Below are 127,892 nucleotides of genomic sequence, written 5' to 3'. Positions count from 1 at the left end.
AAAAAGGCATAAAATCTAAAATTCTTCCACATAGCTCCACCAGTGTGGCTCAGTGGTTGAGGTCAAGCCATGAATCAAAAGGTCATGGTTCAATTCCCGGTTGGGACACATGCCCAGGTTTTGGCTCGATCCCCAGTGCAAAAGGCAGCTAATCAATGATTCTCTCTCATCATTGATGTTTCTATCTCTCTCTCCCTCTCCTTTCCTCTCTCTCCCTCTCCTTTCCTCTCTGATGTCAAATAAATAAGTAAATAAATAAACAAAATTATTCTACATAAATAAATATATATATACTAGAGGCCCGGTGCACAAAAATTTATGCACTGGAGGGGGGGAGGGGGGGCCCTCGGCCCAGCCTGTGCCCTCTCGCAGTCTGGGACCCCTCAGGAGATAACGACCTGCTGGCTTAGGCCTGCTCCCAGGTGGCAGAGGGCAGGCCCAATCCCTAAGTGCCACCCCTGGTCGGGCTCAGAGCAGGGCTGATTGGGGAGTTGGGGCGCCGCCCCCTGTCATGCACAGAGCAGGGCGGATTGGGAGGTTGCGATGCCACCCTCAGTCACACTCAGGGTATGGCTGATTGGGGGGTTGTGGCACCGCCCCCTATCACATTCAAGGCAGGGTCGATGGGGTGGTTGCGGCGCCACCCCCTGTCACGCACAGAGCAGGGCCAATCAGGGGGTTGGGCGCTGCCCCCTGTCACTCACAGAGTAGGGCCGATAGGGGAGTTAGGGCACCGCCCTCTATCACCCATAGAGCAGGGCTGATCAGGGGGTTGGGGCGCCACCACTGTCACACTCAGGGCAGGGCCGATGGGGAGGTTATGGCTCTACCCTGCTGCAGGGCCTGTGGTGGGGGGGTGGGGGGGTTGGGGCGCCGCACCGTGTCACACACAGAGCCACAGGGCGATCAGGGGATTTGGGCGCTGCCCTCTGTTATGCTGATCTGGTGCCAGGAGGCCTCTCGGCTCCGCTGATCCCGGTGCTGGGAGGCATATTACCCTTTTACTATATAGGATAGAGGCCTGGGGGCCGGCTGGTTTGCCCTGAAGGGTGTCCTGGATCAGGGTGGGGGTCCCCACTGGGGTGCCTGGCCAGCCTGGATGAGGGGATGATGGCTGTTTGCAGCTGGTCACACACCCTTCAGGGAGGGGGTCCCCACTGGGGTGCCTGGCCAGTCTGGGTGAGGGGCTGAGGGCTGCTTTCAGGCTGGCGGTTGTTGATTGAAGCTCCCAACTGCTCCTTTTTTAAATTTTATTCTGGGCCAGCTTTTGCTCTGGCTCTAGCTCTGAGAGCAGGTATCTGGTTTGTTTCGGTTCTATAATCGAAACAATGTATAACTTCAGCTCTGAGATCCCGCCTCATGTTCGCTTCCAGCTGCCTGGCTGCTGGCTGCCATCTTGGCTGACAGTTAATTTGCATAAGGATATGCTGATTAGCCAATGGGAAGGGTAGCAGTCGTATGCTAATTACCATGTTTCTCTTTTATTAGTGTAGATATATATATTTATTTATGAGGTAAAAATCATATCTCTCTATATAAAAGCCCAGTGACCATTATGGTGGAATGACTGGAACGACCTGTCACTATGACGCGCCAGCCGCAGGGGCCACCACCAGCACCGCTGCCAAGCCTGAGGGCCCCGGGGCCATCGCCAAGGCACTGGTAAAGAACATGTAGGTGGCCAGTGTGAGCGTGCAGCTTGAGATGAAGGTTCTGTGGGACAAATTTAATCAGTTGGGCACCAAGATGATCATCACCAAGGCTGGCAGGTCAGGGTGCCCTTCTCCCTGCGGCGACCCTCCCCACATGGCACCAATCTTGGGCAGCAGGCTTTGGCCCAATCCACGTGAGCGAGACTGAGAAGCGGGGGTAGGGGGACATGGCCTGGCCACCTGCGGGTCCCTCTCCGCATGGGCCAACTCCTTCACTCTCCGAATCCCGACTCTAGCGACAGCCCCCTGGCGTGCCAAGCTGGAGGGTACTGCTGGGGAGGGCAGGAAGGTGGCAGAGAGAAACCCTGTGGAATTGCCACCCAACCAGCAGTCCAGGACCCGGCACCACCAGAAATGGACCAGCTCAGAGCATACCAAGCTTGTGGAAAAGGCAGCTGCCTGTGAGGGGCCTTGCTACCAGCTGGCTCCTGGTGGATCCCACCTCAAAGGAAACTCAGTCTTTGGTTCCTTAGTTCAGTCTATCCTGGCTAAAGAGGAGCAGCTGGGCACATTTTAGGGGAGAATGAAGACTCTAAAGCAGTGTGTTCTGTTCCGTGGAGATTGCTACCCACTTGTCTTAGGCCTAAATTCCGGGTGATTGTGGGGCCTGGCTCTGCCACTGGGGCCTGAGCCTTCTAATTGGCCTGTATCTGTTGCAAGGGCCCAGAGAGAAGAAGGGGAACACGTTTTTCCATGCAATGGATTTGACCAACAGACAAAGGCGAGTGAGTGCCGGGCTGTGTCTAATGTACACACAGAGACACCAGCTCTGAGTCTGCCCGGCCAAAGGGAGCTCAGGGCCTGTTTGCAGAGCCTTCTGGTAGTTTCTGTTTCCTTGCGGAGGCCATCCTCCCTGGGAAGCCTGGGGCCCATGCTCAGCTCCAGCTCAGTGGGTCTTCTCCAGGGCCCTCCCTCTGGCCGGCCCTGCCCCTGAGTGCCCCCCCCCATTAGGTGTGTGGCTGGCCTACCTGCCACATCTCCTCCCCCCTGCCAGCTTGACCCTGATTGGCCCCCATCGGGGTGGGCTGGCTGTACCCCACCCATGCACAAATTCATGCACTGGGCCTCTAAAATATATATAAATATACTAGAGGTCTGGTGCATGAAAATTCATGCACTGGAGGGGGGTCCCTCAGCCTGGCCTGCCCCCTCTCACAGTCCGGGAGCCCTCAGGGATGGGAGGCGACCCAGCATTCAGGGGAACTACACCCCATCACACCTCTGCTGCTGCCACTGCCAGCAGCTCAAGCCTTGGCCGGCCCTGGTTACCTGAGCCTCGGACGGCTGTGGTGGCTGGGCAGCCACCATCCAAGGCTTGCCTGGGCCTTGGGCCAGCCCTGTGAGGCTGGGGGGCTGAGGGGACTGTGGGTCTCCGGAGGCAGGCATGTGGAGCAGCCTGCTGCCCTGGCGGGGCTGAGGGGACTGGGCACCGCCATCTTGTGGCTGTGGGTGCTGCCATCTTTGAGGGCAGAGCAGTCAATTGGCATATTCCCTTCTTATTGGCTGTGGGCGCCGCCATCTTTGAGGGTGGGGCAGTCAACTAGCATATTCCCTCTTTATTAGATAGGATATATATGAGGCCCAGTGCACAAAAATTCGTGCACTGGCAGAGGGGGGTCCCTCAGCCCAACCTGTGCCCTCTCACAGGCTGGGACCCCTCAGGAGATAACCACTGCTGGTTTAGGCCCGCTCCCCAGGTGGCAGATGGCAGGCTCGATCCCGTGGTGCCTGCCCCGCCTCCTGGGTCGCAGATGGCAGGCCCGGATGGTGATGGGCCAGGCGGTGGACCGCGCTGCCCCGCCCTGCCACCCCAGGTTGCAGATGGCAGGCCCGGATGGCGGCAGGCCGGGTGGCGGCTCACGCTGTGCCGCCCCACCTACAGTATGCAAATTTAATGGCCATCTTTGTTGGTTAATTTGCATACTCTTCTGATTGGTTGATGGGAGTAGCGAAGGTATGGTCAATTAGCATCTTTGTCTTTTATTAGTGTAGATATATATATATATATTAGAAGTCCAGCGCATGATTCAAAATCGTGTGGTGCTGCCCACCCTCTGGTCCAGCCCTGCAGCAGCCACAGCCACTGCTGGTCCAGCCCTGCCTCCCTTTCCGGCCTTTGAAGCAGCTGCGGCCGCAGGTGCATGGAGGCCCCTGCCACCCCGCCCCCAATGCTGCGCGCGCAACCTCCTCCTGTCTGGTCGAACCATTACAGCATCCTAGTTAATTAGCATATTTCTCTATTATATATATTCATACATATATATATGAGTGATACCTTGCATTTGCACAGTACACTGCAGTTTTATAATAGCTATAAAATATATAGGTAAACACAAAGTATGTAGATTATATAAATAGTTCTTTTTTTTTTTAATCCTCACATGAGGATATTTTTCCATTGATTTTTTAGAGAGAGTGGAAGGGAGGGGGAGAGACAGACAGAGAAATACTGATGTGAAAGAGGCATATCGGTTGGTTGCCTCCTGCAGGGTCTCTGATGGGGGTGGGGATCAAGCCTGCAACCAAGGTATGTGCCTTTAACCAGAATCGAACCCATGACCCTTTGTTCCTCGTGCTGGCACTCTATTCACTGAGCCAAACCGGCTACGGCCAAATAGTTCTTTAATAGGTGAGGCTGCAAACAAGTTTAATGCATCATCAACTTTTCTTTCCTTCAGAATGATCGAGTATCATCATTATCAGCGCCAACATTTGTGGTATGGTCTAGAGCAGCCATGGGCAAACTACGGCCCGCGGGCTGGATCGGGCCCGTTTGAAATGAATAAAACTAAAAAAAAAAAAGACCGTACCCTTTTATGTAATGATGTTTACTTTGAATTTATATTAGTTCACACAAACACTCCATCCATGCTTTTGTTCCGGCCCTCCGGTCCAGTTTAAGAACCCATTGTGGCCCTCGAGTCAAAAAGTTTGCCCACCCCTGGTCTAGAGAGCTATGCTGTCCAAGACAGTAGCCATTGGCTACTTGTGGCTATTTAAATTTAATTTAATTTAATTAAAATAGAAATTTCAATTCCTCAGCCACACTAGCTACATTTTCTTATTTTTAAAATATGTTTTTTATTGATTTTTTTTTTTTTAGAATGAGAGGAAAGGAGAGGGATAGAGAAATAGAAACATTGACGAGAGAGAAACATCATTGATCAGCTGCCTCCTGCAAGCCCCCTACTAAAGATTGAACCCAAAACCCGGGCATGTGCCCTGACCAGGAATCAAACCGGTGACCTCTTGGTTCCTGGGTCGATGCTCAACCACTGAGCCACACTGGCCGGGAACACTAACTACATTTCAAGTGCTCAACAGCCACACATGGCAAGGGTTACCATACTGGACATAAATCATTTTCATAATCACATTAAGTTCTACTGAACAGTACTTGGAGTTAGAAGAGACCAAGCTAAGAAGACCAGTTTGAGACCATTACTATTACCTCTAGGGGAGAGGTAACCAAATCATAACTCATGGGACCATAGTGAGGATGTCTAGAAGGGGCAGGTGGAAGGCCATCTGTAAAGGGCTCATCCTATGACTAGCTAAAGGCAATAAAGAAAAACACATGATTTCCGTATTGGGTTTCTTTTTTTCAGCAGTCTTCTCCGGACGTTCTCCAGTTCCATTAAGTCTTTTGATTTCATAGAAGCCCTCATCATTCATTTGCATGTACCAGCAGGACCCTTTCCTTTCCCAACAAGGTGCAATGACCAGAAGCTCCTACTGACAAGTGGCAGATGCACTTTGGTGTGGAGAAGGTGATGCATCACAGAAAAAAGTCATCCAAACCACACTGATGGGAAAGTGACAAACACAAGAGGGAGCAACATGACGACTCCTGAGCAGTGTTAGTGTGATGGGCCTCTGCACACAGTGAGAGCAGCAACATGCTAAGCTCTGCCTGTAATCTTGAAGATAAATGTCTACTCAGAAAACAATTCTCTGATGCTTCCTGCTATCAGACAAAATATTTAAGTGGATGAACCGTGGGTCTGAACTACTTAAGGTTTCATTTTGTAATTTCATAAATGTGACATAATTTGGGGTATCTGGATTTACTACTAACGAATAGAAATTAGTTTGATCTCTGTCATCCACACTCTGTTCCTACATAAACAGCATCACCATGCCTTGGGAACTAGGTTAGACATGCAGATTCTTAGGCCCTGATTAATCAGAAACTCTAAGGATGGGCCAGCAGTCTTGCTTAGGAAGGCCTCCAGGTGACTCTGCTACACAATAAAGTATGCGAACCACTGCAAACATAGCCAACCACCTTTTTCAGTCTCTCCATGCTAAAATGGGGACACTGTTATAATACAGGCACTTTTGACCTAGATCCTTTATCCTCTAAAGGTGCCTACCTACCCAGCCACCCATTGACTCGTTTACAAAATGTGTTGAAAGTATTTTAAAAGCCAAGAATAACTATTTTAAATGCAACCCAATAAATGTGAAATCCCGAGCCTTAGTTTAATTGCAAGAATCTTTCCCATAATATTGTCATCTTTCCTGTTCTCTTAATCATGGGAAGGTAAATTTCACTTCCAACATTTCAAAATAAGCACTTGGAATTTCATCAGAAACAGCCCGTCACCTACTTTTTTTTTTTTTTTACTTTTTAAAATGGGGAATGTATGTGGAATATGGAAGAGGCACAAGCAAAGAGCTTTCAGTGTCCTTCAGTCTCTGTCTGGTGGCTGGGGAAGAACAGTAAGATGACAGCCCCCATGGAGCTGACCAATGGGCACAGAGACAATGATCGTGGGGGACAGGTAGGGTGTGCTGCAGAGAACTCATTATCGGGGTGGGGATGTTGGAGAAGGCTTCGGGGGGAACACTGATACATCGATAGGATTTGATTAGAAGAGAAAGGGGTTCAGGGGGTGGAGTGGAAGTGGGGGCTCAGTCGGGGGGACAGAATGAACAACAGCAGTGACCTGTAAAAGCAAGAGGCACGCCGCCGGGCCGTGGGGTCTCAGGAGGAGATGGACGGGTGTGGGGTGAGGCCCGGGCAGAGGACTGGTCCTGGGGCTTTTGACCAATCAGACCGATGAGTTTGAAAGGATGCAGCTTGCAAAACGCACGCATCTGCCACGGCCATTCCCCGCGGCCTTTCAGCAGCGGAGACAATGCCTCTCTCTGAGAGAAGCTGCCAGGAACCACCGTCATTCATTCCACAGATTTGGACTGAGCGCCCGCGACGCGCCGGCCCTGCGGCTGACGGCGCCCCCGCCCGGGACGTGGACCTGCCAGCGGGACGCGGGCGCCCGGGACCCGCTCCAACCCGCAGCCCCGGCGCCCGGCTCCCCAGCAGCGGCTCACCGGCTCCTCGGCGGGGGGCGCAGTGGGCGCCGGGTCCCAGCAGCTCCGGCCGGGCTGCCGGCGCTGCCCACGGTCGCCGGCGGTTCCGGAGCCGTTGCCGCCGAGCCCGCGGGCGTTCCGGTGGGCGGGCGACAGGAGTGGGGCGAGCTGGGGGAGCATGGGCAGCGGGGGTGGGGTCCTGGGCCGCCCTCCCCTATACCTGGGCCGTGGAAGCCCCTCACCTGTGCCACCCAGGTTTGACCACTGGTTTGACTACTACTCTTTCTTTTCAGAGAGGAAAGAAGAGGGAGAGAGATAGAAACATCCATGATGAGAGGGAACCATTGATCGGCTGCCTCCTGCACGCCCCACCTTGGGGATGGAGCCTGCAACCCCAGCATGTGCCCTGACCGAGAATGGAAGCATGATCTCCTGGTTCGTAGATGGACACTCAGCCACTGGGCCACGCCCGGGGGGCTGACCACTGCTCTTGATGGAGGGCCCACCTGATGCCAAGCCTCGGCCCGCACCTCACAGACAGTAACTCACTTGCCTTCCCACAACCACATCAGGTCAGAAGAGGCCGAGGGAACCGGAGGCTAGAGGGCCCCACAAGCTGGCTCTCCCCACTGGGGGACACTGCTGCCCAGGCCTCCGGCTCTGCTCTCTCCCTTGACCTGCCTTAACCTCCTCCTTCGAAGCTGTGGGCGAAAGGGGCCACATGCTAGTCTGACAAGCTCAGGGACGGCCTGCTTGGCCGCCTTGCAAACTCAGACCTAAATTAGCCACAAAAGATGGTCTGAAATAAAAAGTTTTTAACGAAAAGCAATTTATGGTGAGTAGTCATGTCCTAGGTTGGTATCTTCCCTGACAATCTTCACCTTAACTAAGCCTGTCTATTGTCTTCTGGCATCTATGATGACATATTAAAATGTCAAAGTAGCCTAGCCGGTTTGGCTCAGAAGATAGAGCCGTGGGCCCGCAGACTGAAGGGGCCTGGGTTTGGTCAAGGGCATATGCCTGGGTGGGGCACATGCCTGGGTTGCAGGCTCACGCCCCAGTAGGAGGCGTGCAGGAGGCAGCCAATCAATTACTATCTCTCATTGATGTTTCAATCTCTCCCTCTCCCTTCCTCTCTGAAATCAATAAAAAAAATATATGTTTTTAAATGTCAAAGTAATTTTCCTTTTTCTGGACCCCTCAAAGCACAGGCACTGCTCCGCAGAGACCACAGATCTCATTGCCACTGAGTTCACTGTTGACTGTTAACTGTCTTATACTCGCCCGTGTAAAAGAAGTATGTGTCTATCATTTTACTTTTTATCCAGTCCCAGAGGTTTCCCTGCTTTGCTTTCTCCAGCCTCCCTAATCTATCACCAGTGGATTTCATGCAACCCACTTATGTCACCTCTTTAGATTGCAATGTATAAAATACTGTAAGACGCAAAGCTGCCATTCTCCAGAGCATTGTCTCAATCCATTGAGATTCTGCTTCCCCGCATTGGTTGGCAGTTTGGCTCACATAAACTCACAAAAATTTTTCACAGGTTTGAATGTTTATTAGGTTAACAAAGCTCGGTCCCAGCCCCGTTTCTCACTACAGCCTTATATTTCTGATCAGCAGTTGCAGTTTTACAATTGCTGGATTGCTGTATTCATGTCTAACATAGTATTCACTTTTCCCATTCCTTTTTGTAACTGTCTCTCCCCTCTAAAGACAGGGATTTTTATCTTTCATTAACTCCTGAATCATCAATGCCTAAAACTGTGTGGTAGATATAGTAAGTGCCCAAGAAATTTGTGTTGAATGATTGAATGACTGCCCTCAAGTTAATTGTAAGCTCCATGTAGGCACAACCAAATTTGCTTTTAGGTCACCCTTTCATCAGAGATGCCTGGCACCTAGTAGGCATTAATACATATTTGCTGAATGAGTGAGTGAATGTAATGCTCACTCCATCTTTACCCTTTTGGTCACTCTCACCTCATTATCCCAATTTGTTGGATAAATTTATGATTTTCTTAGGATTCCTACTTCCAAGTTTCCTCCCTCATCTCCTTGATTCTCCACTCCAAGCCCTCATTTTTTTTTCACAGTCATAGTTTTGCTCTCACTTCCTCCTTCAACCTTCATTACTTCTTTGAAAGCTCCCTAACCTGCAGGTTGGCTTGGAACATTTTCAAGCACCATGTCTTTGTAGGCAAGAGAATCCAGGCTAAGTCACATTGAATAAAAAATAAAAATAAATAAATAAATAAAAAAGCTTTGCATGGATCAGGTTTTAGGTTTTCTAATTTTTTTCCTAGAGGAGAACTGAGGATCCTGTATTACCTGTAGTGCAGGTGCTCTGCTGCTGGTGGTGACTAACTGCAGTTCAATGGTCATAATTTGTTCAACAAGTATTTATGGAATATATTTTATGTTCTAGGTACTGTGTTAGATGCAGGAACAAGGTGGCAAAATCTAAGCATTCCAGGGGATGCATAACACAAAAGAGAATAATCATGGGAAGTGATGAGAATTGGCTTGTACCTTGTTATTTCTTTTAGGGTCCAATTCTTCTGCTTATTGTAACAAGCTTGAGCATAGGAGTAGGTTGGTAACAGTGGGGGTAGGCATGGGATCGTAATACCTTGCCCATTCATATTTAATATCTTGTTCAGCTTTACAAATTACCCTATTAGGTGGGGATGTAAGAAAGGAGTTCTCTTTTGCATTAACTGGAATTAAGGTCTAAGAAAGATCAATTGACTTGCCTAATAAGACCGCTCTCTGCCCTGGTCTTCTAACCCTGAGAGGCATGAATTAAATGCTTAACATCCTCTTCAGTGGAAATTCTTCAGGGCAGGAGTCCATTTCAAATCCTCAGGGAAGTGTTTTTTGTTTTATTTTGTTTTGTTAAATATATTTTTTATTGATTTCAGAGAGGAAAGGAGAGGGAGAGACAGAAACAAGAATGATGAGAGAGAATCAGGGATCAGCTGCCTCCTGCACGCCCCCTGCTGGGGATCGAGCCCACAACCCAGGCATGTGCCCCAACCAGAAAATGAATCGTGACCTGCCGGTTCATAGGTCCATGCTCAACCACTGAGCCACACCAGCCGGGTCCTCAGGGTAGTGGTTTAAAAAATACATCTCAAAGGGAGGTACCAGAGACTTTCCTTAATCAGAAGTGGCTGGGCGGTATTGTAAAAATGCACATTCTTGGTGCCCCTCACGGACCTATCCAATCAGACTCCCTGTCTGGGGATCTGCATTTTTAAACTCCCAAGGTGATTCTTATGCACATAAAAGTTTGAAAACTGCCCTAAGCGATTTGGCTCAGTAGATAGAGCGTCCTCGGCCTGCAGACTGAAGGGTCTCAGGTTGATTCTGGTCAAGAGCATGTACCTTGGTTGCGGGCACATCCCCAGTAGGGAGTGTGCAGGAGGCAACTGATCGATGTTTTTAACTCTCTATCCCTCTCCCCTCCTCTCTGTAAAAATCAATAAAATATATATATTTTTTAAAGTTTGAAAACTCCTAGGAGAGTTAGGTTGCAAAGCGTCAGCCTATTAGGCAGGGCTGATAATTACTTTTGGGATAGATTTAATCAGAATTCCTAAGAGTAAGCCGTATGTCCTTGAGTAGATGGGAATGCAACAGCTTCCTGAGCAGAACCTCTCTCTCTCTTTTTGTAATGCAGTGATTTCTTGGCAACTAGAGTTCCGCTGCGCAGGTGCTCTGCTGCTGGTGGTGACTAACCGCGGTTCAAAGATCTTTTGGCTCTTTTCCCGACACTGTCACTGTCAATTTCCACCAGGCATTTGCCCCGCCGGCCACGGTGGGGCGCACGCGGCATGTGTTGCCTGCTTACCTTCTCCTCCCCGGGTCGCCTTCCCGCCCGTAACCGACGCCAAGCTCCTTCCTCTGGTGTCCAGCTGTTGCTCTCTTCTCGCGAGAGCTGCTCCTCCCGTCCCGCCCCCTACTCTCCCCCCTCCCTTGGGCAGGTTCCATATTGGGTAAAATCTCGGTTCGCGGAGCGTCTCGGGAGCTCATCTCGCGAGAGTACGGCGGGAGGCTCCTGTTCTCTGGCTCGCGAACAGCGACCACTGGAAGCCCAGGCGGCGCAGCAGCTGGAGCCGTGGTCCCGTGGCGCAGCCGGAGGCGGCCTGACAGGGAAGCGGGTGCAGGGAGAGCTCGGCGGGCGCAGCCTTGAGCCCCGGAGTGCGTCCTGCCCGTCGCGGGGCTTGCTCCCATTGCCGAGGCGCGCCCAGCCTGCGGCTGACAGGGGCCGCGCGCGGGAGTCAGCGGGGTCGCGGCCACCGCACCTGCGCGGGCGACCAGTGCGGGTTCCCGCCCTACCGCGTGGGCAACGAGGGCCAGGGAGCGGGTGCGGGTGCAGGCGGGGCCCCGGAGGGCCACCTCCTCCCCCCGTGGCCGCCGCTGGAAGATGTCTCAGGAAAGGCCCAAGTTCTACCGGCAGGAGCTGAACAAGACCATCTGGGAGGTGCCCGAGCGCTACCAGAACCTGTCCCCGGTGGGCTCCGGCGCCTATGGCTCCGTGTGGTGAGTGTCACTGGGCCTGGGGCCGTGGCGGCTAGCTGGCCCCGCATGCCCCAGAGCCAGGCCTGGCCCCGCGGCTCGGCGATGCACCAAGTGGCAGGAATTTTACTTGGGGGAGGGCATCGCCGCCCTTTCGACCCCTGTCCAGCGCTCCCTGTGCGCCTTGCACCCTCACCCTGCATACCTAGGTGGGTGGTCGGCTGTGTGCAGGATGCAGGTCCATGGGGGGCGGGCGGTGGTGGTGCTGGAGCTCGGCCCTGGCTGCACCCTGCGCATTCCCTCCTTGGGGGTTGCTGCTCTGGGGCCAGGCACAGGGTGGGGGGTGGGGGGGGGGGCGGGCACTTTCCGGGGGGTCTCCTGCCGGCGTCCAGCAGAAGGACCCTCCCCGAGGTGTGCCCACCCCAGGCGCCGGCGCCTGCCCTCTGAGCACAGCAGCCCGGGGAGCTGCCGGGAGAAGCAGGAGGGCAAAGCCCGACTCGGAGGCTGCGGTCGCCTGAGCAAAACTGACGGCGGAGGGCGTCAGTCCGGACTTGGTTGCAAGCCTCTGTGTCCAAATCCCATTTTGAGAAGCGTTCTTTTTGAGTTTGCAGTTGAATTAGCAGCGGCCCATAGAGCTTAAAATACCGACTTTATCTCGGAGAGCCCTGTGCCAGCTTGAGTGGTGCGTTTCCGATTCGGTTGAAAGCGCATTTCCTTTGGCAGCTGGGGGGTGGGTGAGATGCCGGCGAGAACCCTGCAGCCGGAGAAGCTGCCGGCCTCGCCGATTACTCACATTCCGCTGCTCATTTAAGTATTGTTTGACGAAACAGTGTTCTCACTTGGAGCAAGTGAGATTCTGATCCGTTGGGCGCCCTCGAGATCAAAAAGTTCTTCACAATGCTGGGAGATGTTGTAAATATTTTCCAGTGGCGGTCATTCTTGTGCACAGGACGGTGTTTTTAAAGTCCCCGAGAGTTTGCAGGGGGCTTATCTACATTTATCGCCTGAGGATCACGATGGTTTTGTGGGATAGATCAGCTTCAGTTCACACTGTGAGTGTGTTTTAAATGAAATTAAATTAATACCATGAAATTTCCAGATCTGAAACATTCCACTAACTTCCAAGGTTTTAGAGTCTAGGCACTACATTTTAGATTTACTGTAATTGGAGAGCTCCTGATCGGAAGCTTATTCGTGTAATTCGTGCCCGTTGAACATTTGAAAAGGGGTCTATAAAATTATTTCTTGTTCTGGAACAAATTCCAGGCTTTTGAACGTATTCATCTTTAAATGTGATTCCTGTGTTTCTTAAAGTCACATCATGAATTTCCTGTTTGGTAGAATCTTCTGGGTAATTGAGATTGTGCAATTGTGTCCAGGAACAGATCATATTGCATTATCTAGTTCAGGCTGCTTTAATTATGTTGCTGATGGCACCATACTTGACATCTTTTCCAGGTTTCCGTAGTATGACGGACTACATTTTAAGGGAATTTGCAGCATTTTACTATATACACAGTTTATGTGTTATTGACTTGCTACTTTTCAAAGATGTATTTGGATCATTGCTCCTTTTATAGCTCATTAATCTGCTTTGTTTTTTATTCTTGAATTGACATTAATTTTTGTGGTACCAAGTTTTTGTTACCAATGATGTTTACTTTAATGCAGGGATACACTAGAATGGTCCAGCTATGATGAGTTTAGTGAACTTGAACTGCTTGCAAGGTTTCCCTGCCGTTGGTGTGAATAGCTCTGCACTGGAACTGGAGGTTCAGATTCACAACGAAGTGACGTTAAAAGAAACTCCACAATTCTTTAGTGCTAGTATTCTTTTCTGGCTTGGGAGCCAGAAATATCCGACACTTGGAAGTAATTTTGTTAAGCCGGTTTTAAAAAATATGTAATGCATTCACATTGTACAACATTCAAAAGGTATACAAAGATTTCCAGTGAAAAGTCTTTTCTTTCTGTTCTCCAGCCATGCTGTTCCTTTCCTCAGAGATAGCCCCTGTTAAGTTTCTTCAGTGTCCTTCCAGGAAGGCAGAGTTTGTTTGTTTTGTTTTTTAAGTAGTATTTCTCGGAAGGCGATTTAAGGTGTAACCTTTAGCACATTAGGGGAGGAAAGTACAGCTGATATATGTAACAATTGACTGTAGACAAATATAACTGATTTTGTATTAAAATCTCGGAATTTATATTTACAAGTAAGTGTGTATATCATTCAGAGTAGTTATTTGGAGCTCTTTCAATTAGCAACTTTTCAGGTATGGCAGAAAATACTCTATGAACTTCTCTTAGAATTCATTTTGAGCCTGTGTTATTTTTCACCATCTTCATCCTTTGAGCGTAGATTTTGGGAAATAACAAAATCAAATTGAATCCAAACAATTTAGAGAATTTGTACTAAAGTCTGGTGAAAAAGATTAAGTAGTCAGGTTAGTGAGACTGTTTTATGTCTAATAGGAGTCTCAACTAAAAAGTAATGACACAGCGTTTCTTGTGTGACTTGTAGAACTGGATCTGAAGTCTGTTCCCAAAAAGAATTTCTGAAGGTATTTTAAGGAATGCAACATCAATGGAATATGTGTCAGCTTCCTAATTTGATTGTTCTGAACTGCGATATGCCTTGATGTGTAACTTAAATTTTTTTTTATGTCAAGGCTATTTTTCATTATTTTAATTTGTGCAAAGTATATAATAAAAATGCAAATAGAGCTGGTGTGATGACCAACCACAAATCAAAGAGCAAGGAATCAGACTAGAAATTTGAGAATTGATAAAGTTTTACAACTCTGCCTTTCCTTTTTAAGGGATAAAGGGAACTAAACTAAACCTTGCAGTTTAAGGAACTTTGTACTTTGTGAGGGGAAATGAAGCAAAATTGTTTAAGAACAGTTGTTGCAAAGCATTGATTTTGTGGGTTTGGGACAGAAAGGGGGGAGGGAATCTTTGTGGTTAGTTTAAGGAAACATAAACAGGAACTTAAATGCCTTTTTCTAGGGTATGGTAACCATAAAACAGGTGAGAGTTGAGTATTACTCTTAAAACATATTCAATTACTTATTCAACGTATTTATTAAATACAAACTATGGACCTGGTAGTGGACTGGGTTTCTTGGGATAGAGTGCTGAACGAGACAGAGCAAGATAATACAGTCCCTCATAGAGCTTATAGCCAAATGTGAATAGAAACCACATTTTATGCATTGCTTACTATGTTACCAGGCATGGTGCTGTGAGATTTATATTTATCATCAGTATATAGAGTATATAACAAAACTTTTAGTGAGAGTTCGGCAAAATTTCTTAAATCCAGTTCCATGAATGCTTTGTGGAACAATTGTATATTAATAAATATAATAAATAAATTAAGCTAATTTTTTCAATATTAATGCCCATTCATCATTTAAAATCTTTCATTTTTATTTATTTACTTTGGATGAACCAGGACACAAATAAAAATATGTCATCGTTGATTATATAAAGATGACTTTTTTCCCTGACCAGTTTGGCTCAGTGGATAGAGCATTGGCCTGTGGACTGAAGAGTCCCGGGTTCGATTCCAGTCAAGGGCATGTACCTTGGTTGCGGGCACATCCCCAGTGTGGGGTGTGCAGGAGGCAGCTGATCAATGTTTCTCTCTCATCAACGTTTCTAACTCTCTATCCCTCTCCCTTCCTCTCTGTAAAAAATCAATAAAATATATATTTTTTTAAAAAGATGACTTTCTTGATATACTCAATGAGACAGACTTGCCCTTTACTTTACTAGTGGTGATAATAAGCCCATGCTGACCTTTTTTCCCATTTGTTTTTCTTGGTAACCAAAAGTAATGTGATTGGCTGCATATAATTAGTGCTAAACAATAAATATTTAAACACAATGGCAAATATTCGTATTGATATATAAAGACTTTTATTTTTTAATGTCTTTATTGATTTTATAGAGAGAGGAAGGAAGAGGGAGAGAGAGATAGAAACATTAATGTGAGGGAATCATCGATTGGCTGCCTCTTGCATGATGGAGCCCGCAACCCTGGCATGTACCCAGGAATCGAACCAGTGACCTCTTAGTGCAAGGGATGACGCTCAACCCACTGAGCCACGCTGGCCTGGCTATATATAAAGACTTTTAAGAAGAAGTTCAGTCAAGTTGGCTATGAAACCATTTTACTTAGCAAATCTCACTTTTCCACTGATAGTTTTCCATTGGTTCCCATTTTAAAATAAGGGTATTCTGGACCTCTAGCTTTTCAATTCTGCCAGTTTTATTTCCTGACACTGAGGAGTACTCTGCTTTTTATTTCACGCTAACTGTGTTGTTTGCCTCCCCCTATCCCTTCTTTTTGAAGAAAGGGTTGCTGGGTCACTTGTCATAGAGCTGTGATTATATAAAGCCAATCCCACCAATGCCATTGCCCATAGTCTGAGGGGTAATGACTTAACTTATTTAAGTCTCATCTCTTCCTCAGAATTGATAAAACAAAAATGAACTTACTGTCCAGATTAAATTTTCTCCCCAAAGAATTATTAGGCAGTGCATGTAGTTAATTCCTGAATTTATCAATCTTGTTGATTTGAAATTCCTCAATGTGCATTTTGTAAAGTTGAGTCTTCTGTGTATGTTTGTGTTATGTAAGTATAGGACATAAATAGAAATAATTGTCTCTCTAGACCTTTGAAAATACATTGGATTTTTGCTCGTTACTGTGAAATTTGGTATTGATTTGTTCCTGTCCAAGAGGTATAATTACTGTAGTGCTTAAAAAAAAAAAATCCTCATTATAAAGTGGGTTCCCTGACTTGGAATCTAGGGATTCCAAGATTTCTTTAAACTTGAAATGTGCGTGTATTTTTTAAATAAAGCTTTCAGTATTAGAAGTAAAAGAGGCAGAGAAGAGAGGGGACTCTAGGGTGACCCCTGAGTTTTGGCTTAGGACAAATGGATAGATCTTAGTGCCATTCTCTGAACTTTGGAGTATTACAGGGCATAGGATTTGGAGGCAAAGAGAGAGGAAGATGGATTCATGCTAATCTCTTTGAGGATAGGACTCTGAATATTATACTGATATTTTGAGCAACTACTATGTCTTTCTTCAGGTGCTGGAAATGGGATATGAGCAAAACAGGCAAGAATTTCTGCCCACAAGAAACTATATTCTAAGGGGGTGGAAGTAGAAGATAATAAGTAAAAATTATAGTATGCCAGGTTATAAGTACTATGAGGAAAATGAAGCATGGAAAGGAGAGGGAATACTGTGATGGCGCTTTGAAGCAGAGTAGACAAAATGATATAGAACACCTGTTGGACATGAGTGGGGAGAGAACATTTCAGGCTGAAGGATCAGCAGGTGCGAAGGCCCTGAGGCAAAGGCCCCTTGCTCTCTAGGAATAGCTAGACCAGTATGGCTAGAGCTGAATGGACCAGGCCAAATAGTAGTAGGAGAAGGAAGTAGAGAGGGTGCAGATGGGCAGGGATCATGAAGGGTCTTTTTTAAAGCCTTTATAAGAACTGTGCCTTTTACTCTGAGAGTGGAGGCCATGGAGGGTTGTGATTAGAGAAGAGACAAGATTTTTACCTTCTGTTTTAAAACATCACTCTATGCGACAGCCCCAGTGAGGTTGCGATGGCCCCGGTGAGGTTGAGACGGCCCCTGTAAGGTTGAATCGGCCCAGTGAGGTCGAGACGGCCCTGGTGAGGTTGAGTCGGCCCCAGTGAGGTCAAGACGGCCCTGGTGAGGTTGAGTCGGCTCTGGTGAGGTTGAGACGGCCCCTGTGAGACTGAGACGGCCCCTGGGAAGCCGAGAAAAATACCACATGAACTCACTCATTTATGGATAATAAGGACCATTATAGACTGATGAACAAAAATGGATACAGAGGCAAAGCAGCATTGAGCAGACTGTCAAAGTATAGTGGGAAGCCTGGGGAGGGTTGGGGGGGTAGGAGATCAACTAAAGGACTTGTGTGCATGCATATGAGAATAACCAATGGACACAAGACACTGGGGGGTGGGGGAGGCCGGGGGAAAGTCATGGGGGGGAAAAAGGAGACATGTGTAATACTCTTTGTAATACTTTAAGAAATAAAAAAATAAATAAATAAAAAATAAAACATCACTCTACTCTGCATCCCTACTTTTGTCATTTCTGTTTTTTATCCATTTAGAGGTATTCATTGTAGTTTAGGGTTGATTGGGAGAACCAGATGAATTGGTGCAGAGCCTGGACTAATGCTCACAGCTGTCATTCCAAAAGACTCAATACCAGAGCCAGTACTTTTGGTGGGCCCTAGAAATTTGGGGTACTCAAGCTCTTTAAATAACATGGGCTTCCTTCACCTTTTCAGGTTTCTGAAACCAAAAGGAAGGGAGCAAAGAGATTATCGTTAGGCTTCTGTGACACAGGAAGATTAGCCTGCTGGCAGGTTGTTCAGCTTTCTTTGGGTTTCTAGGTGTGTGTGTTTTGTTTTGTTTTTATTGTCAGGTCATATTTTAAAAGTAATTTTTGCCTTCCTTCCACATTTAAGATTTCATTTAATTTCTGTTTTATTTGGTCCTGTATCAACTTTACATTCATCCGCCTTTTCCCCATTACAGTAATTGTAGTCGAGATGGGATTGTTGTTACCAGTTACTAATGTTTTGGCTACGAGGTCCCCAAAACCTCTCTCTTAACTTGAATACATTTTATGGATTAAAAGATTCTACACATACATGATCCTATAAAAGCTCATAGGAATGATTGTCTTCCCCACCTTTACTGATACAAATTTCTCTCCTCTTACAGGAAAGCTATGCCCCCTTTCGCTGCTCTGACATATAGTTGCAGAAAATGTGTTCCTAAACACTGATTCCATGGCAACATAACAAAAGGTTATGGAAGAAATGTTTATTCTGTTTAGATCTGCTGTCAGAGTAACTTCAGACCCTGAACATGTCAGCTCCTGTTACTTGGAATGATGTTGATAACAGATTTCCTTGTTTTCCTCAAAACCTTCACCCTTAGGCTGCGGTGGTATTGTCACTGTGCCTGTGACATGAGGAAGGTATGTGAGTATGTGTGCCTTACTGTCATTCTACTCACATGTATGCTTGGGTTGCTTTTCCAAGCCTATCATCCAGAGTGTAGGCATCACGTAACACATGACCATGCAAAACAAAAACAAAAACCCTACAAGCATACCAGTGGTCCCTTTTGTTTTCTTAAATCCATTAATTCAGTATTGCCAGTGCTTATAAAGATTAAAAAACAGCAACAACAATGCAGGAAGGATCTCTGTTTTTGAAAGTATCATTCCACAAGGGGCATATTTATGTTGTTTCCTCAGATTGCTTTGGAAATCCTCTTTTTTTCTCCATTTTTAAAAACTTAAATTGCCATCTCAAATCTACCTTATATTTCTAATTGCTTCCTTGAAATCTTTTAGATTTTTCTGTGTCTCTTGAATCTAGTGACATACTGGTCACTTTTTACATCTAGGGCAACTTCATGCAAGGCTATGGGTTGAAGTTCTGTGTCAGAGAAGCCTTTCCATCTGATGACTCACATCTAGAAAGTGGTGACATCAGCATGTGCCCACAAGAGGTCAGAACTTCTCCTTTTGATCTGCCAAGGGCTCGGGGAGGCTATGATTTAGGGGGAGGAAGAGACTGTGAGGGTAAAGGTCCTCTACATCCTTAACCCAGCCCTATACCTGCACTTGAGCAGTGTCTCTGTGTGACAGTTTCTCACCTACAAATTAATCTGCCCCTAATCATGCCCTTGGTCTGTCCTGTGACTCCAGCCTGAGGTGTCTGGTTTATGCAAATGTATATTTCCTCAGCCCTGTAGTAGATATAACTTTATTCCCAGAAATAGTTGCCTTATTCTTACTATCCCTAATAGCTATTTCTTTATATCCCCTCTGTCAAGTCCTTCATCGAAGGTTTTAGCTAACTTGAACCTTCTTGTACCCAGTCTTTTGAGTAATAGTTTCTATTTATGTTTTCTTCTTCGGGCTGCCAAATGCTGGTGAAAATATTAGTTATCTTCCTATTTGGTATAATAAAAGATGACTCCCTAACACTCTCTTAGTATTAAATTTAAGTGAAATATTGATGTTGGTTTCTTAAATTGATATATTTCTAATAATTTCCTCATCTGATATTATAAGTTTAGCTTGCTTCATTTTCCGATTCCTAGTTTGGTGTTCTAAATGCCTTTATGCTTTGAATGATATGCTTTGAAATGAACAATCTCAATAAACTAAATGATACAGATACTAAAAGGAGCTAAAGGGGAAAATAGCAAATGAAGAGAGCAGTAAGTATTGTCAGTATTTATCAAGCTGTGTTTCCATTTTCTAATATACAGTACATAGTATTACCTAGGATTACATAATCTATTGACATTTTGAGTGGGATAAATTTTTTTGTTGTGGGGGCTGTCTTGTGCATTATAGAATGTTTAGCAGTGACCTTCTACCCTACCCACTAGATGCCAGTAGTAACCCTCAGTTGGTACAACCCAAAATATATCTAGACATTGACCCATGTCCCTAGGGGCAAAATTATCCTTGGTTGAGGACTACTTATATAACCTTGTATATTTAGATCGATTGGCCGTGAATAAAAATGAGATTGGATGACTTGAATCTTCCCCCTGCAACAAGGATAGAAGCTATATACTTTCTGTGCATATTTCTTTTGAACCCATTAACCTGATACAGTCTCCACAGTGGCCTTGTTCATATACTGTGTGTCCAAGCTTGTACTTAACAAACTTAATCTTAAGAATTTCTCCCCCTTTGGATTTCAAGTCTATTGAAATGTAGTGTTTCATGCTTTCCCTGATTACTTTCCTACACATTATCAAGGACAGAGCTCTCAGAGACATAGTACTAACTACCCCAGGAATAGATTCATGTTGTAAAATTGTATGGGTCAGCCTTAGATATGTGGAGCTGATATTTGAAGGAAGCTTATCATTAGATGAATGACAGTTGTCATGAAAATTACAAGCAGGGAGTGAGCTAATTACCTGAAGATTTCTATTACTCTAGGTATTTAAAGCAACATAATTTTGAAAGTTTGAAATATGTCTGTATATATGTGTTTTTATGTTTGTGTTTTATACTTATGGTAAGAAAGGAAATCTGTTGGTCATCCATCATACAGTATTAAGGGCTCACTAGTGTATAAAAGAAATAGATATAAAATGTTAATGAACTGTATATAGGTATTGAAGTGTATAGAGATATGGGGACATTGTGGGCTATAGTAGTTAGAATGGTTCCATGGAAGGAGAAGGATTTGAAGGTTGTTTTGAAGGATGGGCAGTATTTGGAAAGGAAACATTTTTAGATTAACAGGAGAAACCATAACTGAAAGAATTAGATAGGAGATGGACTGGCCTGATGGAGGAATATCTCAGTACGATGAACCCAATTGTTTTTATGCTGGTTTGTGCTTCAGAATCACTTGTGGAACTTTTTAACATGTAGGTGCTTGGGTTCTACCCTCAGAAATTAAGAATTAGGTCTGGAATAGGGCTAAGGCAACTGTATTTTTCTAGGCAATAGAGAACTGTTAGAGTTGAGTTGTAAAGTAACAAGGAAAAGTGTTATTAAATTGGAGGTACAGAATGGATTAGAGAAAGCAAATGTGTTGCTTTGTAAAAGTCTTCAGTAATTTGTTTGTGTGTGTCTGTTCATTCTGACTCCGCAGCTAGATTTCTCAGTTCCTTGAGGTCAGGAACTGTCTGCTTAGATATGTATTAATCTTGCAGTAGTTTCAGGCACTGGGCTAGGTTCTGAGGATAAACTGTAGCTTCTGCTCTCCCTCACAGTCTAAGTTGGGAAACAAATATATAAAGGAATAGTTTTTTGTAATTCAATGTCATTAAGTATTGGTTACATTATATTGCTGTTTTTAGTAGTTCTTAGATCTTATTTGGTAGTCACTGAATAAGTATGCATATTAACTTGTAGAAACAATATTTTAGTTATCTGTAGGGTGAACAAATGATCGAGGATTTGGGCCCGAAATTACATTTAATAATCTGCCTTATTTTACTGTCATTTCAGAAATATGCTCAACCTCAAATTTGAGAATAAGAGATCTAAAAATAGATATTGAAAATTGATTATGTAATAATCCCCATACTTCTTGGAACATTTAAAATTACCTGCCTTATCTATATATATATAAAAGGTTAATATGCAAAGTGTCCCCTTGGGTGTTCGACTGAGAGACAGGGAGTTCGATTGCTCACTATGATGTGTGCTGGCCATCAGGGGTTGGTGTGGAATGAAGGAAAGCCCCAGCCAGCAGCCGGCGAAGGAAGGCCCCGGCCAGCAGCCGGAAGGCCCCGATCGGCACTGATCACCAGCCAAGCCTAAGGACCCTACCTGTGCATGAATTTCATGCACTGGGCCTCTAGTATAATTTATAAAGTACTTTCACATAATTATCTTGAGCCTCAAAACAGCATTTCAAGATAAGCAGAGCTGGTGATACTACCATTTTATTTTATTTATTTTATTTTTATGCATGAGTAGGGTCCCTAGGCCTGGCTGGCGATCAGGGCCCATCAGGTTTCCCACCTCCCTGCCTCCCCACTTCCTCCTTCCCTCACCACCCTCGCACCACCACCACATGGTTCCCCACCTCCTCCTTCCCTCACTCCCTCAGCACCCCACTGCTGGTCACCCGACATGTTCCGTGCCGCCCCCTGGTGATCAGCACATGTCATAGCAAGTGATCAAACTCACAGTCGAACTCCTGAGGGGAAATTTTGCATATTAGCCTTTTGTATATATAATTAGAGGCCCAGTGCACAAAATTCGTTCATGGGTAGGGTTCCTAGACCTGGCCGGCTATCTATGGGTCAACCAGCAGGATGATGGGGGGGGGGGCCCGCTGGCACCCACCTTGGCTGGCCTGGCGCCGCCTGCCCACTTGCCAGCCTTGCCCCCTGCCGCTGGTCGCCTCCCTCTACGGGGCAATCGGGGGGGCCCCCCCGCTGGCACCCACCTTGGCCGGCCTGGGGCCTGTGGGCTGGGGGCAGCTCCTGCATGGAGTGTCTGACCCCTGGTGGTCAGTGCGCATCATAGCAACCGGTCATTCCCTGTTCGGTTGGTTTGCATATTAGGCTTTTATTATATAGGATATCGATTTTACTTTATTCTATTTTTGGTTAATCATCACTTGAGGATATTCATCCATTGATCTTTAGAGAGAGCAGAAGGGAGATGGAGAGAGAGAGAGAAACATTGATGTGAAGAGAGACACATTGATCGATTGCCTCCCGCAGGTGCTCTGACCAGGGCCAGAGGTCAATCCTGCAACCCAGGTATGTGCCCTTGACCAGGAATTAAACCCGAGACCCTTTGATCCGAGGCTAATGCTCTGACCACTGAATGACTTTGGTCAAGGCAACACCACCATTTTATTGATTTGGAAACACTCATAGTAACTTTGGCCAAGATCACTTGCTGGCAAGTGCCAGAACTGAAACTAGAACACAAATCTTTTCACTCCTAGTTTACTTTTCTCTGTATCAGACTGCATCTGTTTGTGCTTAACAGAATTTTTTTAGATCAGGTCCTCAAAATACTGCAAACAGAGACCTTTCCCTAAGGTGCAAAAGTAGCTTTGTTAAATGGAATTTCAGTGATTTTTCTAGAGCACTAAAAAGATTTTATCTAGCATTCCCAAACGTAAATGAGCTATCTTGAAAATTCCAGTATTTTGACTTAAAAAAATCAAGTTGCTTTGAGGAGGTGAACACACAATACAATACACAGATGATGTATTATAGAATTGTACACTCAAACATAATTTTATTAACCAATGTCACTCCAATATATTTAATTTAAAAAAGAAAAAAATCAAGTTGCTAAGTATCATGATTTAAAAATATGGCCATAAATTACTTGATACTTCTCCCTTCAAGAAGTGGAGCTTAATTCTCCTCCCCTGGAGTACTGACTGTACGTAGGAATCCACTTCTCTAATGTATACAATGTGGCAGAAATGTTGGAATGTGACTTCTGAGGGTAAGTCATAAAAGACGTTGTGGCCCCTATCTTGCGCTTTCTCTGAGATCAGTTGCTCTAAGGCAGTTTCTCAACCTCAGTACTGTTGACATTTAGGCCAGGTAATTCTTTGTTGTGAAGGATGTTTAGTGATATCCCTGGCCTCTACCCACTAGTTGTCAGTAGCAGCCCCCAGTGCCGCCCCCCCCCCCCCCCACACACACACACCAGTTGTGACAGCTAAAAATGTCTGACATTGTTAGATGTCCCCTGGGGGCGGGGTACAGTTGCTCTCTGTTGAGAACCACTACTTGAGGGGAAGTTTTAGAAACTGAAAAGCTGGAAATTGCTTGCATTCGCATACTTGTATTAATATCATTTTAAGTTCTTCACGTCGATAGGAAAGTGATATTGTAAGAGACTAAATTCCATTTTAAAATACCACGTATAGTGCAAAGAGTAAATAATTTTTTGATTTTTGAAAAATCTCAAAGTATTATGTAGACATTAAAACAAGGTATTTGAGCACTAGTGGTGATATTAAAAGAAAGCTCAGAATGATTTAAATGTTATGACTTTATAAAGTCAATTTTAAATCCCTTTCTACTCTGAAGAGTATATGTTTTTCAAAATATATTTTTATTGATTTCAGAGAGGAAGGGAGAGAGAGATAGAAATATCAGTATGACAGAGAATCATTGATCTGCTGCTTCCTGCACACCCCCAATGGTGGGTTGAGCCTGCAACTTGGACATGTGTCCTGACCAGGAATCAAACCGTGACTTCCTGGTTCATAGGTCAACGCTCAATCACAGAGCCATGCTGGCTGGGCTGAAAAATATTTTTTGAGGCTCCTAAATCAAAACTTGAGCTCTAGTTTTTGCATAAAGTTGCCTTTATTTTCATGTTATTTCTAGGAAGGGGCAGAGCATAAGCATCAAAACTACATGATACTTGCGTCTGTGTCTGAATTTAGAAGAGAGAAAATAGGTTTGTGTAGTAGAGGGATATATGTACCGAAAAGTATTTCCAGTATGGTATTTATTGTAATTTATATCAAGTATTACTAGGTAAAGGGAAGGTATCAAGTCTGAATTATTTAGTTATTTAGGAGGCACATTTTGAAGGCAATTATTAACTGGAATTCAGTTGGAAAAAAAGCCTCAAATTGTATAATCTGTGGAAGAGTAAATCTTTCCATTGACTTCCAAAAATAAAATTGTGTTTATCTTGTTAACCATTATTGAGGGCTCATTTTTCCTTATTAACACCACATGGGGATTAGAAAAGTCACCTATGACCATTGAAAGAAATTGTAAAATTACTTATAAACAAATTATTCAGAGACTTGCCAGGTGATTGATTCTTTTTCATTCTGTTGGGGAAAATCCAAATTGTTTTCTGAGGACAATCCTGGTGCACTCTTTGTCCTCTCATGCTTTGTGGACGTGGCATTTGTCCGGGTTAGGCAGCACATCACCTTTTTAAGAGGTTGTCTCCCTTCCTCTACCTACCAGCTCGGCTGACAAAGCATATTGCTCTGCCTTTATCCTGCAACACATCTGCAAGCCAGGTGCCAGTCATGGAACACACACAAAGTCTCTCTACCTGTCACAAGCTCAGCTGATGGGGATCATCATCTTTGGAAGATTGCCTAAGGAATATGGAGTTTATTAATCTCTTTTTCTAAACATACTGAAGATTTCCTCTCGGATTAAGTCTGTCGGAGCAGCATACCATGCTATTTTATACTCTCCTTCCTCCTTTGCTAACAATGAACTGCATTTTGGCTTTGTGAAGATGCTCTGAGGAAAGAACCACCTGAAACACACTATTATATTTGTGTAAAGATGTTGATAGGACATCTTTGCCACATTATAAACATACACAGGAGTAGGAACTTCTCTAGTTTTATTACAGGAATAATTATGCCTCTCTTCAGTTCTCCTGAGTACCTGGTTTGTTTTTATTATATGGTTCTTGTGACACATGTCTTAACTGGTTGTTTTTTGTGTCATGGCTTTCGTGGACTCCAAGCCAAATTTGAGGCCCATCTCTAACCATATTTAGAAAGGTCCTCCTGATAAACATTTATGCTAACCTCACCCATATTGAATTTCTTATTTATCTTATTTTCTGCTAATCACAGTTGTGGGTATATATTTCCAGGCTGCTTTAAATTCATTGTGGAATAAAGCAGGGTGGGATATATAAATAAATTTAGAAGTTAAACAAAATTATATTAGTATGTAGTAAGCCTTTTTTATTTTCTGGGCAGTTGCGGGGGAGGCAAGTATGAATGTATAACAAAACATTCAATTTCCTTAATGACTATTATTGTGTACTAGGTACTGCTTTTATGAGCAGCAGTAAATGAGTGACAGTGACATCCTAATATTGTAATAACTGCTTTTAATGAGTTTTATATTTATTCCTTTATTTTGTTTAACCTCATCAGTGATTTTATAAAATGTGAATTAACTATAACTTTGGGAGACTTCATTTGAATTTATATTCAGGGGAAAACTTATTAAGCAATGTGTTCTGAATTTTAGTTTGGAGAATATGATCATCATAAAGATAATTCCATTTTATGATGTTAATGAAAACAAAGTTTTTTTTGTAGTTGTAGTTTTTAAAATGTGATTTGAGGAATCTCCTCAACTGCTAATACTAGTAAGTGAATCATATAATAAAGGCAAAGTCAAAAGCTGGTCCTAGGGTTGTCCTTATTCCGTCAGCTTGGCATCCTGGAAAAAGAGTGAGCATTGAAATTAGACAGATTTGGGTTTGAATCCCACTGCATACTACTTATATGACCTTGGGTGAGTTGTTAATACTAGTAGGCATTTCTGCTTTTGTTAATTACAATGTTCAATTTAGGATGAGTTACATGATTTCTTCTCTCTCCAAATACTGCATTGATCAGTGGTAGAAACAGGAGGCTGGGTCAGAGCAATTAATTGCTTAAAGAGGTGGGGGTGGGAATAGATTGCATATTCCTTGCTTCAGCAGCTTTTGCTATAATGATTAATATTAAGCAGAGAGCAGTTTCTCGAAACAATTCCTACTTGTTCTCTTTTGTGAGTAAAGTATGTTTTAAAAAGTGGGAGTGGACCTAGCTGGTTTGGCTCAGTGGATAGAGCATCGGCCTGTAGACTGAAGGGTCCTGGGTTTGACTCCAGTCAAGGGCACATGCCCAGGTTATGGGCTCAATTCCCAGTAGGTGATGTGCAGGAGTCAGCTGATCAATGATTCTTGATATTTCTATCATTGATATTTCTCTCTCTCCCTCTCCCTTCCTCTCTGAAATCAATAAAAAATATATATATTTTTTAAACATTGGGAATGTGTGTCCTTTGAAATAAAAATTGGTCGTCTGTCCTGAGGAAATCATGCAATTATGGAAGAAACAGTGTAAATTATGCAGGCATGGGCAAAAGTAAGTTTACAGTTGTTGAGTACATGAAACAGTTTATTCTTGTATTATTTATTTGTTTTACAACTGTAAGTCAACTTTTGCCCACCCCTATATATTAGGAGTATAGCCATATAAGTATCATTTGAAGGGAAAATAATTGTTAATAGCGGTTTTATTAAAGTTTGAGTGTCTCTTTTGTTTTAGGGTAACAGAACAACACAGATGACTTTTGCTTCTAACTTTACTAATGCTCCTATTAAAAGGTAAAGCTCACCCTGGCCAGTTTGCACAGTGGTTAGAGTGTCTCCATATGCACCAATGAGTCTCGAGTTTGATCCTGGCCCCCATCAGGTTGCATTCTGGAGGCAACCAATCAATGTGTCTCTCTCACATCGATGTTTCTTTCTCTCCCCCCCCCCCCCCACCCCTCCCTTCCTTCCACTCTCTTTGAAAAGCGATGGAAAAATATCCTCAGGTGAGGATTAACAAAAAACACACCACTTGGATTTGAATTGCAGCTCTCCCAACTTCTGTCTATTCCCTGAATATATTACTTAACCTCTGTGTGCCTCAGTTCTCTCATGTGTGAAATGTGAGTAATAATAGTGCCTTCTCATAAAGTTGTGATCATTAAAGACGTTCATTCATGTAAAGATCCGAAAACAGTGACTGTCAATAAATGTAGTTTAAAAAAAATTTTTTTATCCTCACTTGAGCATATTTTTTCCATTCTTTTTCAGAGTGGAAGGGTGGTAAGGAGCGGGGGAGAGAGAGAGAAACATCGATATGAGAGAGACACATCATTTGGCTGCCTCCTACCTGTGCCTCAACAGGGGCCGGGGCTCGAACCTGCAACCCAGGTACACGCCCTTGACTGGGAATTGAACCCGAGATCCTTCAGTGCTCAGGCCAATGCTTTAACCACTGAGCCACAGCGGGCAGGGCAATAAATGTAAGTTTTTAACATTAGTATCAGTTTCTTATTAGATGCTATTGAATTTATCAAAATTGAGAACCAAATGAGCAGTTAAAAGTTTTTCTTTAATATTTCAGATAACTGTTATTGTAAAATACTCTCTTATACTTTGTTAAACATTTATTGAGATTGTAACGTGTGCCAGGCATTATTCTGAGTTTTACACAGTACAATAGTGAGTAAAACAGATGACACTTTTTGCCCTCGAGATGTTTAGGATGAGTGGGGCAGGCGGACGTTAGTAATGTCTAATACTGGGCTTTATCACATTTAGTCCTAACAAACACCCTACAGATTGGATATAAACATTATCCTCCTTTTATATGTGAGGCTGAGAGAATTTAATTAACTTTCTCAAGATTAGACAGCTACTCCAATAGTCCAATACTAAAGCTGCAGCTCTCATTTAACCACTCTGCTGGGTTGTAAATAAACATATAATAATAAACTGTAATTATTGGGGTCTGTAGGTACTGATTAATCCTAGCCTGCCTTTTAATTAACAGATACAGGAGTCAAATAGAGATTGAAATATGTATTCTATTACTGGGAAGCTGGCATAGAGAACGCCTTTTAATGCTTGGAGGAGCAGCTCAGGTGGGCTTCTTATTTTTCCCCACTGAATTTAACTCCCACACTAAGTCACAGGCAGGTCAGCTAGAAACCCGATGACAGTCTTGCTCCAAGAATCCCCAGCAGGCTTACAGTGGAGTAGAGGAGAAACAGAGAGAGTCGAAGGGAATGGGCCAGACAGGAGCAATGGCCATTGCTTTCAATCTCACCAGAGCCAGTGAGGGATTTAGAGAGAGTGTAAATTTACTTGGTACTTCCAAAAAGAAGTTAATCTTTTATGGGTTTATAGGAACAAGGAGTAGGAGAGAAGAGAACCAGGCCCCCCCTTTATGTGGGATAAGGTAGAAAGCAATGAGGGTGTTGTGACAGGGAATGGCTCCTTGGGACCCGTTAGAGACATCTCTGAAGGGATGGCTGTTTAAGCCTATGCTTCAAGGATAGGATTCAGCCGTGGGGGGAGTGGAGGTGTAGAGATGCGGGGAGAAGAGCATTTCAGGGACCAGGAACTGCCTGCCTGAAGAGCTGAAGGAACTGACAGGAGCCAGCATGTTCAGAGCACAACGTGTCTGAGGGAAAGGAGGACCAGCACAGGAGCAGCGTGGGATGGCCTCCGGTGGTCAGATCACCTGAACCTTGTAGGCTGATAGAATATTTGCTTTTTATTTTATATGCCAAGGAAATTCTTTGAAGGATTTGAAGCAGGGGAGTGATGTCATCTAAGTTATATTTTTTAAAGATTGTATTGTATGCTTGTGGAGAGTATATTAGAAGGTAGCAAAATAGAGGAGGTGGGAGACCAGTATAATGAGCAGTCTGGTGATGAGGATGACTTGGGCTGATGTGGAAGCAGTAAAATGAAGAGAAGTTGAATTAGCCCTGGCCAGTGTGCTCAGTGGTTAGAGTGTCGGCACAAGCACCAAAGGCTCTCGGGTTAGATTTCCGGTCCCATTCAGAGCACTTATGGGAAGCAGCCAATTAATGTGTCCCTTTCACATCAATGCTTTTCTCTCGGTGTCTCTCTCCTCCCTCATTCCCTCCATCTCCCTCTCCCTGCTCCCTCCCTCCCTTCCATTCTCTCTAAAAATCAGTGGAAAAAATATCCTCCAGTGGGGATTAACAGAAAAAGAGAGAGAGAAGTTGAATTAGAGATGTGTTTGGAGATGGAAACCATGAGATTTGCTGATGGATTTGCATGGGTCGGGGGCAGGAGACGAGGAAAGGGAGAAATCAAGGGTGGCATTAGATGAAAACCATTTGCTGAGATAAAGGAGACAGGGAGAAGTAGTCTTGGGTGTTTTGAACTTGCTAAATTTAGATGCTTATGTGTTTTTATATGGAGATGTCAGGTAGGCAATCAAGCACAGAGGAGATTTCAGTGAGAGATGTAGATTTGGGAGTTTTCAATATATAGATGACATTTAATTTAAAGTCATGGGCAGAGATGAGATCATCGAGAATGAGAATGTGAGAGAGAGAAGAGAAGAGGGCCCAGTACCGTGCTCCGAAGAACTCCAACGTGCAGAGCTTGACTAGTGGAGACAGAAAAGGTGCTGCCACAGAGGACATAGAAAACCAGTCGAATGTGCTGATATGGACTCCAGGGTGGACGGTGTTTAGAGAAAGGGCAAGTGGTAACTGTGTCCAATGCTGATCCAGAAAAGTGGCCATTGGATTTGGGAACAAGAGGTCATTGAGGACACCGAGAAGAGCAGTGTAGTAGCTTGAGGAAAGATGGGAGCTGAGGAAATGTCGTGTAGATACCTGTGCTTCTCAAACCTTAGATGTAGATAATTACCTGGAAATCTTGTCAAAATGTAGATTCTTTTCCAGGGCCTGAGATTCTGCATTCTAAGAGCATCCAGATAATTCCAGTGCTGCTGGTCCATGGATTAGTGGTTCTCAAATTCCAGTGTATGTTAAAGTTACATAGAGGGCCCTGCTGGTGTGACTCGTTAGTTGGGCATCGTCCCATGCACTGAAAGGCTGGTGGTCCCATTCCTGGTCAGGGCGCATGCTGGGGTTGTAGACTCAATCCCCTGCAGGAGACAGCTGATCAGTGTTCTGCTCTCACATGGATGTTTCTCTCTCTCCCCCTCTCATTTCCTCTCTCTAAAAATCAATAAAAAATCTTCTAGAAAATTATGTGGAGGGCTTGATAAAGTACAGATTATTGGACCACTTCAGACTTTCTGATTCAGTGGGTCTGGGGTGGTACCTGAAAATTTACATTTCTTTTAAGTTCCTACGTGGTACCAAATCTGCTGGTCTAGGAACCACACTTTGAGAACCACTGGAGAGGTTTTAACTGTGATGGGGAGCTGTCAAGAGAGATTTTTCATTTGTTTGTTGAGGGTGGCAAATAACTAGAGCATTTTTATGCTGATGAGAATGATCCCTTAGGGAGATGATATAAGAGAGAAAGGGAACAAAGGAGTCAGCCCTTGAAAAGATGAGGGAAGATGGGCTCTGAAGCATGCTTTGAGGTCTTGGGTTTTTATAATAAAGAGCATGCACCCTTCACTATGGCAAGAAGAATGCAGAGGAGATGGGTCCATGGGTTGGTAGATTTAATGATAGGCAGATGCAGTTCCCTTTGATGGTTTCTATTTCCTCAGTGAAGACATGGGCTACTCCTGAGGAAGGAGGGTGACATTGTCAAAGGCTGACGTTGAGTAGGAAAATCAACTTTAAGAAAAAAAATGGCAGTATTGAGAGGCTTATTTGAGGTTAAGGTAAGAAATTAAGAGTGAAACTGATCTGTATGATTGTGATTTCCTTTTGTTCTTTTTTTTTTCCTTTAACCACAGTTAGTTTTTCAACCACAGTCAGACATGGAGAATTAAGTAGTTGAGATCTCCCAGAGTTAAAGTTTATGTAGGTCAGTGGTTCTCAACCTTCTGGCCCTTTAAATACAGTTCCTCATGTTGTGACCCAACCATAAAATTATTTTCGTTGCTACTTCATAACTGTAATGTTGCTGCTGTTATGAATCGTAATGTATGAATCTGATATACAGGATGGTCTTAGGCGACCCCTGTGAAAGGGTCGTTCGACCGCCAAAGGGGTCTCAACCCACAGGTTGAGAACCGCTGATCTAGGTGAATATGAGAGAGAGAGAGAGAGGGACGCAGGGAGGGAAGAAAAGAAGGGAGAGAGAGATTAGAGAAGTGGTACAAGGGAACCTAAACTACAGTCTAAGCCTGGCAAGAAAGGAAATGAAGACATGAGAGGGTGCAGGATAGAAATAAGCAATGATGAAGAGGTCAATGAATTATCATAGTCAGGTACAAGTAAACTAAAACTAAAAGGCACAGGTTTGTGATGGAAAATCAGTGCTATCATTCAAAATTTGGTAGGCAGGGCAGCTCTTGGTGGTGATAGAGGTCCAGAGTGTGGCACAAAGGTGGCTGAATGAGGTGGAATTTCCTGGAGAGGTCAGGAAACTGAGACCAGGATGTTGGATGTGCCCTCCTGGATATTGAAGTTGCCAAGAATGATGACAGAAGTTGGGAGTGGAGAGAGACTTTGATAGGAACTAACTTTTCAATGAATGATGGAAAATCCCAGGTCAGTGGATAACAGCAGCAGAGAGGGTTGTGAGCAGGGACTTTTATAAAACAAAGGGAGAGTTCGGGTTGGAAGTGGTAATGCTTGGCAAGGCGGACATCTCCCCCACCTGCTAGCCTTGAGGAACCTGGGATATGAGGGAGAGGGTGCCCTCTAGCTGCCAGGCTGTGAGGGAAGTAGTATCTTCAAGGGACAGCTTAGTTTTAGTTAAAGCAGATGGAGGGAAGGTTCAGAAAAGGGGCTGAGGATGTACATGAGTTGATCAGAAATAGGGAGTTGAGGAGCAAGGACATGGTGTAAGGATTTCGGAGTGAAGGTAGGGAACTTCTGGAGTAAGTCCAGAGTCATATGGGAAAGAGAGTTTGGTGATAATAAATGATCTGAAAGTCTTGGACGCCCATTAGAGACTGACATAAACAGGAGGATGAGGCATGATGGAATTAGCCAAGTCTCTAAAAGTACTTAACATACATGGTAAGTTTGTTGCTGCAGATGTTCTGTCAGTGGTCGGCAACCTCATCAGTCAACAGAGCCAAATATCAACAGTACAACGATTGAAATTTCTTTTGAGAGCCAAGTTTTTTAAACTTAAACTATATAGGTAGGTACAGTCAACTTTAAATTCAACTCTAAATTCACGGTTTTCGTCTTCCGTTTTTCTTTGCTTCTTCTTTGTAGCCATCTCAAACAGGGCACCTAAAAAAATGTTTCATTTTATAATAAAGCCACCAACACAAAAGAATTACAGTTCTTAAGTTGACAAAAATCCCTGTAGGATTTGCAGCTGGTTGGAAAAATACAGGTAACTTTATGCTTCAAGTAGGTACTTTTGTCACCCGCGCGCGATTTGCGGGCGTGACTAGCACTAACCACTGCACAATGAGACTGCGGACTGACTGGCTCACTCAATTTGTGCATGAATTGCGTGCGCCTCCCCCGCGCTGCGTCTCCTGTCGCCCAACTGACCAACACCCCCCACTTCTTCTAATGCCACTTCTTCAAAATAGACTCGCCCAGGCAGAAAACCGACTTCTGCGCATGGGCCACGAAGTTTCAATCGCACTGTACGTGCGTGCCCCCACGTGGTATTTTGTGGAAGAGCCACACTCAAGGGGCCAAAGAGCCACATGTGGCTCGCAAGCCTCGGTTTGCCAACCACTGTTTTATGTGATCGGCCTCTGCCTACACCTCTGACCTCATTCTCTTCAGCTCCGCCTGCTCCCTGTGCTTGCACGCTTCTTTCTCTCGCCCCTTCAGCATGCTGTAGTTTTTCTGCCTGTTTCCTTTCCCCTTGGTTTGCACCAGCTCTTCTGAGAGGCAGCATAGCAAAGTGGCTAATAGCATGAGCTCTGGTTCCAGACTTCTCTCTGCCACTTCTAGCTTTGTGAAGGTTATGCAACCTCTCTGGGCTCCAGTTTCCTCGTTTGTAAAAGTGATAATAGTACTTACTACAGAGGGATGTTGGGAACTAAAAGAGTTAATTTTTAAAATGTCAGATGCTTTCAGTGGTTCCTGGTATTCAGTGAAGATTCAATAAGTATTAATTTTCTTTAATGCTTGAAGCTCTTTTTTCCTGTTTCTTTACATGGTTGCTACTTACATTCAGTTGTGTCAGCTTCTCCAGACATCCTAGCTAAAGTAGCGTGACTCCGTTTGTTTTCTTAACCCTGTATACCATTATCCTGTTTTATTTAGTCATAGCATTCATCACTATATTTTAATGTTTCATGGGTTTTTTAAGAGAGAGAAGGAGAGGGATAGAGAGATAGAAACCTTGATCAGCTGTCTCCTGCATGCTCCCTACTTGGGATCGAGCCCACAACCTGGGCATATGCCGGAAAGGGGATTAAACTGGTGCCCTCTTGATTCATGGGTTGACACCCAACCACTGAGTTACACTGGCTGAGTCATCACTATTTGAAGTTATTTTATTACTTTTCTCCTCCCCTCTCCCCCCTTCCTCTGAGGGTAGGGGTTTGTTGACTTGTTCCCTACTATATCTCAGCTTCTAAAAAGTGTCAAATACTTTAAAGGTGCTCAAAAAATTTTTGTACTAACTTGTCCTGAAAACATGGTGGTTTCTAAGGCCTCTACTCTGAACAGCCAGCATATTGTGGCAAAGGGACAGTGAGATGCAGGCAGAGAGGACAGACGAATCTTGGTCTTTGTGTATCAATCTGTTGGCTTCTCTAGATCAGGTGACCTTTTTTTTGAGCTACTGGGACATAGCCACATCCATTTTTAAAATTTATTATCTGGCTGCTTTTCAGCTACAACTACAGAGTTGAGTAGTTGTGACAGAGACTCTAAGCCTCACAGAGTCTAAAATACTTACTGTCCAGCCCTTCACAGAGAAGTTTGCTGACCCCTGATTTAGATGTGTAGAAAAAAAAGGCTAATAGGAAACACCAAAAATAATAACAAGTTTTATTTGGGTAATGGAATTACAGGTTATTTTAGTTTTTATCTTTATACTTTTTTGGTATTTTGTTATAGACCCATTTAATTTGAAAATGAAAGAACCTTGTAAATGCTAAATTTTGAAGTATTTAGAGCACATTTAATGATGGGTTTTTTTGTGTGTGTTTTTTTCCTTAGTGCTGCTTTTGACACAAAAACTGGGTTACGTGTGGCCGTGAAGAAGCTCTCCAGACCGTTTCAGTCCATCATTCATGCCAAGAGGACCTACCGAGAGCTGCGGCTGCTCAAGCATATGAAGCATGAAAACGTAAGTTCTTCACTCAAGGGAGAGCAAAGTCTGGTCTGAAGGGACTAGAAAAAATTGTTTTAATTACTGCCGGTGGAAATACATTCGAGGGCATCAGACTTTGGACCATGCTTCTTACACTGGGTGTTAGTGGCCACTGCATTATGTCAAAGCCTTGGGATGCAATTGGTGCATCTTCTTGGAGTTTGGGTTTTACTCAAAGATTTTTAGAGGGAAAACATTAAAATAATTTTTTAATAAAAAAAGATATATGAAGAGTTATAACAATTCATAGCGAGTTTTAAGAGAAAATATTTTTTAAAAACGTGTTCTTTACCTGGTTTACTTAAGGCCACCTTATCAGAATATGGGGATCCATGGCTATTTTGTGTTATTATGGGTTATTTCAGTGGAGAAGTTCGAGGAAGGAGTACCTTAGGCTCACTCAAAGTCCTATCAGAGATGGCTCTTATTTTATGTACAAATTAACGTTATAATTTTTCTTTTCGGCCTGCAAAAGCAGCTTTACCAGATTTGGGTATTTTAATAAATATGACAAAGACATTATTTAAATTAAAAAAAAACTTTTTATTTCCTATCAATTTGGAAATTTGAGAGCAATGCCATCCTGCAAAGGAGTGCTTAAAAGTTCTAATTCTAATATATAAAGAGCCAGGGTCCATCATGACCTAAACGTCCAGAGGGACAACTGAACACCAGACTAGGGTTCCAGCTGGTACAGCGGACGTCAGTCCTGAGTCCTGGCCACCTGTGGCGCAGCGGCGGGAGGAAGCTGTGGGAACGGAGCCATGCTGCCATCAGACTAGCCTCTGGGTCCCTCCTCCCGGCCCTCAGGCCTGGGGAACTGGAGCCATGCTGCGATGGGACTGGATCCTACCCAAGGGGTCCCGGATTGTCAGAGCATGCAGGCTGAGCTGAGAGAGACCACCACCCCACTTCACCCCCTCCGAGTGCACGAAATTTCATGCACCGGGCCTCTAGTATGGTAAATAACTGGATGCATTTGGAATATTATCTGAAAGTGAAAAAACAATTGACTGAGGACACTTATTTTCCTGTGTTTTGAAATCAGGTTAAAAAGAATTTATGTGATTGCTATGTGAAAGGAACTGTAAATTTTGTAGCATTGTAGAAACAATGACCATAGAGATTTTAGAGTCATTTGACACTATTGATTGTTACTGTGTAGGGGAAAAATTCAAAGCCTAAATTTATTACTTGGCTATTCAGACTTTTTCTGTTTTAATAATTGAACTTTTGTCCATAGTAAGAAAAAAAACCCCACAATAAGTGATACATTATTAACCCTTTGCGGTTCAATTTTATTTTTGGAATTCAAACAGTCTGGCCCAAATTAATTGACGGGATTGAATGTTGAACCGGTTTGTGGTTTGCGGTGTCGACCTCAGCCTCGACGTTGGACCTGCTCCTAGCACAGCCGTGGGCAAACTACAGCCCTCGGGCCGGATCGGGCCGTTTGAAATGAATAAAACTAAAAAAAAAAAAGACCGTACCCTTTTATGTAATGATGTTTACTTTGAATTTATATTAGTTCACACAAACACTCCATTCATGCTTTTGTTCCGGCCCTCCGGTCCAGTTTAAGAACCCATTGTGGCCCTCGAGTCAAAAAGTTTGCCCACCCCTGTCCTAGCATCTGATCTGTCGAGTCAGCCTCGACGTTGGACCGAAAAGGGTTAATATACACTTGTTTCACAAAGTCTACATTGAGGCGTAAATTCAGAATTGAATTATGGGTGCTGTTATAATTTTTCCTAGGTATAATAATTATAAATTTATAATTATAATTTATAATTATTCTCAGGTATAATTTTATAGGAGCATCCATGTGCAAACCTAAGTTTTTAAAAATTTCAGTGCGGAGCTGCAGCTTTTCTAGTCAGTGACATGTTTACAGGAAGTTGAGATTGTGGAAAAAGCTGGCAAGAGAAGCTTGAATCCAAGGTCTGCATCAAATAATGGTGGCCTGGCAGCTTAATTGATACGTTTACATTGAGTTTTTAACACAGTTGAGTGTGTATGCTGTTTTCATTACATATTAATATGACAGAGACATTGTCATAGCTTTTTAAATATAAAGAATACTTAGAAAATGGAATGCATGCAAACAGAGAGAGAACCCTAAAATACCTCCAGGAGGCCCCAGGATCCCACACTGATTTAAGAACATCTGGTTTACCAGTGCTATATACTTTATTGTTTTGCTTTTCTTTGTAGACAAATTAAGCCAGTATTTAGGGCACAATTTATTTTGGGTTATCTGAATCCATGCCTTGACTTTCCTCAGTGATCATAAGCAACAACCTTACTTAGTTTTTTTATGCTTTAATTTTCTGTAATGAGATAATTTGAAATGTGTCATGACATTGGGCTGGTTACGTTTTGGCCATTTTGTATTTGTAGAAATGAGGACGCCAGAGTGATGGATACAGTTTTTCTCATTTAGGAGAGGTTAAGACTCCTTTTAAAAGGAGAGCTGAGCCTGGCTAGGGTCATTCAGGGGTTGAGTGTCTACCCATGCACCAGGAGGTCTCAGTTCGATTCTCTGTCAAGGACACATACCTGGGTTTCAGAGTCCATCCCCGGTACGGGGTGTGCAGGAGGCAGCTGATCAATATTGATGTCGATGGTTCTCCTCTCTCTCTCCCTCCCCCCCCCCCCCCTTCCCCTCTCTTCCCCTCTCTCTAAAATCAAATGGGGCAAAAAAAAAAAAACATTAAAAAAAAGAAAGAGGGCTGGCTATATTAGAAAAACAGGGTTTTAATGTAAATTATAAGCAACTTGCTTAATAGCAGTTCATCATTTTTATATTAAGACTAGAGGCCCAGTGCACAAATTCATACATGGGTGGAGTCCAGCTGGCCCGTCTGTTGGGAGGAGGAGATGGCGGGCTGGCTGGGGGGAGGGGCCGTGGGCAATTGGCCAGCAGACCCTTCCCCCGATTGGGGTTGGGGTGTGGTTGGGGGCAAGGCCAGCCATGGGGAGGGTCTATGGGTGGTGGGCTGGCCGGCCCCACCCCTGATTGGTGTATGGAGGGGCGATCGGGGTGGAGCTGGCTTGGGGGAGGGGCCATGGGACGATCAGGGTGGTGCCAGCCGTGGGGAGGGACTGTGGGCATGGGCTGGCCAGCCCCGCCCCTGAATGGTGTAAGGGGGCCAATCAGGGACCAGTGGCCTGGAGGTGGGACCATGGGTGGTTGGCCAGTTGGCCCTGCCATTTATTGGAGTGGGGGGGCCAATCGGGGATGGAGCTGGCTGTGGGGAAGGGTGGAGGGGACCCATCAAGGGTAGGGCAGGCCAGGGGGAGGGGCCTCAGGCAGTTGGCTGACTGGCCCTGCCCCTGATGGGGTGGGTGGGCGATCTGGGACAGGGCTGGGCAGACGAAGGGGATGCAGGAGGTTGGCCGGCTGGCCCTGGCCCCTATTGGGGGGTGGGCAATCAGGGGTGGGGCACGGGGGAGGGGCTGTAGGCCATTGGGGTGGGGGGGGCTTATCAGGGGGTGCTGGCTGGGGGATGGGCCATGGGAGGTTGGCCAGTCGGCCCCACCCCCCCTGAATGGGCCGGTTTGCTGGCCGCAGTGGGCATCATAGCAACCAGTCTTTCCCGTTGTTATGGTGCTCTGGTCGCTGGCTTTTGTATATATAGATAGATGCTTAGATTTTAGCAGTATCAGTGTAGAGGGCCACCTATGCTTAGATATTGGTGATTTGTTGTTTGAACGAAAGAAGGCACATGGTTGAATGTTTCATAGTTCTCTGTTGTTTTGGCAAATGTTTGAAGGGGGAATGAGAAGAGACCAAAAGACTGACTCAATGTAGAAAAATTCCTGAGTTTCAGTCTTGTCTGCAAACAATTGTTAGGTGCTTACAACGTAAAAGTAGTTTTACCGAGTGAAGAACCAAGACTTCAAGTAAGCTTAAGCAAGGATTTTTTGTTATTGTTAATCCTCACCTGAGGCTATTTTTTCCATTGCTTTTCAGAGAGTGGAAAGTGGGGGGGGGGGGGGGGGGGGGGGGACATCAGTGTGAGAAAGACACATTGACTGGTTGCCTCCCGCATGCACCCTGGGGAACGAACCCAAAACCCATATACATGACCTTGACCAGGAATTGAACCTGCAACCCTTTGGCACACCGGCCAATGCTCTAACCACTGAGCAACCAGTTAGGGCAAGCAAGGATTTTAAAAGGAATTCCTCTCCATTGTCCTCTTCTTCCTCTTTCTTCTTTTCTTAAATGACTGTTTTGGGCCACCGTCTAATTTTTAGGTAGCCACCAGGCACCAAAGACAACAGCAATAGCAACAGCTTAAAACTCTTTAAAACAGTGGTTCTCAACCTTGGCTGCACATTAGAATCACCTGGGAATCTTTTTAAAATCCTCCGGGATGAGGCCCAGAAATCAGGATTTTAAAAAGATTCCCAGGTGATTTTAATGTGCAGCCAAGGTTGAGAACCACTGCTTTAAAAGTTTAAGTAAATATTGGTAACAAAAATAAGGTGCTGAATGCCCATGTGATCTTTACACAAAAATGCCTCTGACCCACAATCCATGCATAGTTCATTCTAAGTTATTTATTTCACTGGTGATAATGAATGACAGGTATACATTTATCAGGTGAGTAACAAGAACTAGGGGATGTTTTCTGTGACTGTAAGTTACTCTGAACAAAGTTAGCTTGCTCGTTCTTGATTGAACTTGTGACCTTGGCCTCATTAACACCTGCTCTAAGGAAAGATTAAAGGGAAGCAGCTTGCCAGCTGCATCCTTTTGCTGTCGGGGTAATTACTACAAAGACTGCCCCGTTAAAGGACCTGGAGATCTGTAAGTTTTGAAATTTAAAAATGATTAAGGGAATCCTTTCATAAATTTTATTCGGGAACCTTAGATTCAATCTTTTTTTTTTTTTTTTTTTTTTTAATATTTTATTGATTTTTTACAGAGAGGAAGGGAGAGAGATAGAGAGTTAGAAACATCGATGAGAGAGAAACATCGACCAGCTGCCTCCTGCACATCTCCCACTGGGGATGTGCCCGCAACCCAGGTACATGCCCTTGACCGGAATCGAACCCGGGACCCTTCAGTCCGCAGGCCAACGCTCTATCCACTGAGCCAAACCGGTTTCGGCCCTTAGATTCAATCTTACCATGGTAGGCCAAGTGGTGGTTTTGTGGCTTGTGTTAAATACAGTAAATATTGTCTCCAATTGATTACTAAGTTACAGTGTTTATTTTTTGAGTGTTTGCTAATTTAATAAAAATGTATTACCCTGTTAGCTTTTGGACAATTGTAGGGCAATTAGAGATATTTGCTGATTATTTGTATTGTAAATGTTTTTTCTAAAAATTTGAATCCTGGCCTTTTAAGTGTCATATAGTGGCACAAAGAGTAAGAAAATAGGCCAAAATATGATGAATTAAAAGGAAATTTCCATAAGAAATGAGAAATTATTAGATTATGTAATATTCCTAAATGTTCGCCTGATCTATTTTAATGCTGAGAAACATTTTTTACAGTGTTTTCCTTATGATTAACACTCAAAAATATGATTAATAGAGAAGGAATATTTTGTAAAAGCTTACAAAACATTAAAAATACTTTGATGTTGCCCTAATCTGTTTGGCTCAGTGGATAGAGCATCAGCCTGCGGACTGAAGGGTCCCAGGTTTGGTTCCGGTCAAGGGCATGTACCTTGGTTTCGGTCACATCCCCAGTGGGGAGTGTGCAGGAGGCAGCTGATCGATGTTTCTCTCTCATCGATGTTTCTAACTCTCTATCCCTCTCCCTTCCTCTCTGTAAAAAAACCAAAATATATAAAAAAAAATACTTTGATGTAAAAAAAAACAACATAGTTTTAATCTCATAAAACTTGTCTCATTTAAGGAAATTAAAATTTGATAGAGCATTTACTAATATAATTTGCTCTACTTTTTCTAAATTAGTTAATTGTACTTTTTAAAAATATATTTTTATTGATTTCAGAGAGGAAGGGAGAGGAAGAGAGAGAGAGAGAAACATCAATGATGAGAATCATTGTTCAGCTGCCTCCTGCACGCCCCCTACTGGGGATCAAGCCCACAACTTGGGCCTGTGCCTTTGACCAGAATCCAACCCAGGACCCTTCAGTCAGCAGACAGACGCTCTATCCACTGAGCCAAACCAGCTAGGGCAGGGGATGATGTTCTTGATCATTGCTAGTCTGGATCCCCCAAAGCCACAGCCGGGCACTGGCGCTCAGAGGGAGCCGGACCGTGTATGTTCACCTGCCCTTTAAGAGGACCTGCTGGGTCTCCAGCAGCCTCCGTGTCCTCAGCCACAATCCCCGCTGGTTTTTATAAGCCAGAGTCTGTGGCTTCTCTTCCCAGCTCTGGAATCCTGGGCTGGGGGTCAGGTGTGGGGCTGGGACCCCTTGCTTCTCACAGGAGGCCTCTGCAGCCGAGATATCCCTCCCTATTGAAAACAATGCCACGTGTCGGTGTTGGGCCAGCCCATTCCTCATGTACCTCTCCTACCAGTCTCCATGTGCTTTTTCTTGACTTCTCTAGTTGTAGGACTTCCATTCTGCTAGATTTCAGGCGGTTCTGAATGATAGTTGTTCTGTATTTTGGTTGTTTTAAACTTTTCTTGTATTGAGGAGATGGGGCATCTCATAAAAGGAACCAGTGGTTACACTGATACTGCTAAAATCTAAGCATCTATCTATATATATAAAAGCCAGCGACCAGAGCACCATAACAATGGGAAAGACTGGTTGCTATGATGCCCACTGCAGCCAGCAAACCGGCCCATTCAGGGGGGGTGGGGCCGACTGGCCAACCTCCCGTGGCCCATCCCCCAGCCAGCACCCCCTGATAAGCCCCCCCACCCCAATGGCCTACAGCCCCTCCCCCCTGCCCCACCCCTGATTGCCCACCCCCCAATAGGGGCCAGGGCCAGCCGGCCAACCTCCTGCATCCCCTTCGTCTGCCCAGCCCTGTCCCATTGGAATAGGTGGATAATATTGGCTTCTAGCTCTCAGTTACCTAAAATACAAGTGGGTACAGGGGAGAGAGTAATCAAAAGACCAGAGATTTTAAGGCAGGAGTATATCAAACTCAAGGAGAACAATTGTGATTTAGATGGAGAAGGAAAAAGAAAATGATTTCACTTAAATGTAAAGCACTGTTGAGAGCCGTGGATACATACTGGTAAGATCATGGATACACTGTTGGTGAGAATGTAAGTTGGCCTCACTTATGGAGGACAATTGGATAAGACTAAAATCCTTAAATATATTGGTGTCTTTTTCATGGAATAATAATGCATTTTTGAAAGAAAAATGATACTGTAATAACAGTTGTAGAAGTGTGACTTGTTTCTGTTTCTTAGACTATTAGTGCATGTTAAGTCAAGAGCCCTAAACCTTTTTGCTTCCTGATAAACTAGTAGCTATATATGACTAACTCCTAGGGAGTTGAATATTTTTAATAGTAAACTAAATTTTTATGAGAAGTAATATTAATAAGTAAAAACAAAAGCATAATTTTGGTAGAAAATGTGTTACACAGTGTATATATAATATTGTGATGTTATTGAACTCAACAGGATTTAGAATCAGTTCGTAGTCATAGACCTGATGGGTGCTGTACTAAGTTCAGTATTTATTGACTGTTTGATTTTTATATTTTCTTACAGGTGATTGGTCTGTTGGATGTTTTTACACCGGCAAGGTCTCTGGAGGAATTCAATGATGTGTGAGTAAAGCTTGTGCATTTGTCTTCCTCAGCTGGAAGATGAAAACTAGCAGCCGTGTCTATTCCTGAGCCATTTAGCAGTATACAGACTTCAAAAGAGTCTTTAATTCTATCGTCCAGTTCCCCTGGGGGGTGGGATAGATACAGAAGATGTGTATTATGGGTAGTGGATGTATTTTCATCATTTCAGTCATATTGTACTCTATTTGGAGAGTCGGTGGTGAGTCCTTGCAAATGTTCAATGAAAAAGAGTATAGGGAGTTTGAACTATGATTTTTGTTCTGAACTTATCTGCCCCAGCTTTTAAAGGAACACTTTACATGATTACATTTACATAAAGATAAGTAATGGCCCCTTGGTTCCACATAGGTTCTTCCTTCTCTTTTATCCCACCCGTGTGTGGGAACTGGTACTAGGACTGCATGCTGACCCTGAAGCATTGGATTTCTGCACTAGGGCAAGGGGTGGGCCTCACATATTGAGAAAGCTGATGAACAGTTCTGATTCTCCCAGTTTTGTGACCATCTCTATTATTTTAGTAGTGGGGGCTAGGGAAAATGAGACAGGGAAAGAGAGAAAGCTGCTACAAGGATATGTTATTAAGTTGCTCATCATTGTGGGCTGGTGGGCTAAACACTGCCAGGATCTTCTAGGAAGCTATACAGAGGGCACCTGAGATGGAGAGCATTTACCCACTGGCAAGGTTACTCCATGGGGCATTCGTGCCCTCATGTGCCCAGATTATATATCTGTGAATGCAGACACATGAGTGCACAGGTGTGAGTGCAAGATAGATTCCAGCAGGTATTTTTGTAACGTACAAGCACTCCATTGCAGCTTTCCCACTACGGAATTAGCACACCCCCTCCCAGAGTGGTGTATTTTTTTTTTTACCAAGGCTGAACCTACATTGACTCATCATAATCACCCAAAGTCCATAGTTTACCTCAGGGTTCACTCTTGGTATTGTACATCCCATGGATTTGTACAAACGTATAACAACATATTATTTTGATGTGCACTGTATTTTCATTGTCCTCAGAATGATGGTTTTGATATTCTGCCTATATGTGGAAGAAATGCTGAAGTAATGTGTTTGTGAATTACTTTGGAAAACATTCGAATCAGGTCTGAGCTATATCCCAAAATTTTAGGTACAGTGAAGATGGATTTATTTAACAAAGAAATTAATGATTTGCTGACTTAGGCAAATGCTGTATTTTGGCTTAATCAGGCATTATGGAATTGGATTATTCCTATGTGAAAAGACCTTATTTAAGGCTAGTGTCTATTTGAAAGGTTAAGTTTTATCCATTGTAGTGCCTTTGGCTCCTTTATCCTTTTGAAAGCCTACCAACTTAAGCATATCCACTGAACCAAAGTTGTACTTATTTCTTCTTTGAAGGAGTAGAAGAATTAGACTCATGGGTGTCTGGTGGGAGAGCATCCCGGGCAGAAGGAACCGCCAGTGGAAGGCTCTGTGGCGGAGGCTGCGTGATGTGTTGGAATTGCAGCAGGGGCCTGTGTGGCTGGAGTAAGGCTAGCTGGTGTGGAGCTGAGTGAGAGCAAGGGAGAGAAGTAGGTGATGAAGTGCGAGTGATCACTGGTCCGGCCTACTGGATTAGGTAGGGCTTTATATGCAGTGGAAGGGATTTTTGCCTTTGGATGAGAGGAGGGACATGATGTGATTTTTATTTTTAAAGAATTATTGTCTGCTGTGTTGAGAACAGACTGTAATAAGTCCCAAGGATCATTGAATGTATTTCAGAGGCTTGCGGTTGTCAATCCCTGTGATTATTTTAAATAGTTTCTTTAAATATGGAAGTGTTTTTTGCCTTTTCATAATTGTGCTTTATCAATTAGGGCTGGCAGTAGGAAAGATGCCAATCTGTAGATGTAAAAGTTTTTTCCTACATGGGTACTTTCTGACTATTATGCTTTAAAAATAAAGGTGCTAGGGTAGGAATCTTGACAATTGGGTGTTACCCAAAAGTGCCTTATAACTGAAGTTCTAGAATAGGGCTGTCTACAGTCCTGAAAATCACTTATTGTAGACATTTGCCTTCTTGCCGGTACAGTACATGTTAGTTAGTATGAGTCACTTTAAGAAATGGTGGTTTATACTGTTTATAGTTTGATTAAATTTAAAGGAGGCCCTTTTCACAAGAAAAGTGAAAAACAAAATTTGTATCAGCCCATGAAATAACCTTTTCCACCTTTAGCCTGATAAAGTCCTACTCATTTACCTCCTTTTTAAAGATGGGAGAACTAGGTATAGAGCTGTCCAGCTGTTCTCAAGTCAGACCTTTAATTTATTTGAGATGTTATGAACACTGTCATGAGCACAGCCTTTAAAAAGATGTAATTACATTTGCTTTCCAGAGACAAATGCTATAGAAGCTGGGCTACCTAGTAATGCTCCTTTTGGAATTGACTTGTTTAAAATGTGTTCATCTACCATTTCCTCCCACTCCCTGGTTCACTACTTTTAAAAGTTGGCATAATTATTGCTTTTGGCTACTATTGAAAGATTTATTTTGGAAACCTTTCTATATGTGATGAGTTCGAACTGGACAATTGGTTATCATGAATTAGTCTTTGAGCTTCATGGAAACAACATACAATGATTTTGTTAATTCTTGCAAGACACTTCTGCCAGGAATAATGCTATTCAGTTGATTTAGTTGCAGCCTAGCAGCAGTGCTTGGTAGTTGTTACTGTATAGACTGGTCTTATATACTTACATAGTGTATAGACGGTCTCACCCTCCATCTGGAAATTTTCGTGATAAAATGGATGTGGTCTATGATGGGGAGGAGGCTTGAAGGAAATTACATGCTGGTGGAATATTCTAACTAAAAATATGATCTCTCTCTCTCAAGCTGTGCAGTCAGGGGTCTCCCGGCTGTATAGGATTCCTTGTCACTGGTAATCATTAAAACACAATAGTTATGCTTGAAATTACTGTGGTTGCATTGGTAATACTGCTTAACACTTTTGTGAACTAGCAGACATGTTAGAGCAAGGGTCCTCAAACTTTTTAAGCAGGGGGCCAGTTCACTGTCCCTCAGACCGTTGGAGGGCCGGACTATAGTTTAAAAAAAAACTATGAACAAATTCCTATGCACACTGCACATATCTTATTTTGAAGTAAAAAAACAAAATGGGAACAAATACAATATTTGTATTTGCATGTGGCCCGTGGGCCGTAGTTTGAGGACCCCTGTGTTAGAGGGTTAAGACTTTTAGGTTTTATTTCAAGACAAATTAAGGCAGATTCTAGGTAGAATCATCCAAAACATTGTTTAACTTTTCTCCTTAAAATTGTTTTTAAATGGTGAGAGAATAATCCTCTTACTACTTGATGTCATAAAATAGAATTATTTGCAAAGCAGTCTTATAAGACAGAAATAGAATCTCTCTTCCTCAACCTGAGCCTTGCAATTTGTCATAATTGGTGTTACGGATATTGCAGTCATCTACCCAGGTTTTCGGGGAGAAGTTCTGATTACAAAATATTAACCAGTTTTATCATATTTGTCAGATTATGTGTCAATTTTGGGTTTAAAAAAATACAGTGACTGATTAGGATAGAATATTCATTGCTGCTTTGCCAGCTTTCTTTTTCATTAAAGATTAACTTTGATAATAAATATTGAGAATTGATAAGAAAATTATCAGGAGATACTGGTTCCCTGGTTATTGTGACATTTATAAAATATTTTAAAAAGATCATTCTCTCGACTTAAATTTTTTGTCAGCTGGAAGAATTCAGAGGCAGTATGTGCTGTGATTAAGATCACAGTCTCTGCGGTCAAATAGTTTTGAATGCAACCCCTGACATTTCCACTCTTTTAACCTTGGGCAAGTTGTATTTTCTTGTTCTGTCTCTGTTTCCTCATCTATGAAATGGGAATACTAATGGGACTTACTTCACAGAGTAGTAGAAAGAGTGCATGAGACATGGGTGTAATGAATAGTGCCTGGTGCAGAGTAAGCACTACCTGCCTTCAGCTATGCTATGCTGGGCTTGGAACATCTCTTAAATAAGAACTTTTTTTATGAAAAAAATTCAAAAAGCCCAGTTTTTTTGGTTTGTTTGTTTTGTTAATTCTCACTCAAGGATATTTTTACATTGATTTTTAGAGAGAGTGGAAGAGAGAGGGAAAGACAGAGAGAAACATCGATGTGAGAGGAACACATCGATTGGTTGCCTCTTGTACCAACCCCACCAGGGCCCGGGCCAGGAAGGAGCATGCAACCAAGGTACGTGCCCTTGACCGGAATCAAATGCAGAACCCTTTGGTCCACAGGCTGATGCTCTATCCACTGAGCCAAACCAGCTAGGGCACAAAAAGCCTAATTTATACTTCATATTACATTTAGAGTGCAACCTTTCCTCAAAGGCAATATAAATGTGCAACTTTTAAAAATATGCAATGCTAAAAATCTTACCTTAGGTCACATACATCTAGGCTAATTCCTTTTGATCTTGGTGCAATTGGGAACTGACCATAGCAGCCTAATAGGGAAATTAGGAAACAAAAAATTTCCATTCCTCTTTGAGGAAAGAAATTAATAAATATAGTGGGGTGTGTGTATGTGTGTGTGTGTGTGTGTGTGTGTGTGTGTGTGTGTAAAGAGAGGTCATACACATATTTATCCATATAATGCATTATAGTAGACTTAAATTTACTGGCCTGTTTTCTTTCCCTCCAAATTTATTTTTAAAAAAGAAAGAAATGAAATGCAATCAGCATTCTTTAAAGCTGAACTAATCTACATTATTATTCAGCCTCAGGAATAGGTTATGTTCATACACAGTAGATAAACCTATTTTTTAAAAATTCAGCCTCTTTAGTATTGATGTGGTTTTTACGTTCCCCTCCCCTTGTAATACAATAATGAGTAGGTAAGGCATTGCATCTAAAATATCTGTGGCAGACCTGTTGGACTTGAATGTAATCATTCCCTAATCTTACTGTGTAATAATTGGATTAATTACCAGCACCACACCTGTGAGGAGTCGTTCTGGAATGCCTCATCTTGCTTACAGATAAAATGTGTTCCTCCTTCCTTTAAAGTAAATGCAGGAATACCATGAGTGAACAATATTCTTATACCAGTCATTTCTGGAAAATGTTGTTATAATTTGAAAATTTAAAGATACTCCTATTTTTTTAGAACCTACAACTTGGAGTGAGGTGAAAATGCAATGATGGATTTATTTTTAATTTTTTTATATTTTTATTGATTTCAGAGAGGAAGGGAGAGGGAGAGATAGAAACATCAATGATGAGAGAAAACCACTGCACGCCCCCCGGAAGGGGATCGAGTCCACAACCTAAGCATGTGCCCTTGACCGGAATCGAACCTGGGGCCCTTCAGTCTGCAGCCATCACTCTATCCACTGAGCCAAGCCAGCTAGAGCTGTAATGGTGGATTTAAAATACGAGATACTTATTATAGCCAGGCATTTAGTTATACCAGTATTGTACATTTCTCATGCAATAATAACATTTTTAAAGAAAAGTGATGCAAACATATATCATTCTAATATCCATTTTTATTCTTTAGAGAACCTAGGAAAAGATATGTCAATTAGGAATGAGTATAAAGTTTTTAGAAAAATAGATGGCAGGAGATAAATTTAAAATAGTAGTATTAAAAATGAGTCCCTGTGAGAAGTTACTAAGCTGTTAGGTATCACTGTGATACTTCCTTGGGAGGCTTTTTCTTAAAAAGATAAGAACTTCCTTAAGGTTTCTGGGTTATTGTGTAACTCTCCATTAATTTCTAGGTATCTGGTGACCCATCTCATGGGGGCAGATCTGAACAACATTGTGAAATGTCAGAAGCTTACGGATGACCATGTTCAGTTCCTTATCTACCAGATTCTCCGAGGTCTCAAGGTACAGACAGCACTAGTAATACTTTTGAGACATGAAATTCTCTCTCTTCTCTCTCTCTTCTATTTAGGACTTAAGGGGGCTAGGGGGAGAGAGACAAAAAAAACTTGTCTTGTGAAACATTTAGAACACTCCCAAATCACTAGTACAATCATAGAGTTACGAAGCCTGTGTTTACTCAGTGACCACAATTACCGGCATATGGCCAATCTTGTTTCTCCTGTAGTCCCCAAGCCCTGGATTATTGTAAGGCAAGTCTAGACATCATCTCATTTCACCCATAGATACTTCAGAATGCATGTCTGAGAGTGGAGGACTCCTCATTATTACACCTAAACAATAATAATAATTTCTTGATATAATCTAATATCTGGTCAGAATCAGGTTGAAACTTTAAAAAGATCCTTAAGGAGGCTAACTTATTTGTGAGGGGGCAGATAAACAGTGTTTAAAATTAAATCACTTTTGATATTTAGCTGCTTCAAATCTTCATTGAGCTATAGAGAACCAACTGGAAAATAGATTGCAAGAACTGTTTCACTCATTACTTCAGCTTGGAGTCGAGTTCTTGGTGTGGAAATCATAGTTATGATAAATGCATAGACTACTAATAATTACTTGTTCTGATTTCTAATTCCATGGTTTATACTAGCAGTTCTTACTGTTTCCTGAAAATGTACTTCAAATAAGTCACATAAGGTGACAGTGGGAGGTTGGCAATGACTTCTTATTTAACTGACTCTTTTCTATTTCACAGTATATACATTCAGCTGACATAATTCACAGGGTATGTCTTGTGTTTTTTATTAAATTATTTTGGGGAACTGGTGGCAGGGGGGGCTGGAGGGAGACTGTCATTTAGCCAGGATCATTGATTAACTGTAACTTTACTCTAAGTTTAAATTGATTTTAAAAAGATGTATAGTTTTTACCAATTTAAGGCTAATTAGGACTAGATAGTGACTACAGGATGGAAATTGTCTGTTTATGGCTGGGCGAAGTCTTAATTTTATGTTAGGATCTAAGGAGAGAATTCACCGTGCACCATAAAGCTGTTCCTGTCCTCTCTGTCCTTCCTCCTAGGACCTGAAGCCTAGTAATCTAGCTGTGAATGAGGACTGTGAGCTGAAGGTAAGGCGAAGAGACGGTGGGAAATAGTTGTTTCACTTTGTAATTACAGGTTTGATAAACCAGGCACATTTATACAGGGAATGGTTGGTTATATAAGCCATAACTTTTTATCTGGAAAGTCATTTTGTCCTCAAGAATATCAAACTTTGATATTTAAACCATAGATTTAGTAAGCTTTCGTTTTTGTGTGTGTGTTTTAATATATTTTTATTGATTTTAGAGAGGGAGAAAGATAGAAACATCAATGATGAGAGAGAATCATTGATTGGCTGCCTCCTGCACGCCCCACACCAGGGATTGAGCTAGCAACCCAGTATGTGCCTTGACTGGAAATCGAACCGCGACCTCCTGGTTCATAACTCGATGCTCAACCACAGAGCCACGCCAGCCTGGCAGCTTTAGTTTTAAATGCCATTGAAGGTGGTGTCGGGCATCTTGTTTTCATTCTAAAAGTTAAATTTGAAATTTAATATATTAGTTATAATAAAGGAAAATTACAGTCTGAATATCAAGTAAGCAGTCCTGAAGAGATAATTATTAGATTAAATTGAAAAAATGGCAGAAGCCTTTTCATTCAAAATAGTTCAAATAAGATAAATAAATTATCTATAAAGAACAAGCAGCTCTGGAATTTTTTTGTTTTATTTCTTTTTTTAATATATATTTTTTAATTTTTCAATTAAAGTTGACATACAGTATTATATTAGTTTCAGGTTTCATTTCATCTTTTACTCAAATTTTTAAAACATAATTTACATACAGTAAAATGCATCCTTTTAAGTGTACATTTGACAAATTTATATATCCATGTAAACACCAACTCAGTTATGATAAAGAACATTTCCATCACCTGAGAAAGTTCCCTATGCCCCTTCCTACCCGATCCTCACCCTTCTGCCCCTAATCCTGGCTACAGACAACAGCCAACTTGCTTTCTGACACTACAGGAAGATTTATCTTTTCTGGAGTTTCATGCAAATAGAATCATACAGTATTTGTGTGTGTGTGTCTGATTTTTGCTTAGTATAATATTTTTAAGATTAATTTGTAGTGCGTGTTTCAATAGTTCATTCCTTTTTTTTTTTTTTTATCACTGAGCAGTATCCACTTTATGAATATACCACAATTTGTTTATCCATCCATCCATCCATCCATCAGTGGACATTTGTTTCAGTTCTAGTTTGGGGCTATGTAAAGCTGTTCTGAACATTCATGTGTTAGCTTTTGTGTGAATGTTTCTTTTCATTGCTCTTGGGTAAATACCTAGCAGTGGCATTCTTATTTTGCTTTTTGTAATTTCATTTTTCAAAGTACTTGCTGTGTTTCTCATGCATTCTAAATATAGACCGGGATATATGTTTATGAAAGTACTATTTTGTTCTCCCTTTTTATAGGATTTTTTCATCTTGCTTTACAAGTCTTAGGAGGTTGACTCTTTCAGCACCTGATTTCTCTCCTTTCCCTTAGATCTTGGATTTCGGCCTGGCTCGACACACAGATGATGAAATGACAGGCTACGTGGCCACCAGGTGGTACAGGGCTCCTGAGATCATGCTAAACTGGATGCATTACAACCAGACAGGTATTGCTTACATTGGTTATTTAGGGCCTATTAATGCCATCTTGGGTTTATTTGGGATTCTCAGAAGTAGAGATAGTGGGAATAGGAGGAAACATCTTTTCTTCCCTCAGTGATCCTTTTAAAGTCCACAAATAGGAAATATTTCAGTAGCTCAGATAAAGTGGGATTTTTAATACACAGTTTTCAAATTTTGTGATTTAGCAATTGAGTTTTTATTTATTTAGATTTTCAGCTTATTCTCTGAGTATTTCTACCTGAAGACAATGGTTGGTAATCTTAGCCTCTCAATATTGGGAGAATCTACGATTTCTACCAAGAAGAAACTTTTGCTCCTTTGTACACAGCTTATTTCTCTTGCCGTAATTATGTCTGGCCTTATCCTACCTATGAAGCCCTTTACTGGGGTGCAGGTCTTAATAAACTTACTTATTTCTGTAAAAAGGAGTATGATTGTTTAAACCAGATGCCTTAATATTCGTGTGTTTCGCGCTTACTTACTGTTTCATTGGGAGCCAAGTATGATAATAGTGACATTGTATGCACTGTTACCTCTCTTTAACTTTCCAGTTGATATTTGGTCGGTGGGATGCATAATGGCCGAGCTGCTGACTGGAAGAACATTGTTTCCTGGTACAGACCGTATCCTTTGAAAGTTTGGGTTCTTGTTTTTTAATTGTATCCCAGTGTCTGTGGGAGTATATGGCTTTTACCTGTCTCTAGGGAAGGTTCTCAGATACTTGCTTTTATAGTCCAGATATGCACATGAGATCTGCCCCTTGGCAAGAAAAGGCTTCGGTTTACTTTTGTGAGTTGGAAAAATTCCTCATCAGCTGGAAAACCCTTTAAAGCTGTAGTATGTCATCATTTTGCATTGAGTTTAAGATTATATTCGTATTCAGTGACCTGAGGGTATTGGTCTGCTTGTACAAACACAAATACCCAATTTATAAATCAGGGGTGTCTCTTTATGTTTGGTTTACATATTAAAAGGGCTATCCCTTTTTTTTTTTTTGGCCTCTGTAATGATATACCTACTTGTTATGTTTGTTTAACAACAAATAATAAAAGAAGAAGTAGTAAGGTCACCCTGTTGTGTGCCTTTTTTTTTTTTTCAGCACAACTTAATTTTTATCCCAGATAGTAGTCAAACCTTAATTCACTTCCAGACTTACTGTCTAGTTTGTGATTTATCATGGCCTCTTTATTTTAGCCCTTTCCTGTCTGCTGCATGCCTGCTTCACCATTTAGTATTAGCATCAAAATGTGCTTTGTTGGAACTCCCATTGGTTCCACGGGGTGAAGATGTTTGTGAGAAAGAATGTTGAAATAATATTTCTAGAAATTAGGGTGGAAGATTTTTGTAAACTTCATGGGACTAGCCTTCGGGGGGGTTAGGTGGCCTCCAGAGGCGTGCATTCACCGGCTTCAGTCACCTGTGACCTGGAAGCAGTTTGTCCCCTCACCTATGCCAACTGTGGTTTATAAACCAGAATGTCAGTTTACTTGCGTAGAGTTTGGGATATGCTTCTATGGTGACCGATGTTCATGTTATCTGTCCACATGTTCTAACTGTCTCCTTCCAGAGGAAATGTACTTTCCTGGTGACCCTCGGGGAAGCTGTATTTTCCTGGGTGTCACTGGATCGATAGGGCTCAGCCTCCTTCTGTTTAGTTCACTTATGGCTCCTCATCTCCAGATTTGAAGTTAGTTTAATACCTGTGTTTCTCCTTTGTCTGTGCTTCATTCACCTTGTATCTGTTTCTTAGAAGTTTGGGGTCAACATTACAGCCCAAGCTAATTGGGGAACATTTGTATTTCTCCTTTTCCTCAGGTACACAGCTCAGAGTCCCGCCCTGAAGTCTGTCCTCCGAGCACAGTGCTCTAATGCTGTCCTCTGCTCACCTCTCCCCTTCCTCCCCTCTCTCTGTCTCTCCATCTACCTTCAGGAGACACTGACACCTGCACGCACACCGGCAGGGGAGAGAGCACTGTTCTGGAGTCAGACTTCTGGGTTTCCCTGGGAGCTCTTTTACTCCAGCTGTGTGACTTTGGGCCGTTCCCCTTTTTCTGTCTCTCGGGTTCCTGAACTATAAAATGCTGATAATAGTACATACCAGTACCTCACACGGTGTTAACTGCTTAGCACAGAGCCTGCCAGGAAACGTTAGCCATCTTCTTCATTAATGATCATTGGGAAACAGTTTCTCCCTTCATCTTTGCACTCTGTTGTCTGCCTATGAATCACTAAAGCAAGACTTTTTGCTTTATTTAAATTTATGGCAGGTAGTAAAGGATGGATCCGCTTGGCAGGCTGCTAGTAGAAAGGTTTCTAAGCAGTTGTGGCCTGTGGCTCACCTCGGAGACGCTGCCTACTCCCTGATGCTCGGCCCTTTTAGAATGCTGACTTGCAGCTTCTAAGACTCCTTCCCTTGTGTGCATACTTCTTTCCTCCTCTGAACTTTAGACAGAAAACCTAGCATTCAAACTCTTTACCAGGTGAGTCTTTTTTTAGTACATGTGAATTTATTTCACAATTCTTATTTTAGTAATGCACTGTTTTCTACTTGGCTCTTTTTGAGGCAGATCAAATTCAGAGGATTTGTATTTGTAACATACATCACTCCCTTCTTGTCAGTTGCGTCTCTGGATGTAGCTTTGGTTGCCTGACAAGGAGAGAGGGAAGTGTTTTCTGTTATTTTTTTCTTGCATGAAGTGTACGGTCGCTTCTGGTCTAGCACAGTGGTTCTTAGCGCCCCGTGTGAATACTTTGGGGAGCTTTACAAACCTCCCGAGGCCTGGGCACCCTGCAGACGCCACCTCGTTGGTGTGGTGCGTGCCCAGGCCTTGCAAGAGTGAAGTCCCGCTTGATTCTTGTGTGCGGCTGGTGTTGAGTACGGCTTGCATTTGGAACTGGTGGTTTTAGCTTTAGATAAGAACTAAGTGATAGACCTTCCTGTGGTGTTGCAAATGTTGTATATCTTGCTTTCCAGTGTGGTGATTGGTAGCCACCAGCCACATCTGGCTAGTGAGCGCTTAAAACGTGACTAGTGTGACTGAGGACCTAAATTAAAAATGTATTTGTAGTAAAATGTATTAACATAAAAATTTACCAATTACACTTTTTTTGTGGTAAAAATAAGCATAACATGAAATTTACTATCATGACCATTTTTAAGTATACAATGCAGTGGTGCTAATTATACTCACAAAGTTAGGTAACTATCACCACTCTCTAGTTCCAGAACACATCATCACACCAAACAGAAACTCTGTACCCATTCCTCCCTCTCGCAGCCTTTGGTTACCTCACTTCTAGTTTCCATCTCTATGAATTTGCTTATTCTAGGTATTTCATATAAGTGGAATCCACACTGTATCTGTCCTTTTGTGTTTGGATTATTTCACTTGGCATGTTTTCAAGTTTCATCCAGTTCTAGACTATATAGAAATTTGTTCCATTTTATGGCTAAATACTAGTCCATTATATGTATACTAGAGGCTCAGTGCACAGATTTGTGCAACGGTGGGGTCCCTTGACCTGGCTTGCAGGGATCGGGCAGAAACCGGCCCTCTGACATCCCCCAAGGGGTCCCAGATTGTGAGAGGGTGCAGGCCAGGCTGTGGGACCCCCACCAGTGCACAATTGGGGCCGGGGAGGGATCGAGGGAGGGTTCTGGGGTGTGTCTGGCCCTTCTCGCCCAGTCCTGATCAGGGCCAGCTGGCTGGGGAGGGACCATGGGAGGTTGGCCAGCCAGGGAGGGACTGCAGAAGGGTTCCTGGGCGTGTCCAGCCCGTCTCAATCCCAAATCCCAATCATTCGGACTCCAGCAGCAAGCTAACCTACCGGTTGGAGCGTCTGCCCCCTGGTGGTCAGTGCACATCATAGCGACTGGTCAAATGAAGGGTTGGACACTTAGAATATTAGGCTTTTATTATATAGGAGATCACATTTTGTTTAATCCGCTCATCTGTTCATAGGCACAGGTGGTTTCTACCCTTTCAGCTATTGTGAATGGTACTGCAGTGAACATTGGCGTGCAAGTACCTGTTTGAGTCCCCACTTTTAATTCTTTTGGGAATATACATAGAAATGGACTTGTTGGGTCATATGGTAATTCTGTGTTTAGTTTTTTTAGGAACTGCCAAACTGTTTCCCACAGCAGCTGCACTATTTTATAGCCCACCAGTGATGTATGAACAATTTCTCCACATCTTATCTTCACCAATACTCAATTATATTGTTTTCCTTCTCTCTCTCTCCTCTCTCTTTCTTTCTCCCTCCCTTCCTTACTAGTATAGTCATCCCAGTAGGTATGAAGTGTTATCTCTATGTGGTTTTGACTTGCATTTCCCTAATGACTAATAATGTTGAGTAGTTTCTCCTGTGTTTACTGTCCATTTGTGTGTATATATATCTTTTTTGAGAAATATACTAGTATATCAAATCCTTTACCCATTTTTTAATTGGGTTGTCTTTTTGATGTTGAATTTTAGGAGTTCTTTATATATTCTGAATAGTAAACCTTCATTAGATATATGATTTGCTAATATTTTCTCCCATTCTGTGGACTGCCTGTTCAGTTTATTTATTTTTAATCCTCACCTGAGGATCTGTTTATTGATTTTGAGAGAAAGAGAGAGAGACAGAGAGGGAGAGAGAGAAACATCAGATCTATCAGTTGCCTCCCATATTCACCCCGACCAGGGATCAAACCCGCAACCTTTTGGTGCATGGGGATGACGCTGCAGCCAACTGAGCCACGCCAGCCAGGGCTATTCACTTTCTCAATATTGTCCTTTGATGCAGAGAAGTTTTCATTTTGATAAAGCTACAATTTACCTATTTTTTTTCTTTTGTTGCTCATGTTTTTGGTGCCATCTTTTATGACCAGATTTAAGGTCATGAAGATTTACTATTTTCTACTAAGAGTTTTATGGGTTTATCTGTTATACTTGGGTCTTGGATCCATGTTGAGTTAATTTTCTATATGACGTGAGGTTAGGGGTCCAATTTTATCTTTTGCAGGTGGAAATTCAGTTGTTCCCAGCACCATTTGTTGAAGAGACTATCCTTTCCCCCATTGAATGGGCTTGGCATGCCTGTCAATGATCAATTTTATGCCATTGGTCTGTATATTATCTTTATAGCAGTACCATACTGTTTTGATTACTGTAGTTTTACAGTAAGCTTTAAAATCAGGAAGTATAAGTCATTCAACCTTGTTCTGATTTTTAAGACTTTTTTTTGGCTCTTTGGGCTTCCTTATAATTCTATATGAATTTGAGGGTGTGTTTTTCCATTTCTGCAAAAAGGCTGTTGCAATTTTTATAGAGATTGCATTGAATTTTTAGATCACTTTGGGTAATATTGACATCTTAACAATATTAAGTATTCTTTTCCAGGAACAGGTGAGGTCTTTCCATTTATGTAGATCTTTAATTTCTTTCAGTGATTTTTATAATTTCCCCCCCTTTTTTTCTCTCTCTCTCAGATGTTTCCTTCTAATGAACTGACCATTAATTTCCTAAGTTCTGAAATGGCCAACACACCATAGAAAGACATTTCTTTAGGCTCCTGCTTGAAACCAGCAGCTTCAGCAAACTGCTGGCCTTGACTCAGGGCCAATGTGTTTTATGATTTTAGTGGACAAATCTTCCACCTCCTTGGTTAAATTTAATCTTAGGTAATTTATTCTTTTAGATGCTATTGCACACGGAATGCTTTATTTCCTTTTCACTTTCTTCATTGTTGGTATATAGAAACACAACTGATTTTTGTTTGTTGCTCTTGTAACTTGCAGTCTTGCTCTGTTTGTTTATTAGCTCTAGTAGCTTTCTTGTGGATGCTTCAGTATCTTCCGTGTCATCTGTGAAGAGAGAGTTTTTCTTCTTCAATTCCAATTTACATGCCTTTTTCCCCTCCTATCAACTGGCTCTGGCTAGAACTTCCAAATATAGTATTGAATAGCAGTGGTGAAAGTGGGCATCCTTGTCCTCTTCTTATCTTAGCGGGAAAACTTTTCATCTTTCACCACTGAGTATGATTTTAGCTGTGCATTTTTTCATGAATGCTTTTCTTCATGTCAAGGAAGCGTCTATTCATAGTTTTTTTATTTGTGGTTTTTTGTTTTGTTTTGTTTTTTTGTAATCCTCACCCTAGGAAATGTTTTACTGATTTTAGAGAGAGGGGAAGGAGGAGAGAGAGAAACATCGACGTCTGATCGCTTGCCTCCTGTGCTCATCCTCCCACCCCCTTACCCTTTCACCTCCACCGGGGGTTGAACTAGAAACCTAGGTATGTGCCCTGACTGGGAATCGAACCAGTGACCTTTTGGTGTTGGGGACAATGCTCCAACGAACCGAGCCACACTGTCCAGGGCTATTTATAATTTTATGAGTGTTTTTATCTGATCTGAATTTTAAACTTTATTAGACTTTATTTAGATCACATTTAAATTTAATCACATGATATTACTGGTATTGTATTATATTGTGCAGTTTTAGATCTCTGCAAATCTTTCCATTTCACCTTTTCATTTTTTTGTGATCAGTCTTTTTCTTGAGAGATTCCTTTGGTACTGGTTGTTGAAATAATCTCTGGAGTTCTCCTTAAGATAAAAGAATTATTAATTTTTGTCTTAAAGCTAATTACATATTGCTAGGTCAGAAATGATTCTCATTTGTGACTTTGCAGAACCCTTTCAACTAACTCAAAATAGAATTGTAATTTTCTTTAAAGAATGAAGCCCTTCCTTATGAGTCTAGTTGACTGGGTACATCAAGTGGACACAGCTGACAGTACTTTACACTAGAAGAAAGTGAGGATCCAGAATGTCTCTTCAAGTATAGTATAGTTAGAAAAATGTTATTACTGACGCTTGAGTCTGCAGCCTGAGGAAGGAGAAAATGAGATTCATAGCCCTGTTACACATCACATACTGCGTTCTCTTCCAGGGGGCACAGCCTAGGTTTACTGCTGTTTTCCTTCCCTAGGTGAATTTCCCCATGTATAAAACTTTATTCTCCTTTTTGTATTTTAATAGAAATGGTTCCCTTATGACATTAACTGGAGGGTAATGGGGCTGTTGAGTTATACTCCACTTGCCATCAGCTTGCTGCTCTGCTCCGTGTGATTTTCCCTAGTGTATTAAATTTACTCCTTACTCTATTCATTTCATCTCTTTTTTCAGACACTTTATGAAATACTTCAGACATAAAAAAGACAATGAATAAATAGCCCAGCCGGTGTGGCTCAGTGGTTAAGCATCAACCTATGAACCAAAAGTTCATCGGTTCGATTCCCAGTCAGGGCACATGCCTGGGTTGTGGGCTCGATCCCTGGTGGGGGGCATGCAGGAGGCAGCCGATCCATGATTCTCTTTCATCATTGATGTTTCTATCTCTCTTTCCCTCTCCCTTCCTCTCTGAAATCAATAAAAATATATATTAATAAATAAAGGAATTTTCTTTGTATAACAGTGAAACAACTATTTTGTTGACCAAGAAGAGAGTCAATCAAGTTGCCTAGGGCTCATTTTGGCCCGTCCTGTCTGTCACCATGAGGATTTCCCACTCTCCAAAGAAAGACCAATGTTCTAACTTTGTCCCCATATAGACTGTTTTTTGGGTTTTTTTTATTGAAAACTGCTGCTCACAAGCAGTAGTGGTTGCAGGTAAGCCCTGCAACTAGTTCTTTTATTCATCTTCAATTCTTCAATCTGTGGAGATTTCTAGAAAATGCCTAGCACACTTAGAACTGACTAAACATCCTTCTTACTTTCCCTCTAGTTCCCCCATTATCCTTAGGTTTTTCCCTCACCTATTCCTTCTAGTTTCCTTTCACTTTTGTTACAAAGGACCTAAAGAGTAATCATAGGCTGAAGTCATATTTGTATCTATGTTTTAGGAAGTATCAGCAAATTTATGGTTTAAATTTTGACAATGTGGTCATTATAATTAAAATATATTTTTAACTAACAGTGAAAATAACACCGGTCGGGGGAGGGGGGAATTAAACCTGTTAAGAAGGATGGCTTGCTGTGGAAATAACTGTCATATGTGGTAAATTTTGCTTTGCTTTGCTTATATAGCTACTTGAAGCTCCTTCTGGCCTTAACTGCCTGGACACATTGTAGTGGCCTTACAGTGGCTGGTACTGCTGAAGACTGACCTGTGTTTCAGTGGACTTGCCAGCTCTTGGAGAACCTATGGTGATGTCCTTTGAGGTTTGCATGCTTTGACTTCCTTCATGCAAGTGCTTTTAGCTGCTAAGTAGATTGTTTTTGGCATTGTGTGTTTACTAATCTCCTAAGTATTGACTGTCATGCTCTACCAACTCTCTTTGTCCATAGCCCTCATGCACTCATGCGCAGTATTTGTATCTCTTTATGGTGTAAACACTTCAGATGGAATATTTGAGAACTTGTTAGGCCCCACGTTAGATGATGCAATTTTTCTTGATTATTTTTCTGTGTTTAGACTTTATACAGAGTCTGGTTCTTCTAGATTTTGAGGGCAAGGCAGAGGGGTGGCACTGAGTTGAAAAGTGTAGTATAGAAAATGTTTTCAAGTCCACCCATATTTATTGAGCCTACTTTGTGGACGGTGCTGGGATAAGATGATACCTATCCCCCAAACCAGATGGTCAGACTCAGTGGAAGGTGAGTTACAGGCATTATTTGAACAAAATTTCACTCTCTGATTATAAAACAAGACAGAGTGACTTAAAAAGTACTATATTAGAGGTATTACTAAGTTAACGAGAAGAAGCAGGGATTCATTTGAAGTCCAGATAACCAGGAAGACTTCGTGGCAGAATTATTTGAGCAGGGCTTTGAAGAGTAAGAGAAAAAAGGCTTGGTAGGAGGGGAGAATGGAGGGTAGTCCTATTTGTGACTTGGGTAAATAGGAAGTTGAAAGCTTAGACGTGCCTGGAACATTTGTTGTGAATTGAAGCATTGGGTGCATTAAGGAATAGTAGTTTGAGGCAGAGTCAGAAGAGAAGCCTGATGCCAAGGCAGGGAGGCCATGAATGTGAGGCAAGGAAGTGGGAGAAGGACACGGTCCCACCTCATTGCTGCAGTGAGCCTCCAGTGTGTGGAGGGAAGTGAGGGCGTTGAGAAACCCACACCCAGGAGTCTTCTGTCTCCTCGGGAGCTTGAAGCTGCCTCGTTCTCAGTAGTCGGAAGTTTCTGAAACAAGACACCCAATCTCAGCATTACTTCCAGAGGTTAGTTTTGATGAATTTATCATAAAACTACCTGTTTGAGAGCTGAGGGAATCTAGTGGGTTTTTTTCATATGCAATATATTTTATCTTTTGGGGTAGCGGCCTAAGTTAAATTTACTTCTGAAGAGTTTGAGCAAACTAAATGAATGCAAACTGAATCGTTTTACATGAGCAGAAAGGATTCTGTATTCTATTGTTGCATAATTTGATTATTTTAGAGCAAGATGGTATGCATTCTTTTCTCTGCTCTGTCTTCATTAATGTATGCTTTAAAATTTTTCTCATAAACTAAGAAATAAGTACTGAACATTTAACTTCCAGAACACATTAACTTCTGCCATTTGCAGATGACAGAATTCTCTATTCTTAATTCAGAAGTAACTTGTGTAAGTGGACTTGTTTATAATTTCTAGAAATAAGTTTTTTGGGTCTAGGATGCGGTTCTGCAAACCTTTTCTTAAAGGGCCAGATAGTAAATATTTTAGACTTTGGGGACCATATGGCTTCTGTTGTGTCCAGTGAAAGCAGTCATAGACAATACATAAATGGACAGGCAAGGCTGTGTCATTTTCAAATCAGGCAGCAGGTTGGGGTTTGCTGACTGCTGTCTAGAATTTGCTTCCACGTTAAGCCAATTTCCTGTCTGGGGAAGAAAAAAAAACACACCAAAAAACAGGGCAAAATGCCAGTGATGTTATTGCATAATTAATTCCTGTAACTTAGGCAACAACTATGACTTGCAGAAGCCATTATTTTTAAGTTACATTGTATTGCCTTTTTACCTATAACCATAAGAAGGAGTATTTCCTTCCTCCTTCTCTCCATCCTGTTCTACCTTCTCCGCAGATATTTTGAGTGCCCAGAGGCAGCCGGTGTTAGGCTGAGCTCTGGAGATAAGTGGTGGGCAGGCGGCTCGGCCCCTTCCCCCAGAGAGCTGCGGATCAGTAGAGGTGGCAGGCAGTGAGCAAACAGTGGTTAAAGATTGTGGTGAGCACTGTGGTGTTTTCAAGCATCGTGCTGACACAGATAATGGAAGTGGGGGCTTCTTTATAGAGGATTGGAGAGGCCTCTCTGGGGAGGTGAAGTTTAAGTTGAGACTGAAGTTGAGAAGGACCTAATCATGCAAAACCTGCAGGGATCAGAGGTAGTCATCCTCCCGTCCTGTCCCCTCGAATGTCAGTTAGACATGGGTAAACTACTCAGATTTTCAGAGATTATTAAAAGCTATTTTATAAGATTTTATCCCCCTCCTTTTAACTTTCTTTTCAGGCAAGGCTAAAAGCAGTAAGAACAAATGGGAGTTTTTGTCTTCTCATTAATATGTGCACATACATTCTGAGGGAACTTGAAGACTTGGCTACCAGAATAGAGGTTTGGCACTGTGGCCTATTAGTTAGAACTTTTGGGATATGTGAGGTTTTTTTCATGTTTTTATAAGGTTAAAACCTCATTGGTCCTGCTTCGTTACGGCACTCCTGGAGGTCATCCAGGTGCAGTGTGGGAGTGAGGCCTTCTGCTGGCTGTCACCCACAGTTCTCTGCCTGCTGTGGCCAAGGCAGAGGGAGAGGCATTCCGAGGGATGTTCAGTGGTTAGGCTCTGGGATCTGCACAGACCCTGCCACTTTACAAGCTCCTAGGTCAGGTCTCGGGGGGATAGTTACAGGGGGGCTGGTCTACCCTGGCTCCTGTGCTCTGCTGCTTTGTTCTGTAGCACTCCGCTTACCACTGCTCTTGGCTTAACTGGCTACTGATGTTTTGATGGAAGGTGAAGAGGTAGGTGTGGACTGAGCATCTGGACGGAGGAAGCTCTCGTGTTTCGCCTGCTGTCTCTCAGCTCAGTACCCAGCTTCAGTTGCTTCACTTTACTAATGGGGGGTGTGGACAGATGCACAAGGTGAATGTCCATGGGGTGTGTGTGGTAGCATTTTGAATCCTTGTACAGGAGGAGCATGTCCTACTTGAAGTGACCGTCCTGCAGAAGCCTTAGACGATTCACCATTTTGGCTTGGTTTTTCATTTTTGTCATTGGGGTATTTTGTTTTGTTTTGTTTTATTTGTTGTTTGTTTTTCATTTTTATTTTGTCCCAACATTTTCCTTTATAGTCCACCTTTAGATATTGATCAGTTGAAGCTCATTTTAAGACTCGTTGGAACCCCAGGGGCTGAGCTTTTGAAGAAAATCTCCTCAGAGTCTGTGAGTTGATGCTTTGATTGTAATTATCTGCCCTGTTGGGAGTCTGCAACTTGCCTTCCATCTGTACCTTGACTCGGGTGTGTTTCTAAGCACGTGTGCCCTTTGTGTGCTGACTTCTGGATGAGGGTGTGTGTGTGTGTGTGTGTGTGTACACTTGCACACACACACACACCCTCCTGGTCACATGCATGAGTGTGCTTTTTTTTCTATCTGGGTATGCATTAGATCACGGGGCCTGTATTGGGCAGTGGTATCCTAGTGGTAGTAAATGAGATTTGAAATTCTAATTCATTCCCAGACGGTAGTGGAAAATTTATGTCTCTGTTTCAGCCCTGACTTTCTCGTTCTCAGAGGTTTCACATGTAGTCAAGGGCTCTTTTCACTTTTGGGTTAGTGTTTGTTCTCAGATCATGTGGTTCACCATGGATGAGTCTACCATCAGCACTAGAAGAAGAAAATTTACATTGCACGTTATTGCCCTTTTCCAGAAGCTCCTTGCTTTCTATTGGTTTAGAATAGACCACCTGCACACCTGTGTAAAGCACCAGTTCCTCTCTACCCAGTCCCCAGACCAGCAGGGGTTGCATCCCACTACTGATGCCTCAGAGCCACAGGAGTAGGCTTGTAAATCCTTCCTCCCACAGCCTGACATTGTAATTACAAATTTTAATAACCCGATAAGAAGCTTTGGGCGGTGCTTTCCTGCCTCCATGCAGGCATTGACAGAGAAGCCACTCTGGCTTCCTTTGGCCATGATTTCCTGCTGTTGGGCAGGAGATTTGAGCGAAATAGTGAAAGCCCAGCCTGTCTCTCTCTTCCCTCTGTCTGCTGCCAGGCAGTGGATAGAAGGGGAAAGGCTGCAGTGGTGCCTTCCTGGGTTCTCCTCCTAGCATTTCTGACTGAAGCGGTCCCTTCGCCCAATTGGGAAGACTGCTGGGTAGCTTACGCAGGTGAGTTCAAACGGTTCATCATCCCCCTGTCAAAATACAGACTGTTGTCATCTGGCATGTGTTTGGTACATTCCTTAAAAGGACCACAAAGCCCAGGGTATTTCTGAATTTCCACTCTGACCATATGTAAGAGAATGTACCGGCCCTATTTTATTTTCTTATTTGGGACGATGAAGCAAAAGCACAGAAAGGCTGTGACTTGCCTGAGTCATGCACTAGGTCACTTGGCAGAGCCGAGCGTAGATCCCAGATGCTCTGAGAACGTGAGCTGAACCTGAATCTCACGTGACTGCACATTGTGTGAAAGTCACTGTCAGAGTTGCCGACCACACTGTCAGCCCAGGGGAGTGTTTTCTTCTGCTTTATGAGATGCAGAAGCTGTATTGGAGCCAATCAGAAAAGATACAAGGAGATGTTTAGAGAGGACACGTGCTTTTTTGTTTTAAATGCCTTTGCTTAGAAAGATTGGCTGGTAGAGAGGACATGAGGGAGGGGAGTGGGGTTGAGAAGAAGTTGGGTTTATTAATGAGCACAGCTAATGCGACTAAGATAGCAGATTCATGCCACCTGGGGTGGCTACCACAGCTCCTGCTCAATCCCCTCCCACTCCTACCCATCCGCCCATAGGTATGTGCCATTAGCCACAAGATTTTCTAAAACAAAAGGTATGGGTAAAATAGTATTTACCTATTATTAGAGCCACCATTATTCAAGTGCCTGACCTAATATTGAAATGTCTTTATTTTTGGTGAAATAAAACACATAATATATTACGAAGCTCTGAAGTTGGGCATAATAAAATTGGGTACCAGCATACAGAATTTACTCAAATAATATTGTACGTAGTATAGGAATAAGGTGGTTTGGGTTTTTTTCTACATAATTATGGCGAGTGGATAAAAGTAGTTTAAACATTCAGAAGGGTAGGCAAGATTAATTTGATGTTTAGTGATATTGCCCAATGCCAATTTATTTTAGGAGCACGTGATATGAAAATAACAAAGCCAGGTGAGTAAAATTAAAGATTTTAAAAGTTAAAAATTCATTATTGAAGGAATATCGTAAACAGAAAGGCAGTAGCTATTTTCGTTACTCCTGAAAAGTAGGGAAATAGTGTAGAAATTGAGTCAGTAAAGAAGAGGACATTCTGAGTAAGAGAACGCAGTAACAGGGCTGGTTGAGAACAAGTCAGGATGTGCCCTGAGAGAAGGGATAAATTGGCCCTGATGGGTGACTAAGGAGATAGGCTTCTTTTGGTTGGTGACCCAGTACATATAGCAATTAGTGAAACAACAAAAATCCTATTTTAAAAAAGCCAAAAGAGCCGTTTCACTGACTCATTCTCACACCTTTCCCTAGAAATTTATTTTTTCTAACTCCTGACAAGAAGCGGGTATAATAGCCTTTTTGGCTAAAGAAGGCAAACCAGAAAATGTACAGGACAGGTACATGGTGGGGCAAATGTAGGTGCACAGTTGTGGTACATGAAACACAGTTTACTCTTGTTTATTAATCATTGAATTATTCTCCATACGGACAACTGTACACCTGTGTTTGCCCCTCCCTGAATTATTCATAGGAAAGAAGAGAGAGGTGGCAGGATTTTAACATTTTGAAACCCAACTGGCATTCTATCGCTGGTTTACTTACTGACCCCCTTTCGTTATTTCTCTTGGTATGCAGAGTACTGTTTGTTATGTCATGTGTTTAGAGGTAAATCTAAACTTTGTGTGAGAATGTTAAGAGACCTTCATCCCACCTTTAGAATATGCTGGCACAGAAAAGGCAGGGTAGAACCAGCTCTTTTCTGATGGCCAGCCTTACAGGTGTTTGTGGTAGTCTGACCACTAGGGAAACTGAGTTCAGGGAATGAGCTAAAGCAGAAAAATTACTGAGAGAATCCACAAAGAAGTGAAATCACTTGACCAGGGTGGTTATGAAGATGATGCTACAACCAAAGGAGTGCGTGAATAGTTAACAAGAAAGGGAGTATGACAAGGTTTTTATTGAATTGTGTTGAGGATTTTAAAAATCCCATCACTTCTGTTTAACAGGAACACATGGTAAACAAACAGTCCTAATATTTTCGAAGAGGGGAATTGTGTTAAAATTGATGGCACAGCTAAGAGGAGTACAGCCTATGTATGTGCTTGTTTATAGTTCTGCCTTTGTCGAGTAATTGCAGTGTTCTGCAAACATCGTCCCAGCTGTGTGTTAGCTGAGGTCAGTCTGGTCACCATTTAAAACAACTGGGAGAAATCTCTGTTGTGCAGGCTAAGACTTCTGTGACGGACAGCAGCCTGGAACTGCTCTTTTGTCTTTACCATTAGCTTCTAACTTCCCCATGTTCCCTTTCTTCACTTACCTGTGTGTTTGTGGCATGTATTTTAAATGTACCACTACTAATGTCTCTGAAACTTGGCATTGCTTATCAACCCCACACCCGCCCATGTCTTACATTGGAGGGGTGGAGATCACCAGAGCCTGTGCCTCCAAATTTAACCTCTTCCTTAAATGGTCACACTGGGTATATTCTTCTGAACTGAATTGAGTCAACATTTTTTAATCATCTCCATTGACCCACAAGTAAACGGGTTTTAGCCATCAGTACTTGGAGTAGTTCTCTGGCTGGCATCCTGGATCAAGGGGCATCTCTTTCCAGGAATCTTGAAATATATAATGTTAAAGATGATGCTAAAACCACAGAAATTTGTCCTTATCTGCACGGCCAGCCACTGGCTACATGCCTGATAAGTCTCGTGCCGTTCATGGAGTCATGCTTCAATATGCAGCCTTGGGCTCTGGCCTGGGGTGGGTGGGACTGGTGGGGAGTAGGTTTTCTATTTATTTGGGGGTGACTATTGGCCTTTTAAAACTTGAGTTGAAAGTTATTCTTTGCACCATATGTTTGACAATGCCCTTGACTAGGCATCTAAGATATTAACCAGCTTCAACAGATTATGCGTCTGACGGGGACACCCCCTGCTTATCTCATTAACAGGATGCCAAGCCATGAGGTGAGAACAATAGCCTGCACAGGGATGCCCCTATTTGATTGCCACTGTATAACCAGCACACTTGTACTGTCACTGAATGCTTGCATGTGCCTTGTGACCACTGAGGTACCGATGCCTGTGTGCTGCTGCAGGATGTTGATAGTTGGGATAAATTCTCACCCAATCCTGTGGACTGAGAATACAAGTTATAGACTTACATGTAGAAATGATGTTACTTTTCTACTTGGGTTTTGTGAATTTAGTGCTCAAGAGGCTGTTTTGTCTTCTGGGTTCTGTTTTTCCCTAGTCATCAGTTTTTTAATGACCAAAAAGGGTTCTTCATTTAAAAAACACTAAAATACCCAACCACTAATAAGTACTACGTTCAAAAGAATACACAAGTAATCCTATCTAATAATAGACAAACATAGTAATTGACCACGCCTTCGCTACTCCTCCCATTGGCTAATCAGAGCAATATGCAAATTAACCACCAAAAAAAAAAAGATGGTGGCTAATTTGCATACTGCAGGCAGGGTGGGACAGCACCATCCCGCCTGCCCCGTCGCCATCCGGGCCTGCTATCTGCGACCCGGGTGGCGGGCATCCCGTGTGCAACCCAACCCGGGGCGGCCAGGCGTGCCCTGTGCGACCCGACCCCAGCAGCTGGGCAGGGCAGCAAAGGTGGCTCCGGCCAGAGCGAAGGCCTGGGTCCCGGGTGCCAGAGGAAAACTGGTGCCGGCAGCCAGGGGATGGGAAAGCCTATTGCACGAATCTTTTCGTGCAACAGGCCTCTAGTATAGAATAAATGTGAATACCTACGTAGGGTGAGGTGCCTTTTTTACCAATTCTTAACTATTTAGTCTAACTCTAGTCCTGTCATCAGAGATGGTTGGGGCACTTTTTTCTAAGGTGCCCTCACTTTCTGGGAGCCGGGTTGGCATCACAGAGGCCCTCCCCTTCAGCTACATGCAGCTCATCTTTGTCTGCATTTGTCTTGTTAGAGGGATGACTGTTCTCTACAGGAGACAGGCCTCTCTGCCCTCTGGTCCCTTCAGCCTCTTTCTGTGTGCTCAGGAGGAAGGGACTAGCAGGGGTCCTCAAACTTTTTAAACAGGGGGCCAGTTCACTGTCCCTCAGACCGTTGGAGGGCCGGACTATAGTTTAAAAAAAAACTATGAACAAATTCCTATGCACACTGCACATATCTTATTTTGAAGTAAAAAAACAAAACGGGAACAAATACAATATTTGTATTTGCATGTGGCCTGCGGGCCGTAGTTTGAGGACCCCTGGACTACAGCCATGCAGGTATTCAGTCCCTAGAACTTGCTTTTCGAATCAGAAAGACCCTCAGCTGCTTTTCAGAGCGGGTCTTGCCTGCTCACTGCACATGTATTGAGAAGGTAAAGTTGCCCTAACAGCCAGAACTTTTTCTAACCTTGTGTGTACACGTGAGTGTGTGCGACATGCACCCACATACATGAGTACCTTTATGTTGAGAAATTGTGAGGAGGTGGTTAAAATCGGTTCAAAGAAGTTTTATCTCAACTACGCAGATAGTGGGATTTATTCATTGAAACAGGGAAGGTAATTGATGTAGTTTAACATCTAATATCTGGTGCCCGCATTTACAAGTTACGTTTGTATTTATGTGGTTATTCTCAAGACCAGTTTTTGGTTTTGCCTTTGATTAGAGCTGTCAGTCCTTGAAAGAATTTGGCACCTTACATTCCCTAGAATGTAGCTCAGCAGTTGGGCAGTTGGCACATCCTTAGGACATGAGAGCAGACTTCCCTCCTAAAGGCAGCCATGGTACAGCCAGTGTGGCTGAGCTCCCGCTCGGGACCCAGTGCTGTGCTGAGGAGGCGCTGGTTCGCATCACCCCGCCTCGCTCCCGCACTAGGAGGTAGGCACTGGGACTGATCGCTTTTTATAGCTGAAGAACTCAAGACTTAAAGATAATAAGTAACTTGCTCAACAGGTTAAAGTCAAGATTCAAATTTAAGCCTGTCCCAGCCCAGGGACCAAATATAGAACAACCTATTGGTAATATAAATGCTGTTTGTGTCAGAAATATAGTTTGAAGCTCTTTCATGAGTTTTCTCTTGCTTGAGTAGATGTAGACAAGCCACATACTAGCACCGACTATTAATATTTTGCAGATGAGACTTAAGACATGCCCAAGGAGATGTAGCTTATAAGTGGCAGGGGGAGGATTTCTTGCCTGGGCCCTGTAATTTATAATCTGCTATTCTTTATTGCTCTCATTGGTTTAGTATTTTTAAACATGTGGTCGAGCCTCTTTGGATATACTAAACTTATGTTTACTTGTTACCAAGATTGCTTGGTAACAAGGTTTAATATTTATGCTCTTCGTGTGCTAAGAGCATCCACTAAGACCAGCACCATCGGAAGACTGCCAGTCCTGGACTTCCATTAGGATACCAGTTCCTACGCCAGTTTTAGCTTTTAGGGAGGCTGTCTCAGAAAGGGCTGCTTCTTAGATATCTTGGCCTCATTTTTAAAATATATATATATATTATTGATTTTTTTACAGAGAGTAAGGGAGAGGGATAGAGAGTTAGAAACATTGATGAGAGAAAAGCATTGATCAACTCCTTCTGCACACCCCCTACTGGGGATGTGCCCGCAACCAAGGTACATGCCCTTGACCAGAATCGAACCCGGGACCCTTGAGTCCGCAGGCCGATGCTCTATTCACTGAGCCAAACAGGATAGGGCTTGGCCTCATTTTTTTTTAACTTCTGATCAGAAAGCTAATGAAAGGGAACTTGATTAGTTAGCATTTCATCCACTTGAAATATAACTGAGATATAGCAGGGATATAAGTAAGGTAGTGATCATAAATAAGGAAGTTTAGGACAGCACTAAGAGAGAAGTCTCTAATAACTACCCAAGACAGTCATGAACATTGGAGCTAGCGGACTTTGTCAGCTAACGCTTCTTCCTGGTCAGGCCCGAGACTCTCTGAGGGCAGTAACATCTTTGAACAAAAAGTCATTTTGAAAACCTTTTCTTTTGCAGGCAAGAAACTATATTCAGTCTTTAACCCAGATGCCGAAGATGAACTTTGCAAATGTGTTTATTGGTGCCAACCCCTTGGGTAAGTTGACTGTATCCTCATGTCATGGATATGAAATTGGTTATGACAAAGTTAGGGATTTGAAGTCTGTGACTTGCTCACAGCTGCTGTCGTTTCTTACCCAGGCTGAGGGGAAGAGCAACTGGCACAGACAGTGTTGTAGGCCCCGGCGCTCCCCGCTGTGTGCCCTGCTCACTTGTACCCTCAAGGTGCTGCAGGTCTGTCATCCTCCTGCACTTTCCCTTCCCCTCTTCTTCTGCTCCTCAGAGACAGCCATTCTCACTGGAGCTAATTTGCCGCCTTGGGCTTTAAGGAATGGCCCCATATTCCTGCCACCACCACTTCCAGGACCATTAGCAAAGGGACATGACTAGCAGCTGCAGGATGTATACTGCCCTGGCTAAAGAAGGAGCTGCCTTAGTCCCCAAAGCTGGGGGCGATGTGTGCTTCAGTGGCCCCTGAAGGTGGCCTCGTCTGAGGCTCTAGCACCCTGACTCAGGGCGCAGTAGACAGTGGCGAACGCAGAGAGCTCAGACCAGAGGGGAGCGAGGATAGCCTATGATGGTGGTGTAATCAACCTTCTCACTTTTCTCAAGAGTGTATGGTGGGTCACCCTGCTCAACAGTCCCAGCAGCTGTGCCTCAGGGTCGCGAGGACTCTTCAGAGGTTGGAGTGAGACTGAGAGGTTTTACCTTTTAAATATCCCATATTCACAGTTGACTGCAGTCTTTTTTTTTTTTTTAATTAAATCTTTATTGTTCAGATTACATTTGTTCCTCTTTTTTTTTCCCCCCATAACTCCCCTCCTCCCAGTTCCTGCCCCACCCTCCGCCCTCACTCCCCACCCACTGTCCTCATCCATAGGTGCACGATTTTTGTCCAGTCTCTTCCTGAATCTCCCATTCCCCTTTCCCCCACAAGAATAGTCTGTCCATTCCCTTTCTATGTCCCTGATTCATTATAATCACCAGTTCATTCTGTACATCAGATTATTTATTCACTTGATTCTTAGATTCACTTGTTGATAGATGCATGTTTGTTGTTCACAATTTGTATCTTTACCTTTTCTTCCTCTTCTTAAAGAATACCTTTCAGCATTTTGTATCATACTGGTTTAGTGGTGATGAACTCCTTTAGCTTTTCCTTATCTGTGAAGCTCTTTATCTGACCTTCAATTCTGAATGATAGCTTTGCTGGATAAAGTACTCTTGGTTGTAGGTTCTTGGTATTCAGCACTTTGAATATTTCTTGCCATTCCCTTCTGGCCTGCAAAGTTTCTGTTGAGAAATCAGCTGACAGTCGTATGGGTATTCCCTTGTAGGTAATTGAGTCTCTTTCACTTGCTGCTTTTAAGATTCTCTCTTTGTCTTTTGCTCTTGGCATTTTAATGATGATGTGTCTTGGTGTGGTCCTCTTTGGATTCCTTTTGTTTGGGGTTCTCTGCACTTCTTGGACCTGTAAGTCCATTTCTTTCACCAGGTAGGGGAAGTTTTCTGCCATTATTTCTTCAAATAGGTTTTCAATATCTTGCTGTCTCTCATCTTCTGGCACCCCAATAATTCTGATATTAGTGCGCTTGAAGCTGTCCCAGAGGCTCCTTACACTATCTTCGTATTTTCGGATTCTTTTTTCATTTTGCTTTTCCGGTTGGGTGTTTTTTGCTTCTTCGAATTTCAAATCTTTGACTTGATTCTTGCGCTCCTCTGGTCTGCTATTGGGTATAATATTCTTTATTTCAGTCCGTGTATGCTTAATTTCTAGTTTCTTTATCGTAGCATCAAGGGTCTCATTAGTTTTTGTGAGGCTCTCCTCAAGTTTCTTGCAAGCCCTCAAAATTGCGTTTTTTAGCTCTCTATCCTCCATTTCTGTCATGTTTTTTTGTCTCCACATTTTTTATGCTTTCTTGGTGCACCCCCTTGTGGTCTTTGTGCACAGTCTTGTTCTAGTTAAGCCTTGATTGTTGTAGTTAATACTAGAGGGATTTGACCACCAGGCTGACTGGCTGTGCGAATCAGCTGTGTGGAAAACTTCTGTCCTCTGGGGAGGTGCTAATCGAGCCTTTGCCTGAGGCGATCCGGCAAATGGCTCTGCGCAGGGCTTGGGCGGGGCGGGTCGCACGGGATCAACAGTGTGGGCGGAGGGAGCAGTTATGGCTGCTCTCAGTCCCGTTCCCAGAGGCTCTGCTTCTCAGAACCCCGGCAGCCACTGCAAACCTCGGAGAGAAAGCTGCCCTCAGATTCCAACTGATGCCGGACAATCCTGCTTCTCCCGTCTGAGTCTGAGTCCCTAGAGACGCGCCCGGATCTGGAGCTCAGAGTCTGAGGCTCCCTCCTGATTGAAAACGACAACCGCGCCCTCAGCCACCAGCCCGCTTTGCGCGCGCACCTCGGTACCTTTGTATTTTCCACACTGCGCCTCCTCTGAGCCTCGGTTTGCTGTTCTCTTTCCTTCTAGTTGAAGAGTCTCTCCTCAGCCAGCTTTCCTGTGGTTCTGGGTGATGTCTGTTCCGTCTTTTAGTTGTATTTTTGAAGTGGTTGTTTACGGCAGCAGTCTCCGGTGTTTACCTATGCCGCCATCTTCAGTTGACTGCAGTCTTAATGTCACTGTGGTCATTCTCAAGGTCGCACAGGTGCTCTCACTCTGAAGTGTCGGGCGATTGCTGGTGAGTTCATGTCCATCCTGGAGGTGGAGGGTTCCTCAGGTCTCAGCTGGTCACGCTCGCTTCCAGGAACAAATCCACAGACTCTCGGGGGGTGTGCAAAATTCTTGGGCTGGTTTAGGTTGGCATCTGCCCTGCTGTGCTCTCATTGGCTGTGTCTGACATATTTGAGCTGTATTGTCAAGTTCAGGGATCTGTGAGACGCTCTCTGAGTTGTAAGTACGCCAAGAATTTGGGAGATGATGTTGTATGCTGGTAGCTTTCTTGTCTGTCATTCTGTTCTGTGTGTTTTTTCATCACATTGGCTCATGTTTCAGACGTGGCAGTGCTTACTTTGACTTCCTGTTCGCTGACTCCGATGTGTTTATTCATTTTTCTGGGGGTAAGAGGGGTAGGTGTGTGATCAGCAGCTTATTTAGGTCACATGCATCTGATAGGTGTCCCCTTCTCTGGAATGAAAACATGTAAACATTCTAAAGGACTAGACACCGAGTAGCACTGCAGACTGCAAGCGAGGTGCGTGGAGGCGTTAGGCCATCTGTGCTTGCACTGCCGTTCCGGGAACCTCAGCCCGATGCCCTGCCAGGCGCTGATGCCATACAGTCTCTTCTTGCAGACGTCTGAGAACATGGTGTTACTGACCAGGAATCTGTGCCCAGCTGTTGGCTGAGCAGGAATGTAAATATTGACACCTGTTATGTCAGTCACTGACTTCCTGTTTCACATTACCCTCCAAACACAAATCAAAACTGAAACTGCCCTTAGATGTAGTGTGTGTGTTTGTATCTGCCCAGATCTAAGAGGACCCTCTTTCTTACCCCTGATTGTGTTCCTTGTCAGGGGCTTGTTTGCAGGACATGGTACCCTTTACTCTCGGGGTGGCAAAGACCATATGCTTCAAACAACAGCTGATGCCGTTTATTTTTTCTGAGAAGAGAAGGACGTATATCCAGGCATTTCTCCCAAGGCTTTAAGTGTAAACTGAGCCTGAATCAACACTTAAGTATTCACCTTGTTTTCTATCCCTTGAAATCAAATTCTTTGGTTTCTCTGGAAGGCTACAGAATAGGGTCTTTTACCCCCTGGGTGTACCCAGCAGTAACCTCTTCAGGAACCTGTTCTCTTTCCACCCCTTCCCAGTGAAGGAACTGTCAGTAATTTGCAAAGCCTCAGAAGCCTGGTTTCACAGGTGGTGCCTATGATCATGCAGTGTTTGTCCTGCATCCTCTGAAACTCAGCACACCCTCATTTGACAGAGTTAGAAAATCACCCTTTTGTGACCCTACTGAAATAACTGCTGTGAAGAAAAATCAGGGGATGCTGGAAGCCTTAAGTGAAAGGGCCTGAGGCTGTTCATGTGGTTTCAAAGTACCCGCAGATCACTTGCTTAGGGCAAAAAAGAAACAACCCAATTGACCAAATTTAGCATCATTCATAACAGACAAATGGCCTTACTGCTCCTTCAAGTCCACATTCTTACCAAAAATGCTTAACCCACTTCTTACCTAATTGTTAGATCTAACATGGTTTTCAGGGGAATTACAGGGGGTAGAAGAAAACAAGGGTGTAGATTCATGATAAACATTCGCAGGACAACCGGGCTGTCTGAACAGGAAAAGGGAGAATTAGTTTCTCTAACTAGATCTAAGATAATAGGTAAGATATATTGAGAAACTAAAGAAACCCAATCAAATGCAGTGTGTGGCCCTTAATTGGTCCTGGTTTGAACAAGGTGGGTGTAAAAGACAATGGGATAATCGGAGAAATTCTAACTTGAACTGGATGTTAGATATTTGGGAATTACATATTTGTCAGATGTGATAGTTTTATGATTATATAGGAAGATGTCTTTTTAAAAATATATATTTTATTGGTTTTTTACAGAGAGGAAGAGAGAGGGATAGAAAGTCAGAAACATCAATGAGAAACATCGATCAGCTGCCTCCCGCACACCCCCCACTGGGGATGTGCCCGAAACCAAGGTACATGCCCTTGACCGGAATCGAACCTGGAACCTTTCAGACCGCAGGCCGACGCTCTATCCACTGAGCCAAACCAGTTAGGGCAGGAAGATGTCTTTATGTGAAAATATTTAGCTGTAAAGTATCATGTGTATAATTTTATTTTAAAATGGGGCAGCAATGCCCTGACCGGTTTGGCTCAGTGGATAAAGCGTTGGCCTGCGGACTATAGGGTCCTAGGTTCGATTCTGGTCAAGGGCATGTACCTTAGTTGCAGGCACATCCCCAGTAGGGGGTGTGCAGGAGGCAGCTGATTGATGTTTCTCTCTCATCGATGTTTCTAACTCTCTATTCCTCTCCCTTCCTCTCTGTAAAAAAATCAATAAGATATATATTTAAAAAAATAAAAATAAATTGTGGCAGCAAAAAATAGAAAGAAATACAAAATGTTAATTGTTGGATGTGGGTGGTCAACATGAGTATTCATTGTATTGTATATTGAAAATTTTCACATGAAAATTTTAAAAATAAAATATCACTTTATCCAAATGCCCTGCCTCTCATCCACACACCCATGCAAAGAAAGCCCTCATTCTGTCCATTGTTTGAAGACCCGTTTGATGAATAGTCATTTGCCTTATGTTAGTAAATAAACAGTGAGGGGGACAAAAAAGTTGAAAAATTAAAAACTAGCCCTACTTACCTCCTCTAGGTCACTTTAGTTTTAGGCTTTCGTTTTGACACAGTTGGACTACAGTGGTAACAGTTTGGCCGGACATTCCACAGAATGTCTGCTTGTTCAAATGGAATCTGTTTTGTTTTGTTTTTTTAATTCTTCAGTAACATATTCTTTAAAAATAATACAAAATACACACAAGAGAGAAAAGTGAAAGTATGTCCTGGAGCCGACGCTCTGGAGGAGAATTCTTTGTGTAGGCTTGAAGGGTGGGAGCTGTGTGTTTGCTTAGTAAGGCAGAATTTTTGCTAACGTGTTAAAAAATAAAACCTTTCTCTTTTTGTGGACTAACAGCTGTCGACTTGCTGGAGAAGATGCTTGTACTGGACTCGGACAAGAGGATCACGGCAGCCCAAGCGCTCGCACACGACTACTTCGCTCAGTACCACGATCCTGACGACGAGCCCGTGGCTGACCCTTACGACCAGTCCTTCGAGAGCCGGGACCTGCTTATCGATGAATGGAAAAGTAAGGCACGAAGGCAGCACTGACACCTGCCTGAGAGCTTGGTCTGACAATCCTTCCTTGGTGAGCCGCTCGCCGTAAGCTGTGCACAGGAGAATAAAGTGCCTGGCTGGCAGCAGCTCGCCAAAACTGTGGTCAGGGCCTCGCCCAGAGTGAGCGCCTCTGTCGAAAGCGTGAAGGGGTGACACTTTCCAAGCTGGGAGACCCTCATGTCTGCTCTGATTTTGCGTGCAGCCCCTCACACCTGCCTCGGCTCTGAGGTTCTCAGAATCTTTTCCTTTACAGCATCTTTTTTTTTTTTTTAATATATTTTATTGATTTTTTACAGAGAGGAAGGGAGAGGGTTAGAGAGTTAGAAACATCGATGAGAGAGAAACATCGATCAGCTGCCTCCTGCACACTCCCTACTGGGGATGTGCCCGCAACCAAGGTACATGCCCTTGACTGGAATCGAACCTGGGACCCTTGAGTCCACAGGCCGACGCTCCATCAACTGAGCCAAACCGGTCAGGGCATACAGCATCTTTCTGAGATGAGTAGAGGAAGGGGATTTTTACAGTTTTATACTTGACACAATTGGGACAAAATATCTTACATATTATCTTAGACCTAGTTAGGGACACAGCCGGAAATGGGACCCGGGCCTGATCTCATATTCTTTCCATAAAACACAAATCCGGAGCTCCGAGCAATTGCCCAAAGCCAGGCTTTCCTGCTGCTGGAGCGTGTTGGCGGGCTGCTCCGTTATTCTTGAGCTCTAGGAGGAGGCACTGAGCGATGAAAGAAACAAGGAAGATGGGGTTAGGTATGTGTCCTTGAACTTCTGGGCAGTCACATGATCCAGTGGGTTCTCACACAGCAGTGAATGGTTACTGGGAGTGTCCCTCCCAGCACCAGCTGGGAGAGGCAGGGCAGGTCTGTGCTCAGAAGCACAGTGCTTACCAGCAAAGAGCAGCCTGACCTCACCTGGGCTTTCCTTCCCAATCCCTAGGCCTGACCTACGATGAAGTCGTCAGCTTTGTGCCTCCGCCCCTTGACCAAGAAGAGATGGAATCCTGAGCACCTGGTTTCTGTTCTGCTGATCCCACTTCACTGTGAGGGGAAGGCCTTTTCACGGGAACTCTCCAAATCTCATTCAAGTGCCTCCTGTTGCGAAGATCTCCTCCATGGTGGAAGAGGGGTGTGTGCGTGCACGCATGTGTGTTAGTGTGTGTGTCTGTCTTTGTGGGAGGGTAAGAGACTATGAGCAGCAAACTGCGATCACAGTGACTCCCTGGCGTTCCAGACACCCCGTGGCCGCCTCTGCTCCCGCTTCTTCGTGAGTCGGCTCTTAGGGTTGTTCAGTGCAAAGTAACAAATATTCAGCGTCCTACATCCAGTCATGCTTTTACTCTTGGCCTCTCCTGTGGGCCCACCTTGACCACAGTGGCACAGAGAAGGCTCCCCCCTTCTGGCTGCTTCAGCTCTGGAGCCGTCCTCAGGATGTGTACAGCCAACAGGACCAACTGGCTCTGTGCGCCTGTCTGAGAGCTCGCTCTGTCCCATTCTCAGAACTCAGCAGGTGTATCTGGAACTAAATATGTTTGTGCCTTAAAAGGGAGAAGAGAGTGCGGAGATGAAGTTCTGAGCCAGGCGAGTAGTCAGCTGGGTGGACGACCTTGTGAAACAGCCTTCAGAGGCTCCGTGTGCATGTGTGGGCATGCGTGTATGTGCTGCTCTCTCGATCCCGGGTGTTGTGCCATTTCTCTGCTTGCCCCCCTTCAGTGCAGAGGTTTCTGGAGAATTGGACCCAGTCACCAGAGGCCGGCTCTTGCTGTCTGTGGACGTCCTGTGTGCTCTTTCTTCCTAGCAGAGTGATGATGTCTTGCACGCCTTGCTGTTTGAGCATGCACAGCTGCTTGCCCTGTTTTTTCAGGAGGCCCTGGTGCCAGGCAAGTGTGCCAGTGAGGACTTCTTGGGAGTTCAGAACTCGTGTCACCTTGGCTGATGCTACGGGCAGGTGACATCTTCTCTTCAGCCCCCAGTGCTATTTTGTGTTGAACACAATTGATACTCCAGGTGCTTTTGATGTGAAAATTATGAAGAAATGGAACAGATGGATATATAGCATTTTCTTTCCTGCCATCTGGTTTTCAAGAAACTGTTTTTGGGGAGCCATCATGGGAAAGATGGGGCTTTTCCCAGGAAACCTCAGCCTTTGGAAACAAGTCATTCTCTCCCCTCCCAATAACCAATGCTAAGAAACGCCGAAATCAAAGTGAAAATAAACGCTCATGAGGCCAGAACTCCTTTCTCTATTTTTGTCTAAATATGGTTATTTTTCTAAAAAAGTAATGAGGTGTCTTTTCCACCTTCTTTAGGGTCTTCTTGGCAGCGTAACGTTGGCTTCTTGGTCTCAGTTTAGGGAGAAATGAATTTTGTATTTTGCAGGAATCCTTTGAGAATGTGATTCCTTTGATGGGGAGAAAGGGCAAATTATTGTAATATTTTGTATTTTCAACTTTATAAAGATGAAATATCCTCAGGGGTGGAGAAGAGTCGTTTTCATAATTTTCTGAATTTCAGGCATCTTGTGCTACATAAGGGCCCAGGTATTTAAACCTTTTGTGAAATGAGAAAGTGTAAGGCCACTTGCAGGGTCGGCCATGTGACAAAATCTCTCACTGGCGCAAGGTGTTTCCATTTCTGTCACAGTGCAGTGACTGTGCACTCCAGGAGGACAGCGTAGGGCCGAGTCAGCCGGAGCGAGGGAACGAGGCAGCTCATGGCGGTCATGCCACACCCGGGATCGTCCCCTCTTTAAGGAAAATGAATGCAAAGGCCTCATCTCCTCGAGTGCAGTTCAGATCCTCACAGCCCACGGCAGGGTGAATTTTGTCAGCGTGTGGGGTTGTCAGCGTGTGTACGTGCTAGTGTGATTTCCTCCGACGTGCTGCTCTGCATACCTTCCCGTCCAGGTCTCTGCAGGTGTTAGGAGCTGAGCAGCCTGGGGAAGGGCTCCTGTGTCTGAGAATCATGCTCCCATCTCCTGACTTCTCTGAGCGGAACTCAGAAGAGAGAATGAGGGAAACTGCTATTTTATTTGTACTCGTGAACTTGGCTGTAATCAGTTATCCCATATAGGATGTCACACAATACCACTGGTCAAAATAAAGCCTATTTTTCAAATGTAGTGAGTTTCTCAATTTTATTGCATTTTTCTCTTGATCATTTTTGTTTAATGCTCAACATGGCTTTATATCAATGTTCTTTCAGCTATGGCCTGGCACATGCTTCTGACAGATCTTAATATTACTCCTAAAATTCGAAAACACATGGATAGAGCTCCTTGGTTGTACATTTATGGTGAAGCCGATCTGAGTCTTTGAAGCGAATGGGTAAAGCAAAGGGCAGATAAACAAGGTACTATAAGGAGGCAGGCACTCGGCGTGTTGCCCTTGGGCGTCAGAGTAGCCTGGGACAGGGTCAGAGACCACAGCCCAGGGGCCAAATCCACTAAAAATGGTTTTTACATTTTTAAATGGTTGAAGTAAGAACAGTGTTTTTGTAGCGAGGGAAAAACAATGTAAATTCAAATTTCAGTGCCAATAACGTTTTATTAGAACACAGTCACACATTGGGTTAGGTGTTGTCTGTGGCTGCCTTCAGGGCTACAGTGACAGTTGAATAGTTGTGGCAGAGAACATGTGCCTACAAAGTCTAAACTTCCTACACTTTGAAAAAGTTGACCAACCCCTGACCCAGGATTTCCATTTCCTCGTTTGTAAAATGAAGTTTTTTAAAGTAGGTGCTTGGTTTTGTTCAGGTTTGACATTCTAAGACTCCCCATAGAAAGTATATTTTTATTTTTAAATTTCTAGAGAGAAGGTTGGATGTGTACCTGTGTGTACATTGATTATAGACTTTTAAGCAAATGTATTTTATGGCTCTTGTGTATGGCCCTTGACAGTGTTCTTCAGAACGTCCGAGGATTTAAAGGGCCCGAGTTCTCTCAGCTGTTCTTCGGGTCTGTGTTGGTTGCTCCCTTCTCAGTGGCTGGGCATGCTGGCAGGTGCCCAGGGTGGGTTGTCCTGGGTCATCTGGTTCCTAGCTGGTAGTCAGGGATGGTGGCAGTTATAGAAGGCAAACCCAGCACAGGCTCTTCTTCATCCTGTTCTGTTCTCTGTGACTTCTTAAAGGGCTCAGAGAAAAGGCACCCGGTTGTCACATGTGCTACGTCAGCCCCCGTAAGGAGCAGGCAGTTGTAGGAAATGTTTTGCCTTCACACACTAGACATGAGCGCCAGAAAAAAACTCACCTAAATGAATCCACATAGAAATGAGGATCAAAATTTCATAGTATGTGGGGGCAGGGAGAGGAAGTCTGCTTGGGACTTTTACCATGAAACCAAAGTTATAAAAGCAAAGTCATAATTTCAAATATCCTATATAATAAAAGGTAATATGCAAATTGATCAGTCACTATGATGTGCACTGACCACCAGGGGCCAGATGCTCAATGCAGGAGCTGCCCCCTGGTGGTCAGTGAGCTCCCACAGCAGGAGTGCCGCTCAGCCAGAAGCCAAGCTAGACTGCAAGAGGGATGTCTGACTGCTGGCTTAGGCCCAATTTCCAGGGGGATCGGGCCTAAGCCAGCAGGTGGACATCCCCCGAGGGGGTCCCAGACTGGAGGACACACCCCTCCCCCCCCCACCCCCCCCCACCCCGCCGCCAGTGCACAAATCTCGTGCACCAGGCCACTAGTATTCTTATAACGAACAAAGAATGAATCAAGTGTTGGGTTTTAAAGTGAAATTGTGTTTAGTATCCTACAACATCCTTCCCTGTTTTACTTTTGCAGCATAATCTAAGGTAATTTTTCCAAAAATATTTGAGGTCTTGCTCAGTTTTCCTAAGGACCTCAATCTTGATTGTCACATCGTTCTTTTTTATTGGCGTCTATTGGTGATCACTTTATCACCTTTCCCTTCAGTAACTGGGCTGAGTCTGCCAAGTCCACATCTTTCAGTGGCTTTGCTTGGTATTTGAGCAGTGTTCTAGCATTGTTTATAAAAAGTTCACCAAATCCACCATCTTTTACTAAATTTGCAACTATTGCAATTAATCTCCATTATATGTGTGTCATCTGCCATATGCTTACAATGTAACCAGTTAGAGACTAACGGAGGACAAGACCAGAAAGGGTAGGATAAGCACTCTGGGCTTTGAGGCTTGTGGACAAGGAGGGACTGGCTTGATGACAGTTCAGCAGTGAGTGTTTTCTTGGGATGACTTTCACAGGGACTCGGCTAATGAGTCTGTGAGGAATAACAAAGACCCTTTTTATTGCTAATACAGATGTTTGAATATACATTCCCTTTGAACTTCGCATTTACACTTCTCAGAACTTAGAGGCCTCCTAAGTCTACAAAGAAGAAAGGAAAAGGTTATTCAGTGTTATGTTCTTTGTAATAGCAAAACATTGGCAGTGAACCACACATCTGTCAGTGAGGACTTAATTGATCTGTACAGTGGAAAACCATAGAGCTGGGCGTGATATGTGTGCAAGATGGGTGAGGCGTGAGAGAGAGTAAGTGGCAAAGCATACATACCACCCCCATTCTGTATTGATGGTGATACCTATGGCTAGGAAAGCCCTAGAGGAACACACACCAAACTCCGCAATCACCTCTGGGTACTGGGGTGACGTGGCTCTAACATGTTTTTTGTTTTGTTTTTGTTTTTTATATTTTTATTGATTTCAGAGAGGAAGGGAGAGGGAAAGAGAGATAGAAACATCAATGATGAGAGAGAATCACTGTACGCCCCCACACTGGGGATCGAGCCCACAACCCAGGCATGTGCCCTTGACTGGAATCAAACCTGGGACCCTTTAGTCTGCAGGCCAACGCTCTATCCACTGAGCCAAACCAGCTGGGGCTTATTTTGTAATGTTTTAATTGATTTCAGAGAGAGGAAGGGAGAGGAAGACAGAGAGAAACATCAATGATGGGAGAGAATCATTGATCGGCTGCCTCCTGCACACGCTCTACTGGGGATCGAGCCCAAATCCTGAGCATGTGCCCTGACCAGGAATCAAACCCGTGACCTGGTTCATGGGTTGACGCTCAACCACTGAGCCACACCGGCCGGGTGTGAGTATCTTTGTACAATTTCTCTTATGTTTGCTTTTTTTAAAACAGTAATCTTTAAAATTTTATTTTTCAATTACCGTTGACATTCAGTATTATTTTGTATTAGTTTCAGGTGCACAGCATAGTGGTTAGACAATCATATACTTTACAAAGTGTCCGTTGGTTTTTCCAGTGCCCACCTGGTACCATACATCAAGCATGTCAAACTCGCGGGCCACATGCGGCCCACACGAATATTTTTGTGGCCCAGCCAATATAATGGTATGAAATGTTTTAATAAAAATTTCATAGCTTAATTTTTATAATATCCTGTTATACATACTTATTAATAACAAACTACAACGGTCGCTAATGACTGATTACTATAATCGTGTTGCATTCATTTCCCTTATGCCCAGGCGCACCATTTCTCTCCACTAATACTAGCAGCGAATATTTTATGTTAATGATGACTCATGTATTTCAGCCCTCTGTATTCAGCATGTCTTTATCGAAATAAACCTACATTTCTATGAAAATTGAAGCTTTTGTTTTTTTGCGGCCCACAGAAACTTAAACCTTGTTTATTTGGCCCGTGTTTGGCCTTTGAGTTTGACATGCTTGCCATACATAGTTATTACAATAATTTATTTTAAAAATCAAAATGTATTTTGATGAGAAAGAGTTACAGCCTGTGTGACCCGGGAACCATTCCCCAATTTCCATTTTGCCAGGGCCAGAGCCCCCTCTTCAGGACAGGACTCCCCCCAGCTGCTGGGCCTCGGGCGAGCGGAGTGCCCCACAGCTTTGCCGCAGGGTTCTCTCCTGGGGCAGAGCTGGGTGGTTTCTTCCCCAGGAGAAGAGAATGTTCACGGATCTGAAGCGGGATTTTTCAGCCCTGGCCCTATTGACATCTTGGGCAGGTAGTCCTGTGTTTCGGGGGCCGCCCTGTGCATTGTAGGAATTTAAGCAGCTTCTCTGTCTTCCACTCACAAGAAGACAGTAGCACACACCCCCTCCCAGTTTGGACACCCACTGTCTAGACCAGTGGTTCTCAACCTTCCTAATACCGCGATCCTTTAATACAGTTCCTCATGTTGTGGTGACCCCCAATTTCATTGTTACAAATTGAACAGAATTAAAGCATAGTGATTCATCACAAAAACAGTATGTAATTATATGTGTGTTTTCCGATGGTCTTAGGCCACCCCTGTGAAAGGATCGTTCGACCCCCAAAGGGGTCGCGACCCACAGGTTGAGAACTGCTGCTCTAGACTTTGCCACGTGTCCCCTGGGAGCAAAGTCATTCCTGGCCGAGAACCCCTGGTCTGAAGCTGGAGGCAGCTCCAGTCTTGCAGAATACCAAAGCCTCTTTTCTTGAAAGAATTGAAGGTTCACACCTACTAACCTGTCATCAGTTCATGAAATGGTGTGGTCTCTTGAAGGGAAGTACAAACAGGAAAGACCCTTTTAAAGACCTAAATATATCCTTTCTGGGGAAAAAGGAAGATATTAGATATTCGGCAGTTCAGAAGAAAGTATACTCAATGCTGGCTTAAGGCTATCTCATGTCTAAAAAAAAAACACGAGGTAGGTGTTGAGTGAATAAAGTTATCCTTTGTTCAGAAGCTCTTTGGCCATTATCCACAAACAAAATTGAGTGAGTAAGCTGGGGTATGACTGCAAGATTTCTGAGACAGGTGATGAGTTACAGTGGAAAGAATACTGGGTGGTGGTGGTTTTAAATATTTTTATTGCGTTTTTAGAGAGGGAGAGAGAAAAACATCGATGTGAGAACAGAACATTGATGGGCTGTCTCCTGCACACCCCCTACTGGGCATCGAACCCAAAACCCAGGAATCAAACTAGCAACCTTTCCGTGCACAAGGCGATGCCTAACCTACCCTGGCTACACTGGCCGGGGCAAGAATACTGGGTTTGAAGCCACACAGATCTGGGTTCAAATCCTGGCTCTAGCTCTTGTCTGGTATATGACCCTGGGGTAACAGGTTCTAGCTTCCACATGATTGCAAAGAGTAAATGAAATACCAGACCTCCATGTGCCTGCTGTGCACAAGCTACTGACTGGTTTATGTCTCCCTTGAGTTGACCTTGGGCACTGAGGCTGTCCTGTTGGATGTGGTGTTCTGTCTCTGGGAACTGTGAGTTTCCAGAACCAATGTGGAGGAGAGCTCCGGGAGACAACACCGGCCCAGGGCGGGCTCCCGCGCAGGTTCTGGAGAACTCATCATTGAGCTGGAGCCTGTGGTCTGAGCGACTGCCCACAGCCAGTAGGATACTGTTGGCTGCAAACCTAGTTGATTAATTCAGTTTTTAAAATGTGCTGTTTATTTTTGTTATTTTTTAAAAATTGATTTTAGGCCGTAGCCGGTTTGGCTCAGTGGATAGAGCGTTGGCCTGCGGACTGAAAGGTCCCAGGTTCGATTCTGGTCAAGGGCATGTACCTTGGTTGCGGGCACATCCCCAGCGGGGGGTGTGCAGAAGGCAAGCTGACCGATGTTTCTCTCTCATCGATGTTTCTGACTCTCTGTCCCTCTCCCTTCCTCTCTGTAAAAAATCAATAAAATATATATTTTTTTTTAAATTGATTTTAGAAAGAGAGGAAGGGAGAGGGTAAGACTGAAAGAGAAACACTGATGTGAGAGAGAAACATCGATTAGTTGCCTCCTGTACGCGCCGCTACCAGGGATCAAACCCACAACTCTTTGCTGCACGGGACGATGCTCCAACCAGTGGAGCCACCCCAGCCAGGGCGTAAAAAATGTGCTGTGTTTAGAAGTCACCAAGTAGCTAAGAGAGGAAGGAACCTTAAGTCAAATTTTGCAATTCTATATACTAGTATTTCCATCACCTTTTAGTGTCATTCAGGGGGAAAACATGTATGTAAAACCACATGACCAGCCTCGCCCCTTGAAAAGACCAACGGTTCTCAACTCTATGAGATGCAACAGCTTTCGTATAACTAATATTTTGCAGTATGCCTTTCGTGATCCTGAAGTGAAATTCATAGGTCGCATACAGATACACACACAATTTCAAAGAAAATGTAATGATCTATACAGGCTGTCCCCAAAAATGTATACACACTTTGAATAATTATTCATTCCAGTGGGTTAAATCTGGAAAGAAACATCAATTGAGCTACGAGCTCTGAAGGTGTGTATACATCTTAGGAAAATATGAATGCACTTCAGCATCAAAGACAATGCAGTGAGGCGCTGGCTCCTAAACCTTGAGTGTGACCTGCGTTGTGCTGTCCACTCACGTGTCATGACTGACGGCTGTCAGTCCCATGACGTCCTGAAATTGGTAAAACTTCAAACAAAACAAGTGCAATCACTCTTTATTTACTCGGTGGTTGTGGTCCCGGACATTCTAAGTACATTAATGCGTAAGGAACTTTGTCTTATGCTTATAATCGAGGAGCAGTCCAGGCTCAGGTGCAGGCTGCTCCCTCCAGGGCAGCAGGGTGTATGTTTGTGGTAGGAAGCGCCTGTCCGTGGGACTCCCACTGCACGAGGGTCCCTCGAGCCACATCAGTGAAGCCCCGGTCGCTGTGGCAACGGCCCAAAGTGGCCCCACAGATTTCCAAAGTGGCCCACTGAGAAGTTCTCATTCAAGGGATGTGGAGCCCTGAGAAGTGAAACCTCCAAATTGAAGGACAATTGAGACTATTCTCTCTCTTTCACCCCTGCTTCCCTACTAAACAGTAGTTATTTTACTGAATCCCTACGGTACAGGAGGCAATTTATATTTTTATTTGTATATTCAAGTCAAGTAATGTGCCAAGTTCTCATCCAGAGTCACGTTACAATTGAGGCTGGAATCAACAGATCGCCCTGCTTTCAACAGCAAAGGACTCCCAGTTCCAGAGATCTGTGGCGCTGACGTTAAACATGCCTCTCTTGGTTTTTTTAAAGAAAGTCAAGAAAACTGTATTATTTCTGTATCATTTCCTTGAAGGACTTGCTGACTGCTGCTGGCCAAGTACAGGTATCAAAAGGATGCCACTGCCCGTGGCAGCCACCACTGGGCACTCTCACCACACCCACTGGGCCTCTCTCCAGCCCCGGCCCCCTCCCTGGCTTCCCTGCTCGGCAGCAGGGACAGAGACGCACCTCCAGGCCTGTGGAGAGCAGGGGCCGCCGAGGGCCGCAGCAGCTTCACATTGCTATTCTCTGTGCTGCTCTGCACGCCACCGTGTGCCCGGCAGCCCCTCTGCCTGGGCCCCGCCTGCTCCTTCCCCACTCGCTGACTAACTTTCCACGTCACTCCGTCTGTACGTCTGCGCTGACCGTCCCCAAGCTGGGATCAGGTGTCCCCTCCTCGGACTTGTCCGCAGGATCGGTGGTGGCACTGGCCCCGCCGCGTTGTCACTGCCTCGTGTTTGTATCACCTGCTCGAGGAGCAGGACGCTGGCTCTGGAGCCAGTCCGCCCGACTCCAAATCCCAGCCCCCTCTAAATCCTAGGGGTACAATCTTGGGCAGATTACTTACCACCGGAGCCCACCTCATAGAGTTGTGAGCGTTAAATGAGTTAAAACCTGTAAAGCCCTTGGCACACGTGAAATGCTCAATAAATATTAGCTCCGGGCACAGACTGCCTTGTTCACTCCCGTGGCCCCATCACCCGCAGACCCCGGGCCCCGCGGGCATCCGCTCTGACTCCCTGAGTCAGGGTGACTGTCGCCTTTTAATCATTGCAAACCACCTTGTCCTCTGCTTCCTGCCTTTGCAATCAACAATCTTTAGAAGCAAAGATGATCTGAGGGAAGAAACCAGATATGTTCAGAGTATCTGTCCGGTCTAAGAAGCGGTTTAAGAGGCGGGTGTCAGAATTGGATTCTGAGTCTCTCGCCTACATCTCACTGCGCAGTTCACGTTGGATGCACAACAATTTGCTGAACTGGGACAAGAATCAAAAGATGTTTGAAGGTGGCGGTGGCCGTGGCCAGAGGAGCGGTCCTGTTGCCCCATCCCTCTGCCGCGTCCCCGTGAAAACGTCAGGGGAAGGGGGGATGGGAAGTCAGGTGGTCTCTCGCACCCTCCTTCGGCCGTTCCACCAACCGGGCCACTTCTCTGTGCCGGGCACGGGGAGCGTGGGAAAAGGAGAACTCTCCTGCCCTCTCGGCGTTGGCCTCCTAAAGGGGGAAGACAGTTGGAAACAGTAACTGTTCCGTGTCCCTGGCACCCCTAGAACAGAGCCTCTGAGGGCCGGCTGCTGGTGGCCACGTCCGGGCGGTGTACCGTGGGCCCACCCCCCTGGCACTCGCCTGGCCGACGGGGGGATTGTTTTGTGGGAGACCTAGCCCTGTGTCCTCCAGGGTGTTACCTCGACCTGGTCGGCTGGCTCCACCTGCAGGGCTGCCAGGGCGGCCACTGCTTCCGGCTGTGAGGCGGGACGGCATCATCCACCACCATTACACAGGGCGCTTCGCTCGCTCGGCCATCGCTCAGGCACGACAGCTGCGGGCCGGCTCTGCCCAGGGACAGTCAGTGACTGTCTGGTAATGGCTGCTGACAACGTGCTTGTGGGGGGGAGTGTCCCCATTTGGAGGCTCTTCTGCCCCCAACAAGCCCCGCCCTGCACCCCCCCACCCCCAGCCTCTCCGCCTCAGGTGAGTCAGGTGCCCACTGCAGGTGTTCCTGGAATTTGTGCCAACCCGGCTGGCGTCACGGCATCGCCACATCACTTTTCCCAATTGCTATTCTTTCATGACACATACGACATGTTTATTGTTGGAAAATGTTAAATGTAGGCAACATCCCTCACCCCACCACCCGGAAACAGCAGCTGTTCACAGGTGGGTGTGAGTCCTGGAAAAAGTCCTAAACCTGTAAACACCCATCACTTTCCCAAAAGGAGCGAATATTGTGCAGTCGGCTGCGTCAGCAAATGGTGGAGCCAGCGGGCTAACTGCTCTCCTTTAGCCGCAACCACTTCAGAGGAACCAGAGATTTACATGCAGTCGGGGTTTGAGGCAAGTCCCCAAACCCAGGGGCCCTAAAGGGAGAGGCTAATGACTGTGCCAGCTCACAGGCTTAAGACTTGTCGCAGCAAAGCGTTGGCAGCGCTCAGTGCGGGCGGAGCTGCGGCCTCACGTGCCTGCATTCTGTTTCCGGGTAATTATTCAGCAGACACGTTCCCGCTGGGGCTCGGGGAAATGAGTGGGGACTTTCCGTCAGTATCGTTTGTAATGGCGGAGCAGCCGGAACCACCCGCCCCACCCCACCAGCAGGAGAATACGGTGCAGCCCATTCATTCACACGGCGAAATATTAGGCAGCAGTGAGAACAGATGAACTACAATGACTGTGCCAACCCCAGGGACAGCTGGCACTGTGGAGACATCTTTGGTTGTCACAGCTGGGGGTGGGGAGTGGCAGCCAGGGGTAGAGACCAGGGGTGCTGTTACAATACACAGGACACCCCCCAAAAAATAATTACTGGGCCCAAATGTCACTGGTGCCGAGGTGAGAAACCCCGAGGAGTTTGGGTTCACGTGGGCAGATGTCACCAGGAATTCCGGGTGGAAGAGGAAGTGGCAGGATGAGCGGGTTGATACGTGGCAGCTACAGACACGGGCAGCGCACGTACGAGGCGCGTGTGGAAATAACAGCCACTCCTTCATCGGGAACAGTCCACCCTGCTGTTCCTTTTACCTTTTTTTTTTTTTTTTAATAAACAACCTAAAGACAAAAAATAAGTAAACAGCAGCCTGCTCTTTTTTTAAAAATTTATGTCAGAAAGGAAGGGAGAGAGAGAGAGAGAGAGAGAGAGAGAGAGAGAGAAACATCAATGATGAGAGAGAACCATTGATCAGCCGCCTCCTGCGGATGGAGCCCACAACCCCGGCATGTGCCCAGACCGGGATTCGAACCCTGACCTCCTGGTTCATAGGTCAATGCTCAACCACTGAGCCCCACCGGCCAGGCTCCTTTACCGTTTTCCCGTGACGCTGGAAATGACGCTGGAAACACCTCTTTATCGACGATGATACGGTGGTAAGGGCGTGCCCTTGTCTGTGTTGCGTGGACTAACTTGTGGCCCTGGAATTACCAGGATAAAAGAGATGCCCATTTTCATGGTTTCAATAACAAACGGTTCTGAAACCCTGGGCCCATTTGCCCTCCCACCTGCAGGGGACGGTGTGCCAGTTGCTTTTTGCTCCCCTCCCTCAAGGTCTGAGCCTCTTGGGGACAGGGACGGTGACGTTCGTCCATGCATCCTCAGTGTCTCAACAGGTGCTCTGCAGAAGCAGGTTGAGTTGATTAAGGCTTTGCAATACATTGCTAAGTAGGTACAGGGGACAGAGAAATGAGCCGCTCAGGCCCTCGAGAAACTTAGTTTTGTTTGAAAGGTAACTGGCAATTCGAGTCTAAGGACCCGCTGTGCCCTAAGTCCTGCAGGAGTGGGGGGTTGGGGGGATGCGGGGGGCACGTGGGTAGGATGGCCTGGCAGAGCCAGGTCTGGAGGCCCAAGGGTCCTCCCATCCCTGGCAAAGCAGAGGAGTGGCCTTCTAGGTGGCGGCAGCTCAAGCACAGGCATGGTGACGGGTAGGTGAGGCCAGTGTGCGAGGTGGCTAGAATGGAGGTTGTTTGTGCAGAGACTCCGTGGAGGATCTGATGAGCAAGAAAGGCTGCTCTGAGCTGGGCGGCATCCCAGCGGGGCGCCTGTCACAGCTGTACGGCCCCAAGCTGCACAGCGGCTGCACCCTCCAGGGGCCGAAGCCAGATTCCCCCGGGGTGAGGAAGAGGAAGGGAGTGGGAGGTGGGAGGAGCGCAGCCCCAGGCCCAGAGGACCGGTGGGCGGTTTGTACCTGAGTGATCCCTTATTCACCCCTGTTGACAGGTGTGTGGGAGCCCCTTCACTGTGGCTCTTGAGAACAGATTTTCTTCTCAACTCCGTGCTCAGTGACTTCAGGTCGGTACCTTGAACTTGGCCATGGAGGGGTTTTTATGCAGCAGAAACTGACAAACACTGTGCTTCAGGACTCCCCCTCCCCCAGGGCCAGCCCAGCACACCATCGTCCGTTTCCTTCCGGAAGCAGGGGAGATGCAGTTACTAGATTTGGAGAAGGGCAGGAAGGGAGATCCTTGTCAGAGAGGCCAAATGGGACCGGGAGGAAGATGAGTGTGAGGCGCCCTCCGTAGGAGGTTCCGTTTCCTAAGGGCCACGCTGCCGCTTCACCGGCACTGCCCGTGGGGCCGAGCGCAGTGGTTACAGCACTGACCGCAGACGGACAGCTGGGCTCGCGTCCTGGCTCTGCTGTTTACCAGCTGTGTGACCCCGGGCACGTCACCTGGCCTCTCTGTGCCTCGTGTCTGCCGTGTGTAAAGTAGAGGACATTATTGACGCATCTCATGGGGTTCTTAGGAGGATTAAATGAGTTCCATGTACATAAAGCGCTTGGGGCGATCTGGGCAGGTAATGCGCACTCTGTCAGCACTTGTTAACTGTGTGAAATAGAAGGGAGGCAGGGCCGTACCTGCGGGCACACAGCAACTTCGGGCAGAGCTGGAGTCGCAGCCCACGCCTCGGCCGTGGCAGGCAGTCCTGCGAGTCTGGTCTGGGTCTCTGTGACCCTGACAAGGGCTGGGGCTCCACAGGATGATCCCTGAGTCCTGGTGCTGACTGTTTACATAGGAGGGGAGGAGCAGGCCGACCCAGTGACCCGTTCCTGCTGTTCAGCAGGCACGAGCTGGGACTGCTCCAGGCATGAAGGTGAGCTTGGGCAACCTATGCACAGTAATAAGAGTAGCTTCCGTTTATAAAGCTCCCACTTCGTACCTGCCATTCAGTCAGTCACTAGATGCTGCGTTTGGGTTTCAGCGATGGACATCTATACTAATAAAAGGGTAATATGCTAATTAGACCAGGAGACCTTCTGGACATCCTTCCAGACAAAGTCATGGTGGTGGGGCCGAGGCAAAGGCGGTTAGGGGTGATCAGGCTGGCAGGGGAGGACAGTTGGGGGCAATGAGGCTGGTGGGAGGGGTAGTTGGGGGCAAGCAGGCCAGCAGGGGTAGCAGGTGGGGGCAAGCTGGCTGGCGGGAGATGGCAATTGGGGGCAAGCAGGCTGGCAAGGGGGAGCAGTTGGGGGCGAGCAGGCCAGCGGGGGGTGCAGTTGGGTGCGAGCAGGCAGGCAGGGGTGGCAGGTGGGGACGAGCTGGCCGGCAGGGGATGGCAATTGGGGGTGACCAGGCCGGCAAGGGGGGGCAGTTGAGGGCAAGCTGGCTGGCAGGGGGTGGCAGTTGGGGGCGAGCAGGCTGGTGAGGGGGGCAGTTGGGGGCGAGCAGGCCAGTAGGCAGAGTGGTTAGGGGCGAAGGCAGGCAGGCAGGTGAGCGATTAGGAGCCAGCAGTCCTGGATTTCAAGAGGCCTGGGATCAGGCCTAAACCAGCAGTCCCCCGAGAGGTCCCAGATTGGAGAGGTGAGGGCCGGGCTGAGGGGCACCCCCCTGCCGTGCACGAATTTTGTGCACCAGGCCACTAGTAGTATAGAAAACCTCTACCCTCATAGACCTGGCCTTCTAAGTAGACGGCAGACAGATGATAAACAGGCAAACAGGGAGAGATAAGGCTTGCAGGGAAATGAGGCCAGGTAAGGCAGGCAGCCGGGGCCTGGGATGGAGTCAGGGAGGACTCTCAGAGGCGGTGACATCTGAGCCGTCCTGAAGGATGGGAGGGAGCACCATGCACAGTGTCTGTGGCCTCGTCAATCCAGTCTCATCACATCCTCCACTGAGCAATGAGCTCCCATGTTACTGACCAGGAAGCTCAGAGCCATGCATGCACCTGCTCAAGGTCACACAGCTGGAGGTGTTGGCACCAGAGTCAAGCCCAGCTCTGCCTCCCAGTCCTTGGCTACCCTCCACTGGCTCACAGGAGCTCAAGTTCACCCAAAGAGCGTGGGCATCACCCAGAATCATGGGGTCAGGAGGGTAGTACCGGGGTCCCGAGGTGAACGGGTCTGGCGTTCACTCCATTGCTCGTCCTCAATGAAGTGAGTTTGGAGCTGAACTGTAAAGCCCAGGAAGGAAGGGCGGTTCCAAAGGGTAGGGGGTCTGGCTTATCTAGGACCTCAGTGGGGACAGTGAGGGCCGTAGGCAGGGAGGGGCCAGCTTTGGAATGAAGTTTGGTGCCAATTCTTGGTGACAGAAGAAGTCCCCAAATTTGGGTCGTGCCCCCTGGTTCAAAAACCTCTCCCACCACACACAGGCCTGGCTTCGTGCCAGGATGTGGAAGCCACACAGGCAGACGGCTCCCAGGCCGGGCCTCCAGGAGCGAGGGCAGAACAGAGAAGAAGCGAAACCCTTCAGTCCAGCCAAATAGACACCGCACGGCCCAGACAGGCCCCGGGACCTGATTCTAAGCTTCGTCCCTACTGCTCCTCAGCCCCACCATCTAGGACTAGGTCTTCAAACCACACTCCTCCCACCCCCCACCTTATACCCACAAGAGACAGCAAAATCTTTGATTCGTTTTTCCTTCTGTCCCTGGCGCCTGGGTTCCTGGCCCCGGTGGCTAATGGCCATGTGGGACCCCACACATGGACGGATGGGCTGGAATGAGCTCTGGGGCTGAACTACACCGGCTGCAACTCTGGGCACTGGCCTGCTTTGGGCTCTCCCGGAACCCCAGCTGCACCCTTCCCAGGACTGGCTTCTCTCAGTAAACTTTGCTTCCGCTAAAAAATAAAAAAAATAATTTAAAAAAATCTTTGATTCATCCATTCGCTAAGCTTTCCTGAGCACCTCGGCGGGCCAGCACGTGGGGGGGGCTCAGCAGTGGCGAAGCAGCTGCCCTCGCCCTCGCCCTCGCCCTCGCCCTCACCCTCACCCTCAGCCCTCACCGAGGCATCGTTCCAGGGGAGATGCCACCGCGCAGGGACAATGCGGAGTGAATGAAGCCGCGCGGAACACCACACAGGACAACGCAGAGGTCAATGGACCGGAGCAGAGTCCCACAGAAGGACCCCAGGCCCCATCTTCACAGGATTGGACCGAGGGCCAGTCCTGCAGGCTGGGTGGAGGGATGTGGGTCTCGGGGTGTATTGGTGGGGTGGGGGAGTGAGGGCCAGGGCGGTGTACCTGTGAAGGGGAAAAGTCTACCTTCAGGGGCCCCAGCAGGGCAGCGGTGAGGGCCACGGGGTCCTTACCCCTGTCCTCCACCAGGGGGTGCTAAAGCTGAGGGCAGGGAGCAGACAGGTCAAAGGGGCTGAGAGAAAGCGCCTGCAGTCCAGGGGCCTGTGAGAGAGGCCTGATGGATGTGCTGCTCAGGCGCTGAGTGGGCCCCAGTCCCCTAGAAGGGCAGAGGTGCTGGGGAAGGATGGCTCAGTAAGCCAGAGGCCAGCAAGCTGCCCCAGTGTCTGAGCGGGTCCCAGTAGGGACTTACCAGAGACTGCTGGGGGGAGCTGGGGGGGGCGGGGCGGGGGGGGGGGGGCTGGATCAGATGTGGAAAAGTTTGGAGGAAACACACCTGTTCCTCCCCAGAGCTCCGAGGGCTCACTGCTTGGCCCATGCAGGTGTTGCTCAAAAGTCGCCTCTTCAGAAACCTTCCCTGACACACACCTGGGCTGGGGAGGCAAAGCTGGACAACACGGGGGAGGAGCGTCCAGTGAGCACCTACTGTGTGCCGGGCATGAACTGGACACCTCTTGTGTCATCTCTTTCAGTCCTCATGATGACCCTGTGAGCTGGGTATAGCTGCCTACTCCTGTTTTACCGATGAGGAAACTGAGCCCTGGCTGGTTTGGCTCATTGGATAGAGCATCGGCCCACGGACTGAAGAGTCCTGGGTTCGATTCCGGCCAAGGGCACGTACCTTGGTTGCAGGTTCCCCAGCCCTGATCAGGGTGCATACAGGAGGCAACCAATGGATGTGCCTCTCTCACATCGCTGTTTCCCTCTGTGTCTCTCCCTCTTCCTTCCACTCTCTCTAAAAATCAATGGAAAAATATCCTCGGGTGAGGTTAGCTGACTTAACAAGCCACGAGCGGCCTCCACATGCAAGGCTGTCCTTGCTGCCCCCACCTCCTGGAGATTTTTATTGTCGTGTGGGGTTTGGAAAGGCGCAGAGGAGCATGGGAATCTGAGTTGGGGCCAGACTGTGGGCTCCCGTGCTGTGTCCTTCCCGAGGGGCCCCAGGCGCCATCACTTCTGTTTGTACAGCTCTCGTGGCCAATCATGGTGAGGATTGGAATTGCTGGCCCTGCCGTCTGGGACAGAGAGGGCTGTAGTGTTTGAGACAAGATGGATCTGGGGGGTCAGAATGGGGACACGGCAGGTTCTAAGAAGCTAGTCACCAATCCCCAAGCCTGTCCCTGCGCTCCAGAGGCTCGCAGTCACTAGAACAGGCCTGCAGCACCAGCCCTTCTTTCTCAGCCCTCGGGCCCACTGCGCGCTGAGTCACACGCCCAGCTTGTTCACAGGTGCGTTCCTGGTGACCTTTGGCAGGAGGCACGGATGTCCCCGCCTCAGCGGTTGGCGGCCACACTGCACCTGGAATGATACATCCCCGGGACGCGTTAGACATGCCTGCCATGCTTTGCTCTCGTTTCCATTTTACAAGGCGGGGGCGGGGGGCACTGGACTTGGAGGGGAAGGAGCTTTGCCTGTCACCCAGCTGGCAGAGCAGAGCCCGGATGGAGTGCAGGTCTCACTCCCAAGCTGGTTTCCTACCCCCTGACCTCCGCATTAGCCGGGCAGAAACCAACACTGCAAACTGGGCCGATGACCGGGAAGGCAGAGCAGCGGGGTCAGAGCTCAGAGGAAAAAGAGGCCCAGGCGCTGCGGAAGGGGAGTCCCCGGGCTGCAGGGGGAGGGAGGGGGATAACGCCGGACTGGATCCCTCTCTCCAAGGCTCTGGCTGCGGAGTAAACGCGGCCCAGCGGAGGCCCGGGTGGGGGTCAGTGTCAGCGCCTGCGCCTGAGTCACTTCCTGGCCATTGCCTAAGAGGCTCCAGCCGCAGCCCAGTGGCCGCTGTGCCCTCGCAGGATTGCACCCACTTGGGCAATGAGCACTTCCCTGGTATTCCTCACCTTCTGGGGTGGCCTCTGCCACTCAGGTTTGCAAGACACAACAGCGAGGCTCAGGCCCGTCCCCACCCTGGAGACCCGGATCAGCCCAGAAGGAAACCAAGTCTCCGGACAGTTCTCTCCTGTCTGCGCCCTGTCTGTTCCAACCTGAGAATTGGGGGTCCTTCCACCCCAAAGGTCTGAGCCTCTCCCGTCCTCCCAGGCACCCAGCGCCTTCCCTTTTCCTCCCACAGGGTCTCAGGGCCAGAGTCAGGGGCGGGACAGGGAGTGGGTGGGGAATGTCAGACACCGGGACAGCACGTGCTGAGGGAGACATGCCTGTTTGAGCAGCAGAGATGTCCTCATGATGTGCGAGGGCAGATGACTTCAGACACCGGCCACTTCCTTCGAGGGGCAAGGCCTCTCAACCCAGAGACACAGCACAGCCCCGGGGCCCAGAGCCTGGATGCTAAAGCTGGGATGTGCCAGCTTAGTCAACCAGCTGTGTGACCTTCAGCAAGTTACTTAACCTCTCTGTTCATCAGGTTCCTCACCTGTAAAATGAGGATAACAACAGTACTGACTCACAGGCCTCTCACCAGGATCGAGGGAGTTGTGTATGTAAAACACTTAGAATGATGACTGGCGAATGGCAAACACTAGTGTTCATTACATAAATATTTTTTAACTTCTAATGGGCTGACTCTTCCATTCATTCTCCATGTTTTTTATATGCTACTGTGTGCCAGATATAAACAAGACTGATTCCCTGCCTGCACTGCCTGTTGGGTATTTCTGTGGGATCCCTGCGCCCCTCCCCCACAATGGTCTTCTGGACGGTGGTGCTGTGAGGCTTCGTGGGCGCAGCTGTGGCACCAGGTGTGAGGGCTCCTTAGGGAGGCCCCCAGCTTCCTGAAGGCCGAGGGCAGGTCCCTTTCCTCCCTCAAGCCACCTTCTCTCTATTTGACAAAGTGGTCCCCACCCCTTCCTCAGCCCCATTTCCAGGCCCGCCAGGGTTTGGACAAGTCAGGCTGGGCATCCAGACTTCTTATGGCCATCCTCTGCCCCCTCCCCTGTTCCTGGGAGGCTCTGTGATTCTTTTTTAAATATATATTTTTTTATTTATTTAAGAGAGGAAGGGAAGGGGAGGGAGAGAGAGATAGAAACATCAGTGATGAGAGAGAATCATTAATCGGCTGCTTCCTGCATGCCCCATACTGGGGATCAAGCCTGAAACCCAGGCATGTGCCCTGACAGGGAATGGAACTGTGACCTCCTGGTTCATAGGTTGATGTTCAACCACTGAGCTACGCCGGCTGGGTAGGCCTCTGTGATTTAATTTGAGCACAGAATTCTCTCCATGCTGCACAAGCCACCAGACACAGGTGGCAGAGGCCCTGGGCCATGAGGAGGCTCGCAAAAACTGTTCAAAACAACATTTCAACCTGGACTGGATAGCTGCTGATCACAGAATTTCTGTTATTCATTTTAGGTGTAAAAATGATCTTGTGGTATGTTTTTAAAAAAATTCCTTATTTTTTAGAGATACAAAAATATTTATGGCTGAAATGATGACACCTGGTTTTGTTTCAAAATAATGAGGGAGGAGGGATGTAGATGGAATGAAATTGACAAGGAGCTGATGTAGTTGCTGAAGCTGGGGATTTGGGTCATGGACCCTCACCATCAGTGTGGCCCAGAGACCCTCTGAGCCTGGAGCCGGTTAGAAACGCAGAATCTTGGCTCCGCCCCAGACCGCCTGAGTCAGAAACTGTCTTTTATTAAATAAAATTCCCAGGGGATTCGTGTTCACAGTCCAGTGTGAGAAGCACTGGGCTATTTAGCCTATTTTTGTATTTTGAAACATTCCATCATCAGAAGATTCTGGGGTTTGGTTTTGTTTTTCCAAAACTGTCTTCAATGTCACCGGGAGATCTTCCCGCAGAGTCCGGGCTGCAGAGAGCTGGGGGGCCCGGTCTTCCCGCCGGGGTGCGACGCGGGACCCCCGGTCCAGGAGCCCAGCCCTGCGCTGGCACCGCCGGAAGCACCCCGTCCTGCAGGGCCGGCGCCTGCCCCCCGCTGGGCGGCTGTGGGCCGCGGGCAGGCCCGGGCGCGACGGCGGGCACCTGGGCGCAGGCAGGTGGGACGCGCCGCGGGCCGGCCCCGCCTCGCGCGGGGGAGGAGCGGGCGGCGCAGGTGGGCGCGGCCGGGACCGGGACACGGGCCGGTGCCGGGAGCCCCGCGGGCGAGAACGCAACCGCCACGCTGGGGCCGCCGAGCTGGGTGCGTTGGGTGCGCGGGATGAGCCTCACCCGGAAAAAGGGCTTCTACAAGCAGGACGTCAACAAGACCGCCTGGGAGCTGCCCAAGACCTACCTGGCGCCGGCGCACGTCGGCAGCGGGGCGTATGGCGCCGTGTGGTGAGCCCGGCCGCGCGCCGCTGGGGGGCGCGGGGGGCGCCGGGGCGGGGGGCGGGGGACGTCGGGGCGGACAGACGACGGGCGCTCGCCCAGGACTCGGGGAGCCTCCCGACCGGCCCGGCCGGGCCGAGGCACCTCTCTGCGCTCCCGGACCCGCCTCGGTGTCCCCTCCCCTCTGCGCTCCCGGGACGCGCGCCCACCACCCGGACTCCAGGCGTGGGGCACCCGGCGCCATCTCTCGCTCCTGGCTTGTGGGGCTCTGTGGGGTGAACTAGGACCGAGTCTGGTTCCCCAGGACTTGAAGGTATTAGGGACCCCGGAGTTCTTCCGGGTGAACCCCATGGTTGCGAACGTGAGCACCGAGACCCGCAGAAGTGACTCGCCAGGTGGTAGGGAGACTCCGGCGGCCCCGGGTCCGCTGGTGGTAACTGTGTGGGTCCTGCTCTGACCTCTGGTGTCTGCGGCTCCCCCTCCGCCCCTCTGGGCTTCAGCCCCGCACCCTCCGGCCAGGGCATCCGTGTCTCCCAAGCGGGCCTGCGGGGGGCGGGGGGGGGGGGCGGCGGGCGAGGATGGCCTGGGAGATGCCACCCAGGATCGGAGCGGCGCGGCCCAGCGGGGAGGCGCTGCCTGCTGACCTGTCTGTGCCCCGCAGCTCCGCCATCGACAAGCGGTCAGGGGAGAAGGTGGCCATCAAGAAGCTGAGCCGGCCCTTCCAGTCGGAGATCTTCGCCAAGCGGGCCTATCGGGAGCTGCTGCTGCTGAAGCACATGCAGCATGAGAACGTAGGCGGCGGGTGCGGGGTGTGTGTGTGTGTGTGTGTGTGTGTGTGTGTGGCCCACCGGGAGGGGGCCTGCCCCTGCGCTCGGAGCGGCCCAGGGCGCCCAGAGCTCAGTCCAGGGCCCGGGGAGGGGGACCTCCTCCTGCCGCTCTGATCCTGGCCGCTCGCCTCATTGTGGACATGGGGTGCAGGACCTGCCCGGCCTACTTCCCAGGAGGGGTGTAAGGGGGTGTGGCGGTGGAGCAGAGCCACCTTTTGAGGTGCAGACCTGCCGCCCGGTGGGGAGGACATGGGCACAGAGGAACTTTGTAACGTGGTCCCGATCCAAGGGGGCGGGGTGTGCGTATGTGACCCTAACAACAACAACAGGTACATACAGTATTGAGCACGTAGGTGCCAGGCACCGTTCTCAGAGCGTTGCATAAACCAGCTCGCTTACTGCTCACGGTATCACGTGAGATAAGTGCTGTTAACTCCCGTGTACAGATGGGGAAACCGAGGCACGAGAGATCCACAGGTTGTACGTATGGTCAGTGGGTGGCAGAGCTGGGATTTGCATGCGGGCAGCCTGGCTCCGGGCCTCAGTGCATTAGGCTGCCCTATCCGATAGAAGCAGCTAGAAAACGAGTGGCCCAGCCATGGGTCTGCCGCCAGGCTTTGCTCTGGACACCTGGACTGGAAAGCAGACATTAAAATAACAGTTCCAGCCCCCTTCCTCTTCAGCAGCCCTCCCCGAGGCCTCCAGCCAGGGTGATCTTGCTCTTGGCTCTGAACCAGCCCTTGGGAGGCAAGAATCAAGTGTCAGGAGACCCACGGTCAAGGGCAGGAAGTCTGCTTGCTGGCAGGCCCCTTCCCTGTTCCTTCCTGGATTCCCTCCGCCAGGCGTGGGTCCCTGCTCGCCGGGAGGGTGGTTTTGTGCTGCCTGCCCTGATCATCACACGTGGGGGCAGTGAGCAAGGAGTATCCACCTCTCCATCTCCCCAGCCTGACTCTCCATCACTGCCCCCCGCCCCCCCCCCCCCCCCCTCCGTTAAGGGGCTTCCTCTTCTGCCTCTACCCCTTAACTGCTTCCAAGGACAGGGGCACTGCTTCCTGCTGGAGGTGTTGTGTGAGGAAGGGGTGGATGGTCCCTGCCTGGCGGCCCCGGGGCAGGGGGGTGTGGTGAGAGGGCTCAGGCCGCCCAGCCCTCACTGGCCACCTTCCCCCAGGTCATCGGGCTCCTGGATGTCTTCACCCCAGCCTCCTCCCTCCGCAGCTTCCATGACTTGTGAGTGGCCGCACTGGGTCCCAGGGAGCTGCAGTCCTTACTCCCACTGCGGAGCACGCTGGGGGAGGTGGGGGCTTCAGATTCTCTCTTCCCGGGAGGGGCTTCCTGCCCGGCATTCCCTGTGCCTCGCAGTGGAGGTGTGGTTCTCTCTGGAGAGATCCTTCCAGCCAAGGGCGGAGGGAAAGGCGGGCAGGAAGAGGTGGGAGGGGCTTTGTGGGGTGCGCGCTTGGCTCGGAGCTGTCTGCCAGCTGCTTTGCTTGTTACTCGGCTTTAGCACCACCAGGACACCATTGCCAGTCCTCACAGGGTTGGCACCGGCTCCCCCGGGCATTCCCTGGGGCCCCAGATATGGGTCTGGCCCTTGAGGCTCCTTCTAGCATGAAGCAAGGATCAGGAAGCCTGGGCTGCCTTGGCTAATGGGGGTTGACAGTTAGAACCAAAACATTTCCTTGCTAAACGCATGGCTTGGCTAGTGCAGTGGCTGGTCTAAACTTTAGAAACCTTTGGGAAGGTGGATTTTTTTTTTCAGTCCTATTTCGAATGCTCTGAAGACCTCTTTGTTAGCATGCTTTTGTTGTGAGTGTAATGCAGTAATTTTGAATGGAGTGGGTGGTGTTGTTTTTTTTAAGGAGGTAACATTTTATCTTTAAAAAATTTTTATTTTGCAATTATAATTTACATTCAGTATGATTTTGTATTAATTTCAGGTGGACAGCATAGTGGTTAGCTAATCATAAACTTCACACAGTGCCCCCCCCGCCCCCCGCCGATATTTCCAGTACCCATCTGGCACCGTACATAGTTATTGCAATATTATCAACTATATTTCCTATACTGTACTTTACATCCCCATAACTATTTGGTAACTACCAATGTGTACTTTTTACTCCCTTCACCTTTCCCCCCAGCCCTCCAGCCCCCCTCCCCTCTGGCAACCATCAGTCTGTTCTCTGTATCTGTGAGTCTTCCTGGTTTTCTGTTGCTGTTATTTAGTGAAGTCATATGGTACTTGTCTTTCTCTGTTTGACTTATTTCACTTAGCATAATACTCTCTAGTCCATCATGTTATCGCAAATGGTAAGGTTTCCTTCTCTTTTGTGGCATGTAGTATTCCACTGTATACATGCACCGCAGCCTCTTCACCCAGTCCTCTGTTGATGGGCACTTAGGCCGTTTCCGCGTCTTGGCTGTTGTAAACAGTGCTGCAGTGAGCAGAGGGGTGCATGTAGCTTTTTGAATTCGTGTTTTGGATTTCTTTGGATAAAAACCCAGAAGTGGACTTGCTGGGTCATAAGGTAGTTCTATTTTTACTTTTTTTGAGCCACCTCCACACTGTTTTCCATAGTGGCTGCACCAGTTTGCAATACTCCCCTCCCCCAATGCATGAGATTCCTATTTCCCCGCATCCTCACCGACACTTGCTGTTTGTTGATTTATTGGTGGTAGCCATTCTGACAGGTGTGAGGTGTATCTCATTTTGGTTTTAATTGGCATCTCTCTGATGGTTAGTGACATAGAGCATCTTTTCCTATGTCTCTTGGCCATTTGTATGTCCTCTTTGGAGAAGTGTCTATGCAAGTCCCCTGCCCATTTTCTAATTGGATTGTTTGTTTTATGGTGTTAAATAATATGAATTCTTTATTTTAGATATTAACCCCATATTGCATGTATCCTTGGCGAATATCTTTTCCTATTCAGTAGGTTGTCTTTCTTTCAGTTTTGTTGGTTTCCTTTGCTGTGCAAAACTTTTTAGTTTGATGTAGTCTCATTGTTTTTGTTTGTTTGTTTCCCTTCCCAGGTAGCCCAGATTTATTTGCAGCTTCTGAGTAAACACTTGAATGTACATAGGCTCTTCGAAAGTAAAGTGTCCCAAACGGAGTTCAGTATCTTTCTCCCAAGATCTGTTCTTCCTCCCCCTTGTATGCCAGTATATAAGCCTGAGGTATATATTTCAAATACTACTAAGAGCAGTGTCAGAGCATTACTGCTTATGTTTTCTTCTAAGAGTTTTATGGCTTCAGGTCTTACTAAGTTTTTAATCATTTTGAGCTATTCTTGTATATGGTGTAAGAATGTGATCTAGTTCTTTCTTTCCTTTTTCTTTCCTCCTTCCTCCTTCCCCTCTCCCTCTCTCCCTTCCTTCCTTCAATCCTTCCTTCCTTCTTTCTTTTTTGCATGCATCTGTCCTGTTTTCCTAACCCACAGGCGTCTTCAAGACCATGGAGGTTTTGAGCGGGGAAGTGAGACCGGATTTGGGGGGATATACTCTGGTGGCAGCGAGAAAGGGGCAGGGACCAGCTCTGGGAGGTGGGAACAGGAGGGGAGAGTTCAAGACCCAGACCTTGATCTACATAGAGTAGAGGTGATGGATGTCCAGAGCAGACCTGAGCCCCTTGGGATGCAGTGGCTGGGGGGGTGGCGTAGGTCAGGGCGTGCCACATTCCCACTTGGCATACAAGGGGGAGGAAGAACAGATCGTGGGAGAAAGATACTGAACTCCATCTGGGACACTTTACTCTCGAAGAGCCTATGCACATTCAAGTGTTTACTCGGAAGCTGCAGATACATCTGGGCTGGGAACGTGGATCTGTGTTGGAATAATCACCCAGGGGTGAGAGCCGAGGCCCAGGCCAGGCAGTGCAGAGCCTGCACGACGCTGTTGATGACGGTAGCATCACTGAGGCCCAAGAGGATGAGCAGGTGACACGCTGAGAGCGCCTGATCAGGGCGAGCAGATCGGCAGAGAATCTTGGGGGGGGAGTCAGACTTTGCAGGAGGTCAAATAGGAAGGGAGGGAGCGGGGCGGGGGGGGGGCGGGGAGCATATTAGTGACCTTGATCAGAGCAGCCTCGGTGGTGCGGCGAGAGCAGACAGCAGCTTGTTGGAGGCCTGGGATTGAAGGCAGAGGGGTCAAGAGGCGTGGACCCCTCTTTCTAGAAGTTTGCGGGGAGAGAAAGAGAGAGAAGGGCAGTTACTTAAGAAACAAGGTCAAGGGAAGGTAGTTCCAGCACAGTGAGACTTCAGCGAGTTTGTGGGCCGAGAAGAAAGAACAGGGTCTCCGTAGAAGTGAAGGACAAAGGTGGGAGGGAGGGGCCGTGTGAGGAGCAGGGCCAGCAGGAGGGAGGGTGTGGTCGGGTAGAAGCTGCAGAAAGTCACGGGTTCACCAGGTGGCCTCCACCACATCTTGTGGGCTCCCCCCCCCCTCCCCTTAATGTTCCTTTTTCGATCTGTATCATTTTTTGTTCTGGGCTTTGCTGTTACTATGTGAGTAACAGTTATTTTGCTGACCTCGGTCTGTTTTGCAATTCCTTAAGAGGGCGCAGTGGCCTAGCCACCTCCTCCTTCCTTCTTCCGCCCTCCTGCGGATTGTTTTCTTGTTCCCTCCTTGGCAGGGAGACTTTTGGGTTGTTCCTAGAGCCATCGCAGCCAGGCGGGACCCTCTGGGCAAGAGACGATTTGGACAGAAACGGGAATATTGGGAGATGTTTCTAACGCACAGCTCTGGCTTCTATGGGGCGTGGAGGAGGCGAGGCGAGGGCACCTTTGAAGAGAGGGAACCCAGCTCCCTTTGGTTTTCCCGAGCGCGCTCCAGCTGAGACGCTCACCCTGAGCTCTGCCAGCTGGGCGGCCAGCACGGAGCCAGGAGGCCTGTGAGGCAGTGGTGGGGGGGTGGGGGGGGGCGGGGTTGGTGGGGTGGGTCTGGCTGGCTGTGGTTGGGCGGTTCTGCTCACACTTGGAGGGTATCGCTAAGGCCCCTGTTTTGCCCCAGCCCCACCCCCCCTCTGAGCCCAGACCTGGGCCGGGTGAGACTGGGCATGTACAGAAGCCCTCATGCCTTGCAGCTACCTGGTGATGCCTTTCATGCAGACGGACCTGCAGAAGATCATGGGCATGGAGTTCAGTGAGGACAAGATCCAGTACCTGGTGTATCAGATGCTTAAGGGTCTAAAGGTGGGTGGGGAGCTGGAGGGTGGCCGAGGGTGCGGGAGGCCAGGCCTGTGGGGCGGGACGGTTTCTGAGCTGAGGAACCTGGTGTGAAGCAGCGCACGGGACCCGCCTTCTCTCTCTCCCCCACACAGTACATCCACTCGGCTGGGGTCATCCACAGGGTGAGTGCTGTGTCCGCTACACTCCCGCCCACCCCAGGGACTCTCCACAGCCGGGGAGGGGGGAGGGGGAGGAGGGCACGGTCCTCCCTCAGGGATGTGGGATGTGGGTTTTCAGGCCCAGCCTTGGCCTAGGAAGGCCAGGCAGCAGAGTGGCTGTGTTCTGGGGACCTTCGGGGGGAAAATGCCTCGAGCAAAGCCAGCCCGAGCTGGTGTTTCAGGAGCTGCCGGCCTCAGTGTACACATGAGGAGGCCGATGCCCTGCAGGGTGGGCGCTCACTGGGCCTGGCAAGGGGACCAGCTCCCATCTGCCTCTCGCCTGGTGCTCGGTCTCTCCTCTCCTCTAGGACCTGAAGCCAGGCAACCTCGCTGTGAATGAGGACTGCGAGCTGAAGGTGAGTGGCCCAGGCAGGGCGGCTGGGGCTGGGGTGGGCCCCTCTCCTGCGGAAGCCCCCCGAAGCTGCTCCAAGAGCTCCCCTCCTCAGCGAGCTCCTTCCCCATGTCCCCCGAGTCATAGATCTTGGATTTTGGGCTGGCGCGGCATGCCGACGCCGAGATGACTGGCTACGTGGTGACGCGCTGGTACCGGGCCCCCGAGGTGATCCTCAGCTGGATGCACTACAACCAGACTGGTCAGTGGTCAGCGGCCGGGGAGCCTGGGGCCGGGGGGCCTGGGGCTGGGGCCGGGGCCTCTCGCGGCTCCCCAAGGCCATGTTGGTGACTCTGGGCTGGCTGCCCGCGGGCCGTGGTCAGCGGTGCAGGTGACACTCCCTCCCTCCCTGCAGTGGACATCTGGTCTGTGGGCTGCATCATGGCGGAGATGCTGACGGGGAAAACGCTGTTCAAGGGGAAGGATTGTATCCTTTGCTGGGAAGGCCAGCCTCCATCCAGGGGTCCATCCCTTCAACAGACACTTTCTTCCTTACGTCTGTTTTTCTTCGTGTGAAAGGGACACGTGCTCACTGTAGAACAGTCTTAAAGTGCAGGTGGGAAAACGGTGAAAGGCAGCCCCGTCTCTCCACCAGGACGCAGGGCATTCTTCACATGTTGGCCCCACACACTCGTGGAGGCCTGTGTGTGCCGTGCAGGCCTTGATGAGAGGGGGCGGGTCTACCTGCCAATGTAGAGTGAGAGGGTGGGAGACGACAGGGACCTGGTGACCCAGTGGGATGAGGGCCAGAGCAGCAGGGCAGCAGCACTTGTGGGAGAGCCCTTACCCTGGCCTGGCGGGGGGTTGGAGGGGGGGGCCTTCCAGAGACCTGAGTCCTGAGGATGAACCTCCTCTCCCCAAGCAGGAGGAGGCAGGAGGTGGGGAGGCGCCTGGAGCCGGGGTGGTCGCTGCAGGGCCAGGTGGGGGTGCTGGAGGGCCGGCGGGAAGGGCAGCTCCAGATCTGCCAATAGCGAGTGAGGCTGAGCCTTAACCTGCTGCCAAGACCTGGACCAGCTGACCCAGATCCTGAAGGTGACCGGGGTGCCAGGCCCAGAGTTTGTGCAGAAGCTGAAGGACAAAGCGGTGAGTGGCCGTGGGCGGGGCGGGCGGGGCGGGCGGCGGCAGGCCTGTGGGGAGGAGGGCTTCCCTGTGCTCCGCTGCCGGGGCAGGTGCTTTGCCTTCATCCGCTGTGGACTGACCGGAGCCCGCAGCCCTGCGGGGCTTTTCTAGACTCTGCTCTACCCCCAGGCCTGGGCGCCGGGGGCCGACACGGGGGTTACTCAGTGCTTTTCTGTCTTCAGGCCAAATCCTATATCCAGTCCCTGCCGCAGAGCCCCAAAAAGGACTTCTCTCAGCTCTTCCCCAGCGCCAGCCCCCAGGGTGAGTCGGCTGGGCCTCTGCGCCTGTGTGTGTGTGTGGGGGGACGGGGTGGCCTCCCCCAGGCCTGGGTGCGAGGCTCCTGCTCTCGCCGCAGCCGCAGACCTGCTGGAGAAGATGCTGGAGCTGGACGTGGACAAGCGCGTGACGGCCTCGCAGGCCCTCGCCCACCCCTTCTTCGAACCCTTCCGGGACCCCGAGGAGGAGACGGAGGCCCCGAAATTCGATGATTCCTTAGAGCACGAGAAACTAACAGTGGACGAATGGAAGCGTAAGAGCTGGGGCTCAGCCCTCCGAGCACTGCTGCAGCCTCTCTGTGCTTCACCTCTGCTTTCCTGTCTGGCCTCTGCCCCTGAAGGCCGTGCCTCCGCCCTCAGCTCAGATACTGACTCCCTCCTGCAGGCATTTCCTCCTCACGGGCTGGCTTACTGCTCCCTGCTGTGTCTGCGGGTCGGGGGACCGGGGACCAGGGACGGGCTCTTTCTTCCCTCAGCCCCCTACCCACCTGAGCCACCCTGCCTTTCTCAGAGCACATCTACAAGGAGATCGTGAACTTCAGCCCCATCGCCCGGAAGGACTCGCGGCGCCGGAGTGGCATGAAGCTGTAGAGAAGGGCCCAGCGGACCCTGGCTGAGCCCGGGGCCACCACAGAGACCCCCTCCTGCCTCTGCCCCAGGACCAGTGCTTACCCGTCACTGCTGAATGCTTCGTGGATGTTAGCCTCCCAAGCAGAGGACAGAGGGCCCCGTCCTGTGTAGGAAACAGGCCTGTTCGAGGCAGAGTGAGAGATGTTGGTTGGAGGAAATCGCTCCGACTGCGGCCGGCCACATTAAATGCCTGTCGGGACAGTCGCCTCTGTGTGGGGTCCTTTCTTCTCGCCTGCAGTGGGGCGAGGAGGGTGGGCTGAGCAGGGTCGGTCCGCCTCAGTGATGGCGTGTCCACTTCTAGGGCTGCCGTAACGAATGACCACGAGCTGGCTGCTCAGACCAACAGAAACGTGTGCTGTCGCGATTCTGAAGCCTGAGACCAAGGTGGCGGCCGTGCTCCCTCCACACGGAGGGTCTCGGGGAGAATCCTTCCTCGCCTCTTCCAGCTCTGGTGGCGCCCCGGATCTTTGGTGCCCTTGGCTTGTCGCCGCCTCCGTCCACTTCCTGCCTCTGTCCTCACGGGGCCTTCTCCCGTGTCTGTCTGTCCTCCCCTCTTAGAAGAACACCAGCTGTTCCATGTAGGGTCCACCCGTGTGATCGCATCTCAGTCCTTCCTCATTGCAGCGTCAGAGAGCGTTTCCAAGTGAGGACACCTCCTGAGTTCTGGGTAGACAGGACTTTGGGGCAACCCTACTCAGCCACTCGAGATGGCCACCAGGGAGGGCCTTTCCCACCGGGCGGGCCCTCGTCTTGGAGCCCACATGCTCGGCTGCAAAGTTAAGAAAGTTGTGGAGGCAGTTGCAGCTGGAGAGCCGCAGCCGCAGCTGGAGAGCCGCAGCCGCAGCTGGAGAGACGCAGCCGCAGCTGGAGAGACGCAGCACGCAGGCTATTTGGTGGTGGGGGGGGGGGTGGGGGTGATAGGCAATCAAGACCTGAGACCAGCAGGCCTGTTGACGGGGAGCTGCGAGCCAGAAACGGGCTTTCCCCAGGCTTTACAGAGCACGGCTCTGCGCCTCCCCGTTGGGGATGTCCATCTCTGCCCAGCCCTAACCTGACGGCCGGGACCCTTCTGTTCAGGTTTGGGAAGCCGGTAGGACAAATCCCCACTCACAGTCAGGAGCTGGCCCCGTCGTTCTTGCCCTGGGCCCAGCAGGTCTCAAACTGCCCTGTACACGAGGACCTGGACCAGTGCTCCTTCCTGGGCCCCACCCGGGGGTTCGGATTTAGGAGCCTGGGGTGGAGCCCCTAGAGCAGTGGTTCTCAACCTTCCTAACGCCGCGACCCTTTAATACAGTTCCTCATGTTGTGGTGACCCCCAATTTCATTGTTACAAATTGAACATAATTAAAGCATAGTGATTCATCACAAAAACAATATGTAATTATTATATATGTGTTTTCCGAGGGTCTTAGGCGACCTCTGTGAAAGGGTCATTCGACCCCCAAAGGGGTCGCGGCCCACAGGTTGAGAACCGCTGCCCTAGATTGTTGGAATGCGGGCCCCTTCCCCTCAGCCTGAGCCTAGCGATTCTGATAGGTATCAGGCCATATTTAGAGAGACAGCTGATTTCTGAGCCATTTAATTTGTCAAAGGCCTAATGAGGAACCTGCAGGGGGAGGCTGAGGGGTTTGGATGAGCCTCGCGCTCTCATCTTACAGATGTTAAAACTGGGCGCAGACAGGGCAGTCGGGCGGTGAGGCTATTCTGTGTGACACTGTGATGCTGGGGACCTGGCATGGTGCATGTGTCACAATCCATAGAACGTACAACACAGAGAGAACCGTCACGTAAACCACAGACTTCAGTCAATAATGATGGACCGAAGCGAGTCCATCAACTAACCAACGGGCCACACGCATGCGAGTTGTTGATAACAGGGGGACTGGGGACAGGGAGGGAATACAGGGAACCTTCTGTACCTGGGGCACAATTTTTCCATAAACTTAAAGCTGCTCTAAAAAATGTGTATTTTTTTAAAGCCTCAAATAATGACCCCTCCCTGGGAGGTCCAGCCAGAGCCCCAGCTGGGAAGAGGTGGACTGGGAGCAGCCTAGAGCCCCCGACAGGCTCTTTGCCACACCTGGATTCCAGGACTTGCGTCCCCTCCCTCCTAGCCCGGCTCTGGGCGCCCCCCCACCCCCGCCACCCCCGCCTGTGTCCACGGATTCCTCTCTCTCCCACTGAGCGGCCCTGCTGTCAGCCAGGGAGGAGTGGGTGGTGTGAGGGGCTGGCTATGTTCTGCTGCTGCCCTGACCTCGCTGGTCACTGAACTGCCCCAGGTGTCCTGAGTCTAAATCCCTCCGCTGATTCCTTCTGAGGCTCCTCGCTGGCCCCAGGGAAAAGCCCAGCCTTCGATCCTGACATTCGAAGCCCCACCAACTCCCCTGCCTCCCCTGCCTCCCCTGCCTCCACGCCCTGTAGCCTGCCATGGAGCACGAGTCCCCGATACCCCACGACTCACCTGCACAGGAACAGGTTAAAGGCTCTGACAAGGCCTGCAGCTCAGCCTGGCTTAATCCAGACTTCCTGAATGTACTCACCCCCAGGACCCCACTTTCCCCTGGCAGCATTACACAGAGCCCAGCGCAGCCCGGTGCACGGTCCCCGTACCCTGGGCTCTCAGAGCCTCTGCACAGGAGCCCTTCTTCTCTCTTCTCCCTGAGGAAAATCCTCCTTGTTCTTCAGGACTGAGCCTCAGCCTCCCTCCCCCCATCTCCCTCCGCCCAGGCCCTGCGTGTGGCATCTAACGTGTTCTGTCTCCTCTCCCCAGCCCACTGGGCGCCCTGCTGGGAACAGGGATCTGTGAATGAATGAATGATGTGCCGGGTCCTGCTGGTCATTTCTCCGCCCGGACTAGACCAGCATGGTGTGGAGAGCAGCCGAGAAGCTAGCGGGAAGCGGCAGTGGTGGCCGGCCTGCACCTCAGAGTCGCCCCCTAGAATCTCTAGGCGCTCGGGCTCCCAGGCCACTCTCCATCAGCACTCAGCGCCTCCAGTCCATCCCGGAATGAAACTTCTGCGGTTGCTTCAGCCCCTTCCCTATACTTACCTCAAGCCTGAGAAGTTTCCCGAAGGGAGGGAGGGTGCTGAGCAGCGGGTGGGGGTCCCTGGGTCCCAGCCTCACCTGTGGGCACACGGCCAGAGGGCGCTGGGGGGTCCGGCTCAGGTAACCGCTCAGTTGGCCTGCAGGTCCGCGGGCAGGTCTCGTGCGCCCAGTCCTCGGTGGACAGGCTGGGCTTTGCCCTGTGGCCAGTGGGGCAGCTCAAAAGGACTTTGAGAGAAGGAAGCCAGCCCCAGGGACTGGGGACAGTTCGGTGACACCGTGTGGCCTCGACGCCCACCTTAGAGAGATGAAGGTGTCCTTGCACGAAGGCTCAGCTTCTCCCAAGGCAGCTTGGGCCTGGCCCCCCGGGTCACCCAGGGCAGGGCTTGCCTGGTGGGTGCTGGGGTGGCCCTGCTCCCAAGGGGCAGCCCATGGAGAGGCAGGGAGGATCTGCCCTCCCAGTGGAGAGCCCGGGGTGCAGAGGCCAGCTCTCACCTGGCACATGAAGCAGTGTCAGCTGAGGGGGGAGACCCCCTGCCCCTCCCCTCTCTGGGCTCTTGTCCTTCAGTTCTGTTGAAACAATCCCCTGAGAAGCAAAGCTGGTGCGCCCCTCCCTTTACCCCACAGTGAGCTCGGGCTCTCCCCGCATCCTCCCTCACCCCCTGCCATCCAAGCTCAGAGGCTGGTGATCTCCTTGTTCACAACGGGCAGCGAGGCCCGAGGGCATCAGCTAAGCTGCGGATCTCCGTGGGCTGCCAGTCACCCTCCCACCCCCTCCCCAGATTTCCCGGGGCAGGTGGGGCTCGGCCTGGCTCCTCCTGCAGAGCCTCTGCCCGCTGTGTGCTGCCCTCATTCCGGACCAGAGGTCAGCAAGGCCCCTCTGGCTGGGGGCTCTTGACATTTGGGGGGCCATGGATCCCCTTCTCAAAATAACATTTTCATGTGAATAAAATAAAACACACAGGGTTGCACAGCAAGCTAGGTATGTTGGGATACGGTTGTGAAAATATTTGTTTAAATGTGTGATGTTGGGAGACACGGTTTCTTTGATAACACGTTGCATAACGAGAGCCGGGGGAGCCTAATACACAACGTCGGTGTGAAGTGGAAACGGGTGGGTGACGTTCAGGAACCCTGCGCAGGGAGGGGACACAGATCTGTGCCGGCACCACCAACACATGGAGTCCCCACCTGGGTTCAAATGCAGGTGAGTGGGACCCAAGCTGTAATATCAATCCAAGTTCATGGCCTCTGAATTAGTGTACAGTTATGGTTTATAGACCCCAGTTAAGAACTCTTGTTCTAAAATCAGGGTGTTTTTAAAAATATATTTTTACTAGAGGCCCGGTGCATGAAATTCGTGCAGTTGGGCGGGGGCAGGGCGGGGGGGGGGAGGGGGGTTCCTCAGGCTGGCCTGCATCCTCTCGCAGTCCAGGAGCCCTCGGGGGATGTCAGTCAGACATCCTTAGTGCTGCCACGGAGGTAGGAGAGGCTCCGCCACCACTGCTGTGCTCGCCAGCCATGAGCCTGGCTTCTGTCTGAGCGGTGCTCCCCCTGTGGGAGTGCACTGACCACCAGGGGGCAGCTCCTGCGTTGAGAGGGATCGGGCTGAAACCAGCTCTCCAACATCCCCTGAAGGGTCCTGAATTGTGAGAGGGCACAGACCAGGCCAAGGGACCCCACCGGTGCACGATCGGGGAAGGGGAGGAATGCAGGAGGTTGGCTAGCCAGGGAGGGACCACAGGAGGGCTCCAGGATGTGTCCAGCCTGTCTCCCTTAGTCCCAATCAGCCGGACCCCAGCAGCAAGCTAACCTACAGATCGGAGCGTCTGCCCCCTGGTGGTCAGTGCACGTCATAGCGAGTGGTTGAGCACCCTTAGCATATCATTAGCATATTACACTTTGATTGGTTGAATGGCTGACCGGACACTTAGCATATTAGGCTTTTATTATATAGGATTGATTTCAGAGAGGAAGGAAGAGGGAGAGAGAGATAGAAACATCAGTGATAAGAGAGATTCATTGATTGCCTGTCTCCTGCACACCCCACACTGGGGCTTGAGCCTGAAATCAAACCTCGACCTCCTTGTTCATAGGTTGACGCTCAACCACTGAGCCACGCCAGCTGGGCAAGAACCCTTGTTCTAGACCAGCGGTCGCCAACCTTTCAGACCTCACGGAATACCAGTGATCCTCGGACCACCAGTTGGAGACTGCTGTTCTAGACACTAAAATGAGACTGTAGGGCCCTAGCCGGTTTGGCTCAGTGGATAGAGCGTCGGCCTGCGGACTCAAGGGTCCCAGGTTCGATTCCGGTCAGGGGCATGTACCTTGGTTGCGGGCTATCCCCCGGTGGGGAGTGTGCAGGAGGCAGCTGATCGATGTTTCTCTCTCATCAATGTTTCTAACTCTCTATCCCTCTCCCTTCCTCTCTGTAAAAAATCAATAAAATATATTTTTTAAAAAATGAGACTGTAGGAATACTTTGAGATGTCTTACCTGCCCCACCCCCACCTTGTTTGCTCAGGCAGCCAGGACGCACCCGGATGCCTACAACACATGTTACCCCGCAGGCCCCTGCCTCCCAGCCTCACTATCCAGGGTGGAAGGGGTCTGACTGGGGCATTTTGTAGGGAATTTTCCAGGCCTCTGTATCTACTTTGCAAACTGCGTGGAATTCTCCCACCCCCACCCAGAGCGTTCCTGTAAACGTTTTCATGGTATCTGGGCCCAGAGTAGAGGCTGGGGCCCAGGTCCCTTCCATTTACCACTGCGCTGTCTTTCCTCCGCCACAGAGCGTGATCACTCACTGAGATCAAAGTGCGGTTTCTCTCCCTGCATTGCTGCCCCTGCCCCCCAACCGCCACAGGCATAAGATAGCCGGGCCTAGAGGCAGTTGTGTGTGAACTGGCCAAGAGAAGAAGCTACCAGAAAAACACTTGTTTCTCTCTGTCCTCCCAGAGAGCTCACCCTGAGAATATTTTACTAGGATTCTGGGAGGAGAAGGTTGGGAGGGAGCGAGGAAGGGAGGGGGGTACGTTTGAGGAGCTGAGGTGTTGCTCCTGACCGTCAGCGGCAGAAGACTGAGTGCCCACCTTCTTTGGGGCTGTGCCCAGCTGGCCACCAGCACTCTGGCGAAACTCAGGGGGAGGCTGCTGGGTCCACTTAGGGAGGCTGGGCCTCAGCCTGGGGCTCTGGTCTTGGCTGAAACTCCTGTGTCCCGAGGTGTCCAGGGGCCGCAGAGCCATGGGCTTGAATGAGCTCCGAGGACCGGGATGGACACAGTTGGTTTCCTACCCAGCGATGATTTTCTCTCCTTCCTTCGAGCGCCCACATTTTGTTCAGGCTGCAACTGGGGCAGAGGCTGGGCCTCTCCTCCAGCCCCGGTGGTCACCCAGGGCTGTCCTAAACCGAGCGAGCTAACGTCTCCGTGGCTGGCGATCGGTTTGGGACTCAGTTCTGACCAAGAGGGCTCGGGGGGAGGCTGGGGAGGCGTCCGGGTGACCCGCATCTGCTGTCTGCCCTGAGTGGCTTTGGGAGCTCGTAGCTCCGGCAGCCATTTAGGGACCAGGAGGAAACAAGCCCAAGGTGAGGGATCCACACATTGGGGGTGACAGACCAGGAAGCCGTGGACCCCTTCAGGGCCTGCCTGCCTCCGGGGTCCCCACGTGCAATACGGAAATAGCTGCAGCTGACCACTTCACACGGGCCTTCTCCCACACGACGCCCAAACATTCTTACTGAGGCAGCGTCTCAGTGGCTTTAAGTACAGACTGATGGTCAGAGGGGCTTTTCTCGTGTTGTAGGGCCCATAAAACTCTCGAACTTTCGTGCAGCTCTAAGGAGGAGACCCAGGAAAGACTGGGTTGGATTCCGCCACCCCCCCCCCCCGCCCAGAGGACGGGCCCTGGCTCAGGAGCCACGCCTGGTCCTGGCTCTTCTTGTCTCCCTCCGTCACAAGGGTAGCTCCTCGGTCCGATCCAGTCCTTCCCTGTGCACTGTGCTCCGAAGTTAGGTGTTGGGCTCTTGAGGCGCCGCCGGCTGCTCTGCCATTAACCAGACGTGGGATCTTGGGCCTCAGTTTGCTCATCTGTAAAATGAGGGTAAGGATGCTAAGGAACTCAGTGTGAGGAATGCACTCAGAACAGTGCCTGGCACATAGGAAACACCCTAAGCGTGAACTGTTTCTTATTTTCTCGGCCACACCCTCTTCCCTCTGTGATGATCACATCTTCCTGGCGTCTTCACTTCCTCCTTTCAACAGCAGTTTTCTCCAAGCACCTGGTCCCCTTCATGTACATCCTCCCTCCGTAGGTCCTTCAGGGGTCTGGTTCCAGTCGCTCCCGGCTTCTATTATAATGCTGGTACATGCAACCTCTCCTGCAGGGCCTGGGAGCCAGCAGCGTGGAGTGGAGCACAGGGCTTTGCATACAGAAAGACCTGGGGTTAGGACAGGGGTGGGCAAACTTTTTGACTCGAGGGCCACAATGGGTTCTTAAACTGGACCGGAGGGCCGGAACAAAAGCATGGATGGAGTGTTTGTGTGAACTAATATAAATTCAAAGTAAACATCATTACATAAAAGGGTACGGTCTTTTTCTTTTTTAGTTTTATTCATTTCAAACGGGCTGGATCCGGCCCGCGGGCCGTAGTTTGCCCACGGCTGGGTTAGGAGAAAGAGGGGTTTAAGGAACTGGCTAATGTGGCTGGGGACAGGGGGAAGGGTAGGCGAGTCTGAAGTTTGCAGGGCATGCGGGCAAGCTGGAAATGTACGCGGGATTTCTATATTCCGATCTTGAGGCAGAACTCCCTCTTCTCCAGAAAACCTCAGCCTTTGCTCTTAAGGCCTTCAACTGATGGGATGAGGCCCACCACATTATGGAGGGCAATCTGCTTTAAAGTCAACTGATTGCAAATGTTAATCACATCTATACATTCTCCACAGCGTCATCTAGACTAGTGTCTAAGCAACCACCTGGGAACACAGCCTAGCCGAGCTGACACATAAAATCAGCAATCACACCAAGCACTTGGGGGCAGGGGATTTCAATCCTCGGAGGCTCGCTTCTTTCTCTAAGTGGAATACCTCATAGGACAGAGGGGTACGTGCACAGAGGGCATAGTAAAGGGTTGCTGTTTGTACTGTTGTGCTGGTGGTGCCAGGAGGTGCTCAAACACACCTGTCGACAATGACAATGCTCTCAGGAGCGCCGGAAGCCAGGCCCTGCTCCTGTGCTCATGCTTTCGGTTGGGTTTCCAGGCATCACACGAAGCCACAGAGGAGTTCCCCTCTGTCTCCCACCCACAGACTGGCCCAGAGCCTTTGGTTCATGTGAAAACCTCTAAAAACGAATCTTTAGGAATTCTTCACGCTCTTCTTTGTTTTGAAAAAAATCTGTTTTTATTGATTTGAGAGAGAGGGAGGGAGGGAGAGGGAGAGATAGAAACGCTGATGAGGTAGAAACATTGATCAGTTGCCTCCTGCACGTCCCCCTCAGGGGATCAAGCCTGCAACCCAGGCATGTGCCCCAACCGGGAATCGAACTGGGGACCTCTTGGTGCCTGGGATGATGCTCAGCTAACTGAGCCACACTGGCTGGGCTTCACTCCCTTCTTTATGGGGACAGGAGGAGGTGTTTGCACAGGGTTTCTTCGTCTTTGAGACAGTGGGGGTTGGAGCAGTGCGTCAGGAAGAATTAAATTTTCCATCTTCAGCAGCTTGTCATCTGAGCTGCATATTCATGTTGGTAAACAGCCAAGCAGGAGCCAGAGGACAGCTCAGTTTTCCTGGAAATCAGGAAATCAATCAAGCTGCCAAACTGAAGCGTTTGCATTGTGAAATACTGGAAACTGTTTTTAAGTAAGAATAATTTTTAAAGAGAAAAATTCTTTTTCATTCTTCCTCTCTCCCTCCCTCCCTCCCCGCCTTTCTTCCATTTCGTACACCCACTTAAACCGTGGGTGTTGCCCACAGTGTGACTGTTTCTTCTAATGGGTTCGGCCTAGGCATGAGTTTAAAAAAAATAGGTGGGATGAGGTATGGGCCTCTCGGTCTCTCTGAGACCTTTCCATTGTCCGGTTAACCGGCACCTTCTCTGCCTGTCCAGGAGTCGGCTTGCCTTTCTGCCCTCTTGTTTCCTGCCCCTTTCCACGATAAAACTGTGATTTCAGCCACCTCTTCCAGGATCAGGAAAACAGTGTGAGATTCCTCAGAAAATTAAAAGTGGAACTTCTCTTTGACCCAGTGATCCCACTTCTGGGAATATAGCCTAAGAAACCCGAAACACCAATCAGAAAGAACGTATGCACCCCTATGTTCATAGCAGCGTTATTTACAATAGCTAAGATCTGGAAACAGCCCAAGTGCCATCAGTAAACAAATGGATAAAAAAGCTGTGGTACATCTACACCATGGAATACTATGCAGCTGTATAAAAGAAGGATCTCTTACCCTTTGAGACAGCATGGAGGGACCTGGAGAGTATCATGCTAAGTGAAATATGCCAGTCAGAGAAAGACAAGTATCACATGATCGCACTCATATGTGGAATCTAAGGAACAAAATAAACTGGATCCAGAGACATGGAAGCATGGAACAGACTGACAGGTCTCAGAGGGAAGGGGAGAGGCCTGCCGACTTCGCCAATTGTCCGAGTAGAATGTATGGGGTGTTATCCAAGGCGTCACTTGAGATAAACTTAACTGTGCAGGTATTGGGACATGAAGTAGTTGCTAGCGAAGAGACTACTCTAAGCAAGCAGGACCGAGGGTAGGCACCATCATCCGGCCCTACATTAATATAGCTAAGACCGCGGAGGCATGACGTCACACAACAATATGCAGTTGCAAATCACACAGCACACGTTATTACTCACAGGTTCCTGGTGCCGTGGGCTCAGACTTAACGGGGTGCCTGGGGAAGAGTGGCGTCCTTGGCGGCAGCAGCGGATCCGTCTTTGGGTGGCTGGCCGTCTGGTTGGGTCGAGTCAGCAGGAGGAGAGCGGCTGAAGTCTCGCGATCGAAGGTTTGGCCGTTCTGCTGTCGGGCATGGAGCAAGGCAGCGTGGAGCGTGGACCAAAAGGATGATCGCTGTCTGAAGTCGGGAACCCGTTTTTTAAGCCTGTTCTGGCCCACGGCAGTCCAGGGGGCTTTCAGTAACATACGTCATCACACAAGCGTTAATCGGAGTACAAGGTGGGTGACACTTACACACGTCATCCTCAGGGGTGTCACGCAGGGTAAGTCTTTTCTATGTCACACACACACACAGGGAGGTGGTTCTCTAAGTGGTCAAGTCTGACCCTTAACATGTCACTCTGAGCGTTCACCCTAAAATCACAAACTTATAAACTAGAAAATTATTACTATTACAGGGGGTCGGGAAGAGATTAACCAAAGAACTTGTATGCAAGTATGCATGACCCTGGACACAGACAATAGTGTGGTGAGGGCCTGGGGTTGGGCGGAACCGGGTGGGGGGGCAATGGCGGGGAGGGGTACCTATAACAGTCTCAACAAGAAAGATTTTTTTTTAAAAAAGAGTACTGTGGTGGGGGAGAAGACACATAGAATACTTTTGACAATAAAGAATTTAAATTAAAAAAAAGAAAGTAAAATTTCTGATAAAGCAAGAGGAAAACAAGAGTACTGTCAGGTATTTGTAAAAATGCCTCTCAGTTGGGGTTTGTCCGACGTTTTCCTCGTGGTTAGACTGGTGATGTGTTTGGGGATGAAGCCCACGGGGTGAAGTGCCACTCTCTTCCCGTTCTATCAAGGGTGACACTATTGACACGACTCACCGCCTAGGTTCGCAGTCTCTGGCCAGATCTGTCCCCTCGGCGGGGATTCCCCTCCCGCTCCTGCTGCCACTGAGCACGGCCCTGAGGAGGGGCAGTCCCAGACCCACTTCCTCAGGAGGGAGCACACGAATGCGATGCGGAGTTCCGTGCGGGAGATTCACTCGGCAATTTACTTGTATCAGAAGGGACTTGGGGTCAAATCCCTCTAGTGTTAACTACAACAATTAAGGCTTCGCTAGAACAAGACTGCGCACAGAGACCACAAGGGGGTGCACCAAGAAAGCATAAAAGATGCGGAGACAAAAAAACATGACAGAAATGGAGGATATGGAGCTAAGAATCGCAATTTTGAGGGCTTGCCATAAATTTGTGCAGAGCCTCACGAAAACTAATGAGACCCTCGATGCTACGATAAAGAAATTAGAAAGTAAGCATACACGGACTGAAATAAAGAATATTATACCCAATAGCAGACCAGAGGAGTGCAAGAATCAAACCAAAGATTCGACAAAAAACACCCAATTGGAAAAGCATAATGAAAAAAGAATCCGAAAATGTGAAGATAGTGTAAGGAGCCTCTGGGACAGCTTTAAGCGGACTAATATCAGAGTCATTGGAGTCCCAGAAGATGAGAGACAGCAAGATATTGAAAACCTATTTCAAGAAATAATGGCAGAAAACTTCCCCCACCTAGTGAAAGAAATGGACTTACAGGTCCAAGAAGCGAAGAGAACCCCAAACAAAAGGAATCCAAAGAGGACCACACCAAGACACATCATCATTAAAATGCCAAGAGCAAAAGACAAAGAGAAAATCTTAAAAGCAGCAAGAGAAAGAGGCTCAATTACCTACAAGGGAATACCCATACGACTGTCAGCTGATTTCTCAACAGAAACTTTGCAGGCCAGAAGGGAATGGCAAGAAATATTCAAAGTGCTGAATACCAAGAACCTACAACCAAGATTACTTTATCCAGCAAAGCTATCATTCAGAATTGAAGGTCAGATAAAGAGCTTCACAGATAAGGAAAAACTAAAGGAGTTCATCACCGCCAAACCAGTATTATATGAAATGCTGAAAGGTATCCTTTAAGAAGAGGAAGAAGAAAAAGGTAAAGATACAAATTATGAACAACAAATATGCATCTATCAACAAATGAATCTAAGAATCAAGTGAATAAATAACCTGATGTACAGAAAAAAAAAAAAAAAAAAAAAAAAAAAAAAAGAAGGGACTTGGATGTTTCTTTACTACTTTGGCTTATAATCCAATAAATAATCTAATAAATAAAAATAATAAATAAGGAAAGCTTTACCGTTTGACCTGCTATGTCGGTGTTCTTCCTTTTGTGGGAATGGAGCCCGTAGCCGAGACCGCACTCATCCATCGTGCAAACACAGGAGGCCCTCGGGTGAGTGGGGGCTATTGTCCACTTCCCACGTGGATGCTGGTCAACCTCCACGTCCCCTGCGGACGGGCATCCTGAAGGCCCTTCCTCTTCTCTTCTTCCTCGTTGACCCTCGCAGTCTCTTCCATCCCTGTGTCCAGATTCCCATCCTTGGTGAGGAATCTGGGGGAACTTCATTCTGTTTGTATGAAACAATAAAGCCAAATACAATAAATAACATTCCTAGGTATTACAGCTACTTCTAGGTGCACTGTCTTGGGTACTTTAAATATGTAATTTCTAATCTTCACACTAATTACAAGTAATTACTATTCCCATTTTACATCCATGAAAACTGGATCTCCGAGAATTTAGAACCACCCCCTGAGGTTTCCCTCCTAAGTGTGCCGCCCCCTTCACTGGTCCCTCCCCCTCCTCCCTCCCCCATGACCTTGGGCGGCCACTTCCCGCTGAGCTCACTTTCTTGTCTGGCAACACTGTTGGATGCATTCAATGCGACTCATGAAGAGTCTTCCACACAGAGCTCAACAAATGGCACCTGTTATTACTGTCCATTTCATAAGGATCAAACTCATGTTTTGTGTTTTTTAAAAAAAACTGTCTTTCTATTCTTGGTTCTCTTTTCTGCTTATGCTCACTTCTAATGATCGCTTCTACTCTCCTGGCTTTAAATGTCATCCATATGCCAATGAATACCAAGTGCATATCTCTACCTCGGATCTTTCCTCTAAGTTTTAGACACCTCAACATCTCCACCTGAGTGGGCTTTTTTGTTGTTGTTTTTTTAAATATATTTTATTGATTTTTTACAGAGAGGAAGGGAGAGGGATGGAGAGTCAGAAACATCGATGAGCGAGAAACATCGACCAGCCGCCTCCTGCACACCCCCCACTGGGAATGTGCCCGCAGCCAAGGTACATGCCCTTGACCAGAATCGAACCTGGGACCCTTGAGTCCGCAGGCTGATGCTCTATCCACTGAGCCAAACCGGTTAGGGCTCACCTGAGTGTTTTAAAACAGAACTAGAGGTTCATCTTCCAGTAGTGGTAGCGTAGCCTGTATTGTAGTATAACAAGAATGGACCTTGGGAAAAAATTTAAAAACCCAATTATTTGAAGGAACAGGAGAGAACAAACACAGACAGAAACTGGAGCGGTGCCAACCACCGATAGAGGGCGGGGCAGCGGCTGAGATCTGTGATTGAATGATTTTGCCTGAAGGCGCGAGGTGCACGGGATGCCCAGGATTCAAGCGCAAACTTGCTAGTTTTACTGGTTTAACAAGTCAGAGAATGGGGTTTCAAAAGGAAATCCAAGAAAGAAAGAAGCCACAATGGCGTTCTAAAAGTGCATATAAAATTTGACCAAATCCTTGGCTGACTCCTGATCAGTGTAGGTGCAGGAGGTAGTCCAAGGGCCCCAGCAGAAAACAACCAGAAAAAACAACCGAAGCTGAAAGAACTGAGCGGAAATGTTAGCTGCTGCCAACCTGAGGGGACACAGAATTAGAAATGTTATGCCTGCCGGCTTAAAAATAAACACGCTTTTTAAAAAATGCATTTGTATTGATTTCAGAGAGGAAGGGAGAGGGAGAGAGAGAGGAACATCAATGATGAGAGAGAATCATTGATCAGCTGCCTCCTGCCTACCCCGCAATGGGGATCAAGCCTGCAACCCAGGCATGTGCCCTTGGCCGGAATCGAACCTAGGACCTTTCAGTCCACAGACCGACGCTCTATCCACTGAGCCAAACCGGCCAGGACAAAAAATAAACACTCTTTAGAGCAGCGGTTCTCAACCTGTGGGTCGCAACCCCTTTGGGGGTTGAACGACCCTTTCACAGGGGTCGCCTAAGACCATCAGAAAACACATATATAATTACATATTGTTTTTATCATTAATCACTATGCTTTAATTATGTTCAATTTGTAACAATGAAAATACATCCTGCATATCAGATATTTACATTATGATTCATAACAGTAGCAAAATTACAGTTATGAAGTCGCAACGAAAATAATTTTATGGTTGGGGGTCACCACAACATGAGGAACTGTATTAAAGGGTTGCGGCATTAGGAAGGTTGAGAACCACTGCTTCAGAGGAAGATTAAAGAATCTAGATTTTCTACAATTTTCATCTACAATGCCCAGGATTAAAAGATTTTTAAAAACTCACTAGACAGAAAAATGTGACTCCTAGCCAAAAGAAGGGCAGTTATAGAAACTAATTCTGAAATAACTCAGCTATTGAATTAGTAGATGAAGATTTCAAAGGGCCTATGATAAATATGCTCAAGGACTTTAAAAAATACACCCACAATGAATAAACACATGGGCAAATTCAACAGAGACTTAGTTAGACACTATATAAAAAATAACCAATGACAATTCTAGAATCAAAAAGCACAACATCTTAGGTGAAAAATTCACTAGATAGTCTGAATAGAATATTGGAGATAGAAGAAAAGTGAACTTGAATAAAAATCAAAATAATATACACTAATCAAAGGAAAAATATTTGAAAAAAATAAGCAAAGCGTCATTGACTTGTAGGACAATATCAAGTCATCTAACATACATATAATTCAATTTCTAGGAGGAGAGGAGATAGACAATTGGACAGAAAAATCATTTGGAAAAATAATGGCCAAAAATTTGCCAAATTTGATAATAAATATAAACGAAGAGATCCAAGAAGCTCAACAAACCCAAAGCTTGATAAATACAAAGAAAATCACTCCTGAAACACATTATAATCAAACCACAAAAAATCAAATGGAAAAAGAAAACCTGGAAAGTGACTAAGAAAACCGACACAGTCTGGCCGAGTGTGGCTCAGTGCTTGAGCGTTGACCTATGAACCAGGGGGTCATGGTTCGATTCCTGGTCAGGGTGCATGCCTGGGTTGTGGGTTCGATCCCCAGTGTGGGGCATACAGGAGGCAGCCAACTGATGATCCTCTCTCATCATTGATGTTTCTCTCTCTCCCTCTCCCTTCCCCTTTGAAATCAATAAAAATATATTAAAAATATATACACACGAAAAAGCGGAAGTCCCCACCCAGCCTGACAGGAACTTCTGGCTCCGATTGCTTGGGTCTTATGTGGCCTGAGTGGGGCCCACAGAGCCGGGATGGTTCTGCTGGAGAGTGAGCAGTTCCTGACCGAGCTGACCAGGCTCTTCCAGAAGTGTCGGCTGTTGGGCAGTGTGTTCATCACCCTGAAGAAGTGTGATGGCCGAACTAAGCCCATCCCAAGGAACAGCTCATGGAGGGCTTTGAGCCCTCAGACAAGTGTCTGTTAAGAGCTACTGATTAGCACAGTCATGAGCTCCAAAGAAGTGAATAAGTTTCAGATGGATTATTCAAACCTATTGAGAGCAAACATGGATGGGCTGAAGAAGAGGGACAAAAAGAGCAAGTGTAAGAAGAGCAAAGCAGCACAGTGAAGGGCTCCGGATTCCCTGCTTACACCAACTAACCACCAAATTGCTATTTTTCCTTTGGTTTTTACTTTTGGCCACAAAACTAGGTTTTTGGTTCCCCTACATTAACTGTTTTCATGTGAGATTATGTTCGTTTTGGACGGAAGAAGAGCTGTGATGTTTACAGGGTAGTTATAAGAAGCCAGTTTGTTTTAGATCTGGCTAATTGGTCTATGTTGCCTACTTGCATATTCCTGGATTTTAGTTAAAGAATCTGTGCATCTGTGCAAAGAACAATGCATCATTAAACCTGTCTATTTATCAGCAAAAAATTATATGTATATATATATATATATATACACACACACACACATTTATGTGTATACATTTTATTTGTTAACTTTAAAAATAATTTTTATTTTAAATTATAGTTGACATATAATATTACGCATATTAGTTTCAGTGTACAACCCAGTTATTGGACATTTATATAACTTATAAAGTGATCACCCTGATAAATCTAGTACCCATCTGATGCCATACGTAGACATAACAATATTATTGACGATATTCTGAAACAGGAATTTTTAGGGGTGAAAAAGACAGGTTTAGGGAATTTTAGAAATTAAGGGGACCGTGGAAGAAGCACCGGGCTGCAGAGCAGCAGAAGGCTTATTTCCATAGAATAGGGGAGCTGAAAAGCTGCAACAGGTACATGTCCACAGAATGAGGGAGCTGGGAACAGCAGAAGGTTCGAACCTCCCATGTGAAGTTCGACCTTTGAGCTCAGACGTTACTATAGTAACGAGTCCAAGGAAATAGTGACCAATCGGAGGGGATATCAAGGCACAAAGATCTACAGCCTTTATACGCGTGGAAACAGGGGCTCGTGGGCCCCCTCCCGCTCCCCACGTGGGAGTCTGTCCTTGTTCTTCAGTAAATTTCCACCTTTGCTATACACCTTCCGTCCCTGGATTCATTCATCGATTCCCACGGACAAAGAACCGGGAACCATTCTGCCCAGGAGAACACCTGGCAAGGATGTGGAGAATAGTGTGGAGTTTCCTCAAAAATTTAAAAATGGAACTGCTGTTGACCTAGTGATCCTACTTCTGAGAATATATCCTAAGAAATCAGAAGCACCAATCAGAAAGAATATATGCACTCCTATGTTCGTAGTTATTTACAATAGCTAAGATCTGGAAACAGCCCAAGTGCCCATCAGTAGATGAGCGGATAAAAAAGCTGTGGTACATTTACACCATGGAATACTATGCAGCTGTAACAAAAGGATCTCCTACCCTTTGAGACAGCATGGAGGGACCTGGAGAGTATCATGCTACTAGTAAGTGAAATAAGCCAATCAGAGAAAGGCAGATATCACATGATCTCACTTATATGTGGAATCTAATGAACAAAATAAACTGACGAATAAAATAGAACCAGTGGCATGGAAACCTGGAACAGGTTGAGTACTCTCAGAGGGAAGGGAGTCAGGGGCAAGAGATTAACCAACGAATTTATATGCATTTATGCATTACCCATGGACACAGACAATAGGGTGGTGAAGGCCTGGGGCGGGGTGGGAACTGGGTGGAGGGGGGCAATGGGGGAAAAAGCGGGGGGAGGGGGGATCTGTAATACTCTCAACAATAAAGAATTTAAGAAGAAGAAAGCGTGGGTGGGGGAGGGGGGACGGCGGGGGGCGGGGGGCAGGGGGGGGGGGGGGAGGCAGTCCGTTACTGGCACAGTACTTCCTGACGTCAGGGACAAAACTTCCACAGAACCAACCCAGGTTGTCTTAAAGGCACCTGCGCACGCACCTGCTGCCTCTTGGCGGCAGTAGCTGCTGCTCCTGTTGTCTTGACATTTATTAAAACTGAACCTCTTCCTAAAAGCATCAAACCATCCTCTGCTGACATTAAACTCTCCAGCTTTAGATCCTTCACCTTCCCTTTGCTTTTTCTCAAATCATATTAGAGCCCATAGGTATGCCTTCCCTGTGGCAACCCTGCACCCACTTAAAAACTGCATTTTCTTTTCTTTTTTTATTGATTTCTGAGAGGAAGGAAGAGGGGGAGAGAGATAAAAACATCAGTGATGATTGAGAATCATTGATCGGCTGCCTCCTGCACGCCCCCTACTGGGATCAGCCTGCAACCTCGGGCATGTGCCCTTGACTGGAATTGAACCCGGACCCCTCAGCCCGCAGGCCCACGCTCTACCCACTGAGCCAAACCAGCCGGGGCAAAACTCCATTGTTGATATCAGAGAAAGTTACTTCTCAAAAAGTTTTCATACCTGCTGTCACAGCTGCAGCGGCGGCTTCATGAATTCCCTTTTCCCTTTTTTTCACCCTGGCCCTTACGCGGGACTTATTTATCCTCATTTATCGTGACCCGTGGGCAGCCACAGCACATGGAGCAGCTCAGCCTTTTCTTCTAGTTCCTGCGCTTCTTGGAGCAACCGGCAGCACCACTAGGGGCGCTCTGAGCGGGCCCCCTGGTGCGACCCCAGGTTCATGGCTTTGCGCTAAATCTGATAAAAGCAAGAGACCAGGCTTTCCTGCCACCCGCGCTCACAGGGGCGATGCACCGCTCACGCCGCGACGACTGCGTCCTGCTGTGAGTGGGGAGGCTCGCCACGCTGCGCGCAGCCCTCGCACGGGAAGCGGCCACAAACGATCACAGTAAACAGGGTGCCCTGCAGGGGAGTCTGTGCGGTCGTGTTTTCGCATCCGTACATTTGGTTACATTTATCTTGATGGCAAATGGCACATGTACAGCCTGTGTTTGTGTAGGTAAGTTTTGGTACATTTTAACTTTATAATGGATTTGTTTTATGGTAGTAAATGATAAAATAGATTAGTATCTACCTATATCTTATGTGTTCATGACATGCCTAACTTTTTCTCTCTCTTTTTTATGTATTTGTAGGCTATGCAGTTTGTCTGCAATTTTTTTTCAAATTGTTGCAAATCTCCAAGATTTTTCAGTGTATTTCTTGAAAAAAAATCTGCAGTTAAGTGGACCCACGCAGTTCAATTTCATGTTATCCAAGGGTCAACTCTATTTGTAACCATTTTTTTACATTTTAAATTTACCTTTTTGTTATTCATTTCTAATTCAATCCCATTGTGTCAGAGAATATCATATGGATACTAGTGATGTTTTTAAAAATAGAATTTCTTTTTTAGAGCAGTTTGAGATTCACAAAAAATCTGAGTGGACACTCAATATAGTTTCTTTTCTCTCTCTTCAATATAGTTTCCGTACGCTGCCTCTCTTCCTCCCCACCGTTTCTCCTATTATTGACATCTTGTGGTATCTTTATTACAATCATTGAACCAATATTGATATACTCTTATTATAAAGTCATCATTTACATTAGAGTTCACTCTTTGTGTTGTTTTTCCATGCATTTTGTGTGTGTGTGTGTTTTGTTTGTTTGTTTTAAATATATTTTTCTTTATTTCAGAGAGGAAGGAAGAGGAAGAGATTGAAACATCACTGATGATAGAGAATCATTGATCCGCTGCCTCCTACACGCCCTGCACTGGGGATCAAGCCCACAACCCCGGCGTGTGCCCTTGACCAGAATTGAACCCAGAACCCTTGGGCCCGCAGGCTGATGCTCTATCCATTGAGCCAAACCGGCGAGCGCTATTTCCATGCATTTTGATGCATAATGTCATGTATCCACATTACAGTTTCACACAGAAATATTCCCCTGCCCTCTGTGCTCCATCTCCTCATCCCGCCTCCCCTCCGGCTGCACCTGGAACCATCGATCTTTTCACTGTCGCTCTAGTCTTGCCTTTTCCAGAGTTGAGCTCACACAGTAGGTGGCCTTTACACACTGGGTTTTCCTTTAGCGACATGCATTTACAGTTCCTCCGCGTCTTTTGTGGCTTGATAGCGCTTTTCTTTTTCACACTGAATAACATGCCAAGGTCTGGATGCACCACAGTTTGTTTACCTTCGTTGCTTCCTGTCTGGGGCAATTACGAATAAAGCTGCTATGAATGTGTGCAGACTTTTGTGTGGGCATAAGTCACCAAGTCCCACTATCCGAGAGCGCCCAGGCATGCCGTCCCTGCTTGTAGCGATTGCTCTATGTCTCACTGGCATTTGAAGAGGGCAGCTGAAGTGCTTAAAGAAGGGGAACCCGTGCATCTCACGAGGTGCTAGGTAAAGGCAAGGGTGTGTGGGCTGAGGGACCCCAGTATCCGGGCTCCCAGCACACCAGCTCTGGGCAGCAGCTGAACCATCAGCATCAGGTGGGCAGGTGTCTGTGAAGCCAGCGCCCTGTGCTGCTGCCCCCCGGTTCTGTGCCCTGCCAGAGCCAGTAACCGGGGCCTGTGCGCACTCATCTGCCTTCTGAGTGACTGACAAGCAGGAGCTGCCACCCGCTGGTCCTGTGGTGTCTCTTACATTGTCGGAGATTCAAGTGGGTGTTTTTAAATGCCAGATGCTAGTGAGTAATTACACTAGCAACAAAATCCCTCTTGAATCGACAGAGAATGTACATATTTATTTATTAGTTCTAGTAGGGTTAGTGTGTGTGTGTGTGTGTGTGTGTGTGTGTTTTGTCTACTCCTTACCTAGTATTTTATTATAAAGGTTTCCTAAGTTTCCAAGTGCAAAAACAATAAATAAAGTATTATATATGCTTAGCCTCCCCTTTGGTACATAAATGTATAGTGTACCCACTGACACACACTGCTAATCTGAAATTAGGAAAATGTATATCAAATCACACTATAGTGTCCTTTGCCAAGTATCGTTTTCTTCAAAACCTCACCTAAATATTGAATGTTATTATTTTTTTAAAAACTCAAATCCAGAAGACATCATAGGTACTCCTTCCCAGTTGTTCAAGTCTTTTTCATCTTTTTTTTTTTTTGGTATTACTCAACAATTTGCATATTTCTTATTAAACTTATTCCTAGAAATATCTTTTTAGTTACTATTTTTTAAAATATATTTTTATTGATTTCAGAGAGGAAGGGAGAGGGAGAGAGAGAAACATCAATGATGAGAGAGAATCATTGATCGGCTGCCTCTTGCATGACCCCCACAGAGGATCAAGCCCACAACCCGGGCAGGTGCCCTTAACAGGAATCGAACCCAGGACCCTTCAGTCCACAGGCTGACACTCTATCCACTGAGCCAAACCAGCTAGGGCTTTAGTTACTACTTTAAATAAAACTCTTCTTCCATTAATCTACTGGTTCCTGAACATTAATTTTGTATTCAGTTACCTGACTAAAGTCTCTTGTTATATGTAGTAGTTTTTCAAGTGTTTCCCTTAGATTTTATATCATTTACAAATGATAATTTTCCTTCTCCTTTTTTTTTTACACCCCTCAGTTCTCCTCGTGTTATTTAATGGGCGCAGCTGGAGGATTACTCAGAAATGCAGCCCAGGTTCTCATGAAGGTCTTGGTCATGACTCCGTCAAGCATTGACTAGCCTTTCTGCTTGGGACTGTCCCTCATGATTACCTTGAAAAGGACCATTCTGTGTTAGTTATAAAGAACATCTCTGACACACACTTAAGCTCTGCAGGCAGAGTTTTTCAGGGGAAATTCACATAATGTAAAATTAACCATTTTAAAGTGAAAAATTCAATGGCATTTAGTATATACGCAGAACTATGCAACTACCACCTCTACCTAGATCCAAACATTTCATCGACCCAAAACTAACCCCACAGCCAGTAAGCAGTGACCCCCCCCCCCCACCCCCTCCTCTAGCCCCTGGCAACCCCAGGGCCTCCATGGAGTCACCTATCCTGGAATCATACAACGTGTGACCTTTGGTGTCTGGCTTCATTTACTTCACATAATGATGTTAAGGTTCATCCATGTTGTAGCATGTATCAGTACTCATTCCTTTTTATTACTAAACTAGTGGCCCATTGCACAAAGATTTGCGCAATAGGCCTTCCTTCCCCTGGCTGCTGGCACTGGTTTTCCTCTGGCACCCGGGACCCAGGCCTTTGGTCCGGCCGCAGCAGCGAGGTTTGGCTTCTCCGCTGCAGCTGCTCCCAGCCCCTCCTTTTTTTTTTTTTTTTCCCCAGCTCCTCGAGTGGAGGCCAGGGCTGGCTGGAAGCCTGGGTCGCCCCCAGTCTCTCTTTGAGCGGAGCCCAGGGCAGGTGGGAAACTTGGCTTCCTCCATCGCCGAGAGCAACCCAAGCCTCCTACTCACCATCTTCAGTGGTCTTCATCTTCACTCCGCGCCTGCGTTTGCAAATTAACTGCCATCTTTGTTGGGTTAATTTGCATAGTCACTCTGATTGGCTGGTGGGTGTAGCAGAGTGGCGGAGTGATGGTTAATTTGCATGTTTCTTTTTTTATTGGTGTAGATAATATTTCATTATAGGCATGTATTATAATAGTTTACCCATTGATGGACATTCAGGTTATTTCCACTTTTTGATTACTGTGAATAGTGTGCTACTATGAACATTGCTGTACAAAGACTTGTTTGAGTCCCTGTTTTCAATTCTTTTGTGTTGGGTGCTTAGAGTAGAATT

The 127,892-nt window shown here is 46.8% G+C and overlaps 2 protein-coding genes, 1 long non-coding RNA gene and 1 other non-coding gene across 7 annotated transcripts; 2 read left to right on the top strand and 2 right to left on the bottom strand.

Annotated features, from left to right (window-relative positions):
- The first annotated feature begins 11,097 nt into the window (after window positions 1-11,097).
- Window positions 11,098-78,678, top strand: MAPK14 (mitogen-activated protein kinase 14). 2 transcript variants are annotated; one of them, XM_070418699.1, is made up of 12 exons: window positions 11,098-11,577; window positions 34,708-34,837; window positions 42,531-42,589; window positions 48,390-48,501; window positions 49,256-49,285; window positions 49,582-49,629; window positions 51,097-51,211; window positions 51,779-51,850; window positions 66,521-66,600; window positions 69,628-69,706; window positions 75,336-75,509; window positions 76,498-78,678. In XM_070418699.1, the coding sequence occupies exons 1-12, from the start codon at window positions 11,462-11,464 to the stop codon at window positions 76,563-76,565; spliced, it is 1,083 nt and encodes a 360-aa protein (XP_070274800.1). In that variant the 5' UTR covers window positions 11,098-11,461; the 3' UTR covers window positions 76,566-78,678. The 2 variants fall into 2 exon arrangements, with proteins under 2 accessions (XP_070274800.1, XP_070274799.1); XM_070418698.1 differs by lacking the exon at window positions 66,521-66,600 and adding an exon at window positions 62,554-62,633 and having other exon boundaries at window positions 11,099-11,577.
- Window positions 56,702-56,837, bottom strand: LOC139013366 (small nucleolar RNA SNORA2/SNORA34 family). Its single transcript, XR_011472016.1, has one exon. It is a non-coding gene; the product is annotated as a small nucleolar RNA SNORA2/SNORA34 family (small nucleolar RNA).
- Window positions 78,679-96,847: 18,169 nt separating the features above from the next.
- On the top strand, window positions 96,848-105,883 carry MAPK13 (mitogen-activated protein kinase 13). Of its 3 annotated transcripts, XM_070418695.1 has the most exons (12): window positions 96,848-97,074; window positions 97,727-97,856; window positions 99,061-99,119; window positions 102,962-103,070; window positions 103,199-103,228; window positions 103,573-103,620; window positions 103,743-103,857; window positions 104,011-104,082; window positions 104,659-104,738; window positions 104,957-105,035; window positions 105,130-105,303; window positions 105,561-105,883. In XM_070418695.1, exons 1-12 carry the CDS (start codon window positions 96,956-96,958, stop codon window positions 105,638-105,640), a joined length of 1,095 nt encoding a protein of 364 aa, XP_070274796.1. In that variant the 5' UTR covers window positions 96,848-96,955; the 3' UTR covers window positions 105,641-105,883. The 3 variants fall into 3 exon arrangements, with proteins under 3 accessions (XP_070274796.1, XP_070274798.1, XP_070274797.1); XM_070418697.1 differs by lacking the exons at window positions 96,848-97,074; window positions 97,727-97,856; window positions 99,061-99,119 and adding an exon at window positions 100,943-101,061; XM_070418696.1 differs by lacking the exons at window positions 96,848-97,074; window positions 97,727-97,856; window positions 99,061-99,119 and adding an exon at window positions 102,486-102,769.
- Window positions 105,884-114,136: 8,253 nt separating this feature from the next.
- On the bottom strand, window positions 114,137-123,789 carry LOC139012576 (uncharacterized). Its single transcript, XR_011471878.1, has 4 exons — window positions 123,654-123,789; window positions 117,836-118,106; window positions 115,597-115,756; window positions 114,137-114,508 (listed from the first exon to the last, which is right to left on the bottom strand). It is a non-coding gene; the product is annotated as an uncharacterized lncRNA (long non-coding RNA).
- Between the last annotated feature and the right edge of the window lie 4,103 nt (window positions 123,790-127,892).

This window comes from Myotis yumanensis, unplaced genomic scaffold, assembly GCF_028538775.1.
Source record: "Myotis yumanensis isolate MYYU_CA2020_CCGP unplaced genomic scaffold, mMyoYum1.0.hap1 SCAF_6, whole genome shotgun sequence".
In the NCBI taxonomy this organism is placed as follows: Eukaryota; Metazoa; Chordata; class Mammalia; order Chiroptera; family Vespertilionidae; genus Myotis; species Myotis yumanensis.
The sequence above is the reverse complement of the archived record's forward strand: the minus strand, read 5'-3'. Positions and strand labels throughout refer to the sequence as shown.

Bases quoted from the DNA above. Each gene is read 5' to 3' on its own strand.
- MAPK14 (XM_070418699.1), top strand. From the start codon at position 11,462: ATGTCTCAGGAAAGGCCCAAGTTCTACCGGCAGGAGCTGAACAAGACC. The intron at 34,838-42,530 runs GTAAGTTCTTCA...ATTTTCTTACAG, and splicing joins AGCATATGAAGCATGAAAAC to GTGATTGGTCTGTTGGATGT. The intron at 49,286-49,581 runs GTATGTCTTGTG...CCTTCCTCCTAG, and splicing joins CAGCTGACATAATTCACAGG to GACCTGAAGCCTAGTAATCT.
- MAPK13 (XM_070418695.1), top strand. From the start codon at position 96,956: ATGAGCCTCACCCGGAAAAAGGGCTTCTACAAGCAGGACGTCAACAAG. The intron at 103,229-103,572 runs GTGAGTGCTGTG...CCTCTCCTCTAG, and splicing joins CGGCTGGGGTCATCCACAGG to GACCTGAAGCCAGGCAACCT. The intron at 105,036-105,129 runs GTGAGTCGGCTG...CTCTCGCCGCAG, and splicing joins CCCCAGCGCCAGCCCCCAGG to CCGCAGACCTGCTGGAGAAG.